The sequence below is a fragment of the Solanum verrucosum genome, unplaced genomic scaffold (genome assembly GCF_900185275.1).
Source record: "Solanum verrucosum unplaced genomic scaffold, falcon-dt-bn FXZP01000079.1, whole genome shotgun sequence".
Lineage (NCBI taxonomy): Eukaryota > Viridiplantae > Streptophyta > Magnoliopsida > Solanales > Solanaceae > Solanum > Solanum verrucosum.
Window position 1 is genome coordinate 3,752,587 of NW_026020368.1, and position 132,836 is coordinate 3,885,422.

A 132,836-nucleotide genomic window follows, 5' to 3' on the forward strand; every position below is an offset into this window, starting at 1 on the left:
CCTGAAATAGTGATTTCCATATCAGTTGAACAAGCAACTTGTTTTGTCTGACCCTCCACTCTTCTGATTCCATTAAATGTGCTGGAGTCTATGCCTGTTCAAACTTTGGACATGAATGAACATGTCAATGTTAGTTGTCTGATGTATGAACATCTCATAACTGTTGATTAGATAATTGTTTTTCATAGTCATGTTTCCAAGAAACTCTAAGTGTCGACATAAAATTAATCTAAGCTCTGAACTCATGTTTTTTTTAAATATTTTTTTGCAGGGGATCTCTCTTTTGGAAAAGATGATTTGTGCACACAATATGGTTTTATAACAACATTTACAGAAATAACAAGATCATGTAGAGGGGGGAAATTGTTTTACACTTTAGACTCATGTAAATATAAGTGTAATGCAAGACTACGTTTCTTTGGAGCTTCAATCAATTATCCTCTGATGTAAATACCCATCTGGAGTTTGGTCAATCAATGTTTGTACCTATGTCAAACAATAAAATAAAAAGGGCAGCTCGGTGCACTAAGCTCTCACTACGCACAGCCACGAGGTTCAAGTAAAGGCCGCATCACAAGGGTCTATTGTACACAACATTTGCGAGCTTGTGCTCAATCTATTGTATTGAACGATGAAGAGTTTTTGTACTATTGTCATATTCGTTTGAATGCATTTGATTTTGTGAAATTTATTGATAGCAGAGATCTTTAAGCAATGACTTTCCATGTATTGGTTGTACAAAATATGTTTTTCGAAGGTTATTCGAAATATATAGCTTCGATTATTTATTAGCTAATTTTGTGCTTTAGATCACTTATATATTTAATTATGTGATTATTGAATATATGCAAATAAAAATTATTATTCTTAAAAATGAAAAATTGTGGCTACAAAAATTTTACACAACATTGCCACATATAAAAGGCAACACTTTTTAAATGTGATCATTAACAAAGAAAACGCCACGCTTTTAAGTGTAGTATAATCAACAAAAGGTGTTGCTAATGAATCACTACAAAGTGTGCCCTTTATACCTCTTTGGCCACACTTTTTAAGTGTAGCTACTATGGTGATATTTCAAAAGTGTGGCCTAATGTCAAAGGTTACGCTTCTTTTGGCCACCCCCTAAAAAGTGTTGCTTAAAGTCCAAAAGTGTAGCCTTTTATCAAATGCCACACTTTTTGCTAGTTTAGGCTACACTTTATTGGGATGGCCATAGGCCTAAAATGTTGTAGTGACACTACGAAGTTGGTTGGCATGCTCTTCCTCACTTTTCGAATAGACCAAAATATCATCAATAAAGACTATGACAAACAAATCAAGAAACGGCTTAAACACCCCATTTATCAAACTCATAAAAGCTGCAGGCGCATTGGTCAAACCAAAAAACATAACAAAAAACTCATAGTGCCCATAGTGAGTTCTAAACGCCGTCTTGGGCACATCCTTAGGCCTAATTTTCAATTGATGGTAACCAGATTTTAGATCAATTTTAGAGGAAACTGATGCACCTTGCAATTGGTCAAAAAAATCATTTATTTGAGGCAAAGGGTACTTGTTTCAAATATTGACCCTATTCAATTACCGATAATATATACACATTCTCATACTACTATCTTTTTTCTTAATAAACAAAACTAGAGCATCCCATAGGGAAGCACTAGGACGAATAAATCCTTTATCAAGAAGCTCTTGGATTTGAGCCTTAAGTTCTCTTAATTATGTCGGAGCCCATGCGATATGTAGGGATAGAAATGGGACGCGTACCAGGCTCTAAATCAATGCAAAATTCTATATCTCTATTCGGAGGCATACTAGACAAATCATTAGGAAATACTTCTATAAATTCCGACACCACAGGAATAGACCCAATGGATGGAGCCTCAATCTCAACATCCCTAATATGAGCCAAATAAGTCAAACAACCCTGCCCTATCAATTTCTTAGTCCGAATGAAGGATATGATCTTAGTTCGCTTAGGCTTGTACACCCCTTCCCACTCTAATTTTTCCTTTCCCAAAATTTCTAAAGTTACGGACTTAGTATTACAATTAAGCATAGTATAATAGAGGGATAACCAAGTCATGCCTAAGATTATGTCAAAGACAGTCATATCCAAAATCACCAAATCAGCCCAAGTCTGAAAACCCATAAATAAAATAGGACAAGCATGATAGACATGGGAACTATGACTGACTCTCCAACTGAGGTGGAAACACGAATAGGGGCATCAAGAATATCACAAATCATATCAAAATCTGAGGCAAATCTCACGGAAACATATGAATAAGTAGAACTCGGATCAAATAACACATTAGTCATCCGGTCACAGACAAGAATAGTACATGTGATCACCGCGTCAAATGTCTCTGCCTCATTCTTGCCCGGAAAGGCATAACACTGAGCTCTATCATCTGACGAACCATTTCCCTACCTGGTTGCACATTACCTCTGCCTGCATTACCATTTCCTCTACCTCCATGATCTCGTTGATTAACTCATCGCCCACCTTGTGGACGTCCTCTACCATTATTACCATTCCCTATGGATACCACTGCTCTAGATTGCTGCTGCACGGAATCTAACACACGTGGATAGGGATAATCTCTCATCATATGTCCAGGTTCTCCATAGTTGTAATAAGTACGATCAAAAGATGGTCTGCCGCCCGTTGAAGGCGCGACTCCCTGGCTATCCTGAAAATTATGAGATGGAGTTTCCAAGTAACTACATGTAGAGGCGGGAATAACAAACTAAATTGGTCTGGCTGCAAGCGTTGGCCTTCGGACCCCTTGGAATAAGAACCTTGAAAGTTACCCGAGTTCTTGGCCCTTTTCTCCCATGCCTTAGCTTGACCATCTCGTTTCACCCCCTCCATTTTCTTAACATAGTTTGTTACCTCATTAAAGCTCTTCCCTGCATAAGTCATATGAGCAGATAATACTTGCAACTCAGAATTTAATCCCCTAATAAATAAATGGATTCTCTCTTCCTCAGTAGTCACCAATTGAGTAGCATATCTAGAAAAAACATGGAAATTGGCCCCATAAGCAGCCATAGTCATACCACCCTTCTCCAAAGCCATTAACTCATCCTTCTTGCGATCCCCCAAGGTCCTAAGCACATACTTCTCTAGAAACAGAGCATGAAATTGGGTCTAAGTAAGTGGAGGTAAAGTAGAAGATCTGCACTCTATATAAGCTCTCCACCACCACTTAGCCTTACCTTGAAGTTGAAAGGACACAAACTCAACCCCATGCTGATGGACAATTCCTAACTTATGAAGCCTTTCATAGCAATCTAAGATGAACTCATAAGCATCTTCATTCTCAGAACCAAGAAACACATGAGGCTTCAGCTTCAGAAACTTAATCAACATTTCGTGCTCATTACCAGTCATAACAGAACCCAACAAAGGATGGAAGAAAACAACATTACCTCTAGTCCCACCCATCTTGGGCGCAGTGCTAGCAACAAGAGGATTAGTAGTAGCTTGAGTTGCTTGAGCAGAAGGAAGCACTACAGGACCAACCAATCCCTTTAAGAACGACATGATCTGTTGAGCTAACACTAGATCTAAAGGAGGAACACATGTAGTCCCAACCTGTACCTCTTCATCTTGTTCCACATCCTCAACATCTTCAACATCAACATTCTCCTCTTCAATCTCTTCATGATGCGCATGAGGGTTCTCATTCACAAGAGCATTCTCAACAGGAGCTCAATTTTCCAATAGGCGTTACTCTTCCATGACCTCTACCCCTGCCTTAACCGAGACCTCTCGTTGCAGATTCCTCAACCGGAGCATTGACGGGAGCTACGGGCCTGACGCCGTTAAATCTAGTATTAACCATATGTGGACAGAAGAGTGAAGAAGGTTAGATACCAATTTGAATCGCCAGATACTAATTAGAATAAAGTCATAGTACGAAAGGAGACAAGAGAAAACAGAGAGATTTCCTAAAGTCCTATAGTCTCTCGAAGAAAAGTAAAGGCGTCCCTGTACCGTTCCGTGAGACTCTACTAGACTCGTTTTGGTACATAGAGATCAACGAACCTAGGCTCTGATACCAACTTTGTCACGACCCAGACCGTCGTGATTGACACTCACACTAACTCTCTGATGGGAGTACCACTACTACAACTCAACCAAGCAACTAAACCAAAAACTAAGACATTTAAGTATATGAGAGCAGAAACAATAGCTAAAAACTGAAGTTCCCATAAATTTCAACAAAAGATCTAACAACTAACAATGCGGAAGAATTAACCTAGAACCTGAAAGTCAATGTATCAAAACATGTAACAATGAGCCAAGTCTAAACAAGAAGGGATACAACCCCATACTAATGAACTAACTAAAACAAATATCTAAGTCCGGAAATGGTGGACATAGACGAAAGAGAATCCCATAGCAGCCTGAAAGAATTGACTCACCCTTGAATTCGAACAATCATTGATCTCCTAAGTGAGGTCTGTCCATAGCCGCTTGAAGATGACCTGTACTCAACAAAAATAAAAGCAAGTGTAGTATCAGTACACAACCACAATGTACTGGTAGAATCACGCGGCTATCCGACTAGTGCAACATAAACAAGTCAAGACAACATTATAATCACATGCATATATATCAACATACACAATATCATCAACATTTATGAACAACGAACAACTGCACATTTTATATCAACTCATTGGTCCTCTCATAGAACCCAAACTCAAACATTTAGCAAACCAGAATGTGGTATCCGATTTCATAATTATGTCGAAACGTGGCACACTACTAAAAAACTGTCAAAAATAGACGAAAAAAAATGAGGGACTGCGTCGCTTTTTTGGCCAAAAGCGATGGAAAAGCGACACAGTCAATCTCGTCGCTTTTTGGCTCGACGCTTTTCCAAAAGCGATGGACTGCGTCGCTTTTATTTATTTTTTTGAAGAATGTGACGCTGTCCGTCGCTTTTTTTATTTTCTATTTTTTTTTTAATTTTAAAAAAAGAGACGAAGTTCGTCGCTTTAATTAATTTTTAATTTTTTTAGAATCTTGAAAAGCGACGGACAATGAGACGCTGTGTGTCACTTTTTTGGAAATAAAAATTTGAAAAATTCAGAAAAACGACGAACTAAAGGACCCTGTCCGTCACTTTTTTGGGTTTTTAAAAAAATAAAATCAAAAAAAGCGACGGACTAAAGGATCCTGTCCGTCGCTTTTCTAGGTTTTAAAAAAAATAAATTCCAGAAAAGCGACGGACAAAACCACTATGTCCGTTGCTTTTTCTGCAATGTTATCCACCTGCAAAAGTAATTCAATTCAATCCCAATCAAACACAAACCGTTATAAAGAAGCTATACAAAATATAAAACAACAAACTTAAATTAACATTCAAAAATATGTAAATCACAATTTAAAGACTTATAAAGTCTTTCAAAATTCGTTTCAAAATTACAAATAGTTCATAAAGACTATATTTTATCAAGATTTCTAAAGTTCAACGTAATAATTAGTTCATAAATTCTATAAATCAAGATTTCTAAAGTTCACAACCTAAAGTTTAAAATACTACAATAATTCAAGATTTCTAAAGTTCACAACTTAAAGTTCTAAAATTCCACAATAATTCAAGATTTTTAAAGTTGACAATCTAAAGTTCTAAAACCCTAAAATAATTCAATATTTCTAAAGTTTACAACCTAAAGTTCTAAAATCCCACAATATTTCAAGTTCTCTAAAGTTCACAACTTAAAGTTCTAAAATCCTACAAAAATTCAAGTTTTCTAAAATATATAACTTAAAGTTCTAAAATTCTACAATAATTCAAGATTTCTAACGTTTCACAACCTAAAGTTCTAAAATCCTACAAAAATTCAAGTTCCCTAAAGTTCACAACTTAAAATTCTAAAATCCTACAATAATTCAAGATTTCTAACGTTCACAATCTTATAAAGTTCTAAAATCCTACAAAAATTCAATTCTCTAAAGTTCACAACTTTAAGTTCTAAAATCCTACAATAATTCAAGATTTCTAAAGTTCACAACCTAAAATCCTAAAATAATTCAAGATTTCTAAAGTTCACAACCTAAAATCCTAAAATAATTCAAGATTTCTAAAGTTCTAAAATCCCACAATAATTCAAGTACTCTAAAGTTCACAGTTTAATGTTTTAAAATCCTACAAAAATTCAAGTTCTCTAAAATTTACAACTTAAAGTTCTAAAATTCTAGAATAATTCAAGATTTCTAACGTTTCACAATCTAAAGTTCTAAAATTCTACAATAATTCAAGATTCCTAACGTTCACAACCTTATGAGGTTCTAAAATCCTACAATAATTCAAGATTCCTAACGTTCACAACCTTATGAGGTTCTAAAATCCTACAAAAATTCGAGTTCTCTAAAGTTCACACCTTTAAGTTCTAAAATCCTACCATAATTCAAGATTTCTAAAGTTCACAACCTGAAGTTCTAAAATCCTACAATAATTCAAGATTTCTAAAGTTCACAACCTAAAGTTTAAATCCTACAATAATTCAAGACTTCTAAAGTTCACAACTTAAAGTTCTAAAATCCCACAATAATTCAAGATTTCTAAAGTTCACAACCTAATGTTCTAAAATCATACAATAATTCAAGATTTCTAAAGTTCACAACTTAATTAAAGTTCTAAAATCCTACAAAAATTTAAGTTCATATCTAATTTCTAGAATTTCTAAGCTCAAGAATTTCCAAGTTCAAGAATTTCTAAGCTCAAGAATTTCCAAGTTCAAGAATTTCTAAGCTCAAGAATATAATTCAAGTAACCCAATTTTCAACAACAATATAATACATATAATCACAAATACAATGGCAAATTGAAAAATTCAACTAATCTCTAACTTCAAGCTTCTAATTATTTGTTAGTTCTAACTTCTAATACTTAATTTACAATCATATTTAAAAATCCCCAATTTTTCTAACTTCAACTTTCAAACATACTAAATTCAAGTACTTCTAAGTTGGAAAATTGAACTAATCTAATTTCAACTTTCATATACTATCCAATATTTTTCTAACTTCAAAGTAATCTAACTTTCATATACAATTGAATGTTTTTCTAACTTCAACTATCAAACATACTAAATTCAAGAATTTCAAAGTTGGAAAATGCAACTAATCTAACTTCAAACTTTATAACTTCTAATTATTTGTTAGTTCTATCTCTAATACTCAATTCACAATCACATTAAATTAAACCCCAATTTAGAAGAAAACCCTAAAAGCAAAAATTCCCAATTCTCTACCTAACTAACAATAATCAAATATACAAATTAACAATTGAATAACACAATTCATCAAACTAAAACAATATACTAATTTATAACAAATCAAATATTTCTAGAATTGAAAAAAACTAAAATTAAACCCTAACCTTAACAACCAAAGGAAAAGAGGCAGCAGGGAAGACGGGTGGCGGCGCCAACGGGACTAATGCTCAAGAAGATAAGGGTGACGGCGGCGTGGGGTGGTGTGGGGCAGCGATAGCGTTTGGTTTTAGAGAGAAGAGAGATGGGAAAATGGGGAAAAACCCCGCTTTTTGCTTCAACATAATTTTAAAAAAGCAACGGACAGTGTCTCTTTGTCCGTCGCTTTTTTAAAAATATTTGACTAAAAAGTGACGGACTAAGAGACACTGTCCGTCGTTTTTTAAAAATGTTTGACTAGATATTTTGACCAAAAAGCGACGGACTAAGGGATGCCGTCCGTCGCTTTTTTAAAAAACTAATTAATAAAATAAAATAAATTAAAAACGACGGACAACGTGGTTATTGTTTAATTTATAAATAATTATTTTTATTAAAAAGTGACAGACGACGTCTCTATATATATTAAATAAATAATTATTAATTATATATATATATATAGCGCAAAAATCAGCGAAAAAAGCGACAGACTAAGAGATGCCGTCCATCGCTTTTTGTAAAATAATTTTAAAAATAATTACTTTTATTAAAAAGCGACGGACAGTGTGGCAAATGGCGTCGCTTTTTGGAGTCATGCAGTCCGTCGCCTTTTTGTCCGTCGTTTTTTGCCAGTTTTTAAGTAGTGGCAACTGATCCCATAGTTATGCCGGAACGTGGCAACCGATTCATTCAACACACCACAATCACAATCACAAGTATATCATCAAGATCATACATTTAAGTCTTGATTCATGGCAATCATCATTCATCTATCTCATTTACAACAAGTGTGATCAACATTGCAACATTCATGCATATACAAGTATCATAATGAAGCAAACACAAGCATACATCACACAATCATAGAATCACAACCATCACCTACCTCGAAACAAGCATGAAACCCTAAGAAACTTGATCCTTGCCTTTTCGAATTCGTTCCGCTTGTTCTTGGTCTACAAACAATCAATATAATACGTGAATCAATAAACAATTACCAATTATCCGAATTACTAACAATTTTATGAACCCTAGATCATACACATGATCCCAATTATCCAATTTAGGGTTGTTTCCATCATAGAATCTATAACAAAACCTTCTCCCATCAATATTCACTCATTCTATTACGTTCTATGGATCGAAAAATGAATTCGAGGAGCGAAAGCTTACCTTTAGCCTCAAAAACGGTGAAAATGAGTAAGAGCCGCCTGGGGTTCGTTCCTTAGCTCTAAAAGTCGAAAAGTGTATAATGAGGTAGTTTAGTGGTTTATTAACAACAATAATTCGCGTCGAGCCCGCCACAACGGCTGTCACTCCGCTGTAGCGACCCTGCCAGAACGGCAAAACCCAGCGCCAAAGCGGGTTATGCGAGACAGAGAGTTATTTCATGAATTCCAAGATTCTCATTTCACAACACACCTCTAACCAACGACGCTCAGAAAATACCCTTTACGCCAAGATCGATTTCGGGAGTTCTACTCACCCGAATTCAATTCAGTAAAGTCGTACGGATTCTTTAACGAGTTATCTAACTATTCATGTAATCAAAATCATAAATGATCCACCCTATTGTTACCAAATTTCCCCACACCTTGATGAGTCCGATTTCGTCCAAATATGGGCAAGGTTGGGAAAATTCAATTACCACGAAAAAGTTTTCCGGTCTTAAATTTTCCCCCGTTGGCTTTTCTATAACGACGGAACCCAGTCGTTACAATATATGTGCTCCTTTAGTTCCATTCTGTTACAAAGATGGAATTTTGAGCGTCAATAAAAAAAATTGTATCCATTTTAAGTTGTTAATCATTGTGATTTATAATATCTTTTCAATGTAAATTTTATATAATATGGATTACCTTATTTGTTTCAATTTCGAGAGTCAATCAATTTTTTATAAGACTTTTAGTGTTGATAATTATTGCAATTTATAGTACCTTTACGCAATATTCAATTATATTTTTTACTTCTTTTATTTCAATTTATATATAAAGATGAGATTTCGAGTCAACCAATATTTTATAAGGTTTTTAGACATTTAAGTTGTTAATTGTTATGATTTATAATACTTTTTTATGTAATTTTTAGATGATATTCCTTCGTTCATCTTTATTTGTCCACTATACTAAAAATAGTTGTCCAACAATACTTGTCCTGTTTGAAAAATCAAAAGATAATTTATCATTTTGTGTCTATTTTACCCTTGCTATTAAATTTAAATATATTCAAAAAAGTAATATTACTATTATTTATTGTTTCTTAAGGTGTGTGACAGATTAATAATCACACACACATATATATATATATATATATATATATATATATATATATATATATATATAAAGGAGAAACATAGATGAGGTGATGTGCCACTTCTCTATGGTCTCCATTCCTATTTATTTTTTTGGATATTTTTTAATTTTTCTCCTCATTTTTAATATAATTATTATTTGTTTATAATTAATGTTTTGTTGATTAATGTGGATGTCCATAACTTCAAGATATAATTTCACCATTGTGTAATAATACTCACACCTCCACCATCTCTTCATTTATCTTCCACACCCTTTAATCTTCCCCACATTCTCAATAATTAATATCATGTTTATTGCTATCTTTTTGTATGACTCTTATAACAATATAAATAGAGGTCTTGAGGATATGTTATGCACTTGAAGATTTAGAAAACACTTGAATATACTTGGAAGAACAAGAAAATTATCTCTTGTCTCTCTACATTTCTTGTCCATTTTCTCACTTATATTATTACTCTTTTTAGTTTTGTTTTACTACATCTTTTCATTCTTGAAGAGTTAAAATGTTATATCTAATTGTATTTATCTTTATAAAAATAAATGTATTGATACTTGTATGCTAATCTTAAGATACTTGTATGCCTACCTTCACATTTTTTGATATATTTTGTCTTCTTTATATATTTTATTCATAATATTTATTTTAAGATTAATTTCATTCCAATATTCATTGATCTCTTTGTATAATAATCAGACATTGAGGTTTGACGTATATCATATTCGTTCTAAGGAATAAATTCTTCGAATAAATAAAAAATATCATACAGTGACACAAAAAGAAGTTCAGTTGTTATACATTTTTTGCTTTAGTATAGTATAAATCAAAATATCATGTAGTGACACAAATGAAAATTATGTTGTTATGCATTTTTAGCTTTATTATAATATATAATTGTAGAAGTAATTTAATTTGTATATATATTTTAATGAATGAAAATTCTCAATTAAATTCTTAAAATTAGATGATATAATCACAAAAAATATCCAAAAGAAAAATACTTGAAATATCTACCTATAAATTTTATCGTTTGCCTGCAAATAATTTCCTTAATTCAATATAGTACATTTCACTGAAAGACTAATAGTGCTTAAGAAAATTAATTATTAGAAGTAAAAAAATATATACACAAGAAAAAGAAAAAAAATCACCACAACAAATATATGACACTCACATCAACTAATTAAATATATAAAAGAATCATAGTTTGATATAAAATTCAATTGAGAGAATAAAGAAGAAGATATATAATTTCATGCAGATGAATTTCCTTAGTTCATGCCTTCATGGTATTTAAGTATGATTATAGGAATTGTTAGAATAGTTATATTTTGTAAGACTTAAATGTTTTTTCATTGCTCCATGCTCATTAAGATATTTAATGTTTCTATTGTCTTTGGAAGGAAAAAATTAAGCGTTAAATATATCTTGCCCATTAGCCTTTTCTATAAATTTTCAAATAGATTGAACATATTATTTTCTTTTTAGTATTACTTTATGCATTTAAGAATCTTGAAAACTTAAAAAAACTTCATAACTTGATTAAAAAAAATTGAATACCATTATATTTATACCTACTCACCAAATGAATATCAACATTATTTATTTAGTAGAAAAACGGATGGAACTTATTTTTGTGTTTATACTAGATTTTGTTGCCCGTGCTATGCACGGGCCCAATAACATAAATGGTATGTTTTGGGGCTAATAACGAAGTTTTTGAAGCGATTGTTTGCGTGGATAAAGGAATAAGTTTTTTTATCACAAACCTGTACTTTCTTTGATGCTATTCAAGGCACAATAAGACTACCCACATACAACATTTTGAACAATTTTATGTTGTCAATTATCACGATTTAATTTTAAGAATCAGTCAAAAAAAAATTCTGTTTTTTTAATAAATATTTTAATTTGTCAATTATCACGATTTATTGTATTTTATACATAATTTTTAACGATAGATTAATTTCAAGAATCAATCGAATTTTTTTAAATGTATTTTTTTTTGAAATATTTTATGTTGTCAATTATCATGATTTATAGTATTTTTACGATAGATTAACTTCAAGAATCAATGGAATTTTTTGTATCTTTTTCAAAACATATTTTATGTTGTCAATTATCATGATTTATAGTATTTTGACGCAATTTTTAAATATAAAAAATTTAAAAAAATAGACAAATAAATTAAAATGGACCCAATATATGTTATTTTTGTTGTCTCAATTTATGTGAGACAGATGAAATTTGGAGAGTCATTGAATATTATATATTATACTTCGGCATAAACTCTCTTACGCACGGGCCCAATAGCTATTATTTTTTGTCCTAATGTATGTGACACAGATAAAATATAGTGAGTTATTTAAATTTAATATGAGTTTAAAATATTTTAACTTGTTAATAATGTAATTTATAATTTTTTTACGTAATTTGTAAATACTTAATATATATTACTCCACTTGTCTCAATGTATGTAGCATAGATAAAATTTCAAGAGTTAATCAAATCTTGTTAATTGTTAAGATTTACAATACATTTTACGTAGTTTTCAGTAATTTGACATTAAATAATACATATTACTACTTTTGTCTCATTTTATGTGACATTGATAGATTAATTTTAAGAATCAGTCAATTACTTTTTTTGTGCATTTTTAATAAATATTTTAAGTTGTCAATTATCACGATTTATTGTATTTTATACATAAATTTTAACGATAGATTAATTTCAAGAGTCAATCGGAATTTTTATATGTATATTTTTTTTAAATATTTTATGTTGTCAATTATCATGATTTATAGTATTTTTACGCAATTTGTAAATATAAAATAAAAATTAAGACAAATAAATTAAAATGGACGCAATATATGCTATTTTTGTTGTCTCAATTTATGTGACACAAATGAAATTTGAAGAGTCATCGAAATTTGCACTTTTTTTTAATTTTTTTTTAAAGTTATTAATTATTGTGATTTATAATATTTTTATGTAACTTTCAAATAACTTCCTAATTTATGTGATATGGATAAAATTACAAAATTAACCCTTTTAAAATGTCTTCCAGATATTTTAAGTTGTTAATTATTATTATTTTTAATACTTTTTTGGTAATTTTAAAAATTGTATATGTTATTTTTTCTGTCTCAATATATGTGACCCGGATAGAATTTTGAGAGTCAACCTATTTTATGGTAGAATTTTAAATATTAAATATTTTAAGTCATTTGTAAGTGATTTATTATATTATATTATATTATATATATATTATATTATATATATATTATATATATATATATATATTATATTTATTTTCTACTATATTTTCTACTATATAATAAAAGGGAGTTTATGTATATATTATATTATATATTATATAAACTCCCTTAGAAAATAAATATATATTATATATATTATATAGTAGAAAAAATAATTTATTATATTATATTATTATATTATGTATTATATAGGGAGTTTATGATGGGACATTCAAATGTCCCATCATAAACTCACTCTTATATATAAGTAGAATTCTAACCTATATTAATTGTGAATATACAATGAGATGTGTTTTTAAAGAAATTTCCTGATATCATGTTTTCATTTAATTATTTCTTGAGTAGCAAAGACTAATTAAATAAATAGATAACTTAGAGAATAAATATATAGTCAAAGGTCTGCTAACAAACTATTTTTATACATATTTTTTCATATTTACTTAAAACAAAATATAGATAATGTTTTATGTAACTTTTGGTTTAGAATTTAAAATTTTAAGTTTTGAAAAAGACTTTTATGTATATTATAATTTCTTCTATTTAAATTATACATTTGAAAGAAATATTGAAAATAAAATTGATTATATTTTTTGATGATTTTAATATTCGAGTATTAGAATGAACGAAAAATAAATCATGAATTTGGTGGGCATTTGGCCATATATGATTAAATTAATTTTTTTTCATTTTACTAGAAAATTTTAAAATCAGAGTTGTGCTTTCTTATTTTTTTTTCACAAATAAGACAAAATAACATTTTATTTAAAATTCTAAACATGGAGGTGTAATTTGATTTTTTCATAGTCAAAATTTATTTTTAAATGAAGTAAAAATTATTTCAAAAAAAAGATGGGTGATATAGTTTATTTCTCTGTGCAAAGCGCGGCTAAGTTCACTGGTAGATAAAGATTATTGAACACAAGGAGTATATATTACTATCTTTGTCTCAATTTATGCGGCATAGATAAATTTTTGAAAGTCAACTAACTTTTTTATAGCTTTTTAATATTTTAAAAATTATTATAATTTATCATATTTTTATGTAATTTTGTATATAGTAAATTAAAAAAAGACATAAAATGATATTTTTTTTGGGGAGCCTACATCTATTGTCATTATGTTTGAAAATGAAAGATAAAAAGTGGGATCCACCTACTAGAAAGGATAAAAGCAAAGATATAGAACCCTTTTGATCCATCAAATATTATATATATATATATATATATATATATTGAGCATAAGTAATTTAAGCATCCAATATTTCAATTATAAATGAAAAGTCTTAAATGAAAAAAATCAACCTTTAATTCAAAATCAATGCCAAAAAGCACACATGTTGTTTTAAGTAGAATTAAAAAAAAAACTTTTTGTAAGATGGAATAAGTTTATTAGATACCTCAAAATGGTTTAATGAATAAATAAAGATGAACAATTTGAATTCACTTTTTCGTAAGACGTTATTAATATCAATTGCGCAAGATACATAATAAAACTTTTCGTAATAACAATTCACTGTTAAATGAGTTTGCAGAAAAATAATAAATGTTCCTAACATTAATGTGCTTCAGCCCTTTTTTTGGTTTCCCACCCAGTGTTCGAAGTTCACGTTGTAACTCCGACTAAATCAGAATCGCATACTGTAGGGTCCATTCGAAGATGGCGTTCCCAATATAATTTTCTCTATATCCAAAACTCGAACCCAAAACTTTTGATTAAAGGTGAAACACTCCACCAGCGCACCACAACCCATGTCGGTGCTTCAGCCCTTGAATATAAGAATTTTATCTACAAATATATGAGCAGTTTAATTTATTACATGTGTCCACTACAGATGTCAAATAGATGGAGAAGGGAAATTATAAGGCGGAGAAAATGAAGTTAGAACTCATTCTTATCCCTTTTGGAATCAGAAATATTAGGTGGTCTTGATAATATCATAATTCATATGTAGGAGGAAAATGGCTAACTTAATTAGAACATATTTAAAGTTTTATAGCTCCTCTATAATTAAAAGAGATAGTATATTATAAATATTTAATTTATTAATGTAATATTGAAAACTTGAAATAACACATAAATGTTTTTTTTTAAATGTCTAATTGGATAATTTATCGTCCGTTTAGATGCTCAATAATCAATATGAACAAACAACAATTCAGGTGTCTAATTAAAAAAATTCGACAAATTTAAGATATTATCGATGTATTTAAGTCTTTATATTAATATAACAACTAGTGTTTTAAAATGTGGGAGTTTGAGGCGAGACGTTTTATGCCAAACGGGACGAGATGTTTTATGCTGTATGGGGAGAGATGTAAGCCCCAAGACACAGGGCGTAAGTCTTATGGATCCATGGGGCATAATCTCATGTATATTGAATTTTTATAATTTTATTACTAAGAAAATAAGCAAAAGTAAAACTTTCAGTTATTTTACAAATACATTTTAATAAATAACTTATAATTTATAGAAAAAATATTATGATTTTTATTTGAGAAAGGTATTAATAACCAAAAGTAAAAAAAAAGTATTACAATTACTATTTGTGAAAAATCATTACACCAATAACAAAAGTTTGATTTAAAGCAAAAAAAAATTCCAAAATAAAAAATAATAATAATTTTAAAAAAAACGTCCAGGGCATACGTTTTTACGTCCCGAGCTTATATTTTTACGCTTGAAGCTTACACCTATATTTTAGGACTTACACCCCTATGAATCTACATTTTCAATTTGAGCCCTGAAATATTTTCTGTACGCCTAGTCCAAAGACTCGCCCTAAAAAACGTAATTGAAAACACTTTGGATGAAAAACGTGGGGCTTAGGAGTAATTCATACACTATTGCATACTAGACTACCTGATAGACTTAAATATTTTTCCAAATCAAAATTTAATATTTCAACACATTTTATAATGCTAGTGTTAGCATTATAAAATTACAAAGGAAGTTTTTATAGGTGTTAAAAAGATAATTATCTCACACCAATACTAAATGCTTTTACCCATACATTAAGAGTTTTGGCTAGCTTAACAAAACGGTGTATTTCAATTAAATGTTAAGTACATTAATATGTAAATTATTTTGTTACGAATCTTATTTCAGTTGGTAGATTATTATAATTTATGCGAGTATTTTTCAAGCTAAGGATCATAAGTCCTACAAAAATATCGAATGCAAATTAATTATTATCGAGTCAACAGTGCATACAAATTCAAATATACTTTTTTGAGTCCCAAAAATAGTAGCACTTAAACAAGAATTTCATTAAAGGAAAAATTGTATAATTAGACATACACCATTATCATATATATTATTATTATTTATACTCTTAAAATATTGCTTATCTTACTACTAATTAAGAGTTTTCTATCATATATTGAGAAAGATATATTTATATACATGTATTTTTGCTACTAGATACACTAAAATAAGGAAAGAGGCGAGCGAGATGGGTAGGGAGGCGAGTGAGATTTGTTATGTATCTCAGATACATGCAAAACCACTTGGATATAATGTATCTAGAACAAATTACACCAACTTTTGACCCCATGTATCTATAGATACATATATTTGGACGTATCTGAATGTATCTGGACACATCAAAATATGATAAGATAGTAATATTGCAAACTAGAATTTATTTAAGTAATTAGCTCCTAAAATAGTGAGATTTAGGCAAGTTCTCCAATTTTAAATTCCAATCTAAAAGAAAATCTCTATGTGACCATGTTTTTTCCTTTTTTGTTTTTAAACTATGTAATCTCCAAACATATATTAAGTTTTTCCCCAATTTAAATGAACCCCCTTAAATAACTAACAGCAAGAAGCCAACATCATTTTGTTTAATGTTTTTTTTTTTTTTTTGGTTTGAAATAGTCGTATTTTATAAAGCATTGGAAGTCACCTAAACACAAGAAAAAGTCTTAGAGAAGCAAGAATATTTACACAATTAAATACTCAAAATGAATTCAACCACGCAAAATCAATACGTATATAATTGTGCAACGTCAAGCAAAGCATCTTTAGTAAGTAAATAAACTTAGCAAATAATTGGTAGGTGTATTTATTTAATCTATAGCCTAATGGTTGGGCTAATCTTGATGGAATTAGTATCTAATCATTGGGAAACATAGACAGAAAAGTGGGTTAGTACTTTGTATTTGTCAGTAAGTTTTCTCATTATTTTTTTTAAGAAACAACAATATTTCTTTTTTCTTAGAAAAAGAACAGAAACAAGAATATTATTGATAAAATAATATGGACATAATTTTATTTCTTTCTTAATTCTTCCCTCTTAATTATTTTTGTGATTCGAGCACTGTGAATGACGTACGTAAACTCTTAAGATTTTCATAAGTTCTATCATTAGTACTAAGCTTTGTTGGTTTGTTGAGAAAACAAGTAAAAGAGCACATTGTTTGTTGTCATAGTAAACTTACATTCATTTTAGGCTGCCAAACATATACTCCCTCCGTTCACTTTTATTTAATTGTCAAGTTTTACTTTTCAAAAGTCAGGTTGCACAAATTTTGACCTCATATTAATATATATAAAAAAAAATTACAATTAATAATATTTTTTATATTATTTTTAAAAATCAAAATTTATTAATTTAATTTAATTTAACTCCATTAGATATGTATTAAGTCTTTTCCTTAGAAACTCAACTGAGAAGCATTTGTCCCACAAGTTTAGTGGGGTGCATTAGTCAAATTTGTGACGTTAACGAGTAGATTGCTTTCAATGGCTGATTTACGCAAATATTTTTTTAGGTAATCATTCAGATTTTGTTCAAAAATTATCCAAATGGAAAATTACTCTTACGAGCATCATTAAATTTGAATCTAATGTTTACTTATATAATATTTACATAACCTTATAATTAAACAAAATAATAGACATTCATCTAACGTTTGAATAACTTGCAAAATCTTAAATCATAATCTAAGATATTCAGTTTGTTCAAAAAAAACCTTTGAAACAGTAATCTAGCATTTTCTTCATATGATTTGGTCCCCATTTTGTTATCAATCTTATGATGAATTACAACACCAACTAGACTAATGCCTAATTAAGTAAAAAAAAATAATCTAATGTTTTCTTATAAGATTTTGTATTTGCTCAAACATAGTCTTATAAAATGATCTTAACGGTCGATAAGTTGCTAGAAAACAAAATTTAAGCAAAAAATGTCGACACTCCATATAGTTTCTCTCTTTTATGATTTGTTTAAGAGGAAAAAAATCATTTTATTAAAGGATTTGGTTCAACAAAATTTACTTGTGAAACATACAATTTATGTTAGTTGTATGAGATATAAAGTAAAATTATCAAAGCGTTCGTATGAATTCAAATATTTAAAGTTAAATTGTGCTATAATCTTAAAAATCAATTAACGTCAAAAGTTTAATTATGTAACTATTAGTATATGATTTTTGTCAATCCTTTATTACTATATATGGTGTTTAGTTGCAGCACAAACTACGTGTTGGCTTTTATACATAGTTGTTGTTACATCAATTTCAATTAATTTTCTGAAATTTGGCATTAAAAGTAGGGTTTAATGACTTAGCAGGTAAGGAAAGTCCCTTTCTTTGCAAAACCCCAAAAACCAGGCCCATTCTTTAGTGACTATACTATATAATAAATTAACCTTAATATCAGAAACATATCACGTTCCTTCTGATTTTAATTATTTGGACATCTAAGATATCTTCGTAATTTAACGCACAACAAATTTGAAAAGGTTATTTTCTTCTATTTCACTTGTATAACATCACTCCTCAATGTTTTCCTATAAATTACTTTAATTCGTGTCATGTTAATATATAGATCATGCAAATATGGTTCTTTAAGGGTTTAAGGATTGAATGCGTGCTTGAGAATAATAAATGTTTTTTTTATTTTTACTCCATTTAGAATAAGAAATGTTGATAAAATAAATAAATGAGCAAGGGATATCACACGTTTTTAAATTTATGTATCACTTAATTAAGGTCTAGAAAGAATTTGACAGTGATCCTTAAAGGAAATTTATAGTCCTTGAAGTCTAATTTTCAACAACACAAACATTTCATCATTTTAAAAAAGTTGTAATCGTTTTATTGAAAAGGGGAGTTTAGCACAATAACCCTAAATCATGATTCTATGTCCTAATGCTCATCACCCTGCAAAAAGGTTGAATCAACTATGACCGAACACTAACTCCATTTTATATGTACAAAAATTAGAACCAACCACATTTTGGACACTATAGCACACATGTTGAATCTGTGGGTGCTATGTACTTCCTTCATGTTTGAATACTGTAAAGTACTCTAAAATTTGTTTCTATGTCATTTTCTTGTAACATTTAGGAGTGTTTTGACTTTTAATCATCCCAAAACACTAAGATATGCCCAATCCATTCTTAGTTTATGATGACAATCTTTAACCCCAAAAATCATATATTTTTCATTTATTTCATCATAATTCACCCAAAACACCCTAAAAAGGAGCTTTTGGCTATTTGGGTCATGTCGAAGTACTCTTACATCCAAATTGTATGGGTATTATATATTGAGGAATTGACATATGTACAATCCGGTGAATTTATATATATGGTCTAAGTTACATCTTTAGATGATCGGTTAAAAATAACTTCATTAACTAGTCAAATATAAAAGTATACACCTATATATATTAAAAAATATATATCGTGTGTATCATATTTTAATATATGCAATCCGGTGCACTTATACATATGGTCTAAGTTACATCTTTAGATAATCGGCTAAAAATAACTATATTAACTAGTTAAATATAAAAGTATACACCTATATATATATTAAAAAAATATCATGTATATCATATATTAATATATGCAATCCGGTGCACTTATATATACGGTCTAAGTTACTTCTTTAGATGATCGGCTAAAAATTACTACATTAACTAGTCAAATATAAAAGTATACACCTATATATATATTAAAAAAATGTCATGTATATCATATATTAATATATGCAATCCGGTGCACTTGTATATATGATCTAAGTTACATCTTTAGATAATCGGCTAAAATTATCTATATTAACTAGTCAAATATAAAAGTATACACCTATATATATTAAAAAAAAATATATTATATATATCATATATTAATATGTTCAAATATATATTTCGTACGGTTATTTATATCAACTCCTCTCTCTTTTATATATATATATATCACCTTGTATATCAATGTATATTACCGTATATCTCCATTTATATAATGTATATATTTATGTATATCTACAAAACTTTCCGTGTGATATACATTAATATACACGATATATAATATGATATACATATATCACTGCGACACATTTCAGATCTAAATTTTTACTCCAACATGTCAAAATTGCCTCCAATCTTCCTTAATATTATATATATATATATATTCTTCTAAGGCTTTCCAACCAGGGTCGGCTCTATGCTTTCAAAAATAAGGCCTTTGCCTTAGGCCCCCAAATTTCGGGGGCCCCAAATTTTTGTCAAGAATAAATTATGTGTTAAATTTTTTATAGAAAAATTAATTATTTATGATAAAAAGTATATTTTTTTTAAAAATAAATTATTTTATCCACTTTAACATCTTTTGTACTTTGTTAAAAATAAGAATTAACAGTGAAAAGTGTTGAACAAAGTGAATTACAAATTCTTTTTTATTTCTTTTTAAATTTTAGTTTCAAGCATTACTCTAAGCATATTAAAATGAGGTATACCAAGTCATCAACTTTTTGAGTCAAATTCTATGATTCTAAACTTCTAACTCTTATCTTTATTTAATATTTATCAACTTATTACTTATATCATTATGTTAACAATACATATAATAATTGTCTCACTTAAAGGATGTTTTTCAATGTTGAGTTGATAAAATCTTACCTAAAACTAGTAACTCAAAAAATAATATTAAGTACTAATAATTTTCATCTTAATAGTGTATTTTTTTTTTTTTGAATAAATACGTATATGAAGTGTATTTATATTTTAGGCCGCAAATTGAAATTTCGCTTTAGGCCCCCAATTACGTTGAGCCGCCCCTGTTTCCAACGAATCCCAATCATGTTCGCTCAATTATTTTTTTTACTTAAGTTTCATATTCGAGGTTTGTTGTGATTTCAAGATTGAGGTTTTGCCATTAATGAAGAACTAACGGGACTTTTGTGATAGTAATGGTGAAATTGAGGGATTTCATAGGAATAATGGAGGATTGAAGAAAACAATCCATTTGGTGGTGCATGCACAAACCAATTATAGTTATTAGCATTGGTATACATATATCAAATTCTAGAGCATAAAATGTACGTGATTATATGGTTTTGTTATTGAGAAATTGGCATAAATATGTTGTATTTTTTTTATGACCATGATGTTGAAATGTATGTTAATATCGGAAGTTTATCCTTGGCAAACCAAACTTCACGCACATACATTCAAAGTTTACTTTGACAAGATAAACTTCAGGCATGTATATCGAAAAGTTTGCTTGCATAAATAATGTGTCAAACTTCTGGCAAAACTTCGGTGTTACAACTTAAGTCTCGTATATCTGAATTCCAAAAGTTATTTTTCAAGTGACTAGGTATAACCAATTTATGAACTTTGATCATGGTCCCAAAATCGGTTATCTATGTATAGAGCTGTCAAAAAGAGCAGGCCCAGCCCCACCCGGTCCAAGCCTCACGGGCCAAGGAATTTGAAGAGCTAGGGCGGGCTGGCCCTTCATTTGAAAGAGCCTAAAGATGCTCAACCCAACCCTAGAAGGGCCAAGGGCTGGGGCGGGTTAGCCCTTTTTTTCATTTTTTTTCTTTTCAAACTTATAATTCTATAACATCAAGAAAATGAGAAGATTTTCAAATCAAATATGGCAAACAATAATGTTGTTTTAATAACACTAGCAAAAAGTCTAGTGTAATTAGCATGTATCTCACATACCAGATACGCGAGCGAGATAAGAGAGTGAGAAGCAAGATTGGAGGGAGGCGAGGGCGCGAGATTTGTCTATGCATTCTAGATACATGCAAATCTACTTTGATAGAGTGTATCTAGAACAGATTAACCTAATTTTGAGTCCATATATTTCGAGATATATGTATCTGGATGTACCAAAATCTGGTAAGATTCATAATATTACAACATAGTATGTATTTAAGTAATTAGATTATATACTAGTGACATTATTGTAAGTTACCCTTGAATAAAAAGTTTTGGCCCATGGGCCGACCCTGGCCCGGTCCCGATCAAGCTTCAAGGGCCAAAGGCTTATATGGGCCGGACTTATAAGCCCTAATTTTAAAAGGGCTTGAAAAATTCTATCCCAATCCTACCCATATAATGGGTTGGTTGGGCCGGCCCCATGGGCTAAGCCTGTTTTGACGGCTCTATCTATGTACTTCCCTTCTATTCTCACCTACTTGTTTGTTTTGAACCTCTGTGTCTGTGGAGTTGCTAGTTATAATTAATATTGTTAGGTGGTCACTATTTTATAACCTTTTTCATACATCGTCCATTTTATAACAGCATTTTCAAACGCAAGTGGGAGTGCAACTTAACATGCTCATCTCTCATTAAAAAAAATATTCCAGTGGCTATTTTTACCGTTATTTTTATTTAATTGATGAAAAAAAATAGTAATATATGTTATCATATGAAAAATTAAGAAGTTCCCACAATGAGCTATGGTTCGATGAAAAATGAGTGAGATAATTATATTTTATAACACAAATTTCTCACTGATTCATAATTGAAAAAACTTTATTTTTAGAAGCATGGTGTTATTCCTCACCTACTTAATTAAAAACTAAACCTCAATGACGTTTTTGATGTTGCCAGTCCTCATAGCCTTTTCCAAGGAGGTTGTCATAGTCTCAAAACTTCAAATAGTAGTATCATTTTGGGATTTGGAGTCTACATTCGAGGTTCAATTAAATCTAGATTTTGCACTGTAGGGTAAGATTTTCTCCATACTCAAGGTTTGAACTCAAAACCTCTAATTAAGGATAAAATAGTTTCATCACTACACCACAATCCATGTCGGTGAGAATTATTGTTATTCCCCCGTAAGCTCTTATACTTAAGTACTGTGAAGCCTTCTTATACCGTCTCAATCAAAATCTCTTAAAAAATCATTCATTCATCTGTCTCAAACTTTACATGTCTCTTAAAAAATCATAAATAAGGACAGATTTACTAATTTACCTCTCTAAACTTATTTACACTTTAAAAAAAAATAATTAATTGTAAGAATAAAAAGGAAAGGATTTAATTAATTTTATCTTGATTTTGTAGATAGACAAATAATTTGAGATAATTATTTATAGTGCGATGATAGACAACTAATATGAGGCGAAAGGAAGTAAGTCTTTTGATAAAATTAGAAAGTCGTGGCGAATTTTTTCTTTATCAAATGTTTAAAAGTAAGGGTCCCCAGTAATAACTATTTGAGACTTATACAAGGAAACAAGTAACAAACCTATTACAATTGGCCTTAACTACTCTTGTTGAAGTATTTTTTAAGCTATCAACCTATATAATCTCGAATGAAATAAATTGGGTTACAAATTACTATGTAAATGCTTAAACGCACCAAAATCTGATAAGATTCGTAATATTGTAATCTAGAGTGTATCTAAATACTTAACTCCTAAATTAGTGGGATTTATATAAGTTCAAAAAAAAAACTAGAATATCATATAGTAATGAACATGCAACGGGGAAATAGTGAGGGAATTACAACGTGAAGAATTGAACCCTCACTAACAAGGTAAAAGTTCAGGTAGCCAACCAATTGAGCTACTAAGATTCCCTTTATTTGACATTATAATTTTCCAGCAAGTGGTTTCAGTTGATATCGGCTAGCAACAATTATATAGCTCCCCCCCCCCCCCCCCCCCCGCGGTGGCTAAAACTTGTGTTTCAGCTAGCTAGCTAGAGTGGAACCTTATTGTTCCCACCCTCCCACAAAACTTGCGTTTCTAACAAGCAAACCATATGTCATGATGTGCCCACCACACTATAACAAAAATAATTTTTAGCAATAATAAATATGCACATTAACAAAGAGTGTTAAAATCTTTACCAATATTAATTAATTGTCATTGGATTCAATGTTGTTATAGACTTTCGGGACATTAACAAAGAGTACTAATTACCACCAAAACAACATATTTAGCGATAATTAATAAGTTATTGTTGTTAATTAATGGGAAAATGCATAAGTACCCACCAACCTATGCCCGAAATCTCAGAGACACACTTATACTATACTAAGGTCCTATTATCCCCTCGAACTTATTTTATAAATAATTTTTTACCCCTTTTGGCCTACGTGGCACTATCTTGTGGGCCCAGCGTGTGTGTTGACAATTTTTTCAAGGATAGTGCCACGTAGGCCAAAAAGGGGTAGAAAATTATGTATAAAATAAGTTCAGGAGGTAATAGGACCTTAGTATAGTATAAGTGTGTCTCTGAAATTTCGGACATAGGTTAGAATGGTACTTATGCATTTTCCCATTAATTAATTGCCACAACAAATCATTGTTAGTACAGTAACGCTAGCATTTTAGCCATGCAAACGCAACGAATTTTGAAAGCAAACGAGGCTTAATGATGATACTAAATCTAGTAAAACTTCAGAAAAGTGAATTAAAAAGTTGCAGAGAAATAAATTATTGAACAACGTAACGAAAGAAACACAATTTTTTATTGAACATACATCATATATATGTGTTTTGCAAATCACAGTTGATAAACTTAAAAAGTGAAAAAGTAAACGAAATATAAAATCTACTTCCTCCGTTCCAATTAATACTCTCTCTTTTAATCAATTTTCAAAAGAATAACACTCTTAACTTTACGCTTTTCATTTTATCTTTAATGAGAAATTTTAAGACCACAAAGTCAAAAAAAAAGTAATTATATGCCCACAAATGATATGTCATATTTCAAATCATAAATTTCAGAAATCTTAATTTTTCCCCATAAATTTCATGTGGATTATTACATAAATTACTAATCCTGATATTAAATTTGGAGGAACTTATCCCCACCTTTGGTTATTGTTATTTGCTACTTATTGAGCTATAAAGGATTATCTCAAATTCTCAATAGTCAAATAGTTAAGTAATTAATTTTCTGTTACAAATTTTGTTAAAGATCATGTGACTTCCCACGAGAGTTAGTTAGAAATTAGTTGGATATAATTTCCTTTAAATATATACAATTATGTGTTGTACAAGTCAAGTGATTGTTGCAAAAATTTTCGTAAGCGGTGTCACCTTTTAAAATGAGAAAAAAATAAAAAAATAAGGTAAACCATGCATTAAAAAAATACAAATAAAACACAATTCATATATATTATTATATTTTTTTGAAAAATAAAATAAAACATATTATAATTTTTTTCGATGAATTTTTTTAATGAAATGTGTTCAAATTAATCTCCTTAATAATATAATACTACATATTTGTTTAAACAAACAAAAGACCAAATAATTACTAGACAAAGAAGGTAAAGGAAAAAAAACATAAAATATGAGGCTATGGAGGATCGATTACGCAACTTAGCATAAGGAAATTCAGCACAAAACCAACTAGGCTACACACTTCTTTTGTTCAAGGAATGTCACTTATAATATCTATACGCTCTATGTTTGCTTTTATTTCTAAACTTTTTTTTAGCTAAATTTATTGAGCTTAGGAGCTCATTTATTAATCAAAGAATATGTACAAAATGGCCCAACGAGCCCACAATAAAAAGGAACTAAAATGTGTTTGGCCCTGTCCAAAGGAACCCGCATGTTTAGCTTAACTAGTTTCTCACCAGGGTTTCTAAAATGAGCTCTCCTCTTTCTCTTCAATGTCGCCACAGGGAGTATTTGCTAATCTAATATTTCTCCTTTCACTGCTATGTATCGTCAATGTTGTCCCCCTCTCCATCTCGCCATTACTCTTTCTCTTCCCCTCTCCAGCTGAAGTTCGTGGATTCTTCTCTCCAAGGACCTCTTTATTTGTTGGAAGACTCTGTTGTAAGCTGTTATAGTCTACGATAGTTAGCCTTATGATCACAACTATGTTCGCCATGTTGTGGCACAAACCATTTGTGTAAATAGTTGTGATATTTGTGTGGTCCATGTGTGGTATTTCCTTTGTAATTATGCTTGTACATATTGTTGTTGCTGATCCTTGATCTTTCTTGTTTTAATCCTTAATGTTGGTATGCTTGTTTTGTCCATGTTTAAGATTCTCCTACACTCCACTGATAGTTGTTCAAAGCTCAACCATTGTATTTTTTCTTGCTGTATGTATGCCTCATTTGCCATTCTATCTGCAAGCTGGTTCGCCTCTCTGAATCTGTGTATAATGAATGCATTTACCTTCCCCAGTAGCTCTTGTATTTCTTCTATCTCTTGTACATACTGCCATGGAATTTTCCATACCTTGTTTATGATTTTTGTAATGCCTAGTGAGTCAGTTTCCACAATAATCTTTGTGAGATTAGTACTAGAACAATATCTTAGGCCATTTAAAATTGCCTTGATTTCTGCCTCTAAACTTGTAGCCTCCCCTATTTTCTCTGCCTCTGCATGTATTAAATCCCCCAGATAGTTTCTTATGCAAAAACTATAAGCACTTTCCCCCAGATTTCCTTTGCTTGCTCCATCTGTATTGCACTTTATCCATTCACCCTGTGGTTTTTCCCAGGATATCGGCTTATTGTGCAGTATGGGTCTGTACCTCTTCAGCACTTCTATTGTACCTTCCCACTACTTAGGAATGTTAATCCATGGGAAAAGTGTTTTCAGTAATTTGAAAACAGACTCCTGACTATGTTGCTTGAGTTGTTCAAATGTTACTTCTTTTCCATGTCTTCTTGCATTCCTTCTTTTCCATAGCTCCCACATCAATATAGTTGGCATTGCCTGAAACACAACCTTCAATTTTGGATTGGCTGGGGCATCCCACCATTCTGTAATAGTGTGTTGTAAGCCTTCTTCTATTCTGAACCTGCACATGAAGCAAAATGCTTCCATAACTTTTGGGCTATGGGAGCTGTTAGAAAAAGGTGACTCATAGTTTCTTGCTCATGGTTATCACAATAGTAGCATCTCGAGGCCATGCTTATTCTCATTCTCTGAAGAATATCTTTTGTTGCTACTCTGCCTCTCCAACTTCTCCATAACAAGAAGTTCATCTTAAAAGGTACTCCTCTGCTCCAAATGCGACTCCACCACCACTCTTTCTCCTTTTTGTGTCTAAGCCCTTCATATGCTGACTTTACTGTAAAGACCCCGTTGGAATTTCCCATCCACCAAGGAACATCTACATCTCCTTCTTCAACCCTAGGGTCAATGTTTTCAAGAATGTATTCTGCCATTTCTCGTGATACAAGGCTTCTGATCTTCTGTTCATCCCATTCCCCATTCACGATGAATTGTTTTACTTCTATTTCTTTTTCTCCTGCTCGTTCTTCTGTGTAATACAGTGAACCTTGTTTTGTCCAGTTATCAAACCAAAAACTTGCTCCTCCTCCTTTGATCTGCCACCATATCTCATGCTCCATATCTTCCCTTACTTCTATCATTTCTTTCCATGCGTGAGAACCTCCCTTGCCAGTGGTCATTATTGGATGTTGCTTCTTGCAGTATTTATTCCATATGAAATTGCTCCATAATGAATTGGAGGTCCTAAACTTCCACCATAGCTTTCCAAAGAGAGCTTTGGTTATATCGTGAAGTGATCGAACTCCAATACCCCCTTCCTCCTTTGGGAAACACATGTCCTTCCATGCTACCCAGTGTTTTCCTTTTTCTCCTCCTGTCTTGCTCCAGAAAAATTCGGCAAAAACTTGATGCAAATGTTCGATGGTCTTCTTAGGTGGATTCATTGCTGAGAGCAAATATATTGGCATTGACTGTAACACATTTGCAATCAGAATAAACTTACCTCCATAAGACAACCATTTATTGTGCCATGTCATTATTCGTTTCTGTATCTTTTTCACCAGATCATCATAGTGTTCCTTCTTATTTCTTCCATAGAACACTGGACATCCCAGATATATGAATGGAAATGAAGCCTGTTTGATTCTAGTTATCCTTCTTATTCTGATTCCAACGATTAGAGGAGTGTTGTCATGTAAGTAAAAGAAACTTTTATTCAAGTTGATCATTTGACCCGACACATCTTCTTACTCTCTTAGCACCCTCATCATCATTCTTATTGATTTCCTATCACCTAAACAGAACAATATAGTATCGTCTGCATAAGATAAATGATTGATGGAAAGACTCCACTTAGGCATACCATATCCTCTAAACTCCGGCTTCTCATGTAGCTTATTTAACCCCCTTGCAAGTACCTCTGCTGCTATGATGAATAGGGTAGGTGATAATGGATCCCCCTGTTTTAATCCTCTAGATGATTGGAAAAATCCAAAGGCTTTCCTATTAACTAACACTGAATACAAATTATTCGATAATAATCTCTAAATCATACCAATGATAGTTTCTGAGAAGCTAAATTTCCTTAGGACTTTGATAAAAAAAGATCCAAGATACCCTATCATAAGCTTTTGCCATGTCCAGCTTCACTACTACATTATGATACTTTTTCCTTTGGTTAATGTCTCAGATGATCTCCTGGGCTAGCAAGACATTTTCAGTAATGCTTCTTCCTTTTACAAATCCCGTCTGATTTTGAGAGATAATGTTTGGTAACAACTTGGCTATTCTTTCATGTAGTACTCTTGAAATGATATTGCTCACAAATGTACATAAACTTATCGGTCTCAGATCAGTCAAACTCTTCACATTCTCCTTCTTTGGCAGTAATACAAGATTTGTATGGGTAATAAATTTCGGCATCATTTTCCCACAGAAGAATGCTTTGACCATGTTGATTATGTCTTCCCTTATAATTTCCCAACAAAATTGAAAAAACAAACCTGAGAAGCCATCTGGTCCGCTTGCGCTTTCCCCGTTTAAATAAAAAACTACATGTTTCACCTCCTCTTCGCTGGGCATCTTACTTAACTTCTCATTCTGATATGTGGTGATCAGGTTTGGTATTATATTTAACAACTCCTCACCTTCTTGTCTATTAGCTTCTCTAAATTGTTCCTCAAAGTAGGACACTGCCTCAGCTCCAATGTTTTCACTTGTATTGACCACATCGCCTTGAGAGGTTTGGATTTCTGTCAGCTGTAATTTCTTTCTTCTCCCTTTCACATAATTGTGAAAAAATCTGGTGTTCCTGTCTCCATCTTTGAACCATGTCATCCCTGCCTTTTGCTTCCAGAATTCCTCCTCTATATGCAAGAATTTTCTTAGTTCAACCTCCGTTTTCTTCAATTCAGCCCTATTTTCCTGTGAAGCATTAACTTCCAGTTGTATCTCTTTCACCTTTATCTCATCTTCTAGTGTAGCAATCCGTTGAAAAATGTTTCCAAACGTCTCTTTGCTCCACTTCGATAATACTCCTTTCAATTTTTTAATCTTTGTCTGATACACTAGAAAAGGGCAGCCTACAAACTCCACCTTCCAATTCTCTTATATTACTTTTTTAAAATTTAGATGTTTTGTCCAAAAGTTCAGAAACCTAAAAGGCCGCACTACTGGCTCTTCCTCCGAACTACATATTACATGTAGTGGTGCGTGATCAGAACATTCTCGCACCTGATGAATGACTTCACTAGAGGGGAGAATATCGAAAAATTCTTGGTTCCCAAAGACCCTATCTAGTCTTTTAAATATACACCCCCCTTCTATTCTACCATTCCACCAAGTGAATTTACTTCCCGAGTACTTTAGCTCCATCAACGCACAATTGTTGATGCACTGAGCGAAATCCAAAGCTTCATATTGAGTTAAATCCATGCCTCATTGTTTCTCTTCCTCATTCATTTTGACATTGAAGTCCCCTCCCACTAACCATGGTCTGTTTTGCACTTCAGTTAGGCCTTCCAGCTCTTCCCACAGTTCAAGTCGTTCTAGCGCATCACATCTTGCATAAACTGATGTTATCATAATTTCCTTATTGTAATATCTGAACTTCATTGTCAAATGTTGTATATTATCTCTTATCACTTCGCCATTCCACTCTTCCTTCCAAAAAATCCAAACTTTATTTGAGCAATTACAACAGGCATTGTGCATCCCCAACTTTCTTTTATAATGTTCTAGCTCTTGTTCCATTAGTGCTATGAAATTGTACTTGTGTCTTTTATTCAGGTCCATCAACCACTCGAAAGCCTTTTGAGATTTTACGGACTTGATGTTCCAGAAGATGGCTTTCCCAATCATTGGGAAACATCTCCTGACCTATCCCTGCTTCTTGTTTTCACTTGCAAAGGAAGTGAAGGTTGTCCTGTCTTGCCCTTTTTGACACTATTTTCCAAGTATTTTATTTGCATTGGCGACAAATCTCCCTCCCTTGACGTTGTGGCAATGCTTTCTACAATGTCATCATCATCTTCACTGTCTCCACGTCGTTGTTTCTCCACCTCTGTGACTTCCTCCAAGTCCGGCATGATGCTGTCTTCCTTTTCGTCAATTGTCATGTTGCCTTTTTTCCTCCCCTTTATTTGATACATCTCTTTCTTTATCTGTTTCTGCTTGTATGCCTTCCATATTACAACTTCTCGCATCTTCCTCGGCATTTCCTTTCCAAGCTGATTTTACTGACTTGATTGACGAGTTTGACAGGTTTCCCTTCTCCTTGTTTGACACTAATTTGTCCCTATTTTCTTTTGATCCACTACCTATAGTATTATTGTTTATTTTCCTAGAAATCTCTCATTCCCCTTCCCTTGACTCATCTCTGCTATCCTCTTTTGGTTGTTCTTTTGTTTCTCCAGATTTTTCATCATTGTTTAGAGCCCCAAATTTATTTTCTGTACTAACCCCTGCTTTCTCTTGTTGTGTGTTTTTCTTATTCCATACTTGTTCTATTTTACTTATGCCTTGGTGTCTCCAGCCCCCTCCCTTTCTGTTTTTCTAGTCCTTGAATTCCTCTGTTTCCTTATTTTCTTTGTGCTCTTCTGTCCTTGGATTTGCCAGTTCCATTTCTTTCTGCACCCCTCGTTTTTCATTCTCATCATCCTCCATCTTGTCTTTAGGATACAATTCAGGATGGATGACATAACATTCATGTTTATTGTGCCCCTGAATTTTGCAGTTCTTGCAGTATTTTGGCATGTAGTCATATTTAATCTTAATCCACTTCTCGCTGATTTCTCCTGACTGTCTTCTTAGTCCCACATTGATTCTTTTTGGAAAATCTCTCAGAAGATTCACTTCTACTTTGACTCTTGCACAACTTGGTCGAGTTTGATTTCTAGTCGCTAAGTCCACTTGTAATGGTTTCCCCACGGATGCAGCCAAGGAAAACACTACCTCTTTAACAAAGAAATTCGGTGGAAGAGCTGGGAAAGAGATCCACGCAATCGCCGTGGATGTTTCTTCTTCCGGATCAAACATCGGCTCCCACTTTAATGTCCTCATTGTGTATGTCCATCCTCTGTGAGTTATGTAGTATGCTGGTTTTGACAAAAGGCTCACGTAATACTCCAAACATGAAGCCTTAATCAGAACGTGCCTATTGCTTAATAGTCCAATTTTGCATTTACTTTTCAATTCACATTGTTTAGGAATTAGTCTCCTCAAATCTTGAATATCTGGCAACCCGTAGGAGAATTTTTCGATAACTACATACTCTAGATCTCCTTTATAATCATTTGCTCTACTTCATCTTCATCCCATATGATCCTGGTCTCTTCGTGTAAATATATGACTGATTTCATGGAAAAAGGCTTCACTTTTGCTTGTGGGGGGCATAATGTTGCTAAAAAATTCATTTTTGGTGTTGTGTTTGCATCTGTAGACGCTAGATCAGTCCCAGTGGAGGGTTGACCAGGTGTGCTGGTGGCCATTGCCACCGGAGAAAGAAAATTGAGGTTTGGCGGCGGCGATATTTCCCTAATATGTTTTTTTTATTTCTAAACTGTATATACCTATTAGCAGTCTTTTCGGACGAAGCAGTGTCACGTGACACCCCTTACCCCTTCCTAAATCCACCCCTGGTGATTGTAATGTGATTTCCATAAGAGAAAATGTGAACTTGTCTCCTTCTAGAAAGCTCTCAATTCAGTTTTTGAGTAGTTAGATAGCAAAACTTAATATGGTATCGAAGCATACGATCGAGAGTTCATAGAAAGTAGAAGTCTTGTTCGTTTCTTAAAAGATTCAACAATTGTGGACAACATTGCTATAAATGGTGAACAATCCATTGTCACTAGAAATTGATCCACAAACTGATCACAATCATCCTTTCCACCTGAAGTCATTTGATACTCCTAGTGTTGCCTTGATTTCAATAAAGCTTACAGGTCCAGAGAATTATGGATTATGGAGCAGATCAATGCGTCTTGCACTACTAGTCAAAAACAAACTTGGATTTGTTGATGACACATGTGTTAAGAGCGTGCACAGATGAGATTTGGCAAGATTAGAGAGATATGATGCAGTTGCACTATCATCGATCAATGTAATAGTAGTACCAAAATTGTTACCTAGAATTGTGTATGCACCGAGTTCGAAGAAGATCTTGAGTGATTTCAAAAGGAGGTTTGATAAATCTAACTTGACTAGAAATTTTCATTTGTGGAAGGAGATCAATATATGACTCAAGGAACAGATTATGTGACCATATACTACTCTAAGATGAGAACTCTATGGGATGAAATGGATGGCATGGTACCATCTCCCTCGTGTGATTGTCAGGAATTTGGTTTTCATGTTGAGTACGTTAGACACTAAAGTTACTGCAGTTAATGATAGGGTTGAATGAAAGTTATATACAAGTAAGAAGTTCATTTTTTCTTGGTTCACAAGTTCCAAGTGTGAATCTGCCTTATGCAATGACAGTTCAAGTTAAGAAAGTTAGAGGAAGTTAGGTATGATGGAAGGAGGAAATGATCCTTTGACAATGCTAGACGAAAAGGGTTCGAGATTCAACAATCAACCTTATAATTTGCAGTATCAACCTCATAATATCCAGTCATAAAGGTTCAAGGTCAGAGCTTTTAGGGAAGGAAATTAGGTGTGATATGTGAACACTGTGGATACAAATGCCATACAAAAAAGACTCATTACAGAATTGTAGGTTTTCTTACTGATTTCAAGAGCTAGAGGAGAGTGTCTATAGATGAGGACAACATGGCTTATACTCATATCTCAACAGCTGAAGCTGAACCATTTACTCTTGGAAGAAGTATAACCTCGGGATCTCATTTCCACTTTTCCGGAGGTTATTTCACATGAGAACAATATGATTAGGTGCTCAAGATGATGGTTCCTTAGCCCACAGGAAGTTGTAAGGCCAATGCTACAACAGGTATGCATGCAAAGACTGATAATGTAAATAATGCAGGAATTACTCTAGAGTCACACATCATGTTAATTATTATGATAGAATTCTACATAACCGCAAACAATTAACACAGTCAAATCTTAGTAAAGTAAAAATGCCTACTGGGAATAAAATTTAAATAGAACATATTGGTAATGCGTTGATCTTGGGTAACTGCAAGCTAAAAAATATTCTACATGTACCAGAATTCAGATTAAATCTATTATCAGTTTTCAAGCTCACTAAGCATCTAAATTGTGTGGTTTCTTTTTATCCTAACCTATGTGTAATGTAAAATCTCTATACTGGGGATGTGATTGGGATTGATAAGGAAGGAAAAAGGTTTTACATTCTCAAGTATGAAGTGGTACCAATAGTTGGAGCAGTAGTTACAGACAAGAGGATATGCGAATTGAAGCTATGACATATTAGATTGGGGCATCCCTCTATGAAAGTAAAAAAAAACATATTTCTCTTTTGAAGAATAAAGTAGATACTAGTGTGCAAGAAAAATGTATGATTTGTCCCTTTGCCAAACAATGTAGACCCAAATTTCCCTCTAGTATAACTAATCCACTAGTTTGTTTCAACTTATACATATAGATGTATGGGGACCTCACCACCATCCCATCTATGATAGAAATCATTACTTCCTGACTATAGTTGATGATTATAGTAGATTTACATAGATCTCTTCGTTACAGTCTAAGACAGAAGTAACAATTATATTGAAAAGTTTCCTTTCTATGATTTGTAATCAGTTTGGTTGTTCAATAAAAGATAATGGTACTGAATTCTTCAATACTCAAGTAAATGTTTTTTATCTTCTTTAGGTTGTGTACATCAAAGTAGTTGTCCTTAAACACCACAACAAAATTGTGTTCTTGAAAGGAAACATAGACACATTTTGGAAATAAGAAAAACATTAAAATTGCAGTCTCATGTTCCTAGATTCTAGGATGATTGTACCCAAACAACAGTCATCTCCTTAATAGACTACCTACTACAGTGTTGGATGGACAATCGCCTTATGGGATGTTGTTTGGGAAGCCTCCTAGTTTTGGAAAACATAAAGGATTTTGGTTGTTTATGTTTTGCTAGTGCACTATCTAAAGAAGACAAATTTGAGGCAAGAGCAAAGAGATCAGTCTTATTGGGGTTTTCTTCCACACAAAAAGGGTATAGGCTATATGATTTGGATACAAGGATTGTGTTCATTAGTAGAGATGTAGTCTTTAGAGAGGATGTGTTTCCTTTTAAACTTTTGAACTCAGATGAAGGGATTTATCCTTTAATGTCACCTTTTATAGATGATACAAGTACATATGATCATGACTAGTCCATTATGTAGCCAGTGTCACATTTTATTCCCAGTGCAGTTGATAATTCAGAGATATCTCCTATCACTAATGTAGTCCATAAGACTATGATAGAGAATGAAGAAGCTGAGCCGATGCTGATGATCCTATGCATCAAGATGAGCTCAAGCTGGAAAATGTTGGTCCAAGAAAGACTAGTAAAACCACTAGACCACCAGTATGGATAAAAGACTACATTGTGCCCCAAAAGATTTATCCTGACTCCATAACCAATAATGTTTGCTATGATAATATATCCACCAGTTATCAGAGTTATTTACATGACTTCAGTGGAGCCTCAGTCCTTTCATGAGGCCTCTCAATACAAACTATGGCTTGATATCATGCAACAAAAGATACAATCACTAGAAGATAAAACACATGGACAATTGTAGACTTGCCTTCTGGTGAAAAGGTCATTGGCTCAAAGTGGGTATATAAGATCAATTATAAAGCCACTAGTGAGATGGATAAATACAAAGTTCGATTAATTACTAAAGAGTACACTTAAAGATAAGGTCTTGATTATCGTGAGACTTTTTCCCCAGTTACAAAGATGGTCACAATCAAAACGAGTCAAATCTGAAAGCTTCACATAGCTGGGATTTATCTCAAATGGATATTAATAATGTCTTTTTACAAGGTGATCTCCATGAAGACATTTACATGGATCATTTTCTTGGCTTGCAAAGACATGGGAGAACAAGGTGTGCAAGCCAAGGAAATCATTGTATGGGTTAAAGCAGACCTTTAGACAATGGAATATCAAGTTCACTTAAGCCTTGTTGACAGCATGATATTCTCAGAGTGCTCATGATCATTCTGTATTCATTAGAAAAGAAATAAGTGATTTAGCAATAGTTTTAGTCTATGTAGATGATCTTTTGATGTAACACCCCGACTTTTCAAAACGTCTAAATTAACTTGTATCTTCGTGGAAAGATAAGGAGGGTGAGTAATAAATTAATAATGACGTGGTATGTCATATTTTAAGCGTTCAAGGGTTGTATCTCAAGTTTGTAAGTAAGGTAAGTCGCAAAATAAAAGTGGGCGAAAGTTATCGTAAGTTCTTTTTTAAAGATTTCTCTAAAATTTGAGTCAAATGTATTGGATGTTTTCTCCCAATATATAAAGAATTAGAAGACCTATTACCCATTAAATCGAAGACCTACGGGTTTAGTTTGCAACGCACAAAATCCCGTATCCAACCAATATCAGAGTAAAAAGTTATGATGGTTTTACTAGGGACTGTCAGGGCAGAATTCGGGTCGGGTCAAAAATATGGTATGTCGGCTTATTTAGCGTTTTAAGCCATGAAAACATTTCATTTCAGTTCCAAAACCAGAGAGAAAGCTTAAGAGAGGGTTCATATGTCCCTACACGTGGCAATCGTTTTTCCCCTTCTATTAGTTGTGTTTGGAGTTGGTTTTTGAAGATATAAATTTGTAGTTATTGGTATTTCTTCAAAGTTTAAACTTGGTTAACTAAGGTAATCATCTCGGGACTCTTTTATGATTGTTTTTATGAATTTCTACAGGCGTTTCGACAAGTTGGGGCAATATGGAAAATCTGCCGATATAAGATTAATTATGAACTATTTATAGGTGCGTACCAGCTGTGTATATATAGTGTTTGTGAAGCTTAGGACATAAGGAACAACTTTTGTGAAGGAACTACGGTCTTTCGAGCGTTCATTGGAAAGGCATGTTAAGGTTATTCCATTCGTTCGACATGTTTCCTTAGATGTAGTTAACGTTGGTGATCTTGTAGATGTAATTGTGAGTGGTTGGCTGATTGGGTGGTTATAAACCCTCATTTTAGGGACTCACGATCTGTTAAGAAAGACCCTAAATTAGGAACGACTTGGAGATTATTCATACATTTTGTTTATAGCTAAATTGCTCGCCTTCAGCCTATTTAATTGTTTGTTGTCGCCCTTGGGGATATTGTGGTTAGCTGTTGAGCTATGAACTGCCTATGGGGACTATGATGTTGTCTAATAGGACTATGTTATTGCCAAAGAGGGCTATGTGTTGCCCACGGGGCAATATTGATGTCAAAGAGTGTTATTTGTTGCCCACGGGGCTATTTTGACACCAAAGAGGGCTATGTATTGCCTACAAGTCTATGTGATGCAAAAGATGGCTACGTGCAGCCCACAGAGCTATAATGTTGCCTAAGAGGGCTATGCACTGCCTACGGGGCTATGTCGTTGCCAAAAAGGGCTATGTGACTCCTTACAAAGATAAGGGGCTACCGATAAGGTTATGTAGATTGATTTGGCACCTTCTGGGCTTATGAGGGCCTAAGTAGGTGGTATGTTGTTTGTACCTACTGGGCATATATGGGCTTGGTTAGGTTGATGTTTGATCATTATTGTATTTTATTAGATTCAGTAGTGGGTTGGCATGTCTATCTAAATTTGATTTCCTTACCTGATTGTTTTTGGTATATTATGATACTTGCTCATTTAGTCTACAGCCTTTCATACTCTGTACATTATTTTGTACTGATGCCCCATTGCCTGAGGGCGCTGCATTCATGCATGCAGGTCCTGACAGACGACCGAGTAGACCTCCTCAATAGCAGGATTGACTTCTATCCGGTTGGCTAGCCCCTTTCCTCCGGAGCTGCCAGAGTTTGGAGGTTTGTTATATTTTGTTGTGTATATTTTTATGGGTAGGCTGGGGCCTATCCCACCAATCTTTGCTACTCTTAGAGGTTTGCAGACTAGTGTGTGAGGTGTATAGCTACGTTATAGCCATACTGGCCTAGGTTGTTGTTTTGCTGAAGCTTGTGAGTTGTTTGATGTATTGTGTTGATATATTCCTGCTTTTAGTTTTGGTATAGATTTCATGGTGGCCTTGACGGCTCAATCAGGACTTCTGTGCTAGTTGGTCTGAGTGGAGCCAAAGCAGTAAGTACTCATTTAGAGTTCAATTATAAGATCACCAGTGTGGAATATGATCAATATATTGGTAGCTCTAATGATCTTGAACTAGAAGATGCTACAACCTATCAGAGGTTGATTGGTAGATTGTTATGCCTTACAATTACTAGGCCTGATATTTGTTTCAGTGTGCAAGTTTTAAGCCCATTTATACAACATCCTAAAACTTCACTTTGGGAAGCAGCACTAAGAGTTGTGAGATACATTAAAAGGTCTCTGGGACTTAGAGTTTTGCTTAAGAAGGGAACTGAATCTACAAAGCTCATTGGATATTATGACTCAGACTGGGCTTCATGTCCTAATACAAGACGATCACTTACAGGTTATATGGTAAAACTTGGAGATTTCTCGATCTCCTGGAAGTCGAAAAGCACAAGTCAGTAGAAGCTCTGCTAAAGTAGAATATAGGAGTTTATCATTTTTAGTTGTAAAGTTGGTTTGGTTGACAAGATTACTTAAGGAGTTGCATTTTCCAATCTTAGTGTTCACATAAATTATTTATCCAAATAACTGAGAATCCAGTGTTTCATGAACGTACAAAACACATAGAAATTGACTGTCATTTATATCAGTCCTCAATATCTATGCACTGCTATGCAACCTGCTGATATTTTTACTAAGGGACTAGGTGTTGCTCAACATCACTTTCTATTGACCAAACTTGGTGTGTTAGATGTCTTCCACCCTAGCGTTTGAAGTGGAGTATTGAGCTATAGAGGATTATCTTAATAGTCAAGTAGTTAATTTTCGGTTACAAATTCTGTTAAAGACCATGTGACTTTCCATGCACGTGAGTTAGTTAGAAACTAGTTGGATATAATTTCCTTTTAAATATATACAATTCTGTGTTGTACAAGTCAAGTGATTGTAATGTGATTTCCATTCGAGAAAATGTGAACTTGTTCTCCTTCTAGAAAGCTCTCAATTCAGTTTTTGAGTAGTTAGATAGCATAACTTAATAATATTGATATAAATTTTAATATTATTTATTTCATACACGTATGAAAAATTATACTCCTTCCATCCCATTTTATATGAATTAGTTTGACTTGACACAAATTTTAAGAAAGAAAGAAAGACTTTTAAAACTTGTGATCTAAAATATGTGATAAATATTTTTGTGACTATAAATCATTTAAAATGAGCATTTTAAAGTTAAAGTTGTTATATTAATATATAAAAATGTGTCATTTTTTTTAACCGACTAAAAAGAAAAGTGAGTCATATAAACCGAAACAAAAAGAGCTATTAATTTTGTGATAGCCTTGTTTTGAACCGAAAACTATAATTTCATGATTATAATTAATCTTGGATGGCTAGCCTTGTTTTGAAACAAACAACAAAAGAGTAACCTTGTACTGATAATAATTCGAAGTCAAATTAATACTTGATCCAAGTTAGTCATGAAAAATTGTGGCTAATTAAAACAGTTCCTCAGAAAACTTTTTAAATTTATAAATAGAGACAACAAAACTTCCTTTCCTCTACATCCTTTCAATAGCAATGGCACAAAATGTAGGATCCAATTTCTTCACTGTTAAAAACTTAAAACTTGGATACCATTTTCTAATCTCTCACACACCTTACCTCTTTATCATTCCAGCCATTTCTGCTTTGGGATTTTATAACCTTTTAACTATAACTACCTTAGAAGACTTGAATAATCATATTATTCTTATGCTAAAATCTTGGCCAATTATTATTATTTTCTTCGCCGCTCTCTACTTGATCAGGGGTCGTCCAAGAAATGTTTACTTAGTCGATTTTGCATGTTACAAACCAGATGAGGCGGATATGATGAGCAAACAACAACTATTAGACATAATGTCATTAACTTTTGATGACGAAGCTGTACATTTACAGAAAAAAGTATTGGAGAAAAGTGGTTATAGTGACAAAACGTATGTTCCAGAGGGTATCAGAAGGCTACCTGAAAAGTTATTGACGTTTGAAGAGTCTAGGAAGGAAACAGAAAAAGTCATGTTTGGAGCCATAGACAATTTATTGGCGAAAACAAAAGTGAAGGCTCGTGAAATTGGGATAATTATAGTGAACAGTGGCTTATTTAATCCAACACCCTCTCTATCCTCTATGATAGTTAACCATTACAAGCTTGGATCGGATGTTCTCACTTATAATATCAGTGGAATGGGTTGCAGTGCTGGACTCATTTCTATAGACCTTGCAAACCGGCTTTTGCAGGTTAGTTCACTATAACAAAAACAACTTTTAGCGGCAATAAATAGACATATTAATAAAGAGTGCTAAACTCTTTATCGACATTAGTTAAGTATCATTAGATCCAATATTGCTAAAGCCTTTAGGGACATATACAAAGAATGTTAATTGCCGCTAAAAATATATATTTAGCGGCAATTGTTAATTAATTGCTTGCTAAAAATTATTTTTGATGTAGTGGTTAGACATTTATTACTCTATCCATACGTTTGATTCTATGTATATTCATATACTACTTTGTTAAAATTGTAAAACAGACACAAGTCAGTGCCTATGCGATGGTAGTTAGCACAGAGAGCATCCATTGTGGTTCTTATCTTGGAAATGATAAATCAAAGCTTGTATCAAACTGTCTTTTTCGTATGGGTGCTGCTGCCATTCTCCTCTCTAACTGCTTCTCAGACTCTCGTCGTTCCAAATATAAACTTATGCACGTTGTGCGTACACATAAAGGAGCTGATGACAGAGCTTTCAAAAGTATATATCAAGAACAAGATGAAGATGGAAATATTGGCATATCGCTCTCAAAAGGCCTAATGGTCGTAGCTGGAGAGACTCTCAAATCAAATATAACGACTCTCGGGCCATTAGTCCTTCCTATGTCCGAGCAACTTCTATATTTTGGGTATTTAATTGCTAGAAAAATCTTTAAATTGAAGAATATCAAGCCTTATATCCCGGACTTCAAGTTGGCGTTTGAACATTTCTTCATTCATGCTGGAGGAAGAGGAGTGCTGGATGAGATGGAGAAGAATCTTGACCTCACGGAATGGCATATGGAGCCTTCAAGAATGACGCTTTACAGGTTTGGAAACACATCGAGTAGCTCGTTGTGGTATGAATTGGCCTACTCTGAGGCGAAAGGGAGGATAAAGAAGGGCGATCGAGCATGGCAAATAGGTTTCGGGTCAGGATTCAAGTGCAACAGTGTTGTTTGGCATGCCCTGAAGACTATTAATCCTGCTATGGAGAAAAATCCCTGGACTGATGAGATTCATGACTTTCCAGTTAATGTCCCTCTAGTCATGCCTCTTTCTGTTTGAATATTTACTTGTTAGTTGTCCCAAATGGGAAATAATGGAGTAATTGTTTACCTGTAATAATAAATATGGACATTTATAACCAACTCTCTAATGTAAATGCTGCTAAAGGCTTTTAGCGATTATGAATACAATGATATTAACTCAATTGCCTAACTAGAAAAATGTACTGCCATTACTAAATGTGTCTTTCGTCCTAGTGGATAGGTTCATTACCAGTTATGATAGATTATGTTAATGATTAAAACCAAAAATATGAGTACTATTTTTATGTCAAATTCTTCTCGTTCTGTATATCGGTCTGTCTCATGAACATACACAAAGTATAAATTCATGACCTGATGATAGACGACCTATGTCTAAAGGCAGAGAAATCGACACCATCAAAGCGAAAATTTGAATAATAAGATTAACAAAAAATAATATTGCAGATTCTTTTGTGAATGGTCAACGTGGATCATCATCATATATATATATATATATATATCTTATTCACGCAAACCTATAAAAATGGTTAATGAAAATTTTATTAGTTAAATACAATAATGTATATATTTATTTCAATTTGATGAAGTTCAATCATGTAATTAGTCTTATCTCACTAATATTGCCTTATAGACAATATTTGCTTTGTATAGTTCTTGTCATCTAACCAGATGTGTTTTGCATGTGTATTCCACGCTAAATTGTTTAGATGTAATATGAACATGTGAAGAGAACAACTACATTTTATGTATTCACATATTTTCACATTTGTTGTGAGTAATTTTTTTTAAAAAAAACTCGGAACATTTTAAAATAATATTTTTTGAACTTAGAAGATCTTGTTAATTTGATAATACATTTGTGACATATATAATACTTTAATTAAATACAAATACTTTCCCAAATATAAATATAGATTTGCATTAATGAAAATATCTATCTCATAAAATTAACTATTAAATAAATAATAAAAATTAAACTAATACAAACTTCAACTGGCGCTATTACAAGTCATATGAATTTTTATTCGTGTAAAATACTAAAATATTAAGAAATAGTAAATAAACAAAACAAAATGGTAATGTTTGTATAGTAATAACTATTTTGAAGCAATCTTTATGAAAGTCTAAATCACATAAGTAACATTGATAAATAGTCATTCTTTTGTCTTGAGCATCAAAAACAAATTGTGACAATTATCTAAATTTTGGAAAAGATATTCAGAAGCATATATCTACATCACAAGAGAAATTGTTAACAAAAACAAATAAATTTAGACTACATCATGTTAACTTCATATATTGGAACATTACATACTAATGTATATATTAGGCAAAAAAATAATTATTATATCATCAAAATAATTTTCCTCAAGTACTCGAGGTTATGGAATATACCCTCTTAGGATAGAATGACTTACTTCATCAGAATAGTGGTACCTCATATTCCGCTAAACTTCGAACTCACTCTGCAACAATAAATCACACAAAAAAATTTAAAATGCAAGAAGAAGATGAGTAGATGATTAAAAAAATTGTGGTTGAAAAATGAGAGGAAGTCCCTCTATTTATAGTTAACAAATGATAGTATGAACAAATGTTTTTTGTGTCTTATCTGAAAAGTCAAGACCTTTTCACGAAGTCACAACCCTTTGGAAAAGTCACAACTTATTGAAAAAGTCACAACTCATCGAAAAATCACAACCCTTCAAAAAAAGTCACAACTTGTCGAAAAAAGTCACAACTTGTCGAAAAAGTCCCGACTCATCGAAAAAGTCACAACCTAAGTTAGGGATATTATAGTAATTTAACATTCAATTTAGGAGTTCATGTTTTTAAGGTAATATAGAAGATTTGCTTTGTATTTTTCTTGTCATCTAACCAGATGTGCTTTGCATGTGTATTCCACGTTAAATTGTTTAGATGTAATATGAACATGTGAAGAGAACAACTACATTTTATATATTAACATATTTTCACATACGTTGTAAGTTTTTTTTAAAAAAAAAACTCAGAACATTTGGAAATAATATATTTTGAAGCTAGAATATCTTGTTAACTTGATAATACATTTGTGACATATATAATACTTTAATTTAATACAAATACCTACCCAAATATAAATATAAATATATATATTTGCATTAATGAAAATATTTATCTCATTAAATTAACTATTATATAAATAACAAAAATTAAACTAATAAAAACTTCAACTGGCGTTATCACAAGTCATATTAACTTTTCTTTGTCTAAAATACTGAAATATTAAGAAATAGTAAATAAACAAAACAAAATGGTAATGTTTGTATAGTAATAACTATTTTGAAGCAATCTTTATGAAAGTCTAAATCACATTAGTAGCAAAATAAAGTCATTCTTTTGTTTTGAGCATAAAAAACAAATCGTGACAATTCTCTAAATTTTGCAAAAGCTATTCAGAAACATATATCTACATCACAAGAGAAATTGTTAACAAAAACAAATAAATTTAGACTACATCATGTTAACTTCATATATTGGAACATTACATACTAATGTATATATTAAGCAAAAAAATAATTATTATATCATCAAAATAATTTTCCTCAAGTACTCGAGGTTATAGCATATACTCTCTTAGGATAGAATGACTTACTTCATCAGAATAGTGGTACCTCATATTTCGCTGAACTTCGAATTCACTCTACGACAATAAATCACACAAAAAAATTTAAAATGCATGAAGAAGAAGAGTAGATGATTAAAAAAATTGTGGTTGAAAAATGAGAGGAAGTCCCTCTATTTATAGTCAACAAAGGGTAGTACGAAAAAGTGGTTTTTGTGTCTTATCTGAAAAGTCATGACCTTTTCAGGAAGTCACAATCCTTTGGAAAGTCACAACTCTTTCGAAAAGGCACAACTTATTGAAAAATTCACAATTCTTTGGAAAAGTCACAACTCATTGCAAAAGCACAATCCTTCGAAAAAAGCCACAACTTATCGAAAAAGTCACAACCTAAGCTAGAGATATTATAGTAATTTAATATTCAAGTTAGGAGTTCATGCTTTTAAGATAATATAGATAAAATAAAATAGGTGCAAAATACAAATATCGGAGTAATTTTGATTGTGTTATATAATTTGAGTAATTGGACATTATCTACTGTTTAAGATCGATACACATTAGCATCAACATGAGAAATCCTGAATCTCATCTATCCAAGAGGTTTTCCTTTTTGGCTGCATCAGCAGTCCTTCTTTATCCTATCCTACCTTTGGCCTCGGAATAAGCGAGCTACTTGAAGTGTTTCTGTCACGATCCGATTTCTCAAGTCATGATGACACCTACTATAACCCACCAGCAGGTAAGCCAACCCGTAACCCGGAACAACAAGTAATGGGTGTGAGGGTAGAAACTAAACAAGAGTAGACAAATAACAATATAAACAGGCGAAAGCAAACCAAAAACATATATATAAATAAAGATCCCTCCCAGAACCTGGAAGTCACTAGTACAGAGCTACTAACAAAATGAGTACAAGTCCCAAAAGTAGACAACAGAGACTGGACTGTCTCGAAAGGTAAAAGACAAGTCTATATATATACAGATGGAGACTGAAATAGTACAAAACGTCGTGTGCTCCCTCCCGTCTCCGGATCAGTCTGCTCCAAGCTCGATCAACGCTGGCTACTAGTGCCCGGACCTGCATCACGAAATAGATGCAGAGCGTAGCATGAGTACCAAAACAACAGGTACCCAGCAGGCATCATAGGCCGACTGAACTTGAAAAGTAAAGGCAATATGACAAGAAGGAATAACACAAACCGAAGTCAAGAACTAAAATCCTAACTAACAAGGGAATGCACACGAGTGTACAAAGAACTAACTAAAGTAATCTATAAGCTAACTACACCTAACTGGACCCCCATAAGCCCAGAAGGTACACTCGTGTGCAAATTAAATAAAAACCCGAACGGACCCCCATAAGCCCGACGAGTACACAGAATAACTATAACTAAAGAGAATTGCATAAAAGAACCCAAGAACGAAGAACATCAAACCAGAACCTCAACCCTAATTAGTAGAATCTGACAGTATGGAGGCCGGACCTCGAACCGGATGCTCACAAGAAATACCCAAGTAACCAATCACAAGTAACAAGTATAAGAGGCCGGAACTCTAACCGGATGCTCTATATAAGTATTTGGGCAATAGAGGCCGGAACTCTAACCGGATGCTCTATATAAGTAACTGCGCAATAGAGGCCGGACCTTAAACCGGATGCTCTATAAAGGTGCCAATGTAGCTGCTGAAAGAGTCCTAATCGATCCACACTCATAAATGTCCGTGGAACGCCGTCCATACTTAGCCAATCAATGTAAGTCCTTGGAACCAAATCGAAAATCAAATTCAAATCGCGAAGTAGAACTAGTGTCGCCGACGTAACTCGTGAAGCTGTAACATCGGGGAAAAATAAGGATAAGTAAAGTTGGAGCAAGTGTATCGCCTAGCTAAGGCCCAATCTATCAGACTCAAGTCTGCTACACCAGTCTACAGGGATCTAAGTCGGCCGAGCGACGTCGGGGCAAAACTAAGGCCTATCAGATCCGAATCATGTATTTCTAAGGCAAACCCTAGTCAAACCTAAACTAAGGCCCAAATGCTTCAAATAAACAATAAATAAGCATGCAAACACTCCACACAGCGAGGAGGGTCCGTTAATAACACAAAGCATGCTCACAGTTACCCGATAATTTCGGAAATAGGCCGAAAACATGATTTCTTAATACCTATGCAAGATTCAATAACTACCCAACCCAAATCCCAACTAATCAACATGCATTCACATTCTCGAGCTCAATCTAAGAGAGGAAAACCGTAGCCTACCTGTAGGCCAATCACACGCGCTCCAAAATCACTTCTCCGGAGCTTTCCCTTTCTGAACGTCCTCGAAACGCTGCCCCGCTATAAAAAATAGTATCACAACGTTAATACGGTCGTTTAGACACCAAAATCACAACAAACGGAGACGGGTCAATTTTGGAGTCAAAACGGGAATCGTGGGACCCGCGCAGGAAATTCTGAAATTAACCCCAAAAGTGGGTCCTAACCAGTTCCCCCAGCTCATGTCCCAAAATGGAACACAATTCGGGGCTCGGGAACAACACAATATCAACATGCAACTAAAACCCAAATTTTCTCAAAAATTAGAAATGGGACAGCAATGTATTTACCAAAAATGAGCGGTCTACAGTAAAATCTAACAACACGACAATGTTCTCCTCGAAAAACCACTCAAGATAGCCTCAAAAATCACCAAAATCGGATCTAAAATGGCTAAGAAAACAAGTCTCAAAAATTTCCAAAATCAAGCTCACAAAAGGGGTCTGGCAGCAGGTATTTTTCGAAAATTACCTCAAACGGGGACTCCAAATCACTATCCGAGATCACCAACGCGTTGTCCTCGAAAAATCTCACAACTTTGCCTTTTGGATCACCCAAATCAATTGAGAGATGAGAGAGAGATGAGGGTTTGAAATTTGGAAAAGTTGGCTGATTTTCTGCAATTTCCCAAAACTTAAAACTCCGACGGGGTGCTCCGAACTCGTTCGGAACCCCGTGCACGCAAACGAGATATGCAACCATACCAAATTTGATATTCCAGACTCAACGGCGCAGTCGAAATTTCCATCAGAGGTCATTTCGATAAAAAGTGGGTCCCACTTCCAAAAGCCATTTTAAGTCAAAACCCACAAAAGGGCTCGGAAAGATATCGAAAACCTCCAGACACAAAAGAAGGGTCAATCTAGACCAAACTCGACATTCCGAAACTAACCACGCTGACAGAATTCTCATCCGAGCGCGTTTACTCAGAATGTTGACCAAAGTCAAACTTAGGCTTAAACTTAAAGTTAAAACGCCTAATCGCACCGACTCACACTGAAAACCTCGGGAGTCATGTCGACCATGCTACTAGCCTAAAATGACCCTTCTGGAGCTGATGGAATCGTCGGAATTGGATTCCGATGTCATCTTCTTGAACTTTTGATCGAAAATGATCGTTCAAGGTTCATAAGCTCCAAAACACAAAAACTCGCACCAAGACCAAACGAACGACCAGGTGACCGAACTATCAGTCCCAGCAAGTCATAAATGACTTGGGGTCGCTATAGGAACGCTCTAAACGACACACAGAAGGCAAGACACAGAAATGACCACGAGGGTCATTACAGTTTCCGAACCTATAAAGAGTCATTCTTGAAGGCTCATCTACCACACCTCTCCCCCCTGCAGATATGCTCGAACGCCATTTTGAAATATGGTTTCATTTTCCTCTTTTATCTCATAGTTTAAATTCAAACCAAAACCAAATAAAAATCAATTTTGTTAATTTGTTTGGTTCGAATTTCGATTTGAATTGATTTTTAACCAAATTGGGAATGTCCCCATTTACGGTAAGGGTGCATTTGCGACTTGTACAAAGAGATAAGTAACCAACCTATTGCAGTTGTCCAAAGTACCTGTTAAGCTATCAACCTATATAATCTCAGATGAAAAGAAATTGGGTTACAATGTAACTGCTTTTACGTACCAAATTTTGTTGCCTTTTTTAGCCCACAAAAGGACACTAATAAGTCATGTACAATTATTGATAATAATCTTTTCCAACCCTTTTTTTTTTCTCTATGAGCAAATGTCTCTTTCAACTTTTTAAGGAGGTTTTTATGAATGAATTTAAGTTAGAACTCTTTGATGTTGTTTGGTTACCAAGATTAGGAGATTTGGCTCCTCTTCATTTCCTTTCTCTCATCTTTTTCCCCAAGTTCTTATTTGGACGAGAGACATCTGTCATAAATTTAAATCAATGATTGAAATCTAATAAATTAAAAATATGTTTTAACCATGATTAAGATATATTTTGTATAATTACTTTCAAAATATAAGACAATCCCAAAGTATAGCAATTAAGTTAATTAAATTTGGGGCATTTTTTCCCACCTTTGGTTATTGATATATGCTAATATTGATATAACTTATTTATTTCATATAATTAATTTCGGGATAACCAATCTGAGTTGGCGTGACTTGGTACTTGTGAAAACTTGGTCATGAAAATTGTGGCTAAAACAGTTCCTTTGAGAACTTTATTATAATTAGAGACATCAAACTTTCTTTTCCTCCACATCCTTTCAATAGCAATGGCACTTTACCTCTTTATTATTCCAGTCATTTCTACTCTGAAATTTTACCTTTTAACCCTTACAACCTTGGAAGACTTAAACAACCATGTTATTCTTATGCTGAAATCTTGGCCAATTATTATTATTTTCTTCGCCGCGCTATACTTGATCAGGGGCAGTCCAAAGAAACGTTTACTTGGTCGATTTTGCATGTTACAAGCCAGACGAGGCGGATATGATGAGCAAACAACAACTTTTAGACATAATGTCATCAACTTTTGTAGACGAGGCTGTACATTTACAGAAGAAAGTATTGGAGAGAAGTGGTTATAGTGACAAGACGTATCTTCCAGAGAGCATTAGAAGGCTCCCTGAAAAGATAATGACGTTTGAAGAACAAAGAAAGGGAACAGAAAAAGTCATATTTGGAGCCATAGACGATTTATTGGCGAAAACAAAAGTGAAGGCTCGTGAAATTGGGATAGTTATAGTGAACATTGGCCTCTATAACCCAACACCCTCTCTATCCTCCATGATAGTTAATCATTACAAGCTTGGAGTGGATGTGCTCACTTATAATATCAGTGGCATGGGTTGCAGTGCTGGACTCATTTCTATAGACCTTGCAAATCGACTTTTGCAGGTTCGTCTAACGCTTTCTTTTTCTTGGAAAACAGTTTTTGCAAAAAATTCAAACATGTTGAGTAGTTGTGATTTTTTTCAAATATTTGTATATCAAGTAAATGAATTTTGTTTTCTTCAAAAATGCTCTAGAAAAACTCTCTCAAAAAAGTACTTATCGGAATTTTATGTTTCAGGAGGAACTGGTTCAACATATATAGCTTTTTGCAATTTGAATAGAAGAACATGACTCTGTAAAGATTTTTCGTGTGTTATTTGTATAACTTGTTTGTTCTATCGAAAATTGTAAAACAGACACAAGTGAGTGCCTATGCGATGGTAGTTAGCACAGAAAGCACTGACTCTGGTTACTATCTTGGAAAGGATAAATCAAAGCTTGTATCAAACTGTCTTTTTCGTATGGGTGCTGCTGCCATTCCTCTCTAACTGCTTCTCAGACTCTCGTCGTTCCAAATATAAACTTATGCACGTTGTGCGTACACATAAAGGAGCTGATGACAGAGCTTTCAAAAGTATATATCAAGAACAAGATGAAGATGGAAATATTGGCATATCGCTCTCAAAACGCCTAATGGTCGTAGCTGGAGAGACTCTCAAATCAAATATAACGACTCTCGGGCCATTAGTCCTTCCTATGTCCGAGCAACTTCTATATTTTGGGTATTTAATTGCTAGAAAAGTCTTTAAATTGAAGAATATTAACCCTTATATCCTGGACTTCAAGTTGGCGTTTGAGCATTTCTTCATTCATGCTGGAGGAAGAGCAGTGTTGGATGAGATGGAGAAGAATCTTGACCTCACGGAATGGCATATGGAGCCATCAAGAATGGCGCTTTACAGGTTTGGAAACACATCGAGTAGCTTGGTGTGGTATGAATTGGCCTACTCTGAGGCGAAAGGGAGGATAAAGAAGGGCGATCGAGCATGGCAAATAGGTTTCGGGTCAGGATTCAAGTGCAACAGTGTTGTTTGGCATGCCCTGAAGACTATTAATCCTACTATGGAGAAAAATCCCTGGACTGATGAGATTCATGACTTTCCGGTTAATGTCCCTCTAGTCATGGATCTTTCTGTTTGAATATTTACTTGTTAGTTGTTCCAAATGGGACATAATATAATTGTATTGTTTACCGGTAATAATAAATATGGACATTTATAACCAACACTCTAATGTAAATGTTGCTAAAGGCTTTTAGTATTATGAATACAATGGTATTAACTCAATTGCCGTTAACTAGAAAAATCTACTGCCACTACTAATTGTGTCTTTCATCATAGTGGATAGGTTCATTACCAGTTATGATAGAGTATGTTAATGATAAAAGGGAAAAGGGTATTATATACCCCTCAATTTTGCTATTTAAAGTTGATATACCCCTTGTTACAAAAGTGACTCACACACCTCTACCGTTACAAAAGTGACTCGCATATATTCCTACCGTTACAAAAATGGGTCACATATACTCTTTTCATCAAACAGGAATTTCTTTATATCAGTCTCTGTCCCTCATGAACATACACAATATTAATTCATGACCTGATGATAGACGACCTATATCTAAAGGCAGAGAAATCGACACCACCATATGTTTCATTGTCAGATTATAATCGGAAGTTGGTAATAAAGTGTGAGGATTCATCTTCTTCTTTTCAACAATCAACGACTAAATCTGAGAGATCATTGTGCTGGGAAAAAAAAAAACATAGCAACTAACCAGGGAAGCAATACTAATCCTACAAGAAAGGAACAAGAATAGTAAATAGTACGATTATCAAAACACAACAAACAACAGACAAACACCAGTAGGCCTAAACCCTTGAAAAGCAAGTTAACACTCCATTGTCTACTACGTACTCTGGATGGAAGCCACCACTTCATCATCCTCGATGTCTCCACTTCCTTGAATTATATACTATTTAAGCATCAACATGGGAGATGAACAGGGAAATCCTGAATCTCATCTGTCCAAGGGTTCTTTTGTTTGGCTGCATCGACAGTCCTCAGCGCACCCCATACAACACTGTTACATTTGAAGCCTGATCCAAAACCAATTTGCCATACTCTGTCACCCTTCTTTATCCTCCCTTTGGCCTCGGAATAGGCCAAATTGTACCAAATTGAGCTACTTGAAGTGTTTCCGAATCTATAAAGAGTCATTCTTGAAGGCTCCATAAGAAATTCCGGGAGGTCAAGATTCTTCTGAAGCTCATCCAGCACAGCTCTCCCTCCTGCATGTATACAGAAATGCTCGAACGCCATCTTGAAATCAGGGATGTATGGTTTCATTTTCTTCTTCAAGACATTTCTCACAATTAATGAGGCGAAAAAGAGTAGCTGCTCGGACATTGGGAGGACTAAAGGGCCAAGAGTTGTGATATTAGTTTTTAACGCCTCACCAGCAACTGTCATCAAGTCTTTTGACAATGTTACGCCTATCTTTCCATCCTCATCCTCTTCTTGGTAGGCACATCTATATGCTCTGTCATCCGCACCTTTATGGGTACGGACAATGTGCATCAGTCGATATTTGGAGCATCTACGATCTGAGGAACGGTTTGAAAGAAGAATAGCAGATGAACCCATCCGGAAAAGACAATTTGGTAAAAGCTTTGATCTCTGCTTCCCTAAGTAGAAGGCCGTTGAGATTATTTCTGTGCTTACTACAAGTGCATACGTGTTGCGTTTCCCCTGTTATGTAAAGGCTATTTACATTTTGTACCAACAATGTTGTTCGAGTAATTTTGATTGAAATGAAAAAATATATTTTCGTCAACCAACATTTATATCAACTTTAAATTTACCAACCTGTAAAAGCTGGTTAGCAAGGTGGACAGAAATGAGTCCAGCACTGCAGCCCATGCCAGTAAGATTATAAGTAATCACATTGACTCCAAGCTTATAATGGTTAACAATCATGGAACAAAGAGAAGGCGATGGATTAAACGCACTAGAATTCACAATAATAATCCCAATATCTCCAATCTTCACTCCCGTTGTTTTCGTCAACAGATCATCTATAGCACCAATTATAACATTTTTTGCTTCATATTGGTTACTACTAAGGGAAAATTTAAATGGCATACTTGAGCCATTGTCATCGTTGTGAATGTACGTCTTATCACCTAAACCTGACCTCTCCAAAATTTTCTTTTGAAACATTAAACTCTCTTCATCAAACATATCGGACAATTTTTCTATCAGATATTGTTTAGACATCATAAAACGTTCATGTGACTTGTAACACGCAAAATCGACCAAGTAAACATTTCTTGGACGACTCATCAAGTATACCATGGTTAAGAAAAAAACAATAATTGAACAAGATTTCAACATGGCAAGATGGTTCATGAGATCTTCAATAGTAAGAGTTGAAAGATGAAGTAGCATGGCAACAAGAATTGGAACAATGAGGAGATAAATTGCATTTGAAATTAAGTAATGGTATCCAAGTTTTACATATTTGATTTGATGGACTTGTGCATAATTAGGAGAATTTTCTGCCATTGCTTTTGGAGAATAGATGAGGATTAATGGGTAAAACAAGAAATAATTGAGTTCCCAAGTAGATCAACATTAATAGATTTAAAGAGTGGAAATTAAAATAGACTTGTCCACACTACTAAAAAAAAATCACTATTTTTCCAGAAAATATTTAATGGTTAAAATTAAGAAATTGAAGTAATTAAAACAGAAACTTTAAAGAGCAAGGTCCACAAGCCACAGGCTGCCCACAATTATAAAGCCTAAACGCTTCACTAGTATGCCCATTCGTGTTTTAGAACGTGGGGCGTGAGGTGAGATAAAATAAGGTGAAATATAAGGAGTAAATTCATGAATCTATAAAGCGTATATGTCATGGATTTTTAATTTATGATTTTATTATTAAGTGGATAAGTAAAAGTAAAATTTGTAATAATTATGCAAATAAATTCAAATAAATCATTAATAATATCAAAAAAATTATACATATTATTTGAGACAAAAAAATTATAGTAGTCGAAATAATTTTTAAAATGAAACCATCCTCAAGTTCGATATGAAAATTGGTAATTACATATTGAAGGAAAATATATTTTGACAAAATATGTTTATAATTTATCCAACATTTGACATGTTAGCTTTTAGAGAATTCGCACACATATATATGTGTTAGATTATCACTCTCAAGCCCAAACATTATAAAAAAATTATATATAAAAATGCTAAAAGCATATATAATTTTAATTGAATAAAATCATAAATAATAACATTTATATGATCAGAACCACACTAATTTACAAATATATAGATAGATTTAATTGTCTATAATGATTATTAATATTTTGCAATTGCATATTTAATCAAATAATTAAAATCTTAGAAATAGACTATTTTGTTCTGATAAAAAAAAGTCAAAAATATCTTTAAACTATGTAAAATGAATAAAAATGTCCTTAGTTGATAATTTGGTCCAAAAATATCCTTATTGTTATTTAATGGGTCAAAAATACTCCTTTTCAAATAAATATATTATTTATTTTCTTTTTAAACACATTCTTTTACTAATGATGATTTTTTTAATTAGAATATATTTATCCTACTTCAATTCGACAAGACTAAGAAATAAATATACTTTCTATTTTATTAGATTTTTTTTTATTGTTATCTAAATGAAAATTAATGAAGGGTTACTATGATCTCGTATATGTTGACATCCCTATTTTTATAAATAAGGTGCAACATCATGGGACTCATTTAAAAAATAATTCAATTAAATTAAATTAAATTAAATAGAATTTTAGAAAAATGTAGAGTGGCCACCTAGTTTTAGGATAGTTAGAAAATTAATTAATTAATCTACGAAATCAATAGATTCTAGATAAAGATTCAAATGATCCCAAAAGAAAGGTATTAGCACTCTTCAGAATCTATAATTGTGGCCTTCACTTAACTCATTTTTTCAATTTGAGTAGGATATAAAAATAATTGCACAATAGCACAAGTATGATAAACATGAATATACAAAAAAAAAGAAAAAAAGTAAAGCAATAATATGAGAAACGACATAATATTTGCCTAACATCAATAATAATATATATAATAATAAATCAAAGAGCATTATTCGAATGTCTTCTTTGGGAAGCAATTTTGTATACCTATAAAAACACTTAGTAAAAGTGTTAGTAATGAATTAGTATAAATCAAAATAAATGACTAGAAATAAAACTCTTCTTATGAACAGAGAGACCTTAAAAATCGATTATTCAGGCCAATTTTTAACTTGTAATATATAATGTAAGTGAATCTAAACTAAAATTTTCATTTTTTAATATTCGTGGACTGATGAGATTCAGGACTTTCCAGTTCATATCCCCGCAGTCATGCCTCTTTCTACTTGATGAATTTTTACTTATTAGTTGTTCCAAATGGGAAACACTTTTGCTTAGTCAAGGAGTTAGCTCCCTATGATCACTAACTAACACTATAACAAGTAAAGGATTTAGTGTCAATTATTAAGTGACAACAATATTATATTCCACGCCCCACGGTAAATGTCGCTAAAAGGAAAAATAAAATAAAATAAATAAATGTCGCTAAAGGCAATAGAGACAATAGACAAGAAGGGGAACAATTCTCAGGGTCGCAATGGTAACAAGATAGGAATTCATCTGTGTTGCCACAACAGACTAAAGATTGCTAGGCAACATCTGATGAATCATTTCCACATAAATGGTAACAACGATGCCATCAATTGGAGAGAATATAACGTCTTTTCTACATTGTTATGAAATTTAACAACAAAACAGTGTGAAAAAAACATAGCAACTAACAAGGGAAGCAGTACAAATCCTACAAGAAAAGAACAAGATTAGCAAATAGTCTAAATCGAAACACAATAAACAACAGGCAAACACACCAGCTAGCATGCCTAAACCCTCATAAAGCAAGTTTAACTCTCCACTGTCTACTACTCTAGATGCAAGCCTCCACTTCATCATCATCATTATTGTCTTGGGGATATCCAAATTCGAAAAACTTATTGGTGCTCCACATGACTAAAATTACAAAATTTTAGGTGCAAAATACATATAGTAAGTACTAGAGTAGTTTCAGTTATTGACCATCATATACTGTTTAAGCATCAAGAAGGGATCGATGAACAGGGAAATCCTGAATCTCATCTGTCCAAGGGTTCTTTTCTTTGGCTGCATCGACAGCCCTCAGCGCACACCACACAACACTGTTACATTTGAAGCCTGATCCAAAACCAATTTGCCATACTCTGTCACCCTTCTTTATCCTACCTTTTGCCTCCGAATAGGCCAAATTGTACCAAATTGAGCTACTTGAAGTGTTTCCAAATCTATAAAGAGTCATTCTTGAAGGCTCCATAAGAAATTCCGGGAGGTCAAGATTCTTCTGAAGCTCATCCAGCACAGCTCTCCCCCTGCATGTATACAGAAATGCTCAAACGCCATCTTGAAATCAGGGATATATGGTTTCATTTTCCTCTTAAAGACCTTTCTCGCGATTAATGAGGTGAAAAAGAGTAGCTGCTCGGACATTGGGAGGACTAAAGGGCCAAGAGTTGTGATATTAGTTTTTAAAGCCTCACCAGCAACTGCCATCAAGTCTTTTGACAACGACGCGCTTCTCTTACCATTTTCATCCTCATCTATATAGGCACATCTATAAGCTCTGTCATCCGCACCCTTATGGGTGCGGACAACGTGCATCAGCTGATATTTGGAGCGTGGACGATCAGAGGAACGGTTTGAAAGAAGAATAGCAGATGAACCCATCCGGAAAAGACAATTTGGTAAAAGCCTTGATCTCTGCTTCCCTATATAGAAGGCACTTGAGACTATTTCTGCGCTTACTACAAGTGCATACGCATTAGCTTTCCCCTGTAATTATATCATTTTATATATCAGTAATTGAGAATTATATACGACTTGTTTCTGTTAATTTGCACCAAACACACCCTGTCCCTGTATGAAGAATTACGAACCTGTAAAAGCCGGTTAGCCAGGTCGACAGAAATGAGTCCAGCACTGCAGCCCATGCCACCAAGGTTATAAGTTATCACATTGACACCAAGCTTATAATGGTTCACAATCATGGAAGAAAGAGAAGGCGATGGATTAAACAAACTAGAATTCACAATAATAATCCCAATATCTCCAATTTTCACTCTCGTTTTCGCCAACAGATCATCTATGGCACCAAATATTTCCTCCTCTGCTTCATTTAGGTAACTACTAAACGTATATTTAAACGGGATTGTATCTATTGGAATGTACGTCTTATCACCTAAACCTGACCTCTCCAAAATTTTCTTTTGAAACATTAAACTCTCTTCATCAAATATTTTTGACATATTTTCTATCATAAGTTGTTTAGACATCATAAAACGTTCATGTGGCTTGTAACACGAAAAATCGACTAAGTAAACGTTTCTTGGACGACTCATGAAGTATACCGTGGCTAAGAAAACAACAAGAGTTGAGCAAGATTTCAACTTGGCAAAATGGTTCATAAGGTCTTCAATAGAAAGAGTTGAAAGATGAAGTAGCATGGCAACAAGAATTGGCATAATGAGGAGATAAATTGCATTTGAAATTAAGTAATGGTATCCAAGTTTTACGTATTTGAGTCTAACTGAGAGAAGAAAATTAGGTAAATTAGGAGAATTTTCTGCCATTGCTTTTGGAGAATAGATGAGATGAGGATTAATTGGTAAAACAAGAAAGAATTGAGTATGATGAGTTTCCCAAGTAGATCAAGATTGTAGATTTAAAATGTGAAAAATTAAATAGACTTGCGCACACTACTAAAAAATCATTAATTTCCCGCCTGAAAAATGTTGGCGGCTATTTTCACAGATATTTTGATCGACTCAGTGAGAAAAAAGAAAAAATAGAAATTTTTCCATATAAAAAATTTGAAAGTTCTCCACTATTTCGGTGAAAATATGTTTTTCGCCATGCATTTTTCCAGTGAGCTAGTTCAGTAAGTGAAAAAATCATGTTGTATAACACAAATTTCCGGCAATTCACCACGGGAAAAACTTTGTTTAGTTCCACTCAACCGCCCTCCTATTACATTATAGTTTGTCATGCATTAATTGATACTATAATTATAAATGCAATGCTAAAGTCCGTTATATCTATATTAACTTTTAAGTATTGAGTTTCCATTTCTTACCATAAAAAAGAGCAAATGTAGATGGAGAATAATAGAAAAAAGGTTGTTGTAAACGAACTAGATATCTAAGGTGTAGATGTCTAATGGAGTTAATTAAGTAGAAAATAATGCGAAAGTGAAAAATAACATAATGTGATCACACAAAATTAGGCTTAATTGTTTTAACATATTGAACTGAACTTTTTTTATATTTAATATCTACTTTTAATTGTCAATTAATGAAATCAAACTCTTAAAAGTATCAAATTGAATAGTACCGAACGTCCACCCACCATATGCTTCTTGATTCAGGACCAAATAAAAAAAAATTGCAGAGTTTTAGGTTTTTGTATAAGTATTGCAATTAGAGATGAATCTGTATTTAAATTATAGATTTAGCCTTTAAGATTTTTAGTATTAAATATTATAATTTTGAAATTTTGAGTTCAAAAATATTTATTAAAATTTGAATAATTTTTCACCATTGTAACTTCAATTGAAACAACACGTCTATATCGGCAAAGTGCACTTATTTAATATGTGTAATTTTAAATTCATTCTCTTCCACGAATAAAAATATATAAAAAGTTAGAAGATAATTAAAATTAAGACATTGTAATAATTAAAAACAGAAACTTTAGAGTGCAAAGTCCACAAGTCACTAGTATGTGTATCCGTGTTTTAAAAAGTGGGGGTGTGAGACAACAAGTTTTATGATACATGGAGCTAAATTTAATCTTCAAAATACTAGGCATACGTTTTATAGATGACAGATTTATGAGACGTATATTTTATATGTGTTCAATTTTATAATTTTATTATTAAGAAAATAAGCAAAGTAAAATTTATCACTAATAATAAAATCACCATTATATGGAGCTAGATTTTATCACTAATAATATTTTTTTCAAAATTATAATTATTATTTGAGATGAAAAAATGGCAAAGCTGAGATAATATTTAAAATGAAATTACCATTCATATTTCATCAATAAATTTTGATACGGTAATTAAGTATAAAAAAACAATAACTTGACACGATATGTTCATAATTTATCTAGCATTTAATATGTTAGCTTTTAGAAAAAATACATATAAATGATAAATAGATCTACTGATCTCAAGTCTTTAATATTATAAATTTGATGTCACAAGTCAATTAAGACATTCATATTACTCGTTAATGTTTTTATGTATGATAAATAATTCTTAGCCGAACATGCTTAAAAGTAAATAAATAGTCAAAGTTTTTAAATTTAGGTTTTTGGGGAATTTGTTAGATTAATTAGCTATGATATACTTAGATACTTAAGTATAATCATAGAATTTACTATTACTATTCACACCTAGTAAGTAAATATCTAACATGACAATTGTTGCCATAAATAGCAGATACATGATTTTAGGGTGGACGTTCGATATTCAATTTAATATTTTCCAAGTTCAATTTTAATAGTTTGATAATTAAAAGTAAATATCAAATACCAAACTTTCAAAGTTTGATACAATAAATCTCAATTTGATTTGTTTATTCGATTTTTGGTGATTTAAATTCACTCTTCACCAGCAAATGATTTTCACTTATTTTTCAGAGTTTGATTGATAAATGAAAGTTTATAAAAGAGGGATAGTACTATCATCAAATCGGATTGCGTTATATTGAAAGTTTTAGTACGCAAGATTGGTAGTACTCCTTTCATTCCAAAATAATTGACACATTTTAGATTTCAACAATTAATTTAATTTATTTTAAAAGCTATATTAGGTTAGATTGATTCGATATTTTAAAAATTAAATTTAGAGCTATATTAGGTTAGATTGATTCGATATTTTAAAAATTAAATTTAGATATTTAAAAAATGTATAAAAAATACTAAAAAGTATATTATTTTTTTCTCATATCAATATGATGTAAAAATATATTTGTCCTACCCAACAAACCCTAAATAGTGGTGGGATTACTCCCGTATTAACTACTTGATAGCTTTTCATTAATTCTTAAAAGGCATTTGAGAAAACTATATATGGTCCTTAATTCATAAGTACGTAAATAGAATTGTCAACTTTTGTATCGGCGCGAGTTTAATGAAAACTTTAATTGTTCAAAATAGAGAGGCCAAAGTTCATAGGGGAATAGCAAGGGGCTAGTTGCTAAAATTTCCTTCTGCAAAAAAAAAAATTAAAAAAAAATTAACTCTTTAACTAGCTAGCCTCTTACCACCAAAAAATATGATACCATGGATGCAAGTGCTCCTTTCTTAATTAGAAATTTTAGGTTCGAGTCTTGGATATGGAAAAATCTTTGATAGGAACCGCTTGCCAGGTTGCCCTCAAATGGAACCCTACGCAACACAAGTCTAGAATAATCGTACTCCAATACAAAATCAAACACCAAATGAAGCTAAAATTTGTTTCTTTTTCTCAAGAAAGTTAAGAAATGATTACCAAAAGGGTTGAGTTTAATACTCACTGGAAAAAGGGAACTTACCTAAATCCCACTAGTTTAGGAATTAATTATTTAGATATACTTTAGTTTGTAATGTTACGTATGTTATCGGATTTTAGCCTGTCTAAATACGTTCAGATACATGTATCTAGATCAGAGATACATGGGATCAAAATTAGGTATAATTTGTTTTAGATACATTGTATCCAAGTGAATTCGCATGTACCAGAGAGACATAATAAATATCGATCTCCTCTCTCCCATCTAGCTCGCCAATCTCCCACCAAATATGTATAGACACATGTATGTATCTAGTGTGATTTGCATTATCTAGGATACATGCGAATCTCGCTCACCTCTTTCCCTATTTTTGTGTATCAGGTAGCGAAAATACATGTATTTAAGTGTATTTTTCTCAATATACTTAGTGATAAGATAATTTTTTTTGAAATTATAGGTAATAATAATATATATAGTAGTGAAATATATATAAATATGTAGTGGAAAAAAATACAAGATCATTCGGCTGGTCTTCTCAATGCTTTTGACCCAATGATTATAGCCCAACATAAGTCACATTCAAAAAGACTTTTCGGCCCCAAAGGTCATTAAAGAGGAATTTACAAAAATGACTACAGTTTTAGGGTTATTAAATTGGAATAGTTATAAGTATGATTTTTTTTTTTTTTTAAAAAGGCGACATGTTATGTCTATATTTAAACTATAGTCATTTTTGTAAGTTCCTCATTTATTATATTTTGATTCTTAGATATATGTATTTGGTGTGCCCAGATACATGCTAAGCGGATATATCTAATTATGTGTATATAATTATGGATTGTAACTGAAACACGTCAATTTAGAAGCAAATCACACATTATTCTCTAAATTTCTCAATTTTTTTTTTATATTTCTTCACATTTTTTGCAAGCATGAAAAATCTTTTCCCATCGATAAATATAGTATTAATTCAAATATCTGTAAACTTTATCAGAATCTTAAACTCTTAATTAGATACATGTGTATATTATGATTATCTAATTATGATCATTAACTCCTAATTAGATATAAGTATATATTTGAAAAACTTGCATGCAGTTTAAGTGTTGGGAAGGTATGCTAGGGTCTTGTTTCGGTAGACATTACTCGGGACTCATTTATTTGTATTTAATGAACAGCTTAATGTTAATTATTCAAATCTTAGACAGTTTGTTTTTAAAGTTAAATCTTAATCATTTAAATTTTTATTATCAAATGTGTTTGTTTTTTCTTATTTCACGATCACTTAACGAGGCTAAATAGATTTGAATTAGGGAAAATTATGCAAAAGGGCCACTCGGTCGTTTTCTTTACACAAATTTAGCCCAATTTCCAAAATTACCAAAATCGGTCAAATACTATTCTTCTTCCTTTCAATTTCGTCACTAATGGTTGTTGTTGCTTCTTCTTTTCGAGCAAATTATATATCGAAAGACTCGAAATATCGAAAAGATGTCATATCTAAATTTTGGGACTATTTAAAAGTTATTTTGAGTTGATCGAGATTGCATTCGTCACTGTATACTTAATGTATAGTTAAGTTATATTCAATTTTTGAGTGTATCATATTGTATATATAGTCGGTGTATAGCTCATGTATAGGCAAGTTGTATTGTATAGTGGGTGTATACTTTCTATGATTTTTGACAGACTATATTGTATATTCAGTGTATATTTCTTGTGACTTTTGACCATCTTTTTATGTAAATAAAAATATGTTTATATTTGTTGTATATATTTAAAACTTGCCCTTTGAATTATTAAGATTTGTAACAAAATTTTAATATCATTAAGATGTCTATTTAAAAAAATTCTACAAAAATGATAGTTCACTACTATTTCATCTTCTTTCACCCACCAATTACACACACCATTTCAATCACAACTACCATCGCCGTCAATTAGCACCACCAGCTACCACCCACAACCACCATCCTCAGCCTAACAACATTTACCATTACCTCCAATCACCAAAATCAATTGTCATCACTGATATAATCATCATTTGTAATCATCACCACCAACTATTATTACGTCCACTAATATCTATCGATACCACCTTCAACCAACATTATAATTGCTAATTGTTCATCATCCTTCATGTAACACCCCTAAATACTGACCAAGAGTCTCTTGTCGATACACCATTGCTTAATTACTACAGTATGTTTACTCTCATTTTGGGAACTTGAAATGTTGTGATATTTGCAAACTTGCTTAACATAATTGTGATCGTAATTTAAGGGACTGTATTGGGGTATTTTCGTAATATTCTAATTAGAATTATTTATAACTTTAAAAGGAGGTGAGGGATATATATATATATATATATATATATATATATATATATATATATATAGGTGTATATGTATGCATTTTGGGCAGCACACAATTATTTGGGCAGCACCTTGACAGTTGTAAAAGGGATAAACATCACTTTTGGTGACTATATGTTTACACCTCCTCTATAGTGAAACTCGTGTTTCTTAGCTCTAAGAAACCCGGTGAACTCTCTCTAACCATACTACTCTCAAAATCACAAGAGAAAAACTTGGTCCTTTTGGTTGGAATTAGAGACACACCCTTCTCTTTGGTAAGTGATGAAATTTGTTCATGAGCTTGGTAGTTTTTGGTATTTACAGCATATCTCGGTCTCTAAAACTTCGTTTACAGTGAATAAATATAATTTGGAAAGATAATTTGTATACCTACAACTCTTATGTTTATGTAAAACTCTAATTTAGTTGTTATGGATTCGAAATATGGGACGCAACATAGGACAAGTTCTGTCCAAATTTCGAAATTAGAAATCATGTATAAACAACTGTTAGTGTATCGATGATATCTTTTTGTACAAAATATATTTTGCAATGATTCTTGATTGTTTGCAACCTTAAGAGATGTACCTACATCTTTCATGAAGAATATGCAGTCCAGTTTGCCGTTTTCCTTTTCAAATCTAAGTTGCGACATGAGGTAATAGGCTAGCCAGAATTATTGTTTTGGGAGCATAGTCGTATTTGTACAGGCTAAGCTTACTTGTGATGATAATCCTGTTTTACATTAATATTATTGAGCTACCAGGGATTAAAGAAGTTATTTAATTTTATTTTAAGGTTGTATATACTTGTGAACAAGTTGAGGACCTTGATACGTTGGTTGGTCTACGGTTTGAACTCTTGAAGTTGTGTTGGAATGTTGCTAAGCTAAGCACTGAGGTTTGTATATTAACTTGTATTTGTACTCTTTTTACCTGTTGGTATATCTGAAAGTTTATCTTGGTACCTTGGTTACCCCTTGTTACTTTGCATTGTCGTGTTGGTATCCTTTAAGACATTAAAGACGCTTGTTTAACTCGCCCACTTGTACAAATTGTTTGATCACTTGGTACTCTTGTTGGGACCTTGTCCTTCTTGTGGTTGTGACTTTGTCACTATTGGCATGCCTCTTGATTCGGATCATTTGCCATCTTGACTCTGGATTTTTAGTTCGTCTTAAGTATAGAAGTTGTCCATTTTAGGTACGGACTAGAAAGCCATTTTTAATATGGTTCTTGGTTCTCTTGATTATTGGGCTTTGACCCTTCTTGATACAGGGCGTCGGCCCTTCTTGATACCTGTTTGTGCTTGGTGTGACGACATGATGTATTTATTGGGCGAGCCTTGTTATTGAATCTCTTGGAAAATAGTGTTATAAGCGTCCTTGACATCTGGATCTTTAAATATCAAACTTGACACTCTTTATATATTGTTTACTTGATTTTTTTATTATGTCCAATTGTGCTGCCCATGACTTGAGAAAGGTAGCTTTGTGAATCTGAGGGCTCCGAACTTATAGTTTTTGCACCACTAAGTTATATGTTTAGCGATAGTTGTTTCTATCGTAGGGAATGTTCGAGAGGATGCATGAAGTTGGCCATTGGAGATGGAGATTTTGAGAGCCTTAAGGAAGATCACATTTGCATATAGGCATCTATATTTTGTATAAACCTTGGGACTTATACATGATCTATGTGTTGTATATTTACATGAAAATTTGAGGGTTAATTTGATCATGTCACCATGGGTTGTAATATAAGTATGGCTATATGTTTTGTTCTTTTGGGGTGTGTAAGCCCAAGTCTTATAATATATTAAATTTAGGCCAAAGTCATCTGCGGCCCCTCAAAGTTGTCTTCATTATTCATTTAGACACCTCAACTACACCTACTACCTATTGAACACTTAAATCTTAACAAATTTATACATATTTAACACAAAATAATAATCAATAAAAAGACAAACATGCGTGCATCTCAAGCACACAAACATACTAAATAGACCAATGAAATAATGACATGTGTCGATTGGATTAACTTATTTTAAAATTTTTATTTAAATAATTCAAAAGGAATTTTAAAAAGAAAAACCAAAAATTATTTTTGAATTAACCCATCCCCACCCCCACCCCACCCCACCATTCTTCTTCATCTTCTTCATCTTCTTCATCAGAACTAATTTTCCTTGGCACTGGGCCGTTGTATCTCAATCGTCAGTATACCATCGCCTCCCCTTTCTTCTTCATCGAATCTTATTCCTTTCACCGACATCGATAATACACCATTGATGTCCATTTAAGTTACTCCTCATTCACCTTTCATTTTTATAGCATTACATCTTCCATTCATTGTCTTCATTTTCTTTTCACTACTAATCATTTATCACAATTATAAGAAAACTTTTGTCGAAAAAAAATCAATTACTTCACTGAAAAATTATTTTCATCGAAAATAATGGACCTTCGCCGGAAATATTTGAGACTTTAATTAAATCTATATAAAAAAAAAAAAGGAAGAAGAAGAAGAAGAAAAAGAAGAAGAATTGGAGAATTGGAGAGGGAGAGAGAGAGAGAGTTGGGTGTAGGTAAAGAGATTATGGAAATTGGAATAGTTGAAGATGGCAGAAAATGGAATAGTTGAAGATGGCAGAAAGCTTCCTTCGTTTTTTTAATTAATTATTATTATTATTTATTTGGTTAGGTGTATAGGTTGGAAAGAAAAGAAAAGAAAATATATTTTTAATTGATTTACTCGCTTTAGGAGAGTGATGTACACGTTTTTTGCCATGTCAGCGTTTGTGTCTAATTGACATCACTTTTGAGCAGATAAAGTGTTCAATAGGTACAAACCTTAGTTGAGGTGTTCAAGTGAATTATGTGGACAACTTTAGGTGGCCGTGGATGACTTTGGCCTTAAATTTACTATTTATTTTGAATATTTGTGTGAAGCATGAACCGGCTGATTTCGGTACTCAGAAGTGGGTAATATTCTTGTTATTTCATCCTTAAGTGTGAGGATAATATATGCATGAAAAGCTCGTCGGTTATTTGCTTAAATTATTTTTGGGAGGGTTTTTCCGTCATAAGTTGAAATTCCACTCCGTATCAACTTTGACATCACATAAATGTTTAAATGGGCAAGATGCACATCCTTAACCAAATTATTCGTTATGAACCTAATCCCTCTACTAGATTATAGTCAATATGCCCTCGTTAATCGCTTTTGAATGTCGCAAGTATTAAATTATGTTTCATCTTTGAGCCGTAGTATCCTTCCGAAAGGGTCACTGCACTTCATCACCATCATCAGTTAACTATCAATATCATTTCACTACTAGTTATCATCCACCATCAATAATAACCACGGTTGATCAATATTGTCAACCACTATACTATAAGATATTATCCATAACCACCATCATTCCAAATCGACACACACAATTATCATTATTAGACATCACGTCACCATCAATTGCCTTATAAAAAGATTTAAAATATTTTATTAATATAATATTAAATCAATTTAGTATTTTATTTGAATTTTATATTTATTATTTTTTAAACAAATACAAATTTTATATATTCAGATGTTGAGAAAAAAAAATCTTAACTATTTAGTATTCAAATTTTCATTCAATGTCTAAATATTCATTCAGATTTCGACCTTTAGGAGACTGTTTGGATTGCTTTTTTTTTTAATTCAACTTTTGGCCTTTTTAGCCTAAAAAAGTGTTTAAAACACTTTTTGTATTTTCCAAATAATTTCTAAATTAAAAAAAGAGCTTAAAAGTTAAAAAACCAAGTCTATTTAAAATAAGTCAATTCAAACACTTTTTGTGCATTATCAATGCATTAAGATTCAAACGTCTTAATCTTTTAATGAAAACAAATAAGCCACCAATCATGTTAAAAGACTTCATAAATAAACAATCAGTTATGTATTTCAATTTTGACTTCCGTGTTGAAAAAATAAGTTTTAACAAGACTTACTTTTTTAAAATATGTTTCTGCTTATATCTAGATGTATGATAATGTTTCATACCATGTTATGAGTACCATACATGTGTCGATCATGTAGGCTTGATGCATGACAAATTGATCTCTAATGTGAATACCACACACCAAGTAAGAAACCAAAAATTAAAAAGGAAAAAGAAAGGCCAAGTGGCCAACTAAGTAGAGTAGAGAGTAAATGAACAGTCATCTATGTTTGAGAAATTACTTAGAAATATCACTTTTGTTTTTTTGAGGATTACAATGTTACCCAATTGTTCTTATTTTCCTCAAAATACACATGACACAACAAAAACACACTTCTCTCTTCTAATGAGATGGCATGCCACATTATTCGTTTTTTTGAATAACAATTTTCTAACACTTTTAAATCATCCATATTTTATACCCAATAAAAGAATTATTATTTTTCCATATTGTTAAAAAAAGGAATTTCTAATATTGTTGTTAAAAATGCCATGTCACATTCTTTAAAATTCTGTTACTTTTAATAAATTTCCTTTTATTTATTTATTTATTATATTTGAAAAAATAGCATTTATATTTATCTATTTTACCATATCAAGAGAAAAATAAAAATAAATTTTATTTTTACTTTTAGAATTAATTATTCATTCTAAATTCTTTTCTATTTTTAGTTGTTCACTTTAGCATATCAAGAGAAAAACAATTTAGTTTCCTACTATTACGTTTAGGGAAAATACATTAAAAAAAAACCCTGAACTTGGCACGAAAGCTTACTTTAGTACTTAAACTACATGGGTGTTTATATAACCCCCTTAACATATTTGATGTGAATATTTTCAACTCTCCGAACACCAGCCCAGTTAAAGGCTGGGCATTGTTACACACACACATTTTCATTGGTCCACGTCGCTAAGGGTTTAAAAAATATCTTACCCGTTTTATATAACCCACCCGTTCCCAAAATACAACCCGACCCATTTCTAAACAAATATCCCTAAATCTCTAAGCCCGATTCTCATTCTCTCAAATCTACAAGACCTAAGCTGAAGATTTTTCTTTCGTTAGTGTGAAGGATTTGTTGAGTTTAGGGTTTTTGTGCAAGAAGTAACGAGAATCTAGAAAAAACAGATAATAAGAAAAAGGAAGGAAAGAAAAATCAAAATAATAGATGAAGAAGAATAAGTTTGAATCTTACATTTTGAAGAACAATTATTCCTTCAAAGATTCAACTTTTAGGTTTGAAGAGCTAAGATTTGGGAAAAAAAAAAAGAAAAAAGAATTAGGTCACCATTTTTGGATGATTGGGTTGGTGAGGGAGAAGAGGAAATTAGGGTTCTTTAAATGTGAAGATGGATCTTCAAATACGCAATGGGTCGGACATTACTGTTGGAGGGTCAAATTTTATTTTTAAAAAAATGATAAAAGATGAATTACGTGACGTTCCAAGCTGTATCAACACGCGCACGAGGCTGGTGTTCGAAGGGTTGAAAATAATTCATATCAAATATGTTAAGGGGGTATATAAACACTCGTGTAGTTTAAGTACTAAAGTAAGTTTTCGTGCCAAGTTCATGAATTTTTTATGTATTTTCCCTTACATTTAACATTAATTATTTATTCTAAACCATTTCTCAAATCAATCATTCTTTAAGTTCTTAAAGAATATGCAAAGTGCACACTATTAATGGGATGCCATGTTTAGTTGTTCATTTTTTGGTTTAGCAATAACTTTTTCTAACTGCGCTTATCATATTTGCTTTAGTTCTAGAATTTCTATATAGGGGAAATCTAGTTCTACTCTATCCGTCCGTCTTTATATCTTTACTTTTTCAGTATTAATTTAACACATTTGTTAAGAATTAATAAATAGAATGATAATTTTATTATATCACTCTCTGAATATAATAAATTTAATATTTAAAAAATGTGTTGACAATGACTATAACTAATAATAAGAGTAACTTAGAAATTAAGTGATAAATTATCAAATTAGAAATTAAGTGATAAATTATCTCTTAATTTTCTAAACTAAACAAGTAAAAATGAATATTTATTTATAATATAAAAAATAAAAATGGACGGATGGAATAGTTGCTAGGAAAAAAAAGTCCATAAAATAAGTTAGTTGATACAATACTCTTGATTTTTGATAAATACGTGAAAACTGTTCTCTAACGTCACTTTTTTTTTTCTTTTTTCTGTTCACTTTTACTTGTTTTAATATGCATTCTGCACATTCTTTAAGAACTTAAAGAATGAATAATTTGAGAAATGATTTAAAATAAATAATGAATGTTAAACGTAATAATTGAAAAATAAATTATCTTTTTCTTGATATGCTAAAATAAACCACTGAAATGGAACATAATTTAGGATGACTGTTAATACTAAAAGTAAAAAGTATAATTTCTTTTTATCTTTCTCCTCCTGATATAATAAAATAGATAAATACAAATTTTATTTTATTTTTAACATAATAAACAAACAAAAATAAATTTATTAAAAGTAGATGGAGTTAAAAATATGACATGACATTTTTAACAACATTAGTTTTCTTTTAACAATATGGAAAAGTAATAAATTTTTACTGGGTATAAAAAATTATTTGTTAAAAAAATAGAAAATAATGTGACAGGTCATTCTCGAGAAAGATGTTTTTATTACGTATATTTTGAAAAAAATAAGAATAGTTAAGTCATAATTATTATAATCTAAAAAAGAAATAAAAATAATATTCTTTTGACAATTTTCCAAATATAGATATAGATGACTTTTTAGGAAATTTACTGATAGAGTAGGAGATTGCAATTTCGTTTAAGTTTGAGGGCCGTTTTATCATTTACCTGAAATGTTGGTAAGTGGGATTCACATAGGATATATATTCGCGCAGAGAGAGAGAGAGAGAAGGAGGAGGAAGAGTGTGAGACTATGGAAGCTCCGAAGTTATTGCTGTTGATTTTGCTGATTCCTTGCGACTTGTTTATCGGCAAATCCCTCGGAGATGGCGTCACTCATGAAGAAGCCAAAGAGCTCAGAGATGAGGTAACCTTATTCCTCTTCTCCTTATCAATTGTTCACAAGCAGATCGAAAAAACATTTCGATGTTTTGAAATGTTGATCATCAAGTTCAATTATTGATTGCTTCTTTTAGTTCCAAATGTAGTTGTGTGAAGTGTTCTTTGATTGATACAATTGATCGCTGCATAAAATTATTTATTTTGAGAATCACTGACAGCTCTCCGATAGGAATTTTAAAGTTGAATTAACGGAGAATATCTCACGTTCCATAAAATTGCAATGGATGGAGCAGGTGTCAATTTGAGATAAAAATGTATTCGTTATAATGAGAAAGCTTCCGTTTGAAGGGGAATTGTTACTGAAGATATCATAGAGAAATGTGAAAGGAATAAGTATTAAGAGCTAGGAATAGACAGTGGCATGGTGATTGATGTTGAAGGGTCCATCATTGAACTTCTCGTTTGGAAATCCAAACAATTGGTACCCTTTTTGTAGAAGGGGAAGAAGTATTTCTCTTTCCTTCCAGCCTCACATTATTATATCTGCTTTTACTATTAATCTCGCCCTTATATCCTAGTTCGGAAGAGTAGGGTGGTTAAGGATAAAAAACGTGACAGAAAGTTGGGTAGATAATACCTTGTTCATTTTTTTTCTGTTTTGCCTTCCCTTTAGATTTGAAAATTAATAACGTGATTAAAAAATTGTGATGTTTCGTTACTTTTTAGGTGCGTGAGATGTTCTACCATGCATTTAACGGATACATGAACCATGCTTTTCCACGCGATGAGTTAAGGCCTTTATCTTGTGGAGGAGAAGACACACTTGGTGGCTATGCCTTAACATTGGTAACAAGACAGCTTTTTTGTTAGACTACTAGCTTTTCTTGGTAAACATACAGTAAGTGTTCCGATCATGTGCTTTTTTACAGATTGACTCATTGGACACCTTGGCTTTGCTTGGTGACAGAGAGCGCTTTACTGCTTCTGTTGAATGGATTGGTAAAAATCTTCGGTTTGATATTGTGAGTATGGAATTTGTATAAAAGCATAATGAACTTAGGAGTGAATGATTCTGCTCTTTAATAGACATTGCCTTAATGAATTTCAGATCATTAAATTGTTGAAGTTGGATTTAGAAGCAGTCATCTGACTTCGTGAAAGTTCTTTTTTTCCATTAACTCCTTTTGAGTGCCATGGAAAGGTGGTCTCGAATATGAACATAATCATTCCTGTCTATTGATGGGTAATCACGTACTGTTTAGTGGCCATAATGCTTCGAATGTTGAATATATAAGTTTTGATGCTTGGGGCCTTGTGTTCAACTTGTATGACAAAACCGAACTTAAGAATCATCGAGTAGTTTGACGAGGTTGAACTAAAGTTGTGATCTCCCTATGCTTGATGCTTTTATCTGCTCAGCAAATAACTGACGTGTGTAAATTTAAGTTACTAATAAATTAGAATACTAAACAATTCATATTTCTTGTAAAAGGATAGTCATTTTTATGATTAGCTAGCTTTATATTGTAAGCTTAGAGTTTGCTGCTTGCTATTTACAGCTCGTTGACATAGAAGTAGCCTCTTTTGCATGCCTCATGGCTCATTCTGGAATTTATCCATTTAAAACTTGCCTCCAATGTTTGATATCTGTGCTTATTTGCTGTGTTTTAGGGAAGACATCTATTAGAAAAATGGTTAAAATGTGACAATAGTTCAAATATACTGTCCACTTCTCTTGCCGAGATTTAGGTTATGTTTGATAAAGACGAAAACTAGATAAACCAAAATCTGAAATCTATTTGAGTTTTTTTTTTTTTTTTGATGAAGTAAGTAGATTCATTTCAAGGCATCAAGAAGATGCAAGCTTTACAAGGATAGATCAGTTAAGCTCACAAAAAAAAGGATTTGTAGCCTCTTTCTAAGCTATAGAGCTAACAAAATCCAAGAAGAGTTCTAAATTATTTGCAGGGGTCAGTTTGGACCAACTAAAAAGGCAAACTATTTGAGTTGTTGAGCTGTAAGAGTTAAAAGGATGAGTTTTGTGAATTTTGATATATTTCAAAACAAAATTGAGGTGGCAATTCAACATGAAACTAAGGTGCAAATTATGAGTGTTAACATGTTTACAACTATTCAGATTTAATGTTGGGGTTTTCTAATATATAGAAATGGTAACTATTAAATGGAAATGGAAATTAAAATTAATTCTTTATACAAGAGATAGAACTGAACTTTACTTGAAATAGTATAGCATTTATTAGGTATTGTTTGGATTACTGAAATATGTTTGATGACTAGTATACTTATTACGGTTTACCCAGAAAAATAATTTCTAGTCTATTGGTACACTCTAGTTGTTACTGTTGAATTAGGTGAGCAAACAACCCTGTATTCACCTTGTCATAATCTGTTTTGTATCTTCATGAAGAGGGTTTAGCTCGGAGTTCCAATACCTTTAACTAGAATCTAAGTTTTTAAGATAAGAGCAAGAAAAAAACGTTGTTCATATACGCTGCTCCTAAGTTGCTCGGACTCTTCGTTTTCGGTGCCTCACCCACGTTGACACGACATGGGTTTGGGATCCATACCCACTCTCTGTAATCAAAACAAAAACTAAGTAAAATTGAAGAAAATGGAATACCTTGTATATATAAATTTCTATTGTCACTCACTGTCTTTTAATTACCTTCCAAGATTCTCCTCTTGATCAATATTTTCTCCTCAAGTTTTCCACATAATATCTCATAATTTAGGTCATATAACTCTATTTTTAAATTTTAGATATATGAATTATTTTTAGCCGAATCCCCACAGTCATATCCATATATTGATCCGTATCCCCAAATCTTAAAATCTAGATCATTGAGGATCCAACCTCTAGATCCACACCCGTATCTTACACCCACACTCGAGTCAAGCAACTTACCTATGCTTTATACCTTCCTAATAAGTTTTTACCTTGTAAGGAGATTGTTGGAGTAGTACAGGGTTAGGAAGAAAGACTTACACATGATGTTCATTGACCCCGAAAAGGCATACAATAAAGTTCCTAGGGAGGTCTATGGAGGTGTTTGAAGTCTAGAAATGTACTTGTGGCCTACATTAGGGTAATTTAGGACATGTACTATCAACAATGGAGCCAAGGCTAGGGTAAGATAATGGGAGGTGACTCAAAACACTTCTTGATTTTGATGGGGTTGCACCAGGGATCGACCCTTAGCCCATTCCTAGTTGTGTTAGTGATAGATGAATTGACACTACATATACAAAGAGAGGTGTTGTGATGTATATTATTCATAGATGACATAATATTGATTGACGAGACTCATGCTTGAGTTAATGATAGGTTGGAAGTTTGGAGACAAACCCTAGAATCTAAAGTTTCCAGGTTAAGCAGGACTAAACCAGAGTACTTGGAGTACAAGTTCAGTGACGTAATGCATAAAGCATAGATGAAAGTGAAGATCGATACAAAAGTCGTACCCGAGAGAGGAAGTTTGAAGCATCTTGAGTCTATAATCTAAGGAATCAAGGAGATTGACAATGATATGACACATCGTGTTGACGCGGGGTGGGTGAAGTGGAAGCTCGTGTCAAGAGTATTATGTTATAAGAATGTGTTACCAAGGCTTAAAGGTAAGTTCTATAGAGTGGTGGTTAGACCTACATTGCTATATGGGTAGAGTGTTGACCAGTCAAGAATGTATAGAGTGGTGGTTAGACCTACATTGCTATATGGGTAGAGTGCTGACCAGTCAAGAATGTACACATCCAAAAAAGAAGGTAATGGAGATGAGCATGCTAGGATGCATGTATGGGCGTAGGAGAGATAAGATCAGGAACGAGGTTATACAGGTCAAGGTGGGAGTGGTTTTCGTGGAGAACAAGATAAGGAAAACGAGGTTAAGATCATTCAGACATGTGAAGAGGAAGTGCACAGATGCACCAGTAAGTAAGGAGGTGTGAGTGGTTGGTTATTGCAGGTCTTAAGAGAGGTAGAGGTAGGAGGATAAAGAACTAGGGAAGGTGCTTAGACAGGACATGATACACCTTCATCTTACTCAGAATATGACCCTAGATAGGAAGGTTTGGAGGTCGAGGATAAGGGTAGACAGATAGTAGGTAGCCAAGTGTTTTCATACTTATATGTGGAAGAGGTTGGGAGTGGGTCTCCTCTTCTCCTCTTCTCCTTATTTAGTCGTATTAGTTAGTATTCACGTATTATCTTATTATTTAACTTTCACTACTACTTGTTGCTTCATCTGCTCTTTGCTCTATTTATTTTGCCATTTTGCTATATGTTTCTTTCAAATCTGCCTTATTACAACAACTTTTCTACCTTGCAAAGGTAGAGTTAAGGTTTGCATATATCCTTCCCTCCCCAGACCCCACTTGGGACTACTCTGGGGATGTTGTTGTTGTTGTAATACTTCTAACAAGCATTTGAATTCTTAAGATAAGAGTAAAAAGAAGTTTTGTCCATTCAATATACTTGACTGATATTGAAGGTTTATGTTTGACATTAATCTTTTGCCTGGCATCCTTGTGAAACTATTTTTCCATTTTCATTTCTGTCACAATTTTCTGAGGATGAATATCTTGTACCACTACTTTTCTGAGTTTATGAATTTTACTATGTATTTGCAGAACAAAACAGTATCTATCTTTGAGACTACAATCCGTATCCTTGGAGGTTTAATTTCTGCTCATCTCATTGCAAGTGACCACAACACGGTATCATATTCATTACTATGTTTTTCTTGAGTATTTTAAAAAGTATTACTTTCTATGGTAGTTAACTTAAGCCAAGTGGAATTCTCTTGGCTACTTTCTCCAAAATATTTTAACCAGGTTCTTTCTAGAACTACAGGGCATGAGGATTCCCTCTTATGATGATGAGTTGCTTCACTTGGCTGAAGACTTGGCACGGAGAATGCTGCCTGCATTTGATACTCCTACAGGTATGGAATTGGATTTTGGTGATAGTCGATATCAGTTGGGTAGAATCAATCATGTTAAGAATGTAGTGTAATTATTGTGAATAAGTTGTACATTAACTAGGGAGATTATTTTTCTTGTAACTGTGTAACTTTGATTTCGTTCTTATTTTAAATGTGTGTATAGCTTGACAGAATAGTTAAGCTTAGCTTTCTGTCAATATTCTCTTGTGTTCTTCATTTCTTACATGATGTCAGAATCAGTCCCATACTTGTTGTGTTTCTCAATGTTGGACCTCCTTTTAAGTTTTCATGCTCTGATATCCAATTCTAGACATGCAACGAGGGGTTAAGTATTCAACATTAGTTGAATGGATTTTTGTCTCTATATTGTCTTGGACAATTCTGACCTCATGATATAGCTCTTGGGTTTTAGTTAGGGTTATGAACATTTGTATTGCAGTTGTTCAGCAGGGTACCCTCTGATAGGCGTTCATACTTCCAAATGTTGCATTTCTAGTTGGAGGCACTTTAGATTTCAGACGAGCAATGACAAATTGTAGTTGTAAGATCCAGTGCAAAAGCAGAACATCTAGCAATGATAGCATTGAATTATAATCTTATATGGATCAAACAACTAGGGAAAGAATTAAAGTCGGGAAGAATCGATCATATGGAGCTTGTGTATGATAATCAAGCTGTATTTCATTTTGCTTCAAATCCGATGTTTCATGAGAGGAAAGTACATAGAGATAGATTGTCATTTTGTTTAGAGAAAATATATTCTTAGGACACATTGACATAAAGTTTGTTAAGTCAAATAATCAACTTAAATATATCCACTAAATTTATTACTGGCCTCAAACTAGTTCTATATGTCACTAGTTTGATACATACAATTTGTACGCACTAGCTTGAGTAATAGTGTTAAGAATAGTGTGTAGTTACTGTAGATATGTTGTAATCAATTAGGGAGATTTTTTTCTTGTAATTATGTAACCTTGATTTCCTAACTATTTTGAAATAGGTATATATTACTATTCAAAAATCCAATAGTTTAACATAATAACCAAGATAAACTTTCTAAAAGAATAACCAAGCTAAACTTAACTATTTATTACCATTGCACCAAAGAAGGAAGGTGTGATGAGCATAAAGGATTTTAGACCTATTTGCCTGGTAGGAAGCATTTATTAGATTTTATCTAAGGTGCCTTCTAATAGACTAAAGAAGGTCTTGAATGAGACAGTGTCCTCTTCTCAGAACGCTTTTTTTTTTTTTTGAAATGGGTAACTTGTGTTCCTCAGCATTAAGGGCTATGCTGGCCACCTCCAAAAAGTATTAACAGAGAAGAGAGAAAAAAAGAAGAAAAAAGAAACAGAAATACTTACAAAGAACCTACGAAATCAACTAATTGGATTTCCTCTTCTATATTTTGTTCTTTACACCAAAAACCTAAGGAAGTAATTACTTTCCATTTAATCTTCTGTATTGAGCATTCTTTTCCTTCAAAAATCCTCTGATTCCTTTCCTTCCAAATATTCCACCAGATACAAGCAGGTACTGTCCTCCACCACTTCTTTTGACTCTTGCTGCCCCCCCCCCCCTCGTGTTCTGGCATACACCAGTTTAGGCTAGCTAAATTGAAGAATAAAGCCCATACTTGTGTTGTTACTTTGCAATGCAAAAATAAGTGTTTGTTGGTTTCCAGTACCTCTTTGCATAGTAAGCATCTAGAGGCTATGTTGATACGCTTTTATGGAAGGACGATAGATACTGGATGTTGCTTTGGTGGCAAGAAAGAAGAGAGGGGTTCTGGGTATTTTATGTAAGTTGGACCTTGAGAAAGCGTACGATCATGTGAATTGGGAGTTCCTGGATTTCATGATGTTGAAGATGGGCTCTGGAGAGAAATGGAGGAGATGGATCAAGTTCTGCATTTCTACTGCCAGATTCTTTGTTGTGGTAAATGGTAATCCGTGTGGAATTTGGTGAATTGAGAGAGTAGAGAAACTGTTAGTGGGGTGGCAAACGAGGTACTTGTCTAAAGGGGGTAAAGAAGTTCTGATCAAAAGCACTCTTTCTAGCATTCCAGCATACTTCATGTCTCTTCAACAGGCTCTGGGCTAAGTGACTGAAAGTTTGGCAAGACTACAACGTAACTTTCTTTGGGACTCAGCGGAAGACATTAGGAAGAATCATCTTGTGAATTGGAGAGTTGTTATTTTTCCGTTGCGATGGGGTGGACTTGGAGTAAAGGATCTCAAGGTGTTCAATAAAGCTCTGTTAGGGAGGTGTATCTGGAGATTTGGGGTGGAAGAGAATGATTTTTGGAGTGGTGTGGTTGCAGAAAAATATGGTATGGTGGCTGAAGGACTAGGAACATTGTAACTCCGTTTGGGTGTGGTTTGTGGAGGAGTATCATGAAGGGGTGGGGGGTTTTTTGTGGACATTTTGTTTAAGATTCCAAAAAGAGATGACAGTCCAACAAATTGGTAGGTCTCATGAGGGCATGTTCCATTGGGACTTAAGATTCATAATGAACCTGCACGATTGGGAGATGGAATTCCACAGTTTTGATTGAGTTGTTGTATGGGCTCAATTCACCAAATAACTCATTGGATGTATGGAGGTGGTGGGACAGTGGAGATGGTTTATTCACAGTTAGCTCTTTTTATAAGAGGTTACTAGTGAGAGAGGAATGTTCTTTCCCCCATGATTTCATTTGGATCCCTAGAGAGGATTAGCTTTTTTGTACGGTTGGCAGCTACGGGGGCGACTTAACAATGGAGAATCTTTGAAAGACGAGGATCACATATGTTAGTTGGTGCTTTCTGTGTAAGAGTCAAGGTGAAAATGTAGATCATCTTCTTTTGTATTGTAAGGTGGTTTGCCGGTTATGGAGGGTGGCCCTTAATTGGTTTGAGATGCAATGGGTGATGCCTGGTGCAATGAAGGAAGCTTTGCAAAGTTGGACCCATAGAAGCCGAAGAGATGCTCAAGGGCATGGAGCGTTGCCCCATTAGCAATCATGTGAGTCATTCAGAAAGAGAGGAATAATAGGGCCTTTGAGGGTGTAACAAGATTTTGTAAAAAGTAGTATTTTGTCTGTAGTTTCTTTTTGGTGTACTTATGAGGTTCCTATTTGTATAGAGGATTAGACCTCTTTTGTTGAGAACCATATTTTGATTTAGGTTCTCTCCTTTGGTATATGGCTTGCATCCGGGATTTCCCAATTGTTAATAAAAGCATTTACCTTGTCAATAAATAAATAAATTCTCTCAGTGTTCTCCTTATTCTTTATTTCTCAGAAATTGTTTTTCCGCCCCTTCACAGGAATGTCCCTACATTTAAAACAAAATATTTTTGATAACGTGTACAATTAAAACAAAATTCTAATGCTTTCTGGAGCAGCCTTGACTCTTCACCGCAGATATTTACACTTTTTCTTCCACCCATCTCCTTTCAATCCTCTGGAGCAAAGCTTGTTTTTTCTTCAGAACCTCCATGTGTACTCCTTGTTGCTTGCCCGGCTTGAGTACGTTTTTTTTTATTCTAGAGACTTCACCTGATGTTAGCTTTATCTGGATGTCCACATGTAATCTTCCTTCTGTTCCAGGGTAGCGACATTGTGTTAGTGGCAATTGATCACCATCTGAAGGGAGTTCAGAGACAACTCCCTCAGTGGTCTATCATAATGGAATGTGGAATCAATTCTGCACTATCCCAGCTAGCACCAGCATAGGTAGCTCTCGACTTCCACTATCTGCCGGTTCTGCCTAAAATGATTCAGCTTGAAGCCTCTTTCTCAATTACAACGGGTCATGGAAAGAATACTTATTAATCTTGTCAGCGAAAAAATGTCCATTAATTAGATATTATTGCTTGAGGTGCTTGATAAAGATCCTAGGCTTGTTCATCTCATGGTTATTGGATTTGGATTGCCATGAGGCTTGTCCAGCCTGACAATCTCTAGTTGCTTCACCAAAGTAGATCTATGAGTAGAGTTTTTTGGTTCTTAGTTTTGTTGGATATTTTATGACCCACACAAGTATTTAATGATAAAAGCCTAAGGTTTTTGAAGTGTGCATTTGAATCTAACACTTTCCTATCCTCGTAACAAGATGTTACCTGTCTTATAATCCGAATTACTTTTGCTGCAGGAATTCCATTTGGATCAGTAAATTTGTTGCATGGAGTCGATGAAAATGAAAGCAAGGCATATCCTCTTTGTATTCTCCTTTTCTCTTTCCCGTGCTGTATAAGACTTCTTTCTACAGTGTTATTATGTCTAGTATGGCAGTGGTTGAGATGGAGCAGACATTCTGTATTCAATCTTGCTTCAGATTTACTTATCAAGAAAAGGAATCTGTGACTGTCCTGGTTCTACATAATCTTTGTAGATGGAAACATCTTGTGCGGCATTGTGCTTCCCTATTCCTTCCAAAGAAACATAAGAGAAAAAACAGAAGTAAAGAAGAGAACACCAGGGACCCTCTTGAGATGATCCTTGTTTATCTCATCTGACAGACATGAATGGGGCTAGAGCAAACAGCCACCAGACTGCTATTTTTGAATTAAGGATTACTATTCAGTACTTTTAATAGATTTGACCTGGTTGATGGCCTGCATGAGAAATGAGAACCAGTATGACAGGAGAAGACATAATCTACTTGACGTTAGTCATGAAAAGTGATATATGAAAATATTCTGTTTTATTGTCTGGTGGACTGTGTATGTTCAAATGAGATGTGTTGTGCATGCCATGGACATTTTATAGATATCTGATAGTCCAGTTTCTTTTAATTCTTAATCAACTTTTCTTGCCTGAGATATGCACACACATCATCACCCTATACTAAAGCTATATTTTTGGGTGCCTAGATAACATCAACTGCTGGTGGAGGGACACTGACATTAGAATTTGGGATACTCAGCCGCTTAACTAATGATCCCAGTAAGTGTTACTCTCTTGATCTGATGTATCAAATTTTTATTCAACCTCTGATCTTAGTCAGGAGGACCTCTAGTATTTTGTTCAGATTTACCAAACCTATCACGAATAGGAGTTTGTTTCAGCGGAATGTAAGGTTACACACTTAGATCCTTGTTGGAAAGAACACGAACGAGCATGTAATGTAGGAAAAATGAGTATATCTTTCGAAATCCAGTGGATCTTTTGAAAGTTTGAGAGTTAGAGTGAGGTTTCAGTTATTGCCCTAATGATGGATAAGATATGGGTACTCAAACAAAGAGCAACATTAAATATGCTTGAGAGGAAAGAAAGCAGATGACAAAAAGAGAGAATATTGTGAGGAATGGAAAATGACTGAAAAAACTCCAGAATGAATCTGCATATGCCTTGTAGTGGATTCTTTTCCATTTTTATTACAAAGGGAATGGAAAAAGAAATTATGAGACTGTTCAAGAACTATAGCATTACTGTTAGGAATTTTAAACACATTATAAAAATCATCTGCATATTTAGAGAAGGGTAAAAAAGATACTGATACTTGTCTTTTGGTTGCTCTTAGCTGGAACAATAAAAGAACAACTCTCTCTTAAAATGCTTGTTTAGTATGGTTTCTGTACATCTATGGTTAAGGGTTATATTGTTTAAGGATCTCTCAAGTGCGTGTGAACGGTAAAGAGCATCTTGCACCTAAATTATATGCTAGAACTGTTCTTTTTATGACAGTTCAGTGAGCAAACACAAAGGTTGATCTAAATTGATTTTCACAGGACTATTGATTGGGGCTTTGGTCTTTAATTGTTACTCTCTAACTTGGTTTAGTAACAAATCTTAGATATTATTTGCATTATCGACAACAAATCTTAGATATTATTAGGGTTCTTCAACAGCTTGAGACTTTCTTTTGTTTTTTTGTGCTGGTAGATGACTAGGTATATTGTTTTACTTATTCCCTGAACAACATTATGTAATTTCTTTTGTACTTTGGAAGTTACTTGGTTGAAATAAGTAGGAAAAGAAAAGCCTGAACCTGTTAAAGAGCAAGACTTTTTTTTTTGGTGTGTGGGGTGATTTGAGGTGTTTGGTAAGTTAGTCAGGGAGGTGCCCAATTAGATGTCTGGAGTTCTTTTGTAGTCACTTAACAGTTAACATTAAAGTTTGTGCACTCATCCGAGTCTCTAAGAATAGTCAACTCTCTCCATTCTAACATTTAATGTGGACTGTTAAAGTTCGGACACAAATCTCATTTCTCAAGCCCTCAACTAGCAGACCTTCTAAAATTTTCTGATCAGCCGTTATATTTCCCCCTTCATTGTGTGTTTGGTAAATTGCGCAGGTAATTCTTGCAGTTTTTCTTTGGGAACTTATGCTTATTCTTGTTATAATGAAAATGCAGTTTTTGAGCAAGTTGCAAAGAATGCAGTTCGAGGATTATGGGCTCGCCGGTCAAAGATCAATCTAGTTGGTGCTCATATAGATGTTTTTTCGGGTGAATGGACACAAAAGGTCACATTCTTTTAAAACTAGGATATGCATTTTGTTATTATGATAAGACGTTTGATTTGACTTGATTCATGATGTCACACAACTTGAAATCCTTATTGCTTTTAATAGATAAGACAATAGCTTCCACATGTTAATTCTTAACGATTGTTGCAAAAATCTTGTATGAGTTTGCAAAGTATATCTGGTTTCACTTGGATAAAGGAGGAACACACTGTAGTAGGTTGATGGCTGGTATAAAAGCATCAAATTATGATGATAGGGTATCCTTATTGCTGAGTCTGACTAGTCTGGATTTGGGCATAGTTGAGAGTCAAGAGAGATGTCAGTATCTTGGTCGCCGGTCCTTTAACTCTTATTCTTGCCCGCTGGAGATGATTTTTCAAGTCAGTTTCCTCTTCTGTTTCAATCCACCCCCCGCATCTCTCACCTATTTTCTTCATCATCCATCTGGAGGGGTAACACCAGAACTCGAATACAGCACCATTCGAATTGGTGGCTCTTAGGAAATGATGCAGCTGTTGGTAACCACCACTGCATATTTTGTCTGCTTTCTTGTCTCCTCCAAACTCCCATCAGAACATGCTCAGCTGCTTTTCTGGATTGGAACTCGAAAAGGAACGTTAATCCATTCATGTCGTAGACCATAACTCTCTGTGCTCCTTTCCAAGCTTGTTGTGCCCATCATCTATGTTTCTAGTAGGGGTATCTTCTTTACCAGCAAAATACCCCACTAGACTTCTGCCCAGTTGGTCTTTGCCAGCAAAATGAGCTTGTGCTTTTATCATGCCGGCATCATCATCTTCCTCTGCAGACTGCAGATACCTCTGTTTTTTTCTGTGTCCATTTGTTCTTACGTAGCATTTTCATGTAACTCCTTTTCCCTTTGTTTGCGGCAAGATCTGCCTCTCCTGTGTATTTATACTCCCTTGTGGTAGTTGGACCTCTTTAATGAAGGAATTTAGTATGTCTGCAAGCATCCCCATCCTTTCATTAGATGCATATTTTCTGGTAGAATAATAATTGGCCTGTCTTTGCCCTTAATTGTTCATCAATGATAAGAATCCACCACTCTTGTTAAATTTTTGAGATAGGAAAATACTTGGAATAATCTTTGCATCTCCAAGTTTTGAAAGATTTCCCTCTGGTTCCCGATGCTTTGCTGGGTCTCCTGCCAATCCAGATAAGAGCCCCTTTGCTCAAAACCATTCTCCTCATATGATATCTACCGCTTTCTACCCAATCATACCATATTTCTGCTTTTGATTGCGATTCAATAATATCATAAAACTTCCCCTCTGATCGGAAATAAATTCTGTTGTCCATTCTGTTCGTGAGGAACGGAGTGGGGAGAGAAAAAAGGAACTAGGAAGAGAAAGAAGAAAAAAGGGAGCTTTCCGGTGGACAAAGTCTACTGGAATAGGATTCACAAAGCCCAGAAGGAACTTTAGGGAGATGCCTCGGAACAAGTGCCTGAGAGCATTTAATGATGATTTTTTAATTCTATGATCTTTTTTTTTTTTTGGAAAAGAAAGCAGAAGATTTTTTTAAAAATAGTTATTCAATTATGTTCCACTCCGAACAAAATTCAATTGCCAAGTCTAATCATTTTTTATTTTTGGTTGATGAAATAAGAGAAATATCATTAACAAAGCATCATGCAGATGCACAGATTACAAAAGAAAGAAAATATCAGCTCCCAGCAAGGCAAAAAAAGCTATTAAACATCTAACAATGGAGATCTATGGGGTTGGTAAATTCCTGAAAAGAATCCACAGTAAGTACAGGAGTGAGATCAACCCAACCAAAAAGAGTAATCAAACATTTTGCTTTAAGGGTAGGGATGGGACATGGGGTGCCATCAGAACATCTTTTGTTCCTCTATCCATAAGCACCACAAAATACAGGGTGGAACCAAAGATCAGATCTGCTTGATGAACTTCCCTACTTTCCAAGAACTCCAACACACAAAAGCCTCTCCCAGTGAGCTTGGCATGGCCCAAGTGAGTACAAAAAGTGAGAAGAACATGTTCCATAGGTCTTTTGCAACAATACAATGAAGAAGCAGGTGATATATAGATTCTGAGTTTCATAAACACATATAGCATCTATTGACTATTTGGAATTTCTTCCTCAATTCCATATGGTTCTTAGAGGAATGTTATGGTAAAACTTCGTTTGAAACGATGTGGTAGAAAGCAACGTGCGACTTGAAGGACACGATGAGGTTATCCTGAGTCAAGCAAGGATCTTTCAGAGTAATCCAACTGAAAGAAAATAAATTTAGGTGACAACTTAGTTCTCCTGATTAATTTCTATGTCATTGGTCAATTAAGGTCTTCTTGGAGCTTTATTGTAGGTAGCCTACTTTAGCTGAATAGAACTCATCCATGCTATTTCTCCAGATAAGTCTGATAAGTCTGACCCTGCCTTGATTGTTGACTGCACTAGTCTGAATGGTGGCCATGAGACTAAATAACTCTTCTAACTCCCAGTCATTAAGATTTCTCCTTAGGTCAGATTCTGCACATTGTCTTCCCTGTACTGTGAGATGGTTGAGTCTGGATTAGATGCAATCTGGAAGATGCTTGGAAAAGCATTCATTAAATGAATGTTTCCAAGCCAAATATCTTTCCAAAATTGAATATGTTCCCCATTTCCATCTTAAGTGAAGCATCACTGAAGAAGGTTCCCCACTGTTCCTTGTATCTCTCCAAATCCCTGCGCCATAAGAGGTACTGACTTGATTAGAGCAACAGTGACTATCACTGCCATACTTTGCTTGAATCAATTCCTTCCATAAGCCAACTGCCTCTTGATTGTATCTGTAGTACCACTTAAATAGCATACACTTGTTATGTAAAGCCAAGTCTTTGATCCTCAATCCTCCATATTGTTTTGGCGAAGTGACTTTGGCCCATTTAACAAGGTGAAGTAGGAAGGATCAGAAGTTCAATCACCACTCTCTACGAGTAAGGGCCTGTGGTCAAAGAGAGCCCTTGGTAAAGCCACCTGCTTCACAATTCCAAAGAATTCATTCCATTCAGGGGAAATTAAGAATCTATCAATTTTGGAAGCCTGCAGAAAGTCCTCTCCCCTAGTCCATGCATAAGTTGCACCATGTAAGGGGAGATCAATAAGACCCATGTCTTGAATAAATTCGGAGAAGTCTTTCATGGACTTTGATCTCCTGATACAATTGTACCTCTCAAGTTCAAATCTACATACATTAAAGTCACGACCTATGACCCAACACTCATCCCATAGGTCTAGCCTTTCCAGACTTGCGTGAGGCCCATACACCCCAGAGAAGCAGAATCTGAAATCCACCTGCAAGCCCTCCCATATAGCTGAAAGTGTATGCTGCCCCTGGTAAGAGTTTAAGCATTTCCATTGTCTTTTGTCCAACAAAATAATAATGCCACCCGTGGTACCACTTGCTTTCAGTTCAACCCATTCGACCCATCTTGATCCCCAAATATGCCTTGCTATTGCCACAGAACAACACTCTGCTTACGTTTCCTGTAAACACAAAATATCAGGCTTCCATTTTTGAATAAGTAGCTTGATGGTGCTTCTATTGCTTATATCATTAAGCCCTCTTATATTCCAGTTTATAATTTTTGCTTTCATTCAGAGAAAGCCTTGTGGAACCTGCCCTTGTCCATTCTCATAATTAATTGTGCTGCAGCTTCTTGGCCGCAACTTCACCCTTTTCCTTTGATCCTTTCTTCTGTTTCCCTTTCCCCTTTGATTGCTTCAACTTCAGCTTCCTCTTTTGTTCCATTCGCAGTTTCATGTCGAAGATTTCGTGCTCATACCCCACTGAATTGACCCCAAAGGTTTTATAAGCTTTAGTCATCATTATCTTGGTCCAATGAGAGGTTTCAATAACTGCCGGGAGTGAAATAACCTGTTTCTCTTCCAAACTGTCACCGTACCAGGGTAGTGACAAAGTGTCGCTACTAATTGGGGAATAGAAACCTGAATCTTGAGAACACCCAATAGAGAAATCGAAGAGGAAAGGGGGAAGAGAGAGTAGAGACAGAGGTCGCGTGCATTTGGCTTCATCATCTGTGTCTCCCTCGCGCTCGTCTAGAGAATCTTCTTGTGTTTGGGAAGCCAATAATGGCTTCTGAGACAACTTAGCATTGGGGTCTCCTTCAGAAAGCTTTTGCATCTCTGCAGGCTGGCCCAATAGCCTTCCACTCCTTTAATATCTCCTTTTTTATTGAGATGCAAGTTCCCCTCCTTGAGTATATATAACAAAACAATGCTGCAAAATTGGACGTGAAAGTTTCTTGCCGCCACTCTGATTTTGGGTATTAGAAAAGTGAGTTCTTATTTTTGTCCATATTTTTATGGGTTAAAAATAGACTGAAACTCATATTTACCCAACTAAATTATAAGTGATCAAACTCATTAATGAGGGTTAATGGGCTGATTTTTATAAATATGGGCTGAAAATTGAAATTGCCGTTTCTAGGCTGGACAAACACCTTTTCTTGCTCGAAATCGCTCCTTGCTTCCACAAAGTTTTGAAAGTGAAAAAATTGTCTTTCAGTTTAGTCTTTTTGTCTACAGAATCCAAAAATATAAAAAGAGGAGAAAATCAGGAACATCTGAACTCTTTTGAATTTACTGATATGGTGTCTGAAATATTGAGGTGTTTGAACTACAACTATGTTAAGAATATCTACTTCCATTTTTGAGTCCTGTAACTTACTAGCTATTTCTTATGCATATCTATAGTACTTCTCTTAAATAGTGTATTCTGTATAATTCTCATGTGATCGTTTTTTTCCTCTCTTTTGATGAAGTGACGAGAATATTATGAATAATCATCTAACAGAAAGTGTAAACATCCTTTATTTGCTCAAATATTTAGATCTCGTAACTTCTCATTAGTGTTTTGGCATTAGATCTCATGACTAGTCCTGTTGTTAGTAAGATTATTAGAACCTAGACATTTGCACGGTTATGGTTGACTCAAAGCTGAATATCTTAAAGAAACGGTTTTCAACTACACACTGCCACTTTGGCTTCTTTAGTCATTCCATCTCCACTTAGGACTCGGGAACTTCCATTTTCTTTTTAGCACTGCAACTTTGTATTATGCAGATTGATTTCCTGCATTTCTTTCGCTTTTACCTTTGTAGTCTAGCAATATAAAATGTTCATTTCTTTGCAGGATGCTGGGATAGGGACGAGTATAGACTCTTTCTATGAATATCTCCTAAAGGTAAATACTCAACTGTACGGAATTATTACTTTCTATGTGACACAAAATAAGTAAAAGAATAGGGGGTCGTTCGGTTGTTGGTTAGAGTTATGTTGGTATTAGCAAAGGAAGGTTTAGTTATGCAAGTATTAGTAATGTTGGGATTAGTTATGCATAGTTTAGTTATGCAGGATTTAGTTATTCCATGTTCTACCCTGCATAAAAGAATATGTAGATTCTCTCACAACTTATATAGGCATTAGTTGCCGGAAAAAAGAGACATGAACCAAACGTTGCATTAGCAATGTTATGTTTTATGTGGAAAGAGAAAAGACCAACAATACATGGTATAACTTATGCTAGATTCTATGTGGAGATTATTTTTCCCAATTTTTGTAACCAAACAACGTATAGAGTTATGCAGGTTTTAATACATGAATAACTCCTCTCTAATCCGCAGCCTAGCGACCCCTAAATTTGCACTTATGCATAGTTTCTTTGTTGTAAATCATTAACGCTCATTTCTTATTGGCAACTAGCGCAAAGTAATGATCGTAATAACTTTTCTGCTGTTGATATTGCTTCTAGATATGTTTAGTCTGGACTTAGTTATAGAGTAGAATGGGTACACATGATTCGTGTAATTGGCTTAACTAGTTTGGGGTTGAGACCTAGATGATTGATAGATTAATTTTGGACTCCGTTAGTTGTTGGATTGCCTCATAAGAATTATTATCTCATTTTTTGATGAAGTAAATGTTCCATTGAAGGCATCAAGAAGATGCAAATTAGTTACAAAAGTAGAAGCAAAATCAGTTGGTCTGCTGGCTCTAGTACAATTATGCTAAAACTAAGGAGCCAGCAAAATTCAAAAAACTATCCAGAGAATCTACAGAGGACAAATTGACTCAACTGTACAGACACATAAGGCCTTCCACTTTGAGAGAATGTAAAGGAGTTGATAGACCTTCAAACATCTTCTATTCTTTTCCCTCCAAATACTCCAAAAAATCGCTGCAGGTATCATCTTCCAAGTCTCTTTGATGGTGCTGTCAACTTTCCAGCAATACCAACTCTCATAAGCTTCTTTGATACTATGTGGCATGACCCAACTGAGTCCAAAAAGAGAGTAAAACATGTTCCACAGATTTGCTGTTACAGTACAATGCAAAAAAAAGTGTCTATTGCTCTCTGCTGCTTTCTGACATAAGTAGCATCCATTCACAATGACGTGTTTCCTTTTATAGAGGTTGTCTTGAGTTAGGCATGCTTCATATAGTGCAGTCCAGCAAAAACAGATGATCTTGGGCGGTAGCTTGATTTTCCAAATTAGCTTCCATGGCCAGTGGTCAGTGACTGCATTAAGTGCTCTTGACTGCTTGTAGGCTGCACTCACTGTGTAATTCCCTGCTCCTGTAGTGCCCCATTTGAACTGATCTGTTGCCTGAGTGTTGAGAGAGAAACTCTGTAGAGTCTGTAGTAGTTTGATCAGCTCATTAAACTCCCAATCCTGCATATTTCTTCTAAACATAATGCTCCAGGTTGTTCCATCTCTATTTTGAGAAATTGTTGAGTCTGGATCCCTGGCTAAGTAGAAAAGACCTGGATAATCGTCCATCAGAACTGTGTTGCAGAGCCATTTATCTTTCCAAAATCTGATATGGAGTCCATTACCCACTGTGAAGTGCTTATGCTGAGAAAATTCCTCCCATAGCTTGCCTATGTGTTTCCAGACTCCGACCCCATAAGGTGCTCTTGAAAGACTAGTGCACCAATGACTCTGTATCCCATGCTTTGCACTGACCACATCCTTTTATAGAGCGGTTGTGAGACCAACAATGTTATGGGAGTGAATGCTTTAAGAAGTGCTGTCATATAATATTGGACTACATTTGATATTGTGAGAAGAGAAGAGTTTGAGAGAGAACTCAGCTTGATTATTCCCACAAGCTATTGGGGTTTAAATAGCTAAGTATACATGTCCTAAAAAGGAAAGGAAATCAATACCTAATCAATATCATATCAAGTGCATACTTCCTTTGTGAAATGACAATTCCTGATTTGGATTGAGCAACCTCAATGCCCAAGAAGTACCTCAATCGACCAAGATCCTTAGTCTGAAAGTGCTGGAAAATGTGATGTTTCAATTTGGTAATTCCCTCATCATCATTGCCTGTGATAACTATGTCATCAACATACACTACCAAATACATGCACAAACCTAGAGCAGAGTGACAGTAGAACATAGAATGATCAGCTTCACTTCGTACCATGCCAAACTCCTGAATAACCATGCTAAACTTCCCAAACCATGCTCGAGGAGACTGCTTCAGGTCATAAAATGCTCGACGTAGTCTGCACACCATGTTACTAGACTCCCCCTGAGCAACAAAACCAGGTGGTTGCTCCATATATACCTCATCTTCTGGATCTCCATGAAGAAAAACATTTTTAATATCCAACTGGTAGAGAGGCCAATGACGAACCACAGCCATGGATAAAAAGAGACGGACTGAAATATGTTTTGTTGTTTATTTGGTCTTTCCTGGGGCATGCCTTTCTCTGTTAGGGATGTTCTTGAAAGTTAAAGTTCACGGGATGTTGACAAAGCCATCAAGAGTATGTCGATGATGATCCCTGGTGCTATCTTTTGGTGTTTATGGACAGAGAGGAACAAAAGATGTTTTGATGGAATTTCAACTTCTAGAGATCTTTTGTGAGGCAAATGTCTAGTTAGCCTTTTTGGTTGGTCCAAACTGACCCCTGTAAATAATTTAGAACTCTTCTTGGATTTTGTTAGCTCTATAGCTTAGAAAGAGGCTACAAATCCTTTTTTGTGAGATTAACTGATCTATCCTTGTAAAGCTTGCATCTTCTTAATGCCTTTGAAATGAATCTACTTACTTCATAAAAAAAAAAAAAAGACGGACTGAAGCAATCTTGGCCACTGGAGAGAAAGTATCACCATAGTCAAGACCAAAAATTTGTGTATAACCCTTGGCCACTAGTCGAGCTTTTAGGCAATCAATCTGTCCATCAGGCCCAACCTTCACTGTATATACCCACCGACAACCAACTGTAGATTTATCTGGAGGTAGAGGAACAAGCTCCTATGTACCACTAGAGTGTAAGACAAACATCTCTTCGATCATAGCTTGTTGCCAGCCTGGATGAGAAAGAGTTTCACTTGTAGTCTTAGGAATAGACACACATGATAGTGATGATACTAAGGCAGAATGGACCAGTGACAAACGATGATAGCTCAAACAAGTATAGATAGGATGAGGGTTACGAGTAGAGCGATTACCTTTTCGAGTGGCAATGGAAGGACTCTGTGTAGACAAGTCCTCAGCAGGCAAGGATTCCGGCGGAGGACGTGAATCATCTGGGCGTGGACAACAATGATAGGTTAATAGTGGTGGAGGTGCAGAGGAGGTAGATGGAGTCATAGGAGATGATGTGGAAGGATAAACTATGGCGGGATCCCCAAAAGATGGAACGGGTAGGACCTCAGAAATGTCTAATTGCTCAGTAGAAGAGGATGTAAAGTAGGTCTGACTTTAAAAAAAAAAAGTAACATCAGTTGACATAAGGTATCGCTGAAGGTCTGGTGAGAAGCATCGATATTCCTTTTGTACCCTTGAATAACCGTGAAATACACATTTAAGAGCACGAGGAGAGAATTTGTCTTTTCCTGGAGTGAGTATATGGACAAAGCATGTGCTCCCAAAGACGCGTGGTAGAAGAGAGAATAAGGTTGACGTGGGAAACAAAACAAAGTGAGGTACCTGTTTATGAATAGCAGAGGAGGGTATACGGTTAATCAGATAACAAGAGGTGAGCAATGTGTCCCCCCAAAATGGCAGTGGAACATTTGCTTGTATGAGAAGAGTGCGTGCAGTCTCAACAATATGCCTATTTTTTCTCTCTGCAATCCCATTTTGTTGTGCAGTGTAAGGACAAAATGTGTGATGAAGAATTCCATGGGAAGACATAAATTGTTTAAATTGAGATGATAAATATTCACGTGCATTATCACTACGAAAAATGCAAATAGAAACACCAAACTGGTTTTTTTTATTTCAGCACAAAAAGTTTGAAATATGGAAAATAATTCAGAACGATCTTTCATTAAGAACATCCAAGTGCACCTTGAGTAATCATCAATGAAAGTAACAAAATACTTAAAACCCAATGTAGAACTGACTCTACTAGGACCCCAAATATCAGAATGAACTAAATGAAAAAAGAGACTCTGCACAATTATTAGGACTACGCAGAGTCTCTTTTTCATTTAGTTCATTCTGATATTTGGGGTCCTAGTAGAGTCAGTTCTACATTGGGTTTTAAGTATTTTGTTACTTCCATTGATGATTACTCAAGGTGCAGTTGGATGTTCTTAATGAAAGATCGTTCTGAATTATTTTCCATATTTCAAACTTTCTGTGCTGAAATAAAAAACATGTTTGGTGTTTATATTCACATTTTTCGTAGTGATAATGCATGTGAATATTTATCATCTCAATTTAAACAATTTATGTCTTCCCATGGAATTCTTCATCACACATCTTGTCCTTACACTGCACAACAAAATGGGATTGCAGAGAGAAAAAATAGGCATATTGTTGAGATTGCACACTCTTCTCATACAAGCAAATGTTCCATTGCCATTTTGGGGGGACGTAGTGCTCACTTCTTGTTATCTGATTAACCGAATGCCTTCCTCTGCTATTCATAATCAGGTACCTCACTCTGTTTTGTTTCCCAAGCCAACCTTATTCTCTCTTCCACCACGCGTCTTTGGGAGCACATGCTTTGTCCATATACTCACTCCAGGAAAAGACAAATTCGCTCTTCGTGCTCTTAAATGTGTCTTTCTCGGTTATTCAAGGGTACAAAAGGAATATCGATCCTTCTCACCTGACCTTCAGCGATACCTTACGTTACTGTTTTTGAAGGTCAGACCTACTTTACATCCTTTTCTACTGAACAATTAGACATTTCTGAGGTCCTACCAGTTCCATCTTTTGGGGATCCCGCCATAGTTTATCCTTCCACATCATCTCCTATGACTCCATCTACCTCCTCCACCACTATTAACCTATCATCGTCGTCCGCGCCCAGATGATTCACGCCCTCCGCCAGAATCCTTGCATGCTGAGGACTTGTCTACACGGAGTCCTTCCATTGCCACTCGAAAAGGTAAATCCTATCTATACTTGTTTGAGCTGTCATCTGCCTTTGTATCATTTGTGTCTATTCCTAAGACTACAGGCGAAGCTCTTTCTCATCCAAGCTATGATCGAAGAGATGTCTGCCTTACACTCTAGTGGTACTTGGAGCTTGTTCCTCTACCTCCAGATAAATCTACAGTTGGTTGTCGGTGGGTATATACAGTAAAGGTTGGGCCTGATAGACAGATTGATCGCCTAAAAGCTCAACTAGTGGCCAAGGGTTATACACAGATTTTTGGTCTTGACTATGGTAATACTTTCTCTCCAGTGGCCAAGATTGCTTCAGTCCATCTCTTTTTATCCATGGCTGCGGTTCGTCATTGGCCTCTCAACCAGTTGGATATTAAAAATGCCTTTCTTCCTGGAGATGTCGAAGATGAGGTATATATGGAGCAACCACCTGGTTTTGTTGCTCAGGGAGAGTCTAGTAACATGGTGTGCAGACTACGATGAACATTCTATGGCCTGAAGCAGTCTCCTTGAGCATGGTTTGGGAAGTTTAGCATGGTTATTGAGGAGTTTGGCATGGTACGAAGTGAAGCTGATCATTCTGTGTTCTATTGTCACTCTGCTCCAGGTTTATGCATGTATTTGGTAGTGTATGTTGATGACATAGTTATCACAGGCAATGATGATGAGGGAATTACCAAATTGAAACATCACCTTTTCCGCACTTTCAAACTAAGGATCTTGGTCGATTGAGGTACTTCTTGGGCATTGAGGTTGCTCAATCCAAATCAGGAATTGCCATTTCACAAAGGAAGTATGCACTTTATATTCTTGAAGAGACAGGGATGATAGATTGTAGGCCTATTGATTCTCCAATGGATTCAAATGTTAAGCTCCTACTAGGTCAGGGGGAACCTCTTAACGATCCAGGAAGATATAGAAGGCTCGTAGGAAAGTTGAATTATCGCAAAGTGACTCGACCTGATACTACTTCTCGGTAAGTGTCGTAAGTCAGCTCTTGAATTCTCCTTGTGATAGTCATTGGAATGCAGTTATTTGCATTCTTCGATACATAAAATCTGCTCCAGGGAAAGGACTTCTTTACGAAGACCGAGGACATGAGAAAATTGTTGGATATTCAGATGCAGATTGGGCTGGGTCACCCTCTGACAGACGATCCACTTCTGGATATTGGGGGAAATTTGGTGTCTTGGAAAAGTAAGAAACAAAATGTGGTTGCTAGATCTAGTGCAGAAGTAGAGTATCGGGCTATGGCAGTGGCAACATGTGAACTCATATGGATCAAGCAACTACTGAAGGAGTTGAAATTTGGAGATACTAAAGGAATGGAACTTGTGTGCGATAATCAAGTTGCACTTCACATTGCATCGAATCCAGTATTTCACGAGAGGACCAAACACATAGAGATTGATTGTCATTTTGTTAGAGAAAAAGTACTTTTAGGAGACATAGTCACAAGGTTCGTGCGGTCAAGCTCAAGTGATCAGTTTGCAGACATATTCACCAAGTCCCTAGCTGGTCCCAAAACAAGTTATATATGTAACAAGCTTGGTACATATAATTTTTATGCACCAGCTTGAGGGGGAATGTTAGAATCCTAGGAATATTCTATAGCATATGTAAATATAGTAGGTCGCTTGATTTCCTCCTAGATTTACTCTAGCTTGAGTTGTAGTGATTAGGTATTGATTTCCTTTCCCTTTTAGGACATGTATACTTAGCGATTTTAAACCCCAATAGCTTGTGGGAATAATCATGCTGAGTTCTCTTCTCACAATTACATTTAATCAGCTAACCCCAAATGGGCTCTTAGTTACTAGTCCATATCTTATCTGTATTTACCGTTTAGGTTGAACTCAATGATAGTGCTCATTCTTTGGACCTAGTTTCATCTCTTATTGAAAAAAATCTGAAGGTGGAAAACAATGAGCAAGTTTAGATTATTAGTTTCAAAAAAATGAATAATTACAGATTATGTTGGCAGAAAACTAGAGTTGCATGTATTTTACTATTGGGCAGATGGGAAGCGGTATTAAGAAAGGACCTCCTTGCACTTTCCTGGGAGGTGGAGGGGGATGGTGGAGAGGAAAGGAGATGATGTTGATAGGATGGTTATTTTCTGACATCTACCTCTAGGAAATTCGGCGATGACATGGTTGATGAGATCAGATAATATTGTTACTATCATCTTTAGATTCTTACGGAGTACCTTTGTTTCAAAAACTTTTTTGTTGGCATTATTCTTGGCTTATAATTAACAACGGGAAGTTCTGCTTTGATTGAAATGGGCAAGTAGTTTAATTGCTTCTTTTCTTTTAACACGCTGTCTGAAGTCCTATATATATGATTTATATGTATATTCTGGTTTTCTTTATCCTAACCTACTCATTCACATTTTTAATTCAGGCTTATTTGCTGTTTGGTGATGAAGAATATCTTTTCATCTTCCAGGAAGCTTACAAGGCTGCTATGAAGTATCTCTTTAATGATCCTTGGCAAGTAATCTTCCTTTTAAGGCTTGAATTCACTACAGAGAAAACCCTGTGTCTATATTGCATTACTGCTGAAATTCAAGACAACTAATATAGTTATTTTTTAGGAAGTATATCGATTCACAACTTGTCTAGATTCGTTTAGTTTTAGTATGAATACGTCTTGTAGCATATTTCATAGGATAGTTTAGAACAGTCTCTACTTAATTGTAAAATAACAATTACTTCCATTATTTTACACAGAAATGGAGAATTACAACCCACTTTACTGAACATAGACTAAGGCATAGGAAGCCTCCTTGTTTAGTCAATAACCAATTCAAGACAATTTTTTCCTTGTACCCTCTCATTTTACAAGTTGGTATTCTACAATTTAGAGTCTTGTCTCACCCTGCACCAAGGTTTAATTTTCTGTTCTTCTCAAGAACTAAAAGTTCTAAGCAAATATTTTTTTCAATATGTAGGTATGTAGAGGTAAATATGAATTCTGCTGCCCTTGTCTGGCCTTTATTTAACAGCTTACAGGCATTCTGGCCAGGTCTTCAGGTGATTTGCTTATGCAGATATTTCACACCTAAGCAAACAATTTCTTTTAATAGTTAGCAAACCAACTTTTTTCCTTCAATATTAATTCTAGACAGAACTAACTTTTGTGTCCTGTATTTGTTGAAAGGTTCTGGCAGGGGATATCGAGCCTGCCATTAGAACACATGCTGCCTTCTTCACCGTCTGGAGAAGATATGGGTTTACCCCAGAGGGTTTCAATCTAGCTACGCTCAGTGTTCAAGTACTATTTTGCTGTTGTCTAAATTCTTTTGATACCTGAAGTTTGTTTATGTGCTAGTTCTTTGATCGATGCCCTACTGTATGTAAACTGACAGATTTAGGCAGTGCCTTTTAGAATGAAATTATAATGGTTTGACCTTATATGCACTTTGTTAGAATATGAATAGGTTTATACTATCCTATTAGAATAGGAATAGGTTTATACAATCCTATAAGAATAGGAATAGATTTATACAATCCTATTAGAATAGGAATAGGAATACTAAATAGTATCCTGCTTGGTAAAGGATTGTATTCTAGGGTCTATAAATAGGGTCTCAATGTAATAATGTAGACATAACAACAATTCAATAATTTTCTTTTCCTATATTTCTCACATGGTATCAGAGCCTCTACAAACTTGGTAGAGAATTAAAGATCTTCCGCTGCCGGCGGGTGGCACCCATATATGCTGCCCGTCTGGCCAATGATTATGTTAGCAAAAGTTGGGTCACCGTGTATCTATCTGGTGACTATTTTCTCACATCTAATTTGTGTAGCACCATGCCATCATTCCGGTGACTACTTTCTTATATCTAATTTGTGTAGCACCGTGCCATCATTCCGGTGACTACTTTTTCATATTTAATTTTTGTAGCACCGTGCCATCATTCTGGTGTCTACTTTTTTTTGTGTAGCACTGTGCCATCATTCCAGTGACTACTTTTTCATATATAATTTGTGTAGCACCGTGACATCCTTCAGGTGACTACCTTTTTTTTGCATATCTGATTTGCGTAGCACCGTGCATCTCTCCGGACTACTTTTCATATTTAATTTGTGTAGTACCGTGGATTTTTCCGAACTATTTTCTCATATCTGAGTTGCATAGCATCATGTGTCTTTTCAGTGACTTCTCAGATTTGATTTGCATAGATCCATTTGTCTTTCCGGTGACTCCTCAAATCTGATTTGCGTAGGGTTGTGCCATCATTCCAACCCTACCCATATTATTTCTCTTTTTCAATAGGGTTGTTCCATCAATTCGAACTATCCTATATTATTTCTATTTTCTAGTTGGGTTGTGACATCATTCTGACCCTACCCATATAATTTTATTTCTTAGATTGTGACTACTTTTAGCCATCAAATCTAATACTCCGGCATATGAGCATGTTCTGGCCAGTTTTTTCGGTGACTTGTTTAATATCGACTGTCTATTGATTCCAACATGAACCATGTACTTTATACTAGATTTTGAGCACTTGCAATGTTCGCTGCATTGTGAAGAAGTCTATTTGGAGCAACCACCTAATGTTGTTGCTCAGGGGGAGTTTAGTAGCCTTGTATGTTGATGACGTAAGTCACTCTATGGTCTGAAACAGTCTTTGCAAGCTTGGTTTGGGAAGTTCCATTATGCATCAAATTCAGTATTTCATGAGAAGATCAAGCACATTGAAATTTATTGTCAATTTTGTGAAGTCGAGTGATCAACTTGCAGATATCTCACCAAGCCCCTCATCGGTCCTCGTGTTAATTACATTTGTAACAAGCTAGGTACATGAATTGTATGCACTAGCTTGAGGGGGAGTGTTAGAATATGAATAGGTTTATACTATCCTATTAGAATAGGAATAGGTTTATACAATTCTATAAGAATAGGAATAGATTTATACAATCCTATTAGAATAGGAATAGGAATACTAAATAGTATCCTGCTTGGTAAAGGATTGTATTCTAGGGTCTATATATAGGGTCTCAATGTAATAATGTAGACATAACAACAATTCAATAATTTTCTTTTCCTATATTTCTCACACACTTAAAAGAAAACCTTCCTTTGTATGGTTCGGTTGCCCAACTTAGCTAGCATTGCAGGGAAACATACGTTAAAAGGTTTTATTTGCCCAACTTTATCAAGATGCCTTTGATCATTCTCAAAAATAGAAAAAAAAAACTTTATCGAGATGCCTTTGTTTCATGCATCAAAAAGTTTGTTTGCCCAACTTTATCGAGATGTCTTTGTTGCCTTTGTCTCATACAATGTTTTTTCCATTGGACCATTCTGTAGGACACTTTATCGTTATTTTAGCAAGTAATTTTCAGATAAAGTTAGCCATGTTTAAGATTGGAAATGGTTGGATCGTTTTAGGGATAGATCATTTCGCATTGCTGTGAAATATAAGCAGTCAGGCTAACAGTCTTTTTTCCATTTCCTTGATCTCTCTTTTCATTGAGCTTGTTCCTTCTGTTGTTGCTCCTTGTGCCGACTGAGCACCTGATTTTTGTTGCAAGGTCTTTTTTGGAGTGGTTTATTTTCTGTATTAGTACTATCTTACTTAAATTTCATATTGTTGTTTGCTTACATTGTAGCAAGGCCAGAAAAGCTATCCTCTGCGTCCAGAATTGATTGAGAGCACCTATTGGCTGTACAAAGCTACCAGAGATCCTAGGTCTGCTTGTTTGCTCTTGAATTGTTTTTCTTATGCCTACCTTTTTCTTTAGCTAATTGAACTCATAATAATTCATTGGCTGATTTGCACTGCCTTTTTCATAGATTATATCATGTGAAGGCAAAAATTTTTGGCATGTGCAATTGGATATCCGAGTTACCTTTCTTGCATGAGATTAACATCTGTTAGTCCATAGAAGCATGCTCATCACCTATTATTTGTTTATTTTATTCCAGAAAAACCCAGACAAAGATTCCGTATAAATAAGTATTCCTAATTTCCTATAAGCAGCCCTTGTAGAGTTACAGATCTGTGATCTTTGATTTCACCAAAGTATTTGTGACAATTTGTTATAGCCTACATGTTCAATCTGAATGTGTATGGAAGTAACCTCACAAATTAAGATTTTACTACTTATCTGAGGCACCAAAGATGTCCAAATAGATACATAGCAAAAACTCAAGCTCCCACAAAAGGAGGGGGAGTTGGGTCAATCAAGTAAAGTGTCTATGCCGTATACATCCAGCATGAAGCCAAAAGAGTTCAAACATCTATATTTCAATCTATGGTTCTGCTTTATCTTCAAAGCATCTCTGGTCTCTAATTTTATTTTTCTGTCGGAAGGACCAAATATGCTGGCTGGTGTCTGTTATCTTTGATTTTGCCAAAGTAGTTGTGACAATTTGTTATAGCCTGCATCTTGAGTCTGGATGTGTATGAAGTAACTTTACAAATTAGGATTTGTTTTTACTTATCCGAGGCACCCAAGAGATCCAAATAGATACACAGTACAAACTCAAGGTCCCACAAAAGGAAAGGAGTCAGGGAAGTCAAGTTAAGTGTCTATGTTGTATACATCCAGCATAACAACAGCATATCCAGTGTAATCCCACAAGTGGGGTTTGGGGAGGATGGTGTGTATGCAGCCTTCCGCCTACCTTGTGAAGGTAGATAGGTTATTTCTGATAGACCCTCGGCTCACGTATATATCCAGCATGCTACACGAAAAAGCCAAAAGAGCTCAAACATCTATATTTCAATCAATGGTTCTGCTTTATCTTTGAAGCATTGCTGATCTCTGATTTCCTGTCTGTCCGAAGGACCAAAAGTGTAGGCATCAATATTGTCATTCAAATCCTTTTATCTTCCTTTCACCTTCCTTCCTAAGGACTGAAAGGCCAGGCTGATGTAGTCATTCAAAGCCTTTTATCTTCCTTTCACCTTTCTTTCTGTCCAGCCTATCATGGCCTCCTTAATGGTTCTTGGGATAACCCAGCATACCCCAAAACAGTATCAAACCATACTCTACTGCTGCTAGGCTATCTGGCAATGTTACACATGAAGAATTCACTACAGATGGCTATGCCCCTTTTGTGGAGATTTGAGTGAGTTAAGCAGGCTTCAGGTGTTGCAATACAACAAAAACTGGCACTTTGGAGGGACCCTGGTCTTCCAAATGATCTTCGTGTGACCATTATCTTTTGCCGTTTACTGATGAAGTTAATCTACTATAGCCTGACTTAACAGAATACACTCCACTATTATTGCCCTTCCATATCAGCTTGTCTGGTTCCAGATAGATTCCGTCTCCTTCCAGCTTTATTGGCAGCTGAAACATCTCTTCTATATCCAGCCTACAAAATGCCTTCTGAATGACAATTCCATTCATTTTGAGACCAGCGAAGTACGACTCTGTTCTCTCTTCTCCATGCAAAACTACATAAATCAAAAACTCATCCTTCAAGGTATGTTATCCATTTAAAGTATCATGCCAGAATTTCAACTTTTTCACGTTGCCAATAGAGAAGCTAATGTGTGGTAAATTGCTCCCTTAACTTTCTGATATTCTTCTCAACTTCCCCTCATGTTTTTATCACAGGCTTTGTACACCAGAACCTTCTACACTAATATCAAGCGTTGATTACTTGTTGAATCTTCTGATTCCAAGTTATATCATCCATTTAAGCAGCAGGCTGTTGTTATTAGACCAAGTTTCTTATTACCCAGTCCACCCTGCTTGCTGTATCACTTTGCTACACTATAGGGAAGTTGTTTTCTCATTGCCCCCCTCTCACCAAAAGTTTCTCCTTCACTTATCAAGCCTTCTCTCATATGTCAGCAGACTTTTTGGGACAGCATTCATGAGTGTGAGTCCCCCTCCCAGAGTTAGGTATCGTCTCTTTTCAATTGCTAGCTTCTTCTCAAGCCTCTCTAACCATTTCAGATACCCTCATTCTTATTCTTTGCTCCCATATGATATGTCATGAAGCAAGCTTAAGTAACCTCACTGAGTTAGTGGGTATGTCAAGAAGCGGGCTTAAGTTCTCAGGTTTTACATTGTAAATACCAAGTGCAAGTAGCGGCAAAACGTCTGCAACAATGCGTTTGAAGTTATAAAAGAACTATGAACGTTCCTTGTTCCATTAGTATTGTTGAATGTTTCCTAACAGTTGAGTTATTCATGTGAAGCATGTCTTAGCTGTGCTCAATTTATCATTTCCTAAGCAAGGTAAACTTAACTTGTTACCAACTACGTCTCCGCCATACACAATTTAGGGTTGGCTATATGAACTGACCATGTTTCTTCATTTAAATCATCTCAGGCCAACCGTGTACAATATAAAAAAATCATAAATTAATTAAATGTTATGACCATAAATACTTTCACATGCTTGTCAAAATTAATATGCTTCCAGTTCTCCAAAAATAAAAAGGAGATTCCAGAAAGGATGAGAGAACGATCAATGACTATGCACTGTCTGAGTAAGCTGCATGGTCATTAAATACAGCCTGAAACTTCGATCAAGGATTTAAAACTCTCTTTCTTTCTTCATTGGATGCTGTCGCTTCATGGGCAGCAATTTAATCAACACACACAGACTAAGATTTAGAGCCTTAATTTTCTTTTTAAATCATTTGATGTAGGTATCTTGATGCTGGAAGGGAAATTCTTGCTAGCTTGCAATATGGTGCTCGATGCACTTGTGGATATTGTCATATATCTGATGTTGAATTTCACAAACAAGAAGATCACATGGAGAGCTTCTTCTTGGCAGAAACTGTAAGGAACAAGGCTCGGTTTTATTTGACCATGTTCTATCTGTGGTATATCAGTTTATTCTGTGTTTCGTCCAGATGATATGATACGATTATGAGGGACTACCTACATGAAAATATACTATCCTTTGGGTACTCTCTACTCCTGGGTATATGAAGAGATAAAACACTGGAAAAAGTAAAAGTACAGACAAAACAACAACTATTCCTCAGTTTCTACAAGTTAGAGTTGGCTATATGAATCCTCATCGACCATGTTTCCTCATTTATATGAGGATTTATCATGAATTGACTAAGTTTTACGTTGGCTTCCAGCCTACTCCAACCCTCCTCCTTTATCCAGGTTTGGGACCAACAAATGTGAGCAAGGTCACATAGGTGGAGTTAAAAAGTAAAAGTACAAGAAAATAAAATTTTCATTTGTTCTTGAATTATTTCTTAATTTCAATTTTAGTCCTTTCATTAGTGCACAAACGTTTTACTTTGAATTAAAGCTCAAAAAAAAAAAAAAAAAAGAAAGCTCAAAAACAAACGTTTTACTTTGAATTTGTGTGTCAAGCATCTTTGGTCCTTTTGCAGCAGGATTCAGCCAAATTGACGAAAACTAGTAGCCCCTCTAGCTTCTCTGATTCTCCAGGTCTTCTACTGCTTCCTAACCCTATAAATCTTGGCTTACACCCTGCAATTTTGACACCAAAACCTGCAAAACATTGTTGTGAAACCTCGTGAAGCACTTAGGTGGCATTGATGTTTAAAGTAGGGTTGGGTTGGCCATCTTATAGGCGTCTAACTTAGTGACATAATTAAGGCAATTATCATTTCTCTTGTTATTTCTACAGTGATCCTAATTGAAAAGTCATCGAGGGACAGCAAAATCAGGTTGGCGCACAATTAATATGATACCATATCCAGTACTCTTATTCATGGACCTAATACTGTACAACTAATGTCTGTTGTTAGTCATCTAAAGCAGTTTCATTTGACTTCAAATACTAGATTGAGGTGCTTAACTTTTCCTTTTGATTGTAAACATGTTCCACGTCCTAACAAGTAATCCACAATTCTTTCTTTATATAGTTTTCTTATCTAACATAGACTAGCTAAATTGTAATCATGTTTAGACTGAATTTTTTTTTTCTTTCTCGGTTGTGTGCATACACGCTTATCTTCTGTTAACTACTCACTGTTTTGATGTAAAAGGTAATAGATTTCATTCAAAGTATCAAGAAGGTAAAAGAAAGAGTACAAACATGAAAATTTCCTTCTACATGTTGAAGGAATGCAAAAGATTTAACATAGAGTTTATATCCTGTACAATATTCTTCCTACACCATAAGTATAGACTTTTCAAACATCTAGATTTAACATGAAATATGTTTTCCCTGCTATCATTAAAACATCTGTTATTCCTTTCCTATCATTAAACTACTCACTGTTTTGATGAGTAAAGACACGTGCTATGGATGATAGTGAGGCTGATCTTATCATCCTGATCTTAGTACAAGAGAAGTAACTTTCTGGTGTTTATGTCTTATTACTTTTATTTTATCTATGAAAAAAGAAACAAAAGCAATGTGATTATATTTGAGACTGCTCTCTCGTTGTGTCTTCATTGACCTGAACAAATGCATGATTATTATTGACAATCATCTATAATAAATCTATGTTTCTATCTGTCTGTCCATCTATCGATCTAATTGATATTTTACTCTTTTTTTCAGGTTAAATATTTGTGGCTTCTTTTTGATTTAGCTGCTGGTCCAGATAACCTGGTTGAGAATGGACCGTACAAGTAAAACGCCTATAGCATCCTTCATATTTATTATCTAGCATTTCTTTAAAGTTTTTGTGCTTCCCATCCTCCTCTATCCACACAAAGGAAAAAAGAGATATATTTAAGGGAAAAAGAAGAAAACTTACTACTTTCTGTTAGAGATGGCAATGGGGCGGGGCAGGTGAGGGGCGGGTGCTAACAAATATTTTAAAATTTTAAGCGGGGCGGTTGCGGGTTGAAACAAATTGCTGAAAATTCAATTTCGCTGGCATCACATATCTGGGCAACAAAACCCATTTGGACTTCAATCTTTTCAAATATCACTGTTTTGAATTTATTTCAACCAATTTATATTTGGTTTTAATCAACATTCAACAATATTAATTAAAGTGTTTTTATTAACTGAATTTGAATTGTGTACATTAAAGATTTAAATGACCACTAAAAAATTCATATGCTTTTTATTTAAGTAGTATTTTTCATAACATTTATAACAGTTAAATTTGTAAACCCATTTCTCAAAATTAACGTATAAAAGTAATATCACGTGTAAATAACAAAGTAAAAAGAACAAATACTTATGCGGGGCAGGTTTATGTGGGTTTGTGCGGGGCGGAGCGAAATAAAAAAAAATGTCATGCGGTGCGGATTAAAAATTTTGTGGGTTGAGAAAAACCCACCCCGCCCCCACCCCACACCGCCCCATTGCCATCCCTACTTTCTGTTCTATTTCCTCTATTTTTTTTATTCACCATCATCCTTTCCCAACAGAGATGCTTTTACTCATAATATTTGGTGGTTTTTGTTGAACTTTCTTTAAAGGTATATCTTCAGCACAGAAGGCCATTTATTGCCTGCAACTCCTCAAATATCCTTAGTACGTGAGCATTGTTCATACTTCGGAGCATATTGTAGGAACAGCAATTTGAGACTCAAAACTCATTCACCCGAGAGTGCACAAACTAATTCCAGTGGCTCTCAAACACGACATGCAGATTCCAGTTTCTTATCGCGCTCCAGTTATCAAAGTTCCTCACCTGTCTATGGTTTGAAGGTCAGAAATTTTATGGTAAAGGTTTTCATCAACTAATTCCCATTGAAAATTTGGTTCAATCGTTGAGAATTTGCTACACATGAGATTCCCCTTGTTTGATTTTGTTTAGCTAATTAAGCATGACAGTCTGGTGAAAAGTTGGAAGCAAGTCTTAGGTCGTTTTGTGAGATCCAAGTTGCCAGGCACGGTCACTTCCTTGATAGGATACCAAATTTTCTACAGCTTTGTCATCAAGTTGAAAATTTGCTAACTGAAGTTTCTTAATATTGCATCAAATATGTTCATTCTAATACTCCCTCTATCCCATTTTATGTGGCACACTTTCCTTTTTCATCTGTCCGAAAAAGGATACATCTCTTTATATTTAGAAAAAAGATTAGCTTTAAACTTCTCACTTTACTCTTAGTGAGATAATTTATAGCCCACACAATTGTCTATATCTTTATTTAGACCACAAGTTTCGAAAAAAAAATTCTTTCTTATGCGTCATATGATACTTGTATCCTTCTGGGACTGCATCGATTTGGTAATCTTCAAATCATTGTACTTGTTTGCTTCATAATCTGCACTGGAATCTTCTTCCTTGACCTTATTTATTGACTGCCTTCTTTTATTCCTTTCCATCTTTATTGAAGGAAAGATTTGATACATTTAAAGTCCTTCCTTGTTGGCAAAACTTCTTTTAATTCTTCTTGACATACTTCATAATTGAGTAAGTCGACTTTACATACTTGACTTCATATATTTTGAAGGGCTCGAGAGTTTAGTGTTATGTGGCAAAGGTTCTCTTTTGTCTGATTTGTACTTTTGGTGTAAACAGAAAGTACCATTTGTATGGATGCTTAGATTCTTTGGAGGCTTTAGGTTTTAGTTGTGTAATTCTATGGTGAAATATAACACTGACTTGGCATATATCATAGGTAGATACTTGGATATAACAAACGAAAATTAGAATTATTTTTCAGAATAGGTACACATTCATATTCTTGGATGTTACTCTCCAGGGAGAAGATGAAACTAGCAAATTCCTATTAACTGCCAATTTCTCTAGTTATAGGTAGCTCATGTTTTTCCTTTTTATAATTAGCACTATTTTCAGAAATGCAGAATAAATACATTGGTCTACCCCTATACTATGCACTAAATGAAACAAGCTCATAGTAAAAAAAAAAAAAGGGGGGGGAGAGGCACCTTGCTTGCAAATTTCAGGTTGGACTAAATTCCCAATGTTCTTTAGTAGCAGGGAGCTTGGATGTATTTCTCACACCTACCCAAATTACCATGTTAAGGTCCCTAGTTTTGGATCGAATCGCTGGACGATTAACTGGAAAGTCAAGCCCAACACTCAGGTCTAAGCCCTTCTTGCTCCTTGACCTGCCTATGATTGCTGAATTTTGCAATTCATTCAGGGGACTGTGTACCTGGGATCTTGTTTGATAAAGTTGTTAATCTCTATGACTTGATAAACCAACTTGTTTGATTAATAACGTCAACTCTCTAAAATAGAGGTTTACAACAGCAAGAGTCCTAACAAATTAGAAATAGCAAAGGTCCTATAAAACTGAAATATCAAGTCCTAATCCACTCAGGGAAGTTTTATTCGACTAACAAAATAATTCAGAAAATACTAATTATTATCTGTCCTATTAATTCTCGCGTGTGGAATATTGATTCCCAACAAACGCATCAATAACATACCATCTGTAGTGAATGCTTTTTCTTCTGATCTGAAGCTCAAGTTCTCATGGTTCCTTTCTTGCTGGAATTTTAAAATTTGTAAAAAAAGGGCAAGTAATTTTATTGATCTAAATGTGTAAAATCCTTTGGATGTGCCAAAATGAAAGATTTTACAAAATCTATTTTATATGGATACCATGGCTAGTGATGTTCCCGCTTCTTTTGCCCCCCACCCAAACAAACAAAAAAAGAACTAGTGAGATTTCCAATGTACTAGAAGATTCATTTTCACTTCTATGCTGAGGAAGATTTGTTTTTATGACAGGGACTCTGTCCAGGTCTAACCTATGAACAAAGGTTTGGCATATCATTCATGTCTCCGGTGGATTCAAGTAGTGAGGATGAAAATTCAAGCCAAAGGGAGACAACTGAAGTTCAGAGCCATTCAGTTGTGCTGAATTCAAACCCTGATCCCGAAGTTCCCCTATCGGGTCCTCATAATGATCATGACAATGACCCAGCTCATGTGCCCCAAGAAGAAAGCCCCTCTTCTAAACAAAAAAGATGACTGGTGGCAACCTGTAATGGATTTTTGCCTTTTCCAGTTTGCTGTCCATTTAAGGACATCTTAGAGTTGGTCATGATTTGGAAGGGGTTCAAGCTTCAACGTCCTGGAACGGTTCTGCAAGTATATGGCGATATGAGTGATACCCGTTGGGACCAGAAGATGGTACTTGTGGCTAGTGCTCAATCATGATTCTTAAATGGTTATTAGGACTCATACAGTCATATACATCTTATACATAGAGCTGGTATCCTGCAAGAACGTTGGAATCAACAGGTGACTTAAAATATGTCTAGCAAGGTATCATACAGTATACCAAGTTAGCTAACCTATTAACTGTTGCAATGAAGTTGGGGATGACCAATTTTTTGGTGATCAAGATTAGGGACAGAAAAGGAGAGGAATCAATTTGTGTACATTAAAATATTGCGAAAACTAGGCAGCGAATCTGTTCCTTGGTCTGTTATTTTCTCCAGCCAATTTGGTTGTAGTTTACCCAATTTCATGTTGTAATATATCAATCAGTGTCGAATGGACACCAATTTTAGAGTACTCTGGATCACAAGTTTTCTGGTTCTATAGTTCTGCAAATTTAGAATTGTTGAAACTTATAGCTGAGTTTCAGCTCAAAACTAACAGTGACAACCTCTCATTCATATGAATGGATCACAATCCAATTCATTTTCAATTAGTTCAAATCAACCCATTTTCCACCACCACTCAAAGTGTAGGATCATAGAGATATACTCTGAGAGGATCAGAACTTTCATTCTAGATACAAACATATGTTATTGGAAGCCTCCGACTGTTCATTTTTCCGGCAATTTGTCGAACAGAGCATTTTCAAATTTCAAACTACTCACAAGTATGTAAAACCCCTTCCAATATCTTCCACCTGCTTGAAATTTTTACTCACAAACGAATTGAGAAAGCCAACGGAAAGATCTCATTCTGACTTCGTAGAGCCAGCGTTGCACTTACCTCGTCAAAGGATATTGTCTCTCTTTTTTTTCCCTTTTCTTATTCATGAGGCCAACAATTCACCACCACCAACATACCAATGTAGTCTCGTAAAGTGAGGAGGTATGTGGAGGATAGAGTAATAAACAACTACAGATAGTAGCAAAATAATACTATAATCAAACATATAATAACATAAAACGAAGAACAAGAAACAACAGTAATACTACGACTACTAGAATGAACAGCAAGTCAATACACTCCTACTTACCTCCTACCTACGACTCTTCTACCCTAAAATAAAAAAGAAAGCAATTTAGCCAATAATAGGGTCGGGTAAGAATCTGGCCTGTCTATCCCTAAAACCCAAATAAATCAGCCCAGCCCAGCCCATTTGAGAAAAGCCCAGAACATCAAGAAAAGACGTTAGAATTCATATGACCATTTAGCCCCTAATTTGAATTCCTTAGCCATTGGCGCCATGAAATGCAATGAATCAAGCTGTTTCCCATCTTCTCCAAACTTGCAAAACCCTAAACAGGTTAAAATCAGTCCATGCACATTTATTAGTATGTGGATCCATTGCCTCATCAGACCTTGTTCTGAACAAAATCATTCGTCTTTATTCTCGTTTCGGTGCCACAAACTATGCTCGCAAGGTGTTTGATGAAATTCCTGAACGAAACCCTTTTCTTTGGACTTCAATAATTCATGGCTATGTTGAAAATTCTCAGCATACTGAAGCTTTTTCTCTCTTCCGTTATATGCGTAATGGCGATGTTACACCTTTGAATTTTACTATATCATCTATACTTAAGGCGTTAGGACGGCTGAAATGGCCGAGAGATGGTGAGGGGATGTTAGGGCTAATATGGAAATGTGGGTTTGGTTTTGATTTACTTGTGCAAAATTCAGTGATTGACTGTTTCATGAGATGTGGGGAAGTTGATTGTGCCAGACGAGTATTTGATGGGATGGAGGAAAAGGATGTTGTTTCTTGGAATTCAATGGTATCGGGGTATGTGACTAATGATAGACTCGAAATTGCACGAGAGTTGTTTGATAGCATGGATGAGAAAAATGTAGTTTCTTGGACTAGTGTGATATGTGGCTATGTTAGGAAGGGAGATATGGAGGAGGCTAGGAACCTTTTCAACAATATGCCTACTAAGGATATGGCTGCTTGGAATGTGATGATTTCAGGGTATACAGATGTTGGTGATATGCAGACAGCAAATTCTCTGTTTCAGGCAATGCCTGTTCGTGACACTGGAACATGGAATTTGATGTTATCAGGGTATTGTAAGGTGGCCGAGTTAGAAAGAGCAAGGGACTACTTTGAACGAATGCCCTGTAGGAATGTGGTGTCATGGACTATGATGATAGATGGTTATGTTAAGTCTGGGAAATTGCATGAAGCAAGGTGTTTATTTGATGAAATGCCTGAGAAAAATCTTATTACATGGTCAACCATGATTAGTGGTTATGCTAAGAATGGGAAACCTTCTGCTGCTTTGGAATTGTTCAAAAACTTCAAAAAGCAAAGTCTTGAACTGGATGAGACTTTTATTTTGAGTATCATCTCAGCTTGCTCTCAATTAGGGATTGTAGATGCAGTTGAGTCAGTCATGAGTGTTGATGTAGGATCCAGATATTTTTCTGATACACGTGTTGTTAACAGTTTGGTAGACCTCTATGCAAAATGTGGAAATATTGAGAAAGCCTCGCAAGTATTTGAAATGGCAGATAAAAAAGATTTCTATTGTTATAGTACAATGATTGCTGCGTTTGCTAATCATGGCTTGGTTGAAAAAGCATTATATTTATTTGAGGATATGCAAAGAGAGAATATAGAGCCCGATGAAGTAACTTTCCTCGCAGTTTTGAGTGCTTGCAACCATGGAGGACTTATTGATAAAGGGAGGAGGTACTTTAAACACATGACTGAAGAATTCAGAATTCAGCCCACAGAAAAACATTATGCATGCATGGTAGATATCCTTGGTCGTGGTGGGTTCTTTGAAGAGGCCCATGAGATGATATTGAGTATGCATATGGCTCCCACTTCAGCTGTTTGGGGTGCAATGCTTGCAGCTTGCAATGTTCACCGCAATGTCCAGATGGCTGAAGTTGCAGCGTCTGAGTTATTCAAGATTGAGCCTGAGAATTCTGGAAATTACATTCTCCTGTCCAATATTTATGCTGCTGCAGGAAGATGGCGTGATGTAGCTAGAGTAAGGGCACTGATCAGAGAGCATCATGTGAAAAAAAATCGGGGGTCTAGCTGGATTGAGTTGGATTCTGCAGTGCACGAGTTTGTAATGGGAGATGTGTCACATGTGGATGTAGACAGGATATGCTTCATATTGAGTCTACTAAATGAAGATATGAAGCTTTCAGGATATACCAAAGATAAGGATCTGCATCCAATTTCGACGTGGTACCCCTCTTATCTATCTCTTTCAAGTGATACTAAAATGGACGAGGAACTGTTTTGAGTGATCTCTGCCACAACATACCGAGGTACTTCTCCTGGATGTAGAATTTCAACATTAACGTCCTTATCTTAAATGATGAAAATGTTTAGGATTTGTAACCTGGCTCTTAATAAAATATTATTGAAACAGGCTTGTATGTTTGTCAAAAGTTATTTCTAACACCCATAGTCAACCTTGAAAATTTCTTGCTTCTGAAATCTGAGGAATGTTGTATATTTCTTTAGTTTCCTTTGTCGCTGTTATGAGTTGCCTATATCTTTTTGGTGAACTTAAACCTAACTGAGTGAAAGTTAAATAAGATACCTGGAGAAAAAATAAGAATAAGAATTGGTCACCAAGCCAAGGGAAATTTTGTCAACTTTTCTCCATGAGGCTTTGTTGGCACATGGTTTCTGTACAAAAACTAAATTGTTGAAAGAGATGTATGGGAACGACAAACATATTTTGTATTTAAAAAACAAAGAAAAAGATATTAAGTTACTTTACGTGATAAACTTAAAGCTAAAGAAACAGGGAAAACCAAAATTCACTATGTTCTTAGGGAGCTCGGGCCTTGCGATATGATACTTGCTCTGGAAGTTTAGTATGTGAAATGCTTAGTAGGAGGTGTAAGACATTATTTATTTGTCCATTGTAAACACTAAACCACATTAGCCTATTTGGTTGGTGCCATTGTTGATCTCTTTCGTTTGCTAGAAACTCCTTATACCAGAAGTTCCACAAACTTTTCCAAAATAACAATGTGATTTGCACCTGGAAAAAAAACTCCCCACACACATGTAGTTCTTCATTCCGATGGAATGAAAAACAGAATAAAACTATGTTCCCAAAACTAATGGTTTTCATGTCAGTGTTTTGACATTGGGCAATGGAAGAAGAACAGCTGCTAGAATCTTGAAGAGTTTAGTCCAACGGACTTGAAATCAATCACAACTGATCAAGCATTAGTTGATTACATAGGGCACAATCTTTTACATAGACAATTCACAAAAGCTTAAGGTCCTTTTAGAGGATTGCAAAGTGTCTCCTCAAAAGGTTTCTAGAATTATCATATACTTGAATTTTCAGCCATATGAATTCCTTCTAGCCTATATTGGCTGCCCATATTTACATGAAAGAAGTAAGCTAACTTTCAGATTTGGCAATTAAAATTACAAAGAAAATAAGTAGTTGACAGGGTCGGTCATTTCTTATCTCAAGAGGAAAGACTACTTTGTTCGGATAAACATGTGTGCTATAGCCATCTGTTAGACCCAAAGAGCATGATTTTGTCTATTTGAGAAGTATCAGGGTGCTGAAGCATCTCTGTGGCTATTGTCCCCGCCATTGTAGCAAATGTGTCACCCGCCCAAAGCTTTCTTGATGCCTAATACTATATTATACTAGACTTCACCTAGTCCCTAAAGTATTCCTTTATGGTCAATTGGAGTATGATGATGGACTCTTAAAATCAGCTTGAGCTACATATGGATAGTGAATAAAGGAAGTTCATCCTCTTGAAGGTGGGATAATGGAACATGAATAGGTTGTCTTGCTCAACTTTGTAATCCTAGCAGGGTTTTAGAACATAGACAGGCATCTGTCTTTAGGATGCTAAACATAGAACTGATTGCAGATCAAACATATGATGCAACTTAGTAAGTCATTTCATATCTTTCGACATATAACTATAAAGAAGATTGATGTGAATTAGTAAATAGATCTATCTAGTTACCCTTACTAATTATGTTGGTCAAGTGCGAATAATGACTTGACATTTGAAACCAGATGTATTAGGGCATTTAGATAATTAGGGAATGATAAGATCAGAAATATTATAATAAGCAATAATAATGATCAGCTTATCTCCCCTTTTCAGCTAACTTTCTTTTTGCTTATTATAGGTAGCACAAGGCTCCAAGCGAACTTATTTTTTAAGCCTTAAAGTTGTTACAAAATTAAATAATGTAAAGCACAAATAATCTTCTCAAAAAAAAAAAAAAACTTTAATTATTCGATAAATCATGTCTTGTGTCCACCAACTAGCAGCTAACATGATGGTTAAGGATACTTTAATCTCTAAAACCCCAACCCACAAACATAATTATCAAAGGACAAAAAGAATCAATTAAAGGACTAAGCAGCAATGATAAAGTTTGATCAACAAAACTGAAGGCTAATTATACGTACATTGGTATGGGAATCTTTCATTATTTTACCTATCCATGTGTGAATAAGGCAATTTGCAAGAATGGCATGTTCATTAATGGTGTACTTTAAATTAGTGTTTGGTTAATTAATGCATTCGTTGCACCTGCACCTGACTTATTCAGGCCTTTGACCATGTTTATTTATCTCTCACGTCTTAATTACTTCTCATGGAATTGTAATTATGCTAATATCGGTAGCCAATGGTCTGGGGTACTCGAACCCGAGACCTCTGGTCAAGTGTATCCATCACTTATTAAATGCTTTAACCAAATACTACAAAATTTCCCTCTTCTGGTCTTAGCTTCAAATGATTTCTCCACCTCAACTAATTTGCCTAAATAGCTTCAAAAATATTACAGAACAATCCATCATAATACATCTTGAAACAGAGGCAAGATTTCCCCAACTTGTGCTTTCTTTCTGATAGTTAGTTATTACTCTTAGGTTTTAATTTGTTTTTCTAGTTTTTACTTGACATAAAGTTTAAGAAAGTTAAAAAGATTTTTGAATTTTGAACTAAAGATAGGTGAAATGTATCAAAATCAGTGGCGGAGCCACCTTATTGCTAGGGGGTTCGTCTGAACCCCTTCGGCAGAATTATATTATTTATACATGATTAAAATAATTTTTTAAAGTATATATAATAGATGTCGAACTCTTTTCGGCTACTTTGTGTTTATTTCTTCAAATTTTGAACCCCTTTATTGAAAATCCTGGCTCCACCACTGATCAAAATGTTCTCTTGCGAAAAGTTGGAATTAAAGACTTGAGGAAAATACATTTTTTCAAATGAACTAGAAAAGAAAATAAGACAAACAAATTGAACAACGAACTAAAAAGGAAAGTAAAAGATGAAATAGTGATAATCAAGTGAATCTGGTGATGCTTTGATTTGAGACTATACCATAAAAATAGACCTTTGGTAGTTATAGCAACATCAACTACTGTACACTATGCTCCCTAAGCTAGCAAATTCCCCCATTGTCAAATTGTACATGTATGGATCTGAATCTGATGATAATATGTATATTTTTTTCCATACTAAGTAAGTTGTGTTGAATGTGGTGATTTATGGTAAAATGTTAGAAGAAACAAATGAAGTGCATAGAACTTTAGATTATTATTCCATTTGAGAACAACAAAGAGATGTGTTAAAACCCCAAGCCAAATAAAAGAACTTCAAGATAGATAGATTAAGAAGAACAAAGGAAAAAACTCATTTCATTTGAGAATACTGTGTCTATACAATTGCTTCCAGAGCAAATACATTCTTCATATGCTATTATCACACTGCAGGATCTATAAAAACCACCATGGTTTCTAAGCCTGCACAACATATAGGAATAAGAGTTTCATTTTTTACCCCTTCAAAACAAAACTGCTCTTTCTTCTGTTTTGCACTTCCCAATCAGTGTAAAACAAATTTCCAGCTTCTTGCAATTCGACAACCCAAGCTCAAAAAGACCCCCCCCCCCCCTTTTTTCCCTGTTTAAACAGAGAAGAATTCATAATCTTCTTATTCATCTTCTCAAACTCCACATCCTAACCCTCTTGCTTCTGATCCTTTCATTATCCTTAGCCTCTTACATGATGATAAGAACATTCTGAAATACCATAAAAAAGAACCCCAAATTAGAAAAATCCAAAAAAAAAAAAAAACATGGTGATTCCTAAATAATATTAGATTCAAGATTCATAAACTTACTCAAAAGGAACATCTCCAACAAGCATCAAGTCACCATCTTTATCTTCATAAGCAGGAGCAAATTCAGACCCTTTATACCCTTCCCTTTCTGAATATTCACCTATACTCAGCTTGAACATTTTCTCTAATGCCTTTAACAGTTCTGGATAACCCTTGCACAATTTCAGATCAATTTTTCTAAGATAAGGAGCTCCATCCATACTAACTTTCACATACATCCCACACTCAGCTTCTGCTTTCTTTGATGGAAAGCTATTTTTCCTGTTAGATCTCACTGGTGGCCACCCCACAATTTGTGTCCTGCAAATCATTTTATCATTTTCAAAGTTTAGTCCTTTTCTTCATAACCTGATAGAAATTTTTTCCATGATTTTAAAAGGGAAAATATCAAGACTTACTTGGCAACAGGTGGAGTTTTGGAATCAGAAATGGAGTTTGATTCACAATCTTCATCCTCAGGCAAAGCCCTCTTGTTATTCTTAACATTAAAGACAATTTCTTTGTCAGATTCTTCATCTGTCCTCCCTGGTAAACCCAATCTAAGCTCTGTTGCCTTGAGATTCAAATCTTTCTCATGAGCCAAAACACACTCCATCTTTCTTTTTTCACAAATTTGATTCAGAAAAAGATTACAATTCAAGTTTCCTTCTCCAACACTTATGTTTTTCTTCTTCAAGATTGATTTGAAGATGCTTAATGGTGGCTTGTTGTATTATATAAGGAGAAAGTGAAATAAGAGAATTGTATATAGAGGGGGCCACGGGCCGGTACGCAAGATAAGATGAGATATTCAAACATTTAATTTGCCTACTTAATCAAATACTTTAGTCTGTAATATCAATACTATCAAATATTTTCTCTGTTCTTAATTACTTATTCACTTTTGAATTGACACACTTATTAAGAAAATAATTATTGACATAGTGAGTTTATTATTTTACTCCTATTAATTATGAAGTGTATGAATTAAAAAGTTAAGGTTTTCAAAAAGTTCTACCATTTTCAAAGTAATTAATTGAAGGTATAATTGAGAAAAAAAAATTATCGTTTCTTAATTTATCAAAATAAATAAGTAATTAGAAATAACTAAAAAAAAAAAATAAACAAGTAATTAGAAACAATAAAAGTAAGTTAATTCAAGAAATATAATTATAAAATAATTTAAGATATTGAAAAAAAAAAGGGACAAGACAAGCTAAGTTGTCGGGTGGAAGGGTTGCAGCATTGAGGCAAGTGATTAATATATTTTGGGGGACAAGAATTGTACAAGCTCAGCTGCCCATGTGGTCCTGTGATCAAGACTTAAACAGAATCAACGGTCAAGATGCCTTTTGGAAATCCGTAGGACCAAAATCAGGACCGTCCAATTCTGCTCAATTAAGATAAGCACTAAGTTAACAAATATTGAGCATGATTATCTATGTGTTTATCCCCAAAACTTACAAATCACAATTAAGATAAGCACTACTCAATTTGAATTTTCAGATTTTTGTTATTGTTGTTGTTAAAATAAAATTGTATTTAATAGTTTTTTATCTTTAAAATTAATGCGATAAATAGGAGTAGTACTACTATTTAGGGGCGGGGCTACAGTCACTTCAGGTGTCCAGTTGAACACTCTTCATCAAAAAATTACGTTGTATGTATATGTCAAATTCTATATTTAAAAAATGTATATTTAAAATTAAATACTTTTAACAAAAACTACGTCTTTGATGCAATGATAATAGGTGTCCATTCGAATGAAAAGTTTTGAGTTAGGATCCCATATAGCATAATATTTTATTTATTTTTAACAATCATACATCGTTATTCTTAGATACTCTTTGATAAAAAATTTTGGCTTTGTCATTCCTACTACTCCCTTTGTCCCTAATTACTTGTTCACTTTTGAATTGACATGCTTATTAAGAAAATAATTAATGATATAGTGAATTTACTATTTTACCCCTATTAATTATGAAGTGGATGAAAAGTTCTACATTTTTCAAAATAATTAGTCATTTAATTGAGGGTATAATAGGTAAAAAGAATTTATCTTTTTTTGATTTGCCAAAATGGACAAATAATTAGAGACAACTATAAAAGAAAAAATGAACAAATAATTAAGGACGGAGAAAGTATTATATAATGACAAGTTGACAGCTGTGGTAAGTAATGGGCAGTAGGGTAGTGTTGGGGAGAGATTTGGGAAGGAGAAAAGAAGGCTACCATGTGAGAATTTGAATTCGAGTTTTATTTGATATCAAAATCATTTTTATTAGGAAGCGATTGAGATCTTAATATAAAATTTTATATGGATATATTAAAAGAATGTAGCCTACAGTTGCAATTTGTAGCCACATAAAGTGAATCGAGAGGGAATATCGTTTTCGTTATTAATTTCTTTCTATTTTGTGTCAGTCATGTAACCGTGCACTTATTCTAGCTTCTACTAGTATTTTTATGTACGTCATTGATTGCGAAATTTGACCCTAATTCCAGGGAGTTTTATATTACTACTAGTCTAATAGTTTTTTTTTTTGTCTTAGACATATTATAATTTAATCTTGACTAATAAGAAAACTCCAAAATGATATACAAGATTAATATTGCCGTCTCTGTCACAATTTTTACCCTTCTTCGGATGAGCACTTTGTACGCACAAGATTAATAATGTCTTTTTACTATATATTAAAACATTTATTGAAGGATTATTAACATAAGTAATGAAAATAATAAATATTAACAGAAAAATCTACGAGAGTAATACAAAGATTACTAATATGATCGGACAACAAGATAACATACCATCATCAAATGAAGTTGTGTATACTTCTTCGATCTACCTCTACCTTTCATGGAACTATCTATATACCTCTATTTTTATTAATTATGTTTTGTATTGCCTACATTAAAATATGTTTGTGAAGCTGTAACTTTGTGTGAATAAGGTCATCATGTATGTTGTTGTCCTCTTGAGAATTATTCTGAAAAGATTTTTTCCTGAATCTCAGGAATCACAATAACTGAATATATATTCTTCTCCTTTCTAAGAAATATATATATATATATATATATATATATATATATATCATCAATATCTACATTTGTTATCATGAGATATGCCTTTGACACCGTCCAAGGGATACACCACTAACTTTCTTTATACCCCAAGTGGATTTTTTTATTTACAACATAAAATAAAACAAATAATAACTTTTGGAAGATACTCAACTAAATTTCACAAATTTTGATAAGATGAATTAGCGATTTTGAAATCCAAGTTGTAACACTAATAGTTTGGTTGGAAATAAATTATTTCAAGATTAATTATCCTGGGATAATTTATCCTACCCTGAATATGGGATAACTTATCCATCACTATGGTATAAATAGTTGGATAAGTTATCCCAAATATTGCAATCAAACAAGATATCAAATTTTTATTTCAGGACTATTTATTTTTTCCCCTCACACCAACCGACCTCGTCAGTTTTAGTTTATTTCGTTTACTCTTTTCCCTCTGAAATGGTAAAAGGAACCGTATGCATGCATGATGTCAGTAAATTGGGTTTGTCGAAGCTGAGCCCAAACTGAAGCTCTACATTTGAACCTCTAAAGATATAGGCTACAAAGCCCATCAACTTAGGGGACCTTTCTTGTATGGAAGAAATGATATTGGAAAAATTATCTGAGGTAGCATTTTTTACAATGATATTTTTAAATAATTATATAATTTTATCAATAATAGAATTTTGAGATATATATTTTGCAAAAAATAAACGTTATTTATGAAAAAATTTCATAGTAATGTTCGCTTACCATTTTTAGCTCTTCTCTTGTGGAAATATTTTGTTTAGTTGTCATGAAATTTCAAATTTTATAAGTGAGATTTTTTTAATATTACCCTAAAGTTTTACTTATAGAACTTGAGATTTCAGAACAATGACTATCGCAATTACGAGGTTACCATCATTGTTTCCAGGAAACTGATTCTAAATCTCAAATAAAAGAGTAAATTTTATAGTAAGGCAAAACTAAATTCATTTCTTAAAAAAAGTATATAAAAAGGATATTTCAAGGTAAATCATATTGCCTACTATGTCGTTAAGCTTTTCAACTCAACTTGTAACAAAATCAGACCTTTCCTAGTCAGTAGTCACTGACATTAATTATTTTTCTTATTAATTTACTAGAAGTACTATTACTATTTCAAAAGTCAAATAATTTTCTTAAAGTCCTTTAAAGAATTACTTAGAATTATAAGTTGTGTTAACTCATAATGTAGTTATTAAAAAATTTAATAAATTAAGTGTTTGAATCCTCAATATTTTAATCGCTCACTATAAATTGAAACAAACGGAGTAACTCAGAGCTTGGATAAGCCTTCATTTTCTGGTAATTATGACCCCCAACAGATATGCCTTTTGATAATTGTTGTGCATTTAATTGAACAAGCCTGGAATATCCATTGCATGATCTCAAGTGAGTCAAAGTAGTGGTGGTGGTGAATTGAGTTCAATGAGATAAGAGCAACATCGATAGTGATACAAATATTTCTTCCATATAGAATATTTCTTCCTTTTTTCGAGTATTTTCTTGTGGCCACAAGATTTTTAAAGGCCGTTATTCTTTAAAAAAGTTTGAAGTGACAGGACTTGTCAAAGAAAGTGGAAATTAACTAGTTTTGGATATGTTGGGGACTTGTAAAATATTATTCAAAAAAAATAAGCAAGTTTCTTCTTTTTTTTGACATATATATATATTATGTGAGCTAGAGGTTGGGGTAGGTGTGGAGGGTAAAGAGAAGATGCATGTATTGGAAGAGCTGAGAGAAAACAATTAATGTGAAATGTCAATATTACTTATTTTTATTTTTTTTATAAAAGGAGGTTATTTTTGTCATTTTTACTAAACTTGTTTTGCAATTGAAAATATATTCTAGTTTTTTTTTATCAATTGAATATAGGAAAACTAAAAAAACATTCTAGTTTGAGATAATTGATAACTTTTTTAAGAAAGAATAAAACGATTTAACATCTATTATATATATAAAATAATTTTAAATCATGTGATTTAACTATATGTTATAATATGTACCTCTTAGGTTTCTCCAAATAGTTGGACAAAATGACAAAACAGATATGGGGAATTGGGCATGCATATATGTCAAATACATGTATTTTCAAAGTGGTCTAGAAAGATGAAACATTGAGCCATCAATGCCCCAAAGTGAACAAACAAGTGATATTATTTGTGTGGGATAAGAGTTCATTATGGGTCTATTTCTCTTTAATAATTAATCGGTGGGCATTATTATATATGTGGATCTCTTGGCTGAGAAAATAAGGACCACAACACATACCTTAAATTAATATGTATATCTACCATAGTTTCTCATTTATCTTATTGCATTCATGTCTCCCATTTATTATGGATTTATGGTCAAGGGTAAAATTGGGAATTTTTTGAAAAACCTTCAAAATTTAATATAAAGTATATATTATGGTCATACCTAGGGGTGGTAGAATGGGTAATCAATGTGGGTATCTGTTCATATTTACCCATTTTAAATGGGTTGGGTATCCAACTCATTTAAAAATGGATAAAAATGAATAATACCCATATTACCCATTTAAAAGTTGGTAGTTAAATGAATAAAATGGGTAAAAGATGTGCATTCACACAAACAAAAAAAAAAAGTGATAAAGGATGGGATAGTAAGAAAGTTTTTTTATTAAAAAAAAATGAGTTTTTTTTTACATTTTTTTGGGAGGGGGGTGGGGGGTTGGTAATTTTTTTTAAAAAAAATTAAAATTTTGTAATTTTTTTTTTGATGGGGTGTGGAGGGGTGGTGGTGGGCGTAGGGGTGGGGTGGTAATTTTTAAAAAAAAATATTTTAAAAAATTTTAATGAAAAAATTTAAAATTTTGTTAATTTTTTTTTGGGATGGGATGGGGTGGGGGGGGCTGGTCGGGGTAGGGGTGCGGGGGGGCTAGTAGGGGGTAGAGGTGTGGGGGGGGGCTGGTAGGGTGGTGGGGTGGTAATTTTTTTAAAAGAATATTTTAAAAAATTTTAATGAAAAAATTTAAAATTTTGTTAATTTTTTTTGGGGATGGGGTGTGGAGGGGGGATGGTAGGGGGTAGGGGGTGTGGAGGGGGGGCAGGTACGGGGTGGTGTGGTAATTTTTTTACTTTTTTTTGGGATAGGGCGGTAGGGGGGGCTGGTAGGGGTGGGGTGGTAATTGTTTTTACATTTTTTTGGGATAGGGCGGTAGGGGGGGCTGGTAGGGGTGGAGAGAAGTGATAAAAAAAACTTAATTTTTTTTTTTGTTTCAAAGCTTTTAACAAGATTTCTATTATAATATGGGTAAATATGAGTATCCATATTATCCATTGGATAACTCATTTTTACCCATTTAAAATGTGAGTCGAGTCGGATAAATTATCCATTTTTATTTAACTCGTTTTTTAATCGACTTATATTCGACTCGACTCGCTCGTTTGCCACTCCTAGTCATACCCCATGTTGCTTACACAATTATATTGAGGTCAGATCTAGAATGTGTAGCTTATGTGTTTTCATAATAATGTTAAACTAATATGCAATAATAATTTAATTTAGGAATAAGGTACAAGTACCCCCTTAGACTATGACCAAAATCTCAGAAACACATCTTAACTAAACTAAGGTCCTATTACCCCCCCTGAACTTATTTTTTTTGTAATTTTGTACACCTTTTGTCTTACGTGGCACACTCCGTGACTCCACACAATTGAGGCGCGTGGGAGATATTTGGATGCCACGTAAGCAAAAAAGGTGCTCAAAATTACAAAAAAAATGGGTTCAGGGGTAATAAGACCTTAGTTTAGTTAAGGTGTGTCTCTGGGATATCAGTCATAGTCCAGAGGGTACTTGTACATTTTCCCTTTAATTTACGATTAAATATTTTTAGAAATTTATATAATTGTTGAATCTCTCTGGGTTTTAATTGAGATTAAGTTCCATTTTGCAACAATGGTGATTTGGTATTATTTTTATGTTTTCCTAACAATATCTATTTGTTTTAATCTAAAGCTTGTCAAGTGTCAACCATCATATACTTATTGCTTCATGTAAAAAAGGAAACAAACTCAATTCAAATCCAAGATCAATGAACGAAGAATATATAGTAATCTCAAATCTTAAATAAAAGATCGAACAAGAAAAAGATGCAAAACAACATTTTGTCTCAAGTAATTATACTTAATACATATACCAGTCAAAATATAGTGAGTACAAGTTAAATTATTTGAAGTTACCTAATATTATAGAAATTTCTTAAAAAATGAATACAAATTAAATGGAGACGACCAAATAAGATGTCCTGTGAAATTTTTGCCGTACATATTCCCATACCTGCGTGTGGGCCTAAATTCAGACGCGTTGTTAGGTAGACATCATTTTGGGCCCTACTTAGCAGATGGATTTTATGGCCCGTTCTGGCTGTCAACAGCCCATTAAGCAAGTACAATAAGTTGTTGGAAAATCCAACAGCCTGGGCCTGGCCCAGATTCTTGATCTTCTCTATGCCCCCATTCATTTTGTAACATGGAAAAATGGAAAACATTCAGATATAGTAACAAATAAAATCGATACGAAACGAGAAGCGTTAACAATATTAACTATTTTACTAAAGTTTATATGCAAAGGACTCTGACGATACGAAGGAAACCAATCTATCGTGAGAGGTATTGATACGTTAATTTTGTTATGTTTGACACGATGGAAGTCATTTGCTACCAAAATTATTTATTCTGATGGTAAATGATCTTAGTTTGAGGCTTGTGAAATGAGTGGTCTGGCTATGGATGACAATGAATGCAAGAGTGATAAAAAAGGAATTGTTCACTACTAGAACATCACTATTTTCTCACTGAAATTTCCTATTGAAAAATGTTCAATAACTGAATCTCATAGACATTTTGATTGAATCAATGAAAAAAGGAAAAAATAGTAATGTTTTCATGTGGAAAAATTAAGAAGTTTTCCATTATTTCAATGAGACCCTGCTACCCACAACACAACACAACACATTATCCCAGTAAGTTGGTTTGATGGGAAATGAGTGAGAAAATCATTTTCTATAGCACAAATGTCCTATATATTGATTCACGGTGAGACAAACATTTGTTTCTAGTAGTGATTTTCCTATTTGATTGAGCAATGGAGTGAATGTGATAGTAGAAGGAATGTTAGTTATGCAATATAGTTTCCTTTTCACAATTAATGTATGTTGAGTTCGTGTACATATATACTTACTGGACCAACACATTTTGATTTAGACAGTTAGGACCATGTCCACAAACAATGAATCCACCAATTCAACAATTACTAATTGTTAGGTGGTCTATTAAAGCCTAAATGCATGCCTGCCTTTCCACTTCAATAGCTAGAGATAGTAGAAATCTATGCTTGTCATACATAAATATGTTGTCAAACCAAAAAGTTTCTCTCCTCAATATTTGTCCATTCTAAAGGCGTAATCAATTTGATAAACAACAAAACACAAACGAGACGGCGTGCCAAATGGGCAGGTTTTTGGCGAGATGGAGTTGATAAATGAACAGATTAATTATAGGAAACTTACATATATATGTTTTATTAAGGATAACATTTTTTTTTTCTCTAGATACTTATAATACAATTGTAATATATATTGCAGAGAACAATTTATAAAACACATATTATACAAGTTTTATTGATGGATAATACAATTATCATACACTTATAATAGATTGTGTCAATTTCTTACCAAATAAGCCTAATATATTTTTAAACACTTGTGATACATTTTTATTGGATAATTCACTTTTAATGTAAGTGCAGATTTATCATAATATTATTATGTATGCTATAGATGGTAATAAATAAATAGTATCGCTAAAATCGAAAATAGGATCAAAGTGTTTCCAGTTCTGCATAAAGAGTCTCTCGAAGAAGTTATTGCAGTTAAGAGCTTGTTCGTCTTCTATGAGTAAAATCCTTTAGCATTATATTTTTGTGATAGATTTAAATTAGATATATTGGTCGTGTATGTTTGTACTACGAAAGCAATTTAATTATACTTTGTTATCAATAAGTTTTGGCTACATTTTAAATATTACCATATCAAACTTGATCGTGAAGGGTTATATGTTACTTCCTCCGTTTCATTTTATGTGACATTCTGTTTTTTTAGTTTGTTTCAAAAATAATGTCGCTTTACTATAATTAAAATAATTAACTTTAAAATACCATTTGACTCTTAATGAAATGATTCTCAACTAAACAAATATCTATGGATTATTTTAGACCACAAGTTTCAAAAAGTCTTCTTTTTTCTTCTTCTTAAACGCAGTGTCAAATTAAATAGTGCTACATAAAATGAGACGAAAAGAGTAGTTTTCTTTTATAAAAAAAATGGAATCATAAGGTGCATAATTAGCACATCTTTTTGCATATTGAAGTTATTCCAAACAACCAAAAAGAAAAAAATTTATCAGCACTTTGAGAAAGAAACAAAATGTCAGTAACTGAGAAAACTTTGTACGAAGGCCAGTCTTTACTTCATAAAATAAAAACAAGAGAAACAAATAGTTTTAGAATTTCTTTCGATCGACAAACAATTCGAAAATCATTTCACCAACTACTGACACAACACTAATGAATATTTATTTAATATAATAATCTACAGTATAAATTTGTTTACCATATATCTCTGTATAAAAAAGTTGTTCCACATTTAATGGGGGTAACTCAAAATAGGGATGGGCAATAAGGCGAATTAGGGCGGGGCAAGTCTTGATTTGCTAAGATTTTGACCTATTTTACATTGCTCCGTTTAGCATTTTTCAAAAAAAAATGTGCTGCCCTATTAAGTCCTGTCATGTCCCGCCCAATTTATGTTTATTTATCATTTCTTCTCATTATTTTAATGTGTTCGCCCTATTAAGCCCTGCCCCGCCCAATAATGTACAAATATAAGTTACACGATGAAGGATTTAATTGTTTTTACACTTGACCCACTACCTGCCATAATGTATTTTTAATAAATAGATTTTATCTTGTTCCGTCTCATTTAGTTGTTTCTCTGTCCTGCCTTGTTAAGGGTATGCCCTTACCCTGCCCTGCCCCAATTGTTATTTCTAACTCAGAATTGAGGACACTAATAATGGTTGCTACGTACCCGTTGTATTGTATTATATTATATTGTTAGTTTAAATATAACGTTTCTTTTAATTGTTGTTTAATATAATTTTATTGTAACGTGTCGTTTAAATCAATTGTTAGGTAACAAAGAAAAGATCCATTTGATGTAACGATAAATTTGGTGTGATCGCGTCGTTATCTTAATATTTTCTTCTCATTCTGCCTTTATTTATTATTTAATAATCATATTTCATCTTTTATCTCACCTTTTCGTAGTAGTTCTACCTCATACCCTATTTTTCTTGTAGGTTTGTCATTCAAATTATGGATATATTACATTATGTAACGACAGACAACGATACAATCCATCTAAACATTGTATTCATTAAAACAATATAATACGATACAGTACAATACATTATGAAACAATCATCCAAACAAAGTATAAGCTTTTATAGAAAGGGCCGGACTACAAAAATAATTTAAGCGGTGTCGGTGAAAATATAATGACAGTTGAAATAAAATAAACTAATGAGTGTATTGATATTGCGACATAAGTATTTTGCTCTTTATAAGAAATTTCACATTTGCTGCAGCAAAATCTTTACTAATCCAACTTTAATACTCTTGACTTTTCTCTTTCAGAATAAAATAGCAAATCATTGAGTCAAAATCTCCACCTAAAATGAACACATTCATTAAAAAAAATAAAATTCTCTTAATTTCTAAATATTAACTTCACCTTTCATGCACTCTACAATATTTAAATTAAAGTAAAAGTGACTATATATTACATAGAAGTGTTGAGATTCTTCACAACAATAAAGATAATTTAACAACTTATATATATAATTATTTTCACTCTAGCTATTTACGTACACATATAGTACAATTTTCAATAAGGAGAGTTCAATTGAGCCCCAAGATCGAGCTATCCACAAATCAGAAATGAAATTGTTGGATTGTGTGATTTTGACTCTACCTAAGCTACTCCAAAGAAAGTGTATATAATTTGGGTTGTGAGATGGCTTGTTATTCAGTTGTGGCTTGGAAGAGTCATGAATTAATATCATTTTATGTTAGGTTAGAAAGAAACAAGAGAGCATGGGGTTGGGGAGGGGGATGTTGATTGAACAAAGGGCACATCTAGGGTTTAGGGATGTTTTCCATCTCTTTGAGATGTGACCTGTCTCTAAGTCATTACCATGCCCTAAAAAGCTTACAAATGAATTATATACTGATTGATATTCATGTGTCTTGTAAGAGAAATTTTGACACAACATGCTATACCCCACCCCAGTACCCCCCAAAAACTTTCATGCATAGTAAGTACTACTCCATTTCTTTTCTAGTTGAGTTTGGACAAATGTTTCATTTGTTTTTGCTAGGTAACAAGACATGTACTAAATATATTGTGGGATACTAGTTTATTTATTATGTTCTGGTGCTTGACTGGACTTGAAGTTTAAGAAAGAAAGAACGGCTTTTGAAACTTGTGATTTAAATAAATCATTTCATTAGGGTACGTAAAATGAAATGTGTCATTCTCTTTATAGATAAGATAAAAAGAAAAATGTGTCACATATGGATGGAAGGGATGTGTCATCATATTCATAGTTTAGCAAGAATATATTATATGTAAGCTATAATTTTTGTTACATCTCTTTTAATTTGACGGAGTCAAAAGTGTGCTTTAATATTGTCAAAAGTTTTATTCTTGTTTACGTACGTGTTTGATTAATTGTTTGGTCAATGGATCATCAACTCAACAAATAGTACGTACATGAGCTTTAAATTTCATGTTCTGATCAAAAGACAAATTAAGAGGGACCTAACCAGAAGTAGGAACTTGACTTCAATGGTTTTACAATATAATTTAGATGATGTCTTTTTAAAAAGAGTACTTCATTAGTGATGCATATGAGCATTTTAGAATTTAGACTGAGTTAATTAAGAATTACCGTGAAGTTGTTAGTAGAATAGGAGATAAAAAGCAAGATAGAGACATATCAATTAATGTAACACAACAATAACCTATTTAATATATTTTTATAGATGAAATTTATGGGAAAAGTGTGTGGTGTATGACGGTATGCAGATCTTATGCTTATCTGTACGGGATAGAGAGGTTGTTTGCAATAGACTCTCGGCTCAATAAATTATTCTCAAATAAAAATTTGAAAAAAAAGCAAGATTTATGTTGAGATGAAAATATTGAAGAAAAAAAAGTATCGTCAACCTAAATATTAAAGAGAATTCAATTATGAAATTACGTTGCCATCTTCATTTAATGTCAATACAATGTAACACCAAGGGGAGGGGAAAAAAGAACAAATGAATTGCATCAAAGTACTTGAAATTGAAATTACAAATATTAAATATATAATTGACTCGTATATGTCACGTATTAAATCATAGTTTCAGTACGTGATATATGTATATGTTGCCTCCAACATGTATCCCATTGATTATTAGTTATTAATTACTATATGGAATCAAAGAGAAAATTATATATATATTCATGCAAATATATAGACAGACATATATATATATATATATATATTGGAGAGACAGAATGCCGCGTCTGTCTGCTGGCAGAAGAAAAGGAAAAAAGAAATTGGATTCCCACTCTGTAATTTATGTTTATTTGGAGTTCACCTTTTTCATCTTCATATTTTTATATTTTTACCAGTTTCGATTTGCATGTATCTGAGGATTTATTTAACTTTCTTCTATTTTGCTATATCTTTTTTTCTATTTTAGTGCATTTGATAATATAAATATACTCTATAAATTTAATTATATTTTACTTGAAATTTAATATAAAATTTTTAATTAATGAGAAAATGTATAATTTTTTCAAACTAAAAACTCACCTAAATTGACGAACGATTATTGGGATGAAAAAGAAAAAGGAACACATGGATAAAGTAGCAAGTGACGATACATTATAATCAAGTCCTACATGAATAAAAAAAAAGTCCTACGTGAATTAATTGACTATATATTTGAATAAGAAAATATTCTCTTTTTTATTTTTATTTATTTTTTTAGCTTATAAATGTCAATATTTTACATTGGTGAGTTGATTGATCATGGCTCTTTATTGGACCACTAACTAGCTCACTTCAGGCTCATTGTTACCTTAATCATTGCATTTCCCTCTTAAAGGCATCTCCAACCCAAACACCAAATTTGGTGTCAACACTATTTTTGATGTAATCAACTCCAATTCAGTGCACCAAATTTTACACCAAAAAGGAATATTTTTCTCTCTCTTCATTAATATTATATTATTTATTATTTTATAAAACAAATTCTTTCTAAAAGATTCACAATATATAATTCATATTATTTCCTTTTATAGTCGTTTAATATAAAATTATTTTGTACCATAATTTGTTAATTAATATGAATTGCTAGCAAATATTATACATTATATATATTAATGGATACTACAAATAAAAGTGAAATCATTAATGAAATACAATTAAATAAACATTACATAATTGAAAAAATTATTTTAAATTCTACATAAATATTCAACTTTCAAGATCACTACGGTGCTCCCATAAATGCTCTATTAATGCATTACGTAGTTTAAAATGAGCAATGTTTGCATTTTTAATTTTTGTGAAGGTTAATTGTAGTTATATCCAATTCTAATTTATAGTAGAATTAACATAAATTTAATTTTTTTTAAAAGTCATATATAGAAAAACTAATGTATAAAAAGGCTAAATTTTATATCTAAAATTAATATTATAAAAATAATACATAAAAAATAATTAAATATACAAGATATTTAATTAAAACATATAATTTATATAATATTTAATTGAAAGCTTGTATAATGAAATAATATTAAAATATTTAAAAAGTGAATTGGTGTGATGAATAGAGTGTAACACTATTCACACATCAAATTTGGTGTTAAAATTGGTGTGGGTTGGAGCTCAAAACACCAATTTTAGGATTTAGTGTAAAATTTGGTGTTGGATTGGAGATGGTCTAATTTTTTTTTCTTATTTTCATTGTTTTAAAAATAAATTCAATAAAAAACTTCCCATCTACTTGACATAAATTAAAAGAAAATATTTTTAAAAAAAAAGACAAATCATTAGGGTATCATAATAATTAGTACTAACATTTACATATCCCTAACAAAAGAAAAATACATATGTTTTAGAATTACGGATTGTTTAGGTAAGTTTATTTTTGTACATTGATAGTCTAAAAGAATCTTTACGATATTAGATTGGGAAAATAACAAAATCATTTTTGAGATAGATTTAAAGTAATTCTTTATATATTTTTAAGCCGTTTCGAATATGTGAGTCTATCAAAAATAAACACTTCTGGTCTTTTTGAAAAATACTTAATAAATTTTATCTGTTAGTTTTAACGGAGAAAAAAAAATAGAATTTAGTGGAAATTCATAATTGAAGGCGGTTTTTGCTATTTTTCATCTATTTTTTAGAATCTAGAAATTAGAATGGTGGTGCCCTTCAATTAAGGTGTAAGTTTTGCAATTTTTGTGTTTAGTCCCAGATTTTGTGTGTTGCTATTTTGAGAAATTGATCCAATTTTTTTATGATTATGGTTAGATTATTATTTTTCAAGGGTTCCTTTCAAATTTAACAGATTATTTATATATTAAAATATTTGAGAGTTTAACTACTTTAACTTGAACTAATCCCTATACAAGAGACCATTTTTGTCATTATAGAAAATCAAATAACCCTTCATAAGAAAAACTAAAAAGAACAGCAGATTACTACTTTTTTTACTATGTCCCCTATTGATATTGATTTTGTATATGTCTTAAGAAATTATAAATAGAAGGGTAATTTTACTATATCATCCTTTGAATATACTTTCTCCGTCCCTATTTAGTTGTCCATATTTCCTCTTTTAGTTGTTCCTATTTAGTTGTCCATTTTGACAAATCAAGAAAGGACAACAAATTTTTTCTTATTATACCCTTATTTAAATAAAGTTGTCATAAATAAGTAAATAAACTTATGAACTTCTCAACATTGATTAGTTATCTTGAGTGAATTTATTTTGGAATTGTAAATTGTACTATAAGGGTAAAATTGTAACTTCACTATGCTAATCATTGTTGTCTTAATCTATGTGTCATTTCTAAAGTGGACAACTAAATAGAGACGGAGAGAGTAATAAATACAATGTCTTGATAAATGTAATAGGGAAATGACTATAATTAATGATAAGTGTAAATTAGAAACTAAGTGTAAATTATCCATTAATTTCATAAAGTGGACAATTATTATTAAACATCCCAAAATAGTACAGTGAACAACTATTATTGAATGAAACAACATGATAAAATAACTGGAAAAATCCTTTTGGCCAGAATGGTATTTTACCTTTTTGAACATTTTTATCCTTTTAACTTTCATATTTTTTAATTAAAAAAATAGAAAAAAGATCACTTTATTTTAAAATTAAAAAAATATTATACACTTTAAAAATTTTCTGGTCATTTAGCATTATCCAAAACAATTTAATCTCAAACAAGTACTCTAACTTATAATTTCCAACAAAACAATTTAACTCTTCTTTTCATAACATGCTTTGTAAGTAATACCCCAAGTTGATCAACATCCACGTGTCAGAGGTCCATACGCTGGAACTTCATAACAAAATTGAAATAAATATACATGCACCCCTTATTTTGGTAGCACTATCTATACATTATTAATTCCAAAACTTTGTGTGAGTACATATCTCTCTCTTCAATTTCCATAGAGTATCATTATTTATTTTGTATAGTAGAGAAGAAAAACAAGTGATGGACTTGAATCTCAAGGAAACTGAGTTATGTTTGGGGATGCCTGGTGGTGGAGGAGATCACAATATTAAGAAAAGAGGATTTTCTCAAACTGTTGATCTCAAACTCAACCTCGATAATCCTTCTATGAACATCAACAATACTTCTTCCAACAAGGACTCTCTCAAGCCACCAACTAAGTGAGTCTTTTTTTCTCTTTACTTTACTTAGATACAATTTTAATTCAGCTCTAACTACTTAAAAGTTATGGATTCAATTATATTATTGGATACAATCTCTTTGTTTCATTTTATGCGACTTAGTTGACCAGACAAATAATTTAAAAATTTAACCAAGAATTTGAATCATGTTATTTTAAATTAAATGTAAATTTTCTTACTAACTATATATACAAATAGGACATTCTTTTTTATTAAAAGAATAAATAAGAAATTAAGTTAAATAAATTTTAAAAAAAGACAGAAATTATATTAATTACTCCTATAAAACAAAAGAAATTCATCATTAATTCGTTTGCTACAACAGATTAGCGATGAATTTTCAAACTAATTCCTCCTTCATTCTGTAATGAGGGTAATAGTTTAACTAGACATCGAAAAGCAAACACAATTTCCATGAACAGTGACTTAAAATTTATTATTATTATTATTTTAAATTACAGGGCTCAAGTGGTGGGGTGGCCACCAGTAAGATCATTCAGAAAGAACATAATGTCTCAAAAAGGCAACAATAATGTAGAAATTACCGAGAAGGGAGAAAAAACAATAGCATTTGTGAAGGTCTCCATGGATGGTGCACCTTACCTTCGTAAGGTAGATTTAAAGATGTACAAAAGTTACCAACAACTCTCTGATTCTTTGACCAAGATGTTTAGCTCCTTTACTATGGGTACGTCTATAATTTTCTATTCCGTTTAACTTCTATGCAGTGACAATATATAATTATTTATCATCACTAGGTTATTATGAGTTACTCAACATACAATAATACTAACATATTAAATATACTAAAATAGTTATAGTAGGTGGTATAATTAGTTACACCCTTCCCTTGCTCTTAATTAAAGGTATCAGGTTTGAATTCGATAGAATTTGTTAAATCCTAAATGCATGTAAATTTTTTGAAGAAAATAGCATATGTGAAGATTCCAAATAACAAAAAAAAAATAAAAAATTATATTTTGATAATGTCCACTAATTGCTAGCTAGGCTATAAATTGATGCATTTTCAAAAGAAAAAAATAAAGGGAAAAGTTAGATGTTAGTATGATGATCATATGTGTGATATTACAGCCTAGCCTTTGAATATAGTGATACATTTTATTTTATTTTTATTTTTACTAGTAATAATTAATTCCACTAGATAGCTAGGTAGGTAGGTTGTTAATTAATTGTATGTATATATGCAGGTAATTATGGGTCCCAAGGAATGATAGATTTTATGAATGAGAGGAAACTGATGGATGTCCTCAATAGTTCTGACTATGTACCTACCTATGAAGATAGGGATGGGGACTGGATGCTTGTTGGAGATGTACCTTGGCAGTAAGTTTACAAATTTTATCAATATTTATCTAAGTTCACGAATCGGAGATATGCAAACTTAAATTGTTGTAACGTAAATTAATCTATTATAGATAGTGAATGATAAATGATTATAACTTTTAACTTTCAATCTTTCATCCTACTAATTAAGTAAATTATGATTTATGACTATGACTAATTTTTGTGACATTATAATGATTTGTTACAGGATGTTTGTTAATTCATGCAAGCGTTTACGCATAATGAAAGGATCAGAAGCCATTGGACTTGGTAGGAGTATTTCCTTTCTTTTTATGTTTCAATAAAATTATTACCTCCCGTTTATAATATTATCTCTTTTTAAAAATTGTCTACATAAATATTTCCTTGTGAAAAATAATATTTATAAATAGCCTTAGTTATACAACTATTTGTCTCAACTATCCTATATATACTTCAAATATTTGGAAACAATTTTGATTTATCAAAATGATTAATATTTGAGATAGGGTGAAGTATTTTCTCGATTTTCCCTAATTAATATTTTCTTGAATTTCAGCACCAAGAGCCATGGAGAAATGCAAGAACAGGAGCTGAGCAATTAGTTCAGCAACTCATATATGGAGACTCAAAAATGTTGATGAAGAATGAAGCAATCAATTTCCATGGTGTCTGTATTTTTATTTGATAGTTAGTAGTATATAAATATATATAGATAATTATCTTTGGACATTTGTAATTGGACAAGAAGCAATAAACAAAAAAATACTATTGTCTTGCTTGTTTATTACTAATAGGCTTTGTTTAATTATTGTCCCTCAACTTTTATTATTTTATTTTCCTTTTGCTTGTTTCTGTTTCGATTATCGTTGTTGTTATTCTCTTTCTTCATTATATATTTTCAGTATGGATTTTCATTATTATATTTGTTTTAACTATTTAATTTTTGAATAATCTTTCAAATGTAGAATTACAATATGTTGTTATTGTTGTTAATTTGGTTTGTTGTTCTTGTCATCGCTGTCTTAGTGGTTGAGTGTTTTATTCCTTCATTTAAATGTTGTTTCCTCTTCTTCTTTTTCGAGTAACCAAAATTTTAGTATCATGCATTTTGATTATTTTAATTTATTCATCTTTTTATTTATAATAATCAATAATTATTTTATGGAATTATTTATTATCATGAAGTCTATGTTTTTTAGGGAACAAGGTCATGTGCATGTAGATGGAGATTCCCCGTCAATTATTTAATGTTTTGTTTATTTAGTGCAATTTCCATTATAATTAAATAATTCTATTTTGGCTGGTACATATAAGGGATGGAACTTTAAGTGGGTTTGAATTTTGTATCGTCGGTATAAGTGCAAAAATAAATTATAGGAATAATTTCAGAAACCTCATCGGTCCTAAAATTTTGATTTATAACCCATTCCTCATTTGTGGTTTCAAAAATTACATATACCTCCCTTCTTTGATAATAGGTGTAACAAAACTATTTAACAATCTAGAATTGACAAATTTATCCTTTCCACGTCAATTTCAAGTTACTTTTTTGTTCTTTTCTCCAGAAAGTAAAAAACTATAAGCAAAAGCAAAAACACAAAATTAAATAACAAAATAGATGCTAAAATGAAAGTCACGAAACATTAGTACAATGCTATTGGTTGTCTATATATATAAAAGTTGGGAAGAGCAAGTGTCTGATCAGATCAATCAAGTGATAGCGCCATAGGGGAAGAGATTTTACTTTGCTAGAATGTCAGAGTTACGTTGTTGTCGATTGAGGATTGGTCGAGGACCCTTTTTTCTTTTATAAGGGAATAGATTGTAGTTGGATACAAATAGGTGCCGGTAATTAATGAGTAGGCAAGTACGTGGGTTATATAGGTCAGCTTTGAGTTGTCGAGTGACGATTGCTCCATCTCTTAAGAAAGGACGCGGGGACCTATCTTATAATAAAGGAGGTACTCTCTTCTATGCTACCTTCTTTGGCCCTGTCTTACACACCTTATTTATCTTGCTTGCCGCTCTTGGAACCAACCTTCCTTAGTTTTCGTCCTCCCACATGAACATAGTTCTTTAATTTGAAGCTCCGTACTCTAGTGAAAACGAAACATTGTCTCAACCATCCGTCTTTCCCTTCTTTTGTTTGTTCTAGACCCGAAAATGCATGTTCACTTGTCATTGGAGATCCCAATCTGACTTTATTTCTATTATATGAAGAGCCATGATTAGGACGACCAATGGCAATTATGTAATTTTAAACATTATTTATGGGCAAAGTTATAAATTTATAAGTGTATAATTAATGGTCAAAATAATTTTCTAGGAGAATCCAATTTTCCCTTTCAAGAGTCACAAAAAGTTTTGTTTCATGTGTGGCCCCACAAATTCATTTTATTTTATTTTTAAAAATCAATTTGTATTTGTTTGATTATAATAATCTAAAAAATATTTATACATTTATACTCTTGACAATTCGAATCGTTCATCTATGTTTATTACTACTACAATATATTCAGTATAATCCTACAATCTTTCATGTATGTAATTTCCTTTTAAATTATATATAATGTTTTCTAAACATAAGTATTCATATAGTTTTATTTAACTTATTTTATCTTAAAAATTGTGACTTAAATAAGAAAACAAAAATATCACAATTCTAAAGAGATTTAAAAAATAAATAGAGTTGGTAATTGATACGCTCAAATTACACCTCCTTACAGAAGTATAAGCGATCGTTATCAAGTAAAGAACCCAACTTGTAGGTTGGGATCGATCCCACGAGGAAAATGGTTTAGACTTTACTTTAACTAACAATTATATTCAATTAGTCAAATTATTTCCAGAAACATGTAATAAAAGGGGGTTGTGTTTGTGAGTCACAAATAGTAAGAACTTAATAAGTAATCAATAATCAAACTCAACTTTGGTTGTTATCAAGATAAGAGAAATAACTAGGGTATATGTGTTCCCCACAATCTCATAACGTCGTAGTCCTAGTAATAGTAATTATTTTCTAGTGTATTACATGCAAAGTGATAAGTTAGGTATCTCTAAATCCTTGGTCTGGCATCTAGAGAATTTCACCCCGCACCTTGGTCTGGCTACGTGTGTATAATTTACTAACCCTTACCCTTACCTCATATTAGACATCATAATCGATGTTTGGCTTAGTTATTACTTCGCACCAATCGACACTAGCCTATTAGATAGTATCACACTAAATCTATGTTGATAATTCTTTTCTTGTTAACTACTCCTTGGTCCGGCAAGTAGAACAAGGCGAGTTCTAACGTTGGCCACCGTTAAAAAACTTTAAACAAAGAATTATCAATACATGCAAAACACTATTCAAGAATTGCTTATTTACTATTCATACTTGTTAATCGATCATGTTCCCACAACCCTAGTTGTGGATTTAGTTACTCATTTGGCAAGAACACAACTCATAATTGTAGATGAAGAAATCATGAACTTACGTAAAGGAATAATAAACCCAG

The 132,836-nt window shown here is 33.5% G+C and overlaps 8 protein-coding genes and 2 pseudogenes across 8 annotated transcripts; 6 read left to right on the forward strand and 4 right to left on the reverse strand.

The window, feature by feature from the left end:
• Positions 1-31,054: 31,054 nt before the first annotated feature.
• Positions 31,055-31,561, reverse strand: LOC125838019 (uncharacterized). The gene has a single exon (XM_049517073.1). It carries the CDS (start codon positions 31,559-31,561, stop codon positions 31,055-31,057), a length of 507 nt encoding a protein of 168 aa, XP_049373030.1.
• A 769-nt stretch (positions 31,562-32,330) lies between these two features.
• On the forward strand, positions 32,331-38,159 carry LOC125838020 (uncharacterized mitochondrial protein AtMg00810-like). Its single transcript, XM_049517074.1, has 2 exons — positions 32,331-32,540; positions 37,665-38,159. The coding sequence occupies exons 1-2, from the start codon at positions 32,331-32,333 to the stop codon at positions 38,157-38,159; spliced, it is 705 nt and encodes a 234-aa protein (XP_049373031.1).
• A 1,119-nt stretch (positions 38,160-39,278) lies between these two features.
• Positions 39,279-41,086, forward strand: LOC125838260 (3-ketoacyl-CoA synthase 2-like). The gene is made up of 2 exons (XM_049517343.1): positions 39,279-39,977; positions 40,271-41,086. The coding sequence occupies exons 1-2, from the start codon at positions 39,279-39,281 to the stop codon at positions 41,054-41,056; spliced, it is 1,485 nt and encodes a 494-aa protein (XP_049373300.1). The 3' UTR covers positions 41,057-41,086.
• A 5,147-nt stretch (positions 41,087-46,233) lies between these two features.
• Positions 46,234-49,921, forward strand: LOC125838022 (3-ketoacyl-CoA synthase 11-like; annotated as a pseudogene).
• An 846-nt stretch (positions 49,922-50,767) lies between these two features.
• Positions 50,768-52,366, reverse strand: LOC125838231 (3-ketoacyl-CoA synthase 20-like). The gene is made up of 2 exons (XM_049517307.1): positions 51,650-52,366; positions 50,768-51,532 (listed from the first exon to the last, which is right to left on the reverse strand). Exons 1-2 carry the CDS (start codon positions 52,346-52,348, stop codon positions 50,768-50,770), a joined length of 1,464 nt encoding a protein of 487 aa, XP_049373264.1. The 5' UTR covers positions 52,349-52,366.
• A 2,567-nt stretch (positions 52,367-54,933) lies between these two features.
• On the reverse strand, positions 54,934-56,528 carry LOC125838213 (3-ketoacyl-CoA synthase 20-like; annotated as a pseudogene).
• Positions 56,529-68,700: 12,172 nt separating this feature from the next.
• On the forward strand, positions 68,701-104,537 carry LOC125838202 (alpha-mannosidase I MNS4). Its single transcript, XM_049517279.1, has 17 exons — positions 68,701-68,834; positions 69,536-69,655; positions 69,739-69,831; positions 73,457-73,543; positions 73,680-73,770; positions 77,910-77,965; positions 78,631-78,703; positions 80,115-80,224; positions 85,413-85,463; positions 93,053-93,141; positions 93,603-93,684; positions 93,812-93,925; positions 96,277-96,356; positions 99,282-99,417; positions 101,135-101,205; positions 102,010-102,256; positions 104,244-104,537. The coding sequence occupies exons 1-17, from the start codon at positions 68,721-68,723 to the stop codon at positions 104,484-104,486; spliced, it is 1,857 nt and encodes a 618-aa protein (XP_049373236.1). The 5' UTR covers positions 68,701-68,720; the 3' UTR covers positions 104,487-104,537.
• Positions 104,538-105,866: 1,329 nt separating this feature from the next.
• LOC125838201 (pentatricopeptide repeat-containing protein At4g02750-like) lies at positions 105,867-108,143 on the forward strand. Its single transcript, XM_049517277.1, has one exon. The coding sequence runs from the start codon at positions 105,935-105,937 to the stop codon at positions 107,939-107,941; it is 2,007 nt and encodes a 668-aa protein (XP_049373234.1). The 5' UTR covers positions 105,867-105,934; the 3' UTR covers positions 107,942-108,143.
• Positions 108,144-111,326: 3,183 nt separating this feature from the next.
• On the reverse strand, positions 111,327-112,588 carry LOC125838245 (auxin-responsive protein IAA4-like). Its single transcript, XM_049517325.1, has 3 exons — positions 112,235-112,588; positions 111,837-112,136; positions 111,327-111,735 (listed from the first exon to the last, which is right to left on the reverse strand). Exons 1-3 carry the CDS (start codon positions 112,429-112,431, stop codon positions 111,660-111,662), a joined length of 573 nt encoding a protein of 190 aa, XP_049373282.1. The 5' UTR covers positions 112,432-112,588; the 3' UTR covers positions 111,327-111,659.
• Positions 112,589-127,695: 15,107 nt separating this feature from the next.
• On the forward strand, positions 127,696-130,190 carry LOC125838240 (auxin-responsive protein IAA14-like). Its single transcript, XM_049517320.1, has 5 exons — positions 127,696-127,986; positions 128,469-128,695; positions 129,216-129,351; positions 129,560-129,621; positions 129,890-130,190. The coding sequence occupies exons 1-5, from the start codon at positions 127,808-127,810 to the stop codon at positions 129,925-129,927; spliced, it is 642 nt and encodes a 213-aa protein (XP_049373277.1). The 5' UTR covers positions 127,696-127,807; the 3' UTR covers positions 129,928-130,190.
• The last annotated feature ends 2,646 nt before the right edge of the window (positions 130,191-132,836 follow it).

Coding starts and splice junctions, on each gene's coding strand:
- LOC125838019 (XM_049517073.1), bottom strand. CDS start 31,561: ATGAGGACATTAAAGTGGGAGCCGATGTTTGATCCGGAAGAAGAAACA.
- LOC125838020 (XM_049517074.1), top strand. CDS start 32,331: ATGGTGAACAATCCATTGTCACTAGAAATTGATCCACAAACTGATCAC. Junction 32,541..37,664: donor ATGACACATGTGTTAAGAGC/GTGCACAGATGA, acceptor TCCTGCTTTTAG/TTTTGGTATAGATTTCATGG.
- LOC125838260 (XM_049517343.1), top strand. CDS start 39,279: ATGGCACAAAATGTAGGATCCAATTTCTTCACTGTTAAAAACTTAAAA. Junction 39,978..40,270: donor TTGCAAACCGGCTTTTGCAG/GTTAGTTCACTA, acceptor ATTGTAAAACAG/ACACAAGTCAGTGCCTATGC.
- LOC125838231 (XM_049517307.1), bottom strand. CDS start 52,348: ATGGCAGAAAATTCTCCTAATTATGCACAAGTCCATCAAATCAAATAT. Junction 51,533..51,649: donor TTGCTAACCAGCTTTTACAG/GTTGGTAAATTT, acceptor TTTACATAACAG/GGGAAACGCAACACGTATGC.
- LOC125838202 (XM_049517279.1), top strand. CDS start 68,721: ATGGAAGCTCCGAAGTTATTGCTGTTGATTTTGCTGATTCCTTGCGAC. Junction 77,966..78,630: donor TCGATGAAAATGAAAGCAAG/GCATATCCTCTT, acceptor TTGGGTGCCTAG/ATAACATCAACTGCTGGTGG. Junction 93,685..93,811: donor CATTCTGGCCAGGTCTTCAG/GTGATTTGCTTA, acceptor ATTTGTTGAAAG/GTTCTGGCAGGGGATATCGA.
- LOC125838201 (XM_049517277.1), top strand. CDS start 105,935: ATGAATCAAGCTGTTTCCCATCTTCTCCAAACTTGCAAAACCCTAAAC.
- LOC125838245 (XM_049517325.1), bottom strand. CDS start 112,431: ATGGAGTGTGTTTTGGCTCATGAGAAAGATTTGAATCTCAAGGCAACA. Junction 112,137..112,234: donor AAAACTCCACCTGTTGCCAA/GTAAGTCTTGAT, acceptor AATGATTTGCAG/GACACAAATTGTGGGGTGGC. Junction 111,736..111,836: donor GTTGGAGATGTTCCTTTTGA/GTAAGTTTATGA, acceptor ATGGTATTTCAG/AATGTTCTTATCATCATGTA.
- LOC125838240 (XM_049517320.1), top strand. CDS start 127,808: ATGGACTTGAATCTCAAGGAAACTGAGTTATGTTTGGGGATGCCTGGT. Junction 127,987..128,468: donor TCTCTCAAGCCACCAACTAA/GTGAGTCTTTTT, acceptor TTTAAATTACAG/GGCTCAAGTGGTGGGGTGGC. Junction 129,622..129,889: donor ATCAGAAGCCATTGGACTTG/GTAGGAGTATTT, acceptor CTTGAATTTCAG/CACCAAGAGCCATGGAGAAA.